The sequence below is a fragment of the Mytilus trossulus genome, chromosome 12 (assembly GCF_036588685.1).
Source record: "Mytilus trossulus isolate FHL-02 chromosome 12, PNRI_Mtr1.1.1.hap1, whole genome shotgun sequence".
Taxonomy (NCBI): domain Eukaryota; kingdom Metazoa; phylum Mollusca; class Bivalvia; order Mytilida; family Mytilidae; genus Mytilus; species Mytilus trossulus.
The window spans coordinates 53,268,145-53,412,323 of NC_086384.1; the positions used below are offsets into that span (position 1 = coordinate 53,268,145).

At 31.5% G+C, this 144,179-nt stretch overlaps 1 protein-coding gene and 2 long non-coding RNA genes across 3 annotated transcripts; 2 read left to right on the forward strand and 1 right to left on the reverse strand.

The window, feature by feature from the left end:
* Positions 1-29,690: 29,690 nt before the first annotated feature.
* LOC134693402 (uncharacterized) lies at positions 29,691-33,484 on the reverse strand. The gene is made up of 3 exons (XR_010102394.1): positions 33,378-33,484; positions 32,718-32,741; positions 29,691-29,789 (listed from the first exon to the last, which is right to left on the reverse strand). It is a non-coding gene; the product is annotated as an uncharacterized LOC134693402 (long non-coding RNA).
* Positions 33,485-65,694: 32,210 nt separating this feature from the next.
* On the forward strand, positions 65,695-98,730 carry LOC134693719 (orexin receptor type 2-like). Its single transcript, XM_063554619.1, has 2 exons — positions 65,695-65,880; positions 96,866-98,730. The coding sequence occupies exon 2, from the start codon at positions 96,958-96,960 to the stop codon at positions 98,134-98,136; it is 1,179 nt and encodes a 392-aa protein (XP_063410689.1). The 5' UTR covers positions 65,695-65,880; positions 96,866-96,957; the 3' UTR covers positions 98,137-98,730.
* Positions 87,703-89,650, forward strand: LOC134692017 (uncharacterized). Its single transcript, XR_010102206.1, has 5 exons — positions 87,703-87,750; positions 88,015-88,042; positions 88,494-88,537; positions 89,123-89,259; positions 89,374-89,650. It is a non-coding gene; the product is annotated as an uncharacterized LOC134692017 (long non-coding RNA).
* Positions 98,731-144,179: the final 45,449 nt, after the last annotated feature.

The window sequence follows — 144,179 nt, forward strand, 5'->3', positions numbered from 1 at the left end:
TCATTGACTAGTTAAAGTTCTCAAAAACTGTTAAAAAGTAATTGAAATTTTATAAGACTTTTACAAATGGCTTATCATTATACATGTAAAAGAATTTCAAAAATCAAAATGGGGGTCACTGGGCATATTTTGTTATGGCATTCAAATGGATAAAACCAGAGGATTTTGAAAATTTGACAAAAAATCCAAAACATGACAAGCCAGCTTCCTTAAAGAGTTTTCTCCCAATATTTTGTTTTGATTAAGTTCCTTAAACAAACGTTTTGTTTTAAGTGTATATTAAAAACGACATATGAAACTCGCATTGATGTTATTGTTACATTTTCAAGCTTAATAAGGATTCAATGAATAAGTGTGTATTTTTATGCAAATGATATGAAGGTTACCATTTTTAACGAGATCCATGTTTTATTTGATTAAATAGTCGTTACATTTAATGGTTACTTGGAAAAAAACTGTTTCATGTCTTTTATCCGAAGAGTGCGGTTTTGACATTTGCCAGATTACAAATCATTGCATAATTGATTATAGCGAATTAAATTTATCCTTTCAATTATTTTTTAAAATGATAATGTATTCGATTACTATGCGAAAACATTTTTAAAACTACAATTTAGATTTAATAGTTTAAGCAATTTGCATTAGAACATTAACATTAACTTTTTTTTATATTAAAGCAATTGAAAAGTAAAATAACAAAAAAAAAACGAACTAAAATGAAAGTTCAAAACGGAGAGTCCTTTACAAAACCTCAAATTCAAAAAGGAGAGTTCCTGACAAAAAGCTAGCTGAATCTCTTACTTGCATGACTGGAAAATATAGTTCCAATATACTGATATACATGAATGAGCAGAGCAAACAAACAAACTAGGTAAAATGTCAGAAGAAGGGGATTCAGCATTCAACATTGTAATTAATCTCTATCATGGAAAATTACCGAATGAGTTTGGGGATCTTTATTCCATATGCAAGTGAAATTGGAATGTTACTGCTAAAGTTAGGAGAATTTTCAATTGATTAAAATCGTATTCCTTGTCGTGGACTCTGAGGTGACTGCTTATTTGAGGTTTAAGTATAAAAATAAGGCGGAGGAAAGTTAACATTTATACAAACCTTGATCACACTTCGTTCCTTTATATCCAGTTAAACATTTACAGGTATATCCTGACAAACTGCTCACACAAGTACCACGAACACATGGCTTTGCAATGCAATCTTATATTAAAAGAAAATGTAGTGTTATGTTATCAAGATATACCTCTGCTTTAGCAAATACATTTGTTTTAGATAAGATTTCATTTTTTCATAACACTAAGCACATTCTTTTTCATGACAAAGTTTAATGGAATGAATCTGATATCAAACTACAATTGTCTATCAAGTGACTGCAAAATTTAAAGATTCAAAATAAATGAAGTCAAAACATTTAATCAGAAAAGTTTAAAGAAAAGGTCATTAATGTCATATACGAAAAAGAAATATCAAACAAACCCGTCTATACATTGTAGATATGTGTTGTTTACATCTTCTATCATATTACTCATTTGCTTTTATTGACAGGTGTGTGGTTTGTTACAGAGTGTCTAACAAATATTGGAAACAACGTCCCGCCAAAAATTTAATTTTCAACTTCAATATGTGTTAAAGATATGTTTAGGAAACTAACAAACGAAAAATCGTGTACTGGGCATGCTTTATTTCTCTTGCATTACTCAAGTAAAATAAAGATTTGTTTTTGTTTTAATAAAATAAGTCTTAACATTATAAATATTCAGTTAAATTATCGTATCAATTGAGATATATATATATATTTAGGCCGTATTCAGGTGCTGCTTGAATGTTGCTACCTAAAAATGGAAAGTGCACAATTGGAAAGTAATTTTTGTGTCGAAAAGTTCTGTTTTAAACCCTCATTGTCCATATCTAGATGTAAGTCAAGACATGACTGCATCTGTGGTATCCTTTATCTCTAGTTCGATGGGATAGATGTGATTTATACAGTCACCAAATTTTGAATAATTTAGTGAGAGAACATCATCCATATAGCGGAAAGTAGAGTTAAAGGATGTTGCTACTTCTTATCGTTCTTCCTAAGAAGTTCCTGTATGAAGTCAGCCTCATAATAATAAAGAAGAAACAAGACGACAAGAAAATGAGCACTATTGGTTCCTATTGGAATGACCACGGTCTGTTGAAAAACGCGTCCTCCGAACGTAACAAATATGTTGTCAATCAAGGAATCAAGCATCTTGATAATGTCAGAATCAGAGAATTTTTTGTTTGAATCAGAGTGACCCTTTACAGAGTATGATTTATCCCTCCCTAAGACGATATACTTGTATCTACATTGGTCATTCTTTTTTTTATGAAACACAGCAATACCAACTCTTTCAATTTGTCTTTTAGTTGGAATGTGGAATACTTGTGTAAAGTGTAGAAAAGTCAAATGTTTTGATAATATTGCAAAATGATTCAGTGTTAGATTGCATGTACTCTAAAAGATCTTTTGAATATTTTAGTATCCACATGTGATTCATGCCACTTCTAGAATAGGCAGTTTCACAATAAGATATATATACATACTTACAGTCAATAACTGAAACACAAGCAAAGTATTGAAATTAATTAATTCTTGAAAACAGAAGGTATATGATTTTTCTTCGAATGAACTAACAATAAAAGTTATAAGTTAATGAGGTAATGTTGCAATCTTTTAATTAGATGGTCTGTTTGGTTTTTTTCTTTAAGATTTGCGGAAAATAAATAAAACACATATAAGATGCAATACTACATTGTCTTTGGTAATATACAATTTTAATTATAAAATGTTAGAAATTATTATAAATTAAGGAATGGATCTCCTTCATGCAAAGCTCTAATTCCTTTCACGAATTTGGCTATACTTTTTGGACCTTTTGAATTAAAGCTCTACATCTTTTATATAAGCTCTGGTTTTCGGTCACGAGCATCTCTAAAGAGACAAGTATTGTCGAAATGCGCATCTGGTGCAGGAAATTGGTACCGTTTATATTATTACTACTATTCGTTGCCGTTTGACATTGATTGGTTAGTTCTTTATAACTACATAACAATAATTTCGTATTGAAATGAATCATGAACGCTATAACTAAAGAATAAAAAAAAACATGTTACGCTCCATACTCCATGAAACCCGTGCTTTGGAAATGATAATGTCTTCATAATAAAAAAAAATCAGTATTAGAAATTAATGACATTTATCAAAAAGATGTGGTAAGTTAGAAATTGAAGGGAACATACCATAAACCAACAGAAACCATCAGAGATTGATACATATCGTCAAGTCATTGCCATACATTATACCAAGAGAAACCTCCATAGATAGATGAATATCGTCAAGTCATTACCATACAATATACCAAGAGAAACCTCCATAGATAAATGAATATCGTCAAGTCATTACCATACAATATACCAAGAGAAACCTCCATAGATAAATGAATATCGTCAAGTCATTACCATACAATATACCAAGAGAAACCTCCATAGATAAATGAATATCGTCAAGTCATTATCATACAATATACCAAGAGAAACCTCCATAGATAAATGAATATCGTCAAGTCATTACCATACAATATACCAAGAGAAACCTCCATAGATAAATGAATATCGTCAAGTCATTACCATACAATATACCAAGAGAAACCTTCATAGATGGATGAATATCGTCAAGTCATTACCATACAATATACCAAGAGAAACCTCAATAGATAAATGAATATCGTCAAGTCATTATCATACAATATACCAAGAGAAACCTCCATAGATGAATGAATATCGTCAAGTCAACACTGTAGCATACGCTAAACCAAAAGAAACCCTCAGAGATAGATGAATATCATCAAGTCCACACTTTGGTGGCTTGAACTTTTTGTGAATCAAGTGCTGCTGATGAGTCTTTTATAGACGAAACGTTTAGTAAGCAATTTGGAAAGTGAGTGTATTTGTAGAGGGAGACAAGGGGGTCCCAATAACAGCAAAATAGCAAATTGATTTGGCGTATAACATATAACAAGGAATTAAAATGGACAAAAACAGATAACAGAAAATAAGATAAGTCGGGTCCTTGACAAATCCAGTATTTCTTATTATGGGTATAATCTTTTGTAACAATTTCCATTTTCTATGAACATGTTTTTTTAAAATTGTGTATCTAGAATTTGTGTACTACTCAATATATTTTTATACGCTCGTTTGACATGTTGGGATTGTTTTTCTTGTATTATTCTATTTTTTCTTTTCTCTGATTAAATGTGGTCAAATATTTACTAATATCATTGAAATTAGATTAAGCTGTACATATGTACAAACCCTGAGCACATCTACATACAATAATTCCCATTAATTAACTGCACATATATACAAACCCTGAGTACATGACGTCCCTGTATATCCAGTTGGACAGGTACACACAAATTTGGTTAATAAATTGTAACATTGACCACGAACACATGGATTAGGACTGCAGTCTTTATGTAGAAACACAAGCAAATGTACTGAACTGATTTTTTCAAAGCTTATAGAAAAAGCGTTGATATACATATTTAATACACAGAAATGATAAAAAAGTTGATAAGTGTATAAAGGTTATTAACATGACTGGTTATTACATATCATTAAATGTTTTGTTTTTCATACGTTGATACCTTTTTTTATTTCATACTGTGATCCAGTAAAGATATGAGAGTACTCGTAGTTACTGACAGTTAGTTCAAAGCTAATAACAAATAATACAAAACCATGTTTATAAGACAAACGTCTCGGTCAGTACACATACAACATCCAATAGATTAAGTGTCAAGACGTCATTAACATTAATTGAAAAACATAAGATATGCATTGGCAAAATACAGGTATCGACAGATTGTAGAACCATGAATGTGCACATGTTAATGAATATAAGAATAATATGAGTTTGGTATTTATTAACTAATAAAAAGATCTTTATAACTGATATATAAGTCATATTGTTCCAGAGTAATAGTTTGTTGTAGAGATATTGTAAGTAAAAATGCTGTTCAGAATTCGAACATTACATATGGTCCATCTTTCATATTCTTGTTTAAAAATCTGTTTAAGGACACTTATCATGCATATGGTGGCAGTGATATGAAAGTTTAAGACAATTTTGTTTAAAGTGATTGTTAAAAAACAAAACAAAATAATGAATAACCACTTCTTACAATGTGCATAAAAAACTCAAGGTATACTTACGATCTATAACTGAAATTATTTAAAGTTCATATTGTCAATGTTACTTTAATTTAAGGTTAAACTAGAACAAACAATTATAACAACAAATGTGTTTTAATTTGTCTTTTCTATTTCTTATCTTTCTCTTTGATCCAAATATTACAATACACGATATGGCTGGCTTATATAATAATATCGGTACATTTTTCTTATGATACTAGAGTTTGCATGAATTGTTTCTATTATACCTAGTTCAATACACATGATCTGACTTCAGTTTTAAGTTCAAATTATCAAAAGCGTTGATATTTTAAATATCGATCAATAAGATCAGCGGAACATAACTATACAACCATTGAATTTATTCAAGAGTTTTCTCCCTTTATTTTGTTTTGGTCATGATGCTTACACAATAGTTTTCTTTTTAGTGTATACTAAAAACGACAGTTGAAAAAGTGAAAACACAAAAATACTGAACTCCGAGGAAAATTCAAAAAGGAAAGTCCCAAATCAAATGGCTAAATCAATAGTTCAAACACATCAAACGAATGGATGACAACTGTCAGATTCCTGACTTGGTATAGGCATTTTCTTATGAAGAAAATGGTGGCTTGAACCTGGTTTAATAGCTAGCTAAACCTCTCACTTGTATGACAGTCGCATCAAATTCCATTACATTGTCATTCTCGCATTGATGTTATTGTTACATTTTCAAGCTTCTAAAGAAATCAATGAATAAGTGTGTATTTTTTATGCAAATGATGTACCAAATGAGGATACCATTTATAACGAGATCCATGCTATATTTGCTTAAACAATGTTAAAAAGTCGTTACATTTATTGGTTACTCTGAAATAACCGTTTCATGTATTTTCACCGAAGAGTGCGGTTTTGCATTTGCCAGATTACATATCATTGCATAACTGATAATAGCGAAATAAATTTATCCTTTCAATTTTTTTTAAAAGGATAATGTATTCGATAATTATACGAAAACATTTTTAAAGTACAATTCAGATTAAATAGTTCAAGCAATTTGCATTTGAACATAAACATTAACTTTTTTTATTTTTTTTTTTATATAAAAGCAATGGAAAAGTAAAATACAAAAACCGAACTAAAATGGAAGTTTCAAAACGGAATCTTTTACAAAATCTCAAATTCAAAACGGAGAGTTCCTATAAAATAGCTAGCTAAACCTCTTACTTGCATGACTGGAGAATATAGTTCCATTGTATTGATATACATGAATGAGCAGAGCAAACATACAAACTAGGTAAAATGTCAAAAGAAGAGGATTCAGCAGTCAACATTGTAATTTAATCTTTATCAGTGTAAAAATACCGATTAAGTTAGGAATCTATATCCATATGCAGGTGAAACTGGCATGTTGCTGCTAAAGTTGGGAGATTTTAAGTTTAGAATTGTCTTGCTTTTCCTGGACTCAGAGTTGACTGCTTATTCGAAGTTTAAGTATAAAAATGACGCGGAGGAAGGTTAACATTTATACAAACCTTGATCACACTTCGTTCCTTTATATCCAGTTAAACATTTACAGGTATATCCTGACAAACTGCTCACACAAGTACCACGAACACATGGGTTTGTAATGCAATCTTAAAATAAAATGGTGCAATGTTATCAAGGTTAGCAAATACATTTGTATTAAATAAGATTGAATTTTTTCATAACACTTAGCACATTCTTTTTCATGACATAGTTTAATGGAATAAATCTGAAATCAAACTTCAATTGTCTATCAAGTGACTGCAAAATTCAAAGGTTCAAAACAAATGAAGTCAAAATATTAATAAGAAAACTTTAAAGAAAGGCCGTTATGCCAAAAACGAAAAAGAAATACAAACACACACCAGTCATATCAAACATAGATATGAATACCTAAACGTTCACATTGGTTTCTAATAAAATAGTCAATAATCCAGTGTCACCAATCAAAGCACATAGCAGACTTTTGTGAACAAATTATTACAAAATTCAGGATAAAAGAGACAGTGTCATGACACAACAAAACGTGACGTTAAGTCGAACATCAGTATAGCAACATTAAACAGGAACAGAATAAAGTAACACCAAAGCAACATGTTTAATCCCATCACATTCTGTATGTATATGCCTGTCAGGACACTGTAATTCAGTGGATGTCGTTTGTTGAAGTGTTACATATTTGTTATTCGTTCATACATTTTTTTGAACATACATTTTGCCGTTAATTTTCTCGTTTGAATTGTTTTATATGTTCATTTCGGGGCTTTTATATACCTTACTATGCGGTTTTGGCTTTGCTTATTGTTGAAATCCATACGGTGACCTAAAGATGTTAATTTCTGTGTCATTTGGTCTTTTGTAAAGAGATTTGTCGCATAGGCAATCATTCCACATCTTTCGTTTTTATTTTCCTTCTTATATTTACGTATTTAATATGTTGTCTTACAAAGAAGGATACATAGACATACTTACAGTCAATAACTGAAACACAAGCAAAACATCGACATAAGATACTCTATCAGGAATTCTTGAGAGCAGAAGCTAAATCACTGTTCTTTGAATGAACTAACAATGAACGTTATAAGTCAATGCGTAATGTTGCATCCCTTTTATGCCCCACCTACGATAGTAAAGGAACATAATGTTTCTGGTCTGTGCGTCCGTTCGTCCGTCTGTCCGTCCGTCCGTCTGTCTGTCCGTTCGTCCGTCTGTCCCGTTTCAGGTTAAAGTTTTTGGTCAAGGTAGTTTTTGATGAAGTTATAGTCCACAAACTTGAAATTTAGTATACATGTGCCCTATGATATGATCTTTCTAATTTTAATGCCAAATTAGAGTTTTAACCCAAATTTTACGGTTCACTGAACATAGAAAATGATAGTGCAAATTTCAGGTTAAAGTTTTTGGTCAAGGTAGTTTTTGATAAAGTAGAAGTACAATCAACTTGAAACTTAGTATACATGTTCCCTTTGATAAGATCATTCTAATATTAATGCCAAATTAGAGAATTTATTCTAATTTCACGGTCCACTAAACATAGAAAATGGTAGTGCGAGTGGGGCATCCGTGCAATGTGGACACATTCTTGTTATCGAATGTTTCTATTCTGTTTTTTGAATTCTAGCTATGAGTAGAATAACAATGAAAGATCTTTATTGCATTTAATTTAGATTGAGGTCGGGTTTAAATTATTTTTTTAAACAAATCTGCCTGTGTACGTATATATAAACGTAAATAACGCAAATGCTCTGTTTATGATGAGTTTTTTTGCCTTGATTACAACGGGATCCATTGTACCCTTTTTGACATTTGCAGTAAAATCCTAGCAAGCTATTGCTACAGGTTCCATGCACACACGGTGAAAGACTACAGTCTGACGGAAATGAGATTCGTCAAAAGCTTATTAAAAGGTTTATTAAATCAAGATAAATATATACTCAAAACAATTAAATTCCATCGCGTAATCCTCGTTTTGACAATGCTGTTTAAATATGGCATGATTTTATCGTAGAACTGACACACAAAACGAACATGAATCTTGACATTTAATTCTATGACACTTTAGTGAACATCATTTCGTCTCCTAAAACAATGTGATTGATCGCCGGATATATACTTGATATGTTGAACACGATGCGGGTCATCAGTATTAGTGTTATTAGAGTGTTCATTGACTGTTTTCCTTTTTGGCAATTAGTCACGAGGCTTTTCAACCCATTAGTGGAAAAAACTTCTTTACGAAATTTATGAAATGTTGAACTTTTCGGGAGAAATTGTATTTGAGTTTAAGACTGTTTTTCAATGCAATTTGGCGTTAATTTAGAGCTGACCCACATTTGTTTTGAATTGAGCACCCCTTATGTTGATAACTTTTGACTCCGTTGTGTCAACTTTATTCTTATACGTTTTAACAATAGCACAATATTTGATACACATTAGTATGATATAGTACTTACGTTGTACTACTGCAAGGAATGATGAAAAAGACAATTTAAATTATTATTTTTTTTTTTTCAAAATCATGCAATTTGCGATCATTTTAATCAAGTTGGGATCTATTAGGTCAAATACTTGTCTGACGCTTGAACACTGTCGTCCTTTCATTTAATTTGTTAAGTAATAGCTTCTTTTCAAAATTAATATAGTCATATTGTTAGCGTCACAATAAATCGTATATGCTAAATATTGTTATTCTTCATTTTCCACTATTTATTGTCTTAAAATAAACATTTCGGAGAATTTTTCAAAGACTTGTATAAAAGTCAGAAATAGTGGCATGATTGTCGATGAGACAACTATCAACCAAAATAACATAAATTAAAGACACTATAGGTCACCGTACCACCTTAAACAAACCCATTCCAAATAAAAAGCTATGAAATTTTCGAAATAACAAAATGTAAATCAATTCGATCGAAAAAACCGGCCTAAATGTTTACAAAAACAAATACTAAAAACAAATTTAAATACAACTTTCTATAACATCCATTGAAATACATTCTCTTGAATTGGTCACATAAAGAAGTTGGGGTGGTGTTGTTTAAACATATAATAAGAAAGCCCTAACATTCTTTTAACATTGATTTGAACCACAATATATCACTAGAATAATCACTTGATAAGGCGTGTCTAATCATAACGACAGGAGAAACAAACAAATGAAAAAAACCCACAAACACAGAAAATCCATTTAAGAGAACTTGCATAAGAACACTTCAGATGAATTGAGAATAAAGACTTCCTTAATAGGTTTTGATAAAACAACATCCCGTTCAATGTCAAACTTTAAGTATAGACAAGAATTAAGGAAAGTAGGTGATCAAGGCATTTAAGGAATTACTTTTTTTGTTATGTTTTATATCATTATTTGGTATAAAAACGTGATCCCGTTCAATGTCTACACAGAGCTTTAAATGAGGTGCTTACTCCACCATTCCATCGTGTCATCCTTTTAGAGTTCACTGCCATTACCTCAGATTTTGTTTGGGTTTTTCTTTTCTCAATCGATTCACGAGATTTTACTATCGTTAAATTAATGTGGCCTTAATTTGGAGAAACCAAAGCTTTGTCGATTATTTTTACAATTTCAAAGTGAGTACACTCAAAACTTTGCATTAAAGTATTTTGTATGTATAAATATATGACCTTTATTTTTATTCTACTACAAAAGTGTTTATACGAAATACATCGGGTATAAACAACGAATTTTGAATTTGAAGCGCACTACGTAAAATTACCCGATGTCTTGTTGTGTTCATTGATGACTTATGTAAAATTCTTTATAAACATGTTATCCACGTCACAAACAATGTAAAATACTTTCTTTGACTACACATCAATTTGACTGCCTAAATAAGATACTTTTTGTTCATTTTTTTGCTGACTAAATGAAAGTGGTCGACATCTGTATGAACCGGTATACAATTTTAAATATTTATTAAAGGGTTACACTAATTAATTTGCATTTGGAAATACTTTATATCTCAATATATAGCTGTTGCCTTAACTGCTGCAATCCAAATTTTGAAATGTTTCGGGTAGAAACCATCAACTATGAATATAAAGCACACGATGTGAAATGTCCGCACTCCTATATTTTTCATTGATGTTATAGGTTAAAAACTACGGAAGCACGTTATTGACGCCACAAACAAGGCCATCAATTTTCGATATACCTTACTTTATAGCTAATTAACATACTGTCACTTTAATTTGACTTAGCTCAGTTACATTATAAAAGTCAGAAGCTAAATTGTTACTACATTTTAAATGAAGCCACGTAAAAGAAATCGATATGTAAACTTAATTTGCAACAATGTCAACGTTGTTTTAGTAAGTGTAAGATAAACGCGATAAAGGAAAAACATTCTCATTTGTGTATCTGGAATCAATGGTTGATATTTGAGTAAAATTACCATTTCAAATTGTATAAGTAAACGAGACTCAGCGACATATTAAATAAAAAAAATATATGATCTAACTTTTCATCAAATTACCTTAAAAAATGAAAATGATCTATAAATCATATAACACAAATAAACATTGAACTAGTATATATTTGTTTAGGGGCCAGCTGAAGGACGCTTCCGGGTACGGGAATTTCTCGCTACATTGAAGACCTGTTGGTGACCTTCTGCTGTTGTTTTTTTATTTGGTCGGGTTGTTGTCTCTTTGACACATTCCCCATTTCCATTCTTAATTTTATTTATGAAGATCTTTAACCGTTTTGAATTACATTTATTTTTACAGTAGATGTATAGGTACTTTTTCTTTTATATAAAAGTATATTTTCTTGTGTTGTCATTTTTTTTTATTAGACTTAATTTTCTATTTTTCGCCCGGCCGCTTTTGTGTTTTCTCTCTGCTTTCACTTGTAATTATACTGATTTTCTTCATGATCAAACCATGATAATCCTGCTTACAAATCAATGGCTATTATACTTGTACGTAACATTGCAGCAACTAAATACCAAAAAAAAAAAAAACCAAAAGACAAATAAAAAGTTGTAAGGAATAAAATCAATGAATTAGTAAATTTAATTTCTCTTTAAATAAAACCTACGGATCAATGAAATAGTAAATTTCTATTTCAATAAAACCTACGGATCATTGAATTAGTAAATTTAAGTAATTTGTGGGTAACATCGTAATTCAATTTCTATCCCATACCTTGTTCACATCTCGAGCCTGTGTATCCAGTTTGACAGGAACAACTATATCTTGAAAGCGTGTTTCTACATGAACCATGGATACATGGATTTGAAGAACAGTCTTCAAGAAAAACAGATGACAATTTATAGTCATTGCAGTTAATGTTGAAATCGGTCATCTTTTGTCTCAATATATTTATGCAAGTTAATTATATATGATTAAAAAGTAATATGTGTTCGAATAACAGAACTCAGAAAATAAAGAATAAATTATACCATTTATATGTTTTAATGAGTTTTGATGATATTAATATAATCGGTGCGAAAACTACGAAAGTTTCTAATAACATGTATAGTACAAAATAATACTTACGATCTATAACTGAAATACAAGAGATTTACTATAATATCATCATAGATTTTTTTTATATTTAGGACAGGCACATAAGATGGTGGATTAAAACATATAGTAAAGCTATAACCTTCGAAAATTTTGCGAACGCCATCTAGTTGGTTGACCGTTATGGTTTATCCGCTCCACAGATGATATCGCATATGTTCCATATGTCTTAACCACAAACCTGTTCCCTTTTCACCGATGTGACCTACCAAACTATACAATTACTGAGTATGTTATAACATGAGCTACACTATTGGTGCCACATGTGACGCAGGATCTGCTTAACTTTCCGGAACATCTGAGATCACCCAGAGTTTTTGGTGGGATTCGTGTTGCTTAATCTAGTTTTCTGCAAGTTTTCTCGCACCACTGTTCGATGCCACTAATGGTGGAATTTTTGACCCCGAGGGTATCATCAGCCCGGTAATCAGCACTTCGGTGTTGACATGAATATCAATTAAATGGTCATTTTTATAAATTTCCTGTTACAAAAAAAGGTTTTTCTTATCCCATGAAAAGATTACCTTAGCAGTATTTGGCACCACTTTTTGGAATATCTGGTCTTTAATGCTCTTTGACTTTTTTTATTTGAACGTCACTGATGAGTCTTATGTAGACGAAATGCGTGTCTTGCATATTTAATTATAATCCTTGTATCTTTGATAACTATTTCAATGTTCTATGTTCAATGGGTACCAATTGCGCTCCTCTACTTGCAGATTTGTTTTGCTTTGAAGCAAACTTTATCAAAGGCTTGTACAGAAAGGACAAAAGGAACTATCTCCGTCTTTTAATTTCATCTTTCGTTATATTGATGATGTACTGTCTCTTAATAATTATAGATTCCGTGATCACTTACATATAATATATCCAAGTGAACTTGAAATTAAAGATACTACCAATACATATAAATCTGCTTCAAATTTAGACCTTTTTCTCTAAATGACTACTGATGGTAGATAGAATACCAAAATTTATGACAAACGCGATGATTTTAATTTTCCTATACTAGTAGTCAACTTTCCATTCTGTGTAGCAACATCCCAGCGGCACCAGCATATTGAGTATATGTGTCTAAATTGAGACGTTAGTCTAGAGCTAGCTCAAAGTACGTTGATTTTGTTGAACGAGGAATACTGCTTTCTCAAAAGTTGTTTAGACAGGGCTATGTACCAATAAAATTAAGGACATCACTCAAGAAATATTACGGTTGCCATCACGAGCAGATTGGCCATTATGACAAAAGTGTGTCAGAAATCACATCTGATATTCTTCCTCAGTCATAAAAACCTTCCATCATTACCGAACTGAACAACGAAATAACACGACGGGTGCCGTATACGGTGCAGGAAATGCTTACCCTTCCGGAGCACATGATTTCACTCTCACTGTTTAGTGGAGTTCGTGTTTTTTTCTAAATTATTATCTATAACTGTTGATGTAAATGTCCTTTGGTTTTGTGATTTTTTTGTTTACTCCTTGGTTTCGATTGTTATTGTCTTGTGTCTTGTGTGCTATTTTATTGTCTGATTGTTCTTTTCTTTTTTAGCCATTTCATTGTCAGTTTATTTTCGATTTATGTGTTTGAATGTTCCTCTTATATATTTGGCCCTTCTTTTAGAGTAGGCATGTGCAATTACACAGTCCAAAAAATGCACTTTATCCTTTATTTTAGAATTACAATATAACAGATAAAACAATTCTCGAAATAGACACAGATTATTTTGCATAACTTGACAAAGCCAGAATTATGCCATTTAAATATCTTTACAGTGTTATTTTGTTTATATCTTAAACCAGTTTTTGTAGAAGATCGACTTGTTTTACAAGGACCATTTCAATGCTAACGGGCTAAATAAAAGACATCACCTGTAGAATTTGTTTTTTAATGGAAGAAGGGAAGGAATTTATTTATGTGAATCTAGAGTTTTAGTTTTAATCGATTTCCTTTGAAAAATGTTAGCGAAAATACATACCACAAGTATATCACCTTGATCATGTTGATGGTGATAGTATACATGGACGTGACGATGCATCCATGAAATACCGCAAAAACTAATCAGAAGACATAAAAAAATAGTTGTACAAATGTAATACGAAATGATGGATGTATTAGTAAATTTCATTATAGGTTATTTAGGGTAATTTTATAACTCAATTTGAATTCCATACCTTGTTCACATCTCGAGCCTGTGTATCCTGTTTGACAGGAACAACTATATCTTGAAAGCGTGTTTCTACATGAACCATGGATACATGGATTTGGAGAACAGTCTTCAAGAAAAGCAGATGACAGTTTATAGTCATTACAGTAATGAAATGAAAAATTGGTCATCTGTTCTTTCATTATATATATTATATATTTATAAACGACTAAAACAGTTAACACAACAACTCCAAATACAAAAAATGTAATTATTTATAAGTATTTCGGACAACAGATATCCTTCGTCAGTCAGATTCTGATGTTAAATGAATCATCTTTAAGTCTTCTTAGATTAAACTTTATATACGTATATTTCTGATTTAAATGGTTTTGTTTTGTATCCGTACGAATAACAAATGCAGAAAAAGACCAATTGATTATGTGGTCACTTAATTTTACTAAATTTACTATTTAGAAAAGTAAGAATTATTGTAAATACTATGGATTTACATATCCCAGGCATAGGTATCATAAGTTGTATTTGGCAGAACCTTTAAAATTTTGGATAATCAATGCTCTTCAACTTTGTACTTGTTTCACGGTGGGTATGGTTGTCCTGCGAGAGAACGTACTGTGCTGGTGATTCGGTCCTGACGGGTGCTGGTGATCAATGAAAAAATGTAAACAAAGACGAAAATGATGTTTTCACTCATAAAAAATGGAAGAAAACAGTTGAGATTTTTCAATTTCGTTTCTTATGGGTTCATATATAAACCATTGAAAAAAATGACCCTCTAAACTGTATCAGTAAGCGTAACACAAAAATGCTCATTTTCAGAAAATCTCGAACTGAAAAAATAAAACAAAAATGCTCATAGAGTCCGCCTTCTATACCGCAGTCCACACGACAAAACAATTTTGTGAAAAAAACATTGCAATTTATTAAAATTAAGCATTTTCTCAATTTATTCATGTCCTGATACTGTGCTGGTGGGTCCTGTCATTGTGCTGGTGGGTCCTGATACGGTGCTGGTGATTTTGGATAAGAAGTTGGTCATATTTGAAACAAATGTTACAAAATCAATAAAATTAGCCAGATAATTGTTGCCAACAGGATCTATGACTCCTATATTAGCTCTTGTGCATCCATTTGGCTGTTTAATATGTGTTTTCAAATGATCTGAACTTGTATTACATAATAATATAAAAGGGCAACATCTTTCGTCCAATATCAGATATCAATATATAGTATCTAAAATAAGTTAAAAATTTCACAATACTATATACATGTATTTCATTTTATGTGTCAAGTTGTTCGAAAAAAGTCGAAAAGAAGAGACTTTTTTTAATGTCATGATTATATGTCGCTTTCTAGATCTATGCTTGGCATTTATTTCAGATGACATGGACTCCTCACCCTGATGACCCTGCTGCCTTTCATAACTTTATCCGTTTACATATATTAATAGATAAACAAAAGGCGGCATGCAACACGTATTTTTGTATTTAAAATGATTCGTTGTAACGAGAATATTTTTGGTGAATGGAAACTGTGAGGGTGACAATCTTAAATTGCTTATAAATGTTGCTGGAACCAGTTTCGTTATCTGATCTGAATTTTCTGAAATGTGCAAGGTAGATAGACATTTTGATTTTTTTTACTCGGTAATGAACCACTGTGTTGATCCCATGCTAAACATAACAAAAATCTCTGTACAAAGGTCTGTGAATTTTCTACAAAAATAGTGATTTTATTTTTCACTAAATTCTCTTTTTCTTCTAAATACAATAATGAACTATAAATAATAATGCTCTGCAAGAAGTTTCCCCTTGATATATGTACAAAATTATATCTCTATTATTCATTGTCTGTGCTGTTTTGATGCTATTGCAGTTTGCACATTTCGGAATTGACAGTCCACATGAGGGGTCATAAACCGTACACGAAAAGATAAAATATTGATATAAGTACTTAATTTGCATCTTTGAAACCCCACCCCGGCTTGTTTTTTTAGGAGCCTGGGGTGTCTAAAAATGGTCGATTACAGACAGCCGAGTACGCATTTTACTTTCCAGGCGTGTTATTGTTGATTGTTAAAGTCCTGAAAACGAATAGATGGAAACAAAAATGTTTGATATATCTGGCATTAGATTGAGTTTTTTTTTTTAAATATGAATTAAGGCTACATTTTCATATAATAATTCTATGAATTCACAATATCAAAAAAAGCAGAAAAAAAATGAATGAAGTGAAATATCTTAGTAAGGAGTCATTACTACAGAGATGGTGTGTTTGACACACAAAACTTAAAAGCTTAGTGATATTACCAATATTAAAATAAAAATGTATTTTAGTTGGGTATTTTTTCCATTTACTCATTTTCAATTATAATCAAGGCACATTTTATTTCTATTCATGAAAAATATTTATATATAGAAAAGAAGGACACATTGTTCACTTCCTCCCCTGTAATTCTTTATCAAAAATATTTATTTTAAAATGAAAAAAGCTAAGAAGACTTAATTTTATTAGTGTTCTCTAGGTTATCTCGTCTTCATTCTCTGACATATTCTAGCCTGCCCCTTCATAAAATAGTGATTTTTTTTTAGTGTTCTATCGAACTTTCGAAAAAAAATATACCTGATAACCGTTTAGACAAAAAATAAATTGTTGGAAAAATCTTACAGCAAGTGATTCTTAATAGCTATAAGATACATTTTTCTTTTACAATACAACTTTTAAATCTTACGGGAAACTATTCCAAGCTGTCACTGTAACCTCGCTCTAACTTATCCCCATCCCTCCCCCCCCCCAAAAAAAACACCAAACAAACAAACCCGCAATACTATTGTCATTCTTATAGTCATTACTCAATTGTTCACAAACAAATGTGTTTTAAGCTGCTAAAGACATGATTCAAACGCCCAGAAAGTCCTTTCTTCTATATCTTTGCTCTCCATTTTTATGCAAAACCTTTTACATTTTTATTTTATGGGTTATTGTTGAAGGTCGTACGATGACGTATGGTTGTTAACACATACTTCCTTTGGTTTCTTATGGAAATTTGTCCATTGACAACAAACATACCACATCATATACTTTATACAAGTATTGTATAAATTACAACGTATTTTGGTGATCTTGCAAAATGATCGTAATCCCGAAAATCGTAAACATATTTTTTTGTCTTAAAAGGGGGCAAGAAGGGTTCCATTAACAGGCCAATAAATAAAATTACAGTTAGTTTAATTTTTTTTTTTTAAATAGGGGTATTTTTTCTTTCATAATAACAGTAAACAGATTCACAACAATGTCAATTTCGAGAAAGCAGACAACAGCTAATAAGTCAATAACAGTACAGCATCAGTGATCTTGAATATATGCCACTATTAACTAAAATATAAAAGCACAGAACCAGGACCGTTTTTCTTATCACCAGCACAGCGTCAGGACAATTCCGTTTAACGAACTTGCACGACTTTTGCAATATAATATTGTTGTAATATACTTTGCACATGTACTTATGACACATCAGAGAAAAATTAAGCAACAAAACAGTCGTTTTATTGCCGTTCTGATACAATGTAAACAAACCCACCAGCACAGAATCAGGACCCACCAGCACCCGTCAGGACCAAATCACCAGCACAGTACGTTCTCTCGCAGGACAACCATACCCACCGTGTGTTTGGCTTTCTTTACTATTTTGTTCTGAGCGTGGCTGGTGAGTCTTATGTCGATAAAACGCACGTATGGTTTGTTAAATTATAAGCCTCGTGCATTTGATATATATATATAAACATTTCGAAATGACCTATTGTAATGTTTATATATTTGTGTATTTCTATGTCCTGAATGTTCTTATATTTATTTTGTACTGTTGTCCTGTCACGTACTTTTGTCATTTTAGTATTATATTTAACATTGCCTTAAAAGCGCGAGGTTTGGCTAGCCACACAACCAGGTTCAACCCACCATTTTTTCTTAAGATATCCTGTACCAAGTCAGGAAAATGGTAGTTGTTATCGTATAGTGTTTTTCTGTGTGTGTTGCATTATCGTTTTGATGCAATTAAGTGTTTTATTGTTTCGTTGCTTTCCTCTTATAGTTGATCTGTTTACCATAGTTTTAGTTTGTAACCAGAAATAGTTTTTCTCTCAATCGATTTATGACTTTCAAACAGCGGTATACCACTGTTGCCTTTATTTGATAGCAATGCTTGTATTACTATCTATAAATATAATCCGTGAAAAAACCATAAATCATTTATGTAAATATTATATTGTATAAAAAAATAGTGCTTACGGTTTATAACTGAAATATAAGAGATTAAATAAGAATTAGCACGTTTTTGTTTTTTGTTTGAAAATATAAAAATAACCACAATGTTCAATATACCAAGTGTTCTATTGTCCAAATTATCATAAAGATAAGACAGTGTTTTATAATTCTGTCGATGACAAATAATTGTACACAAGACACAACATAGAAAACTAAAGACTAAGAAACACGAACCCAACCAACAAAATGGGCGGGATGTCAGGTGCTCCGGAAGGGTAAAGTTTTTTAATGTTTATTTTTTTAATACCAAACTTAGAATTAATTACAGGTCACTAACGTTGGTGCTAAAACTCGATAAGAAACCATCCTCTTATATCAAAGTGAACGTAACATTAATGATACACCAGAAACTAAAATAAAATTGTTTGAGATCTTGATCTGATTAACAAACCACTATTTGGAAAAATCTTTAGAAATATTTGGTTCCGTAATGCTTTTCAGCTTTGTCATTTTGTATTCCTTTTTGGATTTGAAAGTCACTGATGAGTCTTTTATAGACGAGAAGCGCGTCTGGCATACAAAATGCAACCCTGATATCTATGATTAGTTTTTTTTTAATATTGACAACATATATCACCTCCTCTATCATGTGGCGATTCTAAATCAATACATTACACGTGGTGTCACATTATGCTAACTTAATAAAAGGATTACAATAATGAAGAACGATTAAAATCATAACGAATTTGTTTATCGTCCCAACTAAACCAACGAGAGACAGTGCTTTCGAGGTTGAGGTCTTTTAATACCAGAACATTCATATATAGATTATTGATCAATTCATAGTGAGTTTGTTTTGGTTGACGGGGGATGAGATGCTTGCAATACGGGAAACGCTTACCCTATAAACAAATCCAGCGAAATCTTCAGAAGTTTATATGAATTTTTTCTTTTATATTTTGATTTGATTTTTTTTAAAGTGAATTTTGTCGGAAATAGTTATCAAAATTACCACGATTATAATTTGGTACGTCAGACGCGCGTTTCGTCTACATAAGACTCATCCGTGACGCGAAAATGTGAATTAGAGGGATAGTTGTCTCATCGGTACTCATACCACATTTTATCATATCTATTTATCAGTTTTTAACGTAGAAATACATCAAAATGTTGCTTCTGATTGAAAATACAATCGACTTCATGGGGAAAATAAACATTACACTACACAGTTTTATTTGTGAAGTAATAACATAGAATTTAACAATTGTAGATCGCCGTATCGACTTGAGGTGCACCCATACCACATAGCCAGCAATAAAGGCTCCGGATTAATAGATGACAAAAGTAAAACAATTCAAACGATAAAATTAACGGCCTGATTAATGTACAAAATAATTAACAAAAAACATATATGATTTACAGCAAGGTACGACAACAACTGAAATACCGGCGGGTTTAAAAAGTTTGAAGGCCCAACCCTTTCCTTAACTAAGACAGTGGTGTTAAAGAACAAACTATACAGTTCAGTTGAAAAGGGCTGAACCCTTCAGTTCAATACAAATCAGAAGGATATAATAAAAAAAACTCAGACTTGACGTGGCAGGGTATTCATACATCACCACAACAAAAAAACCTTAGATCTGATATTAATGGCAGTAACTGACAGCTAGTTTATAGCTTATAAAAATGAATAACAAAACATAATGCATTTAAGACTAAAATATCAATCATCAGCTAGATTGATTGTAAAGACCTCAGTAGCAATTTCAAGACACTTGTATCGACAAATTGTAGAACAATGACTATGTATACGTATGTCATGTATGTAAAAACAATATTTAGTTTGATTTTAATTTACGAAAGTATATTCAATTTGCTCCTTTGATATACATCCTAATTGACCTATGTTTTGTTCCATATGTAATCATATTCCCGTCGTCTTGACATGCCGCTCTGTTTTATTCTTTATACCATAGATATATGTTCCCTGACATGTTTAGAGCCCACCAGATACACACGTACCATTTTGACATGCAGTTCCGGTATATCCTGTATAACATCGACATATATACACTCTTAGGTTAAGATCCCTCTAGATATACACTTACCATTTCACATGCCGCTCTGGTATATCCTGTATGTCATCGACATGTATAACCAAACCTGTTTAGAACCCGCATATACCCACTTACCATTTTGACATGCTGCTCCAGTGTATCCTGTATTACATCGACAGGTATACCCTGTCAGGTTGTTGACACATGTACCATGTCTTCCACATATGTTTGATTTACAATCTAAAAATAATAATTTTATTTTAGCGCTGAAATATCTCTCATAAAAAACATAGAAACTATGTTTTTTCCATATATTTCAGGAAATGAACTTTCTTCCACTTATTTCAACGAGAAGGAAATTAGTTTTTGGGTATATCCAATATCATGTGTAAAACGGTTTCTCCGTAACGATCAATCAACTCGTAAAGGCGTCCGTAAAATTACGAAGGGATGATTTCAATTTCACCATTTGGAATTATTGGTTGTAGAGCTTCCTTGTGAGCACCAACCCTCTATCAAGAAAATCATAATAGGAAATGAAAGCACGGGAATATCTCATCAATTGGGAGACATATACCCCGTATGCAGGTGCTGCTGGAATGTTGCTACTTACAAATGGAAAGTTCACAATTGGAAAGCTGAAATTATCTCTTTTGTCGTAAAGTTTTGTTTTCAACTGACCCTCATTGTCAGTTTCTAGATGTATGTCAAGATATAAGGCCGACTTTACTTTATCTGTAGTATCCTTTATCTCTAGTTCGACGGGATATATGCGTTCCGCATAGTCACCAAATTTTGAATTATTTAGTAAAAGAACATCATCTATATAGCGTTTAGTAGAGTTGATATTGATAACTTCTTATCTTTCTTTATTAGAAGTTCCTGCATAAAGTCAGCCTCATAATAATAAAGAAACAAGTCGGCAAGGAGAGGGAGGGGCACAGTTTGTTTTCATTGGAATGCCGACAGTCTGTTGAAAAACACGTCATCTGAACGTAACAAATATGTTGTCAATCAAGATATCAAGCATCATGATAATATCAGTTTCAGAAACAGAGTGATCCTTTACAAAGTAGGATTTATATCTCCCTAAGACAGGATATTTGTATCTACGTTGCCCATTCTTTTTTAATGAAGCAAAGCAATACCAACTCTTTCTATTTGTCTTTTAGTTTGGAATGTGGGATACTTGTGTAAACAGTAGAAATGTTTTAATACTGTTGTAACACATGTAGTTCATGTATTCATATGGTCATACCTGTGACTACAAAACTTAATTTTTGCTTGAAAGATTATGAAATTTTATCACAAAAAAGGATTATTTTGCTGTTTTTGGCAACATTATCGGATCTTAAAATCCTCCTTGCCTTTTCAACTTCGAACTTTACTTTGCTCTTCTTCTTCTTCTTCTTCTTCTTCTTCTTCAAACTTTACTTTATTTTTTACTTTATCCATTTGAGCATCACTGACAAATCATTTTAAGACGAAATGTTCGTCTTTCGTAAAATGTTTATGTGTAGTATATCATGAGTTTACTTATTACCCAGTTTATGCGGGATGATAGTTGTATGTGGACAATAAGCAAGAACAGTCGTGAAATTTTTGGGTATAACATCCACGAGAAAAAAAAGCCTCTAGTACCCTCGTATGGTTGACAAAATGCCATGGGTTCAGTTAGTATAAGAAACTAATGTTTGGTTTTATCTTTGAAGATTATCAGATGTAGTTTTCAGTGCAGTACTTTTGTGAACAATATTGCCAAGATTGAGGCCATATAAGTGAATTCGATTTTAACGCATTTGAATATCTTATGGTTAGCAATGTCTGTACTTTAAAGAATTTGTGTTTTTGACGGAGGTGTTATTTACTTTTAAATAAATGATTTTAGTTTTGCTATTGGAATGAAAACACTTTTTATATAAATTTAAACCATTTGTGAGTATTCAAAATCAAGCAATTTACACAACCAATACTTGAATGCAAGTTAAGTCATGGATAAAAGTACTTACGATCCAAAACTGCAAAACAATATGAAAGCAATGAATTATTATGGAAGTTTATACCTCACATATTTTCTATCACCATCGAACAATACATTCTATGTAAGTTGTCTCATGAGTATTTTAACATAAAATACAATCGTTCTTTTGACACAACATGCACTAGTAAGGAATAAATATTTGATCATTATTTGTATAGTATTTGTATTACTTCTTATTATTTTGTCAAATTTGGAAGTAGCCGTGGGTAAACTGTTTTGACCTTTTTAGTTAAATGTAGTTATATCGAGCGACGGTTTGAAATCACACATAATGTGACACATACTTTGTTTTTGACATATTTTATTATTTATTGTTTACTGCCTAGCTTCCAAAATTAGATGTCTTGTCTTAAAAATGAGTTTATTCACATATACGATTCTACATTATTTTTTACTGTTCTATTTGAGCAGTCAAAATGCGTTGACTGTATATTTCTATGTCATATACAGTCGCTGACCATGATATCACTTTTTCTCATGAATATTTAAATAGTAATTGCTGAAATCATAATTAATTATTCATACGACCTATTCAACCTGTTCTTGCTCTCAATGTATACATCTTTTGCAATTTTTAGAAGAATTTTTTTTTCACTTGTTAATATTTTTTTGCTACATGTATATCCTTATGTTTTAGCTTATTGATTCTCTAACAAATTTGTTCACCATCGATTACTATTTCAACAGGTAATGTCCGTTTCATTGTGCTGTACATTTCCCCGCCTGTATGATATGATGCCTTTTTATAAAAGGGGAAGTTCCCAATATTTCAATCAAATAATAACATTAACACATTAAAAACAATTGAAAATATTTTTTTAGATTGCAGTATAAAGACAATAATATTGCATTGACTTGACATATCAACGATATAAGGATTCGGTCCGAAACGGTGAAAAAGCGCGACACAGCCTCGCATTCCCCGTTTCTTAGCCTCGTATATCTTTGATATGTCAAGTTAATGCACTATTATTTTCTATATATTGTATACCAAAGTCTTTTTTTAGTCATGACATTGTCAGTCTATTTTCGATCTATAAGTTTGAATGTCCCTCTGGTATCTTTCTACCCTCCTTTGTGAGATTTTGGAATGTTTATTTTGCAACAAATTACTGCGAATGTGAGATTGAACGTCATGATCAGTTCATTCTAACTTTGAGTTCATATTATTTATTGATCTTCGTTTTAGTAAGCACTATCTTGATCTTGCAATTCATCTGTCTTTTTTTTCTCAATTATCAAAATTAAGAATGGAAATGGGTAGTGTTTCAAAGAGAAAACAACCCGACCATAGAAAAAACAACAGCAGAAGGTCACCAACAGGTCTCAATGTATCGAGAATTCCCGCACCCGGAGGCATTCTTCAGCTGGCAACTCAACAAATATATACTAGTTCAGTGATAAAAAACGCCATACTAATTTCCAAATGCCAAGAAAAAGAAATGCATGCTTGCTGGCTACCTTTTTGTCTTTTTTCAAATTTTGAATTTTTTTTTATTTCATATAATATTTGATTATCACAAGCTTATATTCGTAGTAATATCACCTCATGTATTTGTCATTTAGATACTCTGTTAGTTTGAGTTACTTGTATAGTGTAAGCTACTTGTCATCTTCTTTTGACCAAAATAAACATTACAAAAAAGATATGTATATAGAAATTATGTTAAAAGTCTATATTTTACTTGAAAATGGTTTTGTATTCTATTTCGTACCTTGTTCACATTTGGTGCCTGTATATCCAGTTTGACAGACACAGTTATATCCAGTGGGATTGTATCTACACGAGCCATGGACACATGGGTTCGGAGAACAGTCTAAAAAAAATTTTAAAAGGAAAGTCCCTAATCAAAAGGAAAAACCAAAGGCTCAAACGCATCAAACGCAGTTGTCTTACATATTTTTGGGATAAATGTAATAAATAATCTGTAAAATTGTGCTTATGTAGAAGTGTATTGTAGACATTATCAATTCATACATTTTGCAGTTAGTGTAGTTAATCAACTTTCCGGTTAGCTCTATTTTCCTATTTTATAATTAGATTTTTAGTGTGAATAAAATTATATGATTGGATACATACTGCTTACAGAACCTGAATTTATAGTAAAGGACTATAGTTTGAAGAAAACTAAAGGTTGCTTCACTTGTAGGCACACGTATTATATATGTTTTGTTTCATATATTCAATAATCTATGTTCGTTAGAGCTTGGCAAATTAGAATATAAAAAGTAATATATATTTTTTTGTATATAATATACAGTTAGAAAACAGCTAAGACTTATAAATTCAGAATTTAACTAGGATAGATTAAGACTTTATTAGTACATATTCTGCTATACAAAAAAGTACTTACGATTGATAACTGAAATATAAAAGAAAAATGTACAAATTTACAACATTTAAATAAACAAAAAATCCCATAAAATCCTTTAATCTAATGACGTAAAAAGATACAGTTTTACACTGTATCATCTTTTATGATCCTCTATTAGATTATTTGATAGTGCACTATCGGAGTTTCAAAAGTGTAGCATACAAATTTAAGAAATCATTACTTTCAGGGGGAAAATACATTTTTAACAGCATAAACAAGACATATAAACAAGTTTAGAACAAATGTCCTATACCAAGTCAGGAAGATGGCCATTGTTATATTATTGTTCGTTTCTGTGTGTGTTACATTTTAACGTTGCGTCGTTTGTTTTCTCTTATTTTTGAGTGTAAATTCACATTGCGATAAGACGTGTCACGGTACTTGTCTATCCCAAATTCATGTACGTGGTTTTAATGTTATATTTGTTATTCTCATGGGATTTTGTCTGATGCTTGGTCCGTTTCTGTGTGTGTTACAGTTACGGTGTTGTGTCGTTGTTCTCCTCTTATATTTAATGCGTTTCCCACGGTTTTAGTTCGTTACCTTGATTTTGTTTGTTATCCATGGATTTATTAAGTTTGAACAGCGGTATACTACTGTTGCCTTTATTTAGAATGCTGCTTTTGGATTGATATTGATGAGATTGTAAGCGGGCTTATATTTATCACAGGTAAAATAACCAGATACAACACCTTTGTTTAAGAAAAGAACGGAAAAAAAGACAAACAGTTTTTCTTACATAAGAGATACGATTGATCCGTATCAGATGAATATTATAACAACAGATGTTTTTGTACTAATATCTAATAAAAAAAAACCTGACGAATTTATAAACTAAAAAAGACAAAAGTGACTTATCTAAAGCCGCATATGGAATAAAAGCTTTGCATAATGTGAAAATATTCTTTTAAGAAAACATTACAAAGAAAACTAACATTGTGGAACACACATCCCTTTACATATGCTTTATGATCGGTAAAATACTCAGTCTAAGATATAAATGTGGATTCTTCGAATAACTTGCAAATGTTGTTTTTACCTTTCCCTCAATAAAGAACAGAAATGTGTGCAAATGATAATTAACTGGATGCAACTATGACAGGTAGATATATAAATATTAGAATAAGAAGCAACTGACAGTTCACACATTTTTACTAAACGTGTTCATACACGATTTTGTCTATAGTTGATACTATATGTATATGTTCTTATATTTGTATACTAGGCGATTTCATATATAGATTTCACCACGAATGTGACCTACCGAATTATGCTATTTACCGGATTTGTTATAACATGAGCAACACGACGGATACCACAAGCTGAGCAGAATCTGTTTGCCCTTCTGAAGCACATGAGATCACTCCCCATGTTGGTGGGGTTCGTTTTGGTGGATTTTTAGTTCCCTGTGTTATGTCTTATGTAATATTATTTGTCTGTTTGTCTATTTTTTTTAGCTATGGCGTTGTTATTTTATTTTCGATTGATAAGATTGACTGTCTTTATAGTTTTCCCATGAGGACGCGGTGTGTTAGTGTCAGATAAAACGATGGACGGAGGTTAGATGTAGGTCTGACACTGACACACCGATCCAAATGGGATTACTGTTTTACATCCCAGCTGTTTAAGATGCGACGAAAACACATTTACAATTCATTAAATTTAGTTTAAAACGCCACACAACCATTATAATATACTTTATATATTACTATATAATAAAAACCCGTCATGACCCCCGACCACGATGTGTAAAAATTAAACCATGTCAACTCGCCCCACTGGCTAATCGGTGCACAACAAATCGCCACTGTCTACAAAATTGGCCCACTTTTGTTACCAACTCGACCCACTTATGAAAAGAATAAAATTGCATTGGACAATTAGCATGACAACTCGCCTTATTATGAAAAGGTTTAAAATCTCACTGAATAAAGATCTTAAAACTCGCCCCCACTTATGAAATAGCTTGCCTTCCTTAAATATGTTAAATTACATGCAGTCGTACTGGTGTATGGGTATGTGTCGTGGAATGATATGCAAAAGGTCTTGAGTTCAAATCCCAGCATGGACAATGGATTTTGACAACACAGATTTTGAAAGTGTGTCTTTTCTCAATTAATAATTTTAAGTTTTATTGTGGATAAACCATTCCCGCCAAAATGTTACAAAGCAAGGTAAAGCATGCAAAACAAATGAACTTAATCCGGGATGATCTGGTAGGGATGATCCGGCTCAAATCACCCGTGGTAGGTCAAAGGAGCTAGGATGTAACCTCTGGTATCGTTTGTCTCTCTTTTAAAACATTTGGTTTGAGAGATATTATATCAGCATGGACATATATATAAACTAACCTTTATCGCATCGAGTATCCGTATAACCGGCATCACATGTACATTTGAATGTATTTCCTGTATTTGTACATTTGCCATGCGCACAAGGCTTTACCAGGCAGTCTGAAACAAGGAAAAATATAAATGAAAAAATATCAATATGATAATAACAATTTATTTAATCAGTTCAAGCAGTTATGCCACCTTCTCTTTTAAAGAAAAATTAAATGCATTATAAAAACAATGATATATGGGAAGACATTCAGGAATTTTGTAATATAGCCATTTTTATAATCATCTTTCTTCAAAATCGCCTTTTTTCTGTCAAAAGAATAATAAATCAAAAATGACATTGAAACGAGAATAGATGGATAATACCTCGCTTATTTCTTTGGGTTGAATAACTATTTGTTAGTACAATAATGACCACGACAACAATCACCGATGAAAGAATAAAAAAAATAGCTATTCTTATAACTCCATAGAAAATTACAGTTAAGGGACATGCTCCTTATCAATACAATGAAAAACATTAGATCACAGTGGTTTTCGTAGAAAAAGAAAACATTTACCTTAGCTTGGCAAATTTTTAAGTAGTTTTGATCCTCAGTGCTCTTCAAGTTCGTTCGTTATTTTCACATTTTTTTTATTGAAGCGTCACTGAAGAGTCTTATGTAGTCGAAACGTGCGTCTATCGTTGATAAAAAAAAGTTGATCCTGGTACAGTCTATGACGAGTTTTTAAATTCCAAACCGTTCAAACAAATTATAAATACTCCATAAAATTTTGAAAAAACAATAATCTTTTATTAACGAGAAATCCCTATTAACACTTTGATATGATATTAGCTTGAAGGTTGTTTTCTCTTGCAAATGATTCTAATAAGCTTTTGTATATAGTAAACATTATCATCTGTTGTCGATAAGTAATCCTCAATATCTAGACGAAATTCAAGATATCAAGATTACAAGCAAACCAAATGGTGTTATGGGATCGTTAATTTCTTGTGAAATATAAAATCAATATAGCTACCACACTATGACTTGTTCATTGCGTCACTGGTGAGTCTTTGGTAGACGAAAAGCACCTCTGGCGCAAATATATAAGTCCATCCTAGTCTATGATGAGTTTATTAATATAATATTTCATAGCATTTCTAATACAGTAACTTCGATATTTTATAAAGTTCTAGAAATTCATCGTTTCATAAAAGCTACTTACAGTCTCTGTCTGAAAATTGTAATAATTTTATTGTTAATACTACTATCTTTTCAAATTCTAGTATCACACGCCCAGTAGTCAGCATTTTGGTGTTGGCATGAATATATGAATATCAATATCAGGGTATCTTTTAAAAACTTCCTGTTAACAAAACTATAAAAAAAGTAATCACAGGTACCAGGATTATAATTACGTAGCCATATTTTGTAGACCTTTTGGGAATTCTGGGCCCTCAATACTCTTCAACTTTGTACTTGCTTTGCTAAATAACTTTGTTGTTCTTTTGATATAAACATCAAGTCGTATGTAGACGAAACGCGCGTCTTGCATACGAAATTACAATCAAATAGTGAGAGTTGATATCAAGCGGTCTCGACTTATCAAGTCCATTGCTCTTAATATCAATTTTCATATTGTGGAAAATTAAACATTCCGCGTACCATTGAGCTTTTGCTTCTATCATGACTTTAAATGTCTAATTCCAGCTTCAAATTATAACAATAAACATTTTAAAACTTTTGTTTCGTATAACAATCCGTGCAGACTAATACGAGAAATGTGTCCATATGTTGTGTTTTCAATCTCAAGTTCAATGAATAGTTATGTTTTGGTGGATAAAAATCGCCTTTCTTAGCGAAACAGTCAAACATTTGGTGTATGCCAGAAAGATTTTGAAATATTCACAAATTAATATTTTTTCCCCACAGAAACAAAATCTGATTTTGATGTCGAGGTTCGTGTTTGCTGTTGTACCCCTACTAGTGCCATTTGTACTTATTGTGTCTGTTGGTGTGGCGCGTCGATGTCAGTATAATGAACTTTGATGCAACTGTCCAATAAGTGAGATGTCTTGTGCTTAAAAACAGGTTCTATCACCATGCTTTTATTAATTTGTTATGACTAGATATTTAACAAATTTACAACAGTACAATAACAAACAAAAATCTTACTTCTGCAACAGAGTCCGGTTGTCGGTGGTAGGCAACAGACAGGAACCACTTGTCTTGTAAACGGATTTAGACATACCTGTGTGTTCCCTCCTTGGCCGCCTATGACGAAATAGAAATGTTTTTAAAATATTTTAAACCATATTCTGATTAGATTTCACAAACAGGCAATATACATTTAAATATTAAAAAAAGTAATGTTTATCATCCAGTATTGAATCGAAACTTTATACCAAAGTTTCATCTCTTTATAACCCTATTCTATATTCTTAAGTTAAAGCTCGACTGAAAGAACTCGCCAACTTATGTTTCTTAAAAAAACGGGCACTAGACGGTTTAAATATCTAATGTTGGGATGGAATTCAGCTTTCTTTGTGAAACAGCATACAGAGTCAAGGACAAAATATACCGAAGAGGAAATCACTTACCAAAGTCTTTTAATTTCAGCTTTCGGTGTATTGATGATGTACTGTCTCTTAATAATAATAGATTCAGTGATCACTCACACTCAATATATCTTGAAGTTAAAGATGCTATCAACACAGATAAATCTGCTTCATATTTAGACCTTTTTCTAGAAAAGACTTCTGATGGTAGGTTGAATACCAAAATTTTTGACAAACGCGATGATTTTAATTTTCCTAAAGTCAACTTTCCATATCTGTGTAGCAACAACCCAGGGGCACCAGCATATGACGTATATGTGTCACATACGTTTCTCTAGAGCTAGCTTAACTATGTTGATTTTGTTGAACAAGGAATACCGCTTTCTCAAAAGTAGCTAAGACAAGGCTATGAATCAATCAAATTAAGGTCATTACACATCTATCATGAGCTGATTGGCAATTATGACAAAAGTCTGTCAGAAATTGTATCTGATATTCTTCCTCAGTCAAAATAACCTTCCAGCATTACCGAACTGCACAAAGAAATAACATGACAGGTGTCGTATAAATGAAACGCTTAACCTTTCGAAGCACCTGATTTCACTCCCGGCTTCTAGTGGAGTTCGTGTTGTTTCTTGATTATCATTCATAACTGTTGAGATAAATGTCCTTTGGTTTAGTGAGTCTTCGTTTACTCCTTGGTTTTGATTGTTATTGTCTTATAAAACATACTTTAAAAGCATATTAATTCAATGAAAGGAGACGGTTTGGTAAGGGCCAATTTTGACATCAAATTTCAGGTTCATCTGAAAAAATATTTGTACACTTTTTGAACACTTAAGGAGGCTCGCGGGTATAAAAAAAATTGGAAAAAATTGAACATTTGTTTTTTTTCATTACAAATTTTATTTATTACACTATTAACTATTACTGTTTAATATGGTACAAAAATCACCCAGATAAATTGATTTGGTTTGGCCACAAATGACTTTAAAAATGTTTATATCATTGAAAAAGCTTCAAATAATCTCCCTTTGGTGTAAAAAAAAGGCATTTATTGATGTTTAAATTGAAATATCTTTTTTACTCATCGGTGACCTATATCTTTTATGATTATTATTACAAACGCTCATATTCAAGCTGAAATATAAAAAAAATCTATCACTTATGCCATAAAAGGTCAATTTTTGTATTTGTCAAAAATGAAAGTGGCCTCATCCGTGTTCACCCTCAACCTTTATATATGTTATGTATAATCGTCATCTAAAATTGAACTCAAATACTAAAATTGTGAAGATTTCAGCATGTTCAGTAATTTAGCAAGAGTTAATGATGCTAATACCCGATATATGTTCATTATATTGTCAAAAAACCCATATTTATGTTGCAGAAGTATTCTTATTTCCAATAAATAGCTAAAAGTTTACATTATAGCAATTTTGTAAAACTGATATATTTTGACGTCAAAAAGGGGTCTTACTGAACCTTCTCCTTTTGGCAAAAAGTATACAGTCTATAATTTTGTACAATACATGAATTTGTTTTTAAAGGCCAAAAGCTGTCAAATTCATCCTCACCGTTTTGACTTATATTCACAGATATAATTTTTAAAAACTGAAATGTATATCCTATAACAAACCAGTCTAAAATAAACAATTTACAACACATAGAGTCGGTAATACTAACCAACATTTTGTGTGCATTTTTGTCTAAAAATTATCTAGTAAACTGCCAACGGTGTATCAAACACATATAAAAATGGATATAAACAAAAGGCGAATACATTTAATTTGTAGGTCTATTTAAAAATGCAAGAATTATTTTATGTGGTTCACATCAGGCAACCAAACTACATAATGGTTTCACTGTCAATGTTGTCATTCCTTTTGTTCTTATAGCCTTATACACTTGTAAGTGAATAATTCATCAGCGAAGTTTCTTCATGGTATGATACAATTATAAGTGCATAAACAAAAGTGGCTTCTAAATTCGAATAGTTATTTCACTTAATGACTTTCATTAATTGTAATAATGGAAAAAAACTATACTTCCTATCTTTTAATATCTCGTAACTTATTACCCTTTATGCTATCTTTGATTTTGACAGCTTTTTTACGACTGTTTTCTAGTTTTTCGTTAAACATTCAAAACGGTTGATCAAATTGAATGATTTCAGATTGTACCTCATTTTATGTTTGATGCCAATTTAATTGAACTGTCGTGTCTATATTGAGTATGTTTGTGGAATTTGTATAAAAAAATAATGTATAGTTCTTTCACTCTAGCCAAATTTAACCAATTGAATAGTTAGGTACAGATGGAAAGTCAAATTAATAAATTGTAGAAAATAAAAGAAAAAACACGTGTACAATATATACATTGCATATATTGAAGAATACCACATAAATTAGAGTTTGAACTCCATTAAGAATCACAATTAATTCTAAAAGAAAAAAAAATACTATAAATAAATGTCACTTGCTAATGTCTGTTAAAGGATTATTCCATATCTCTGATATATCAATATCATTATTTTATTAAAGCAAACCCTAATTCTGGTTTTCGGTTCTAATCTGAATATTACAGATAATTAATGGTTTGCTTGAAGAGAATGAGAGTAATATTATTTATAGATGCTACTTACAGTTGGAAGATATCAAGAATCTGGCTACAGTTGAAAATAAAAGAAGTACAGTAAACACAAACATCTTCATTACATTTTACTGTGTGGTACGTAAACAATAACGTCATGGTGTACTTTTTTTCTGTATGGGACGTTAACACTAACGTTTTTTTTATGTTTTTTTTGTGTGGTACGTGTGGTAATACCTTGTGTGCACCGTGACCACACGTTTTCCCGTTCGTCCTTTTGTATTTATTTGCAATCGTGCATGCCGAAGTACTTCAAACAAAGCAAATATATAGTTATATCATTTGAATATTTGAAACTGATAGAAAAGAATGAAAATTTACAACGCTTAATATTTGACTCAATCTTTTATATTCTTTGTTTTACTTTCTATGTAAACGTCTTATATTTATCATGTATTTTAATCGCTTTCATATTCTTATCAAAGTATAAATGAATAAGCAATGTATCATCAAGTTTCTAGACCTGATATTATTCATAACGTACTATTATGTATTGTAATGTGTCTAGTGTTTTAATCGCATTGGTTAGCTTCTCATATATTTCTACTTCTCCGACTATTTTAACATTTATTCCTTAATGTTTCTCTTTAAGCTTAACGAACAAAACAGACTTAGCGATTGAATTAATTTAATTTTTACATAAACTACTCACAGTCTCTGTAAATTTCATCACCATTTACATATGAATAAGTTATTCCTAGTAGCACATACAACAACATATTCATTAATATTGACATATCGAACTACATTCAAGTACTGACTTATGGTGTGTAAGCGGTATCAAAAGAGAGATAAGAGTGACATGTAAATATGTGGACTTATCTGATTTTAGTTTTCACCCTACTTCCGGTACACTTTATGTGTTCTTTCATACCGTCATAAAGGTATCACCGTGGAATTTAGGTTTCTCTTTTTTTAACCATACTTAAATCAATGTATTTTTATAGTGTGAATGGGAAAAAAATCAGTATTAACTGAACATACTTTCCCAAACTGAAAAAATAATCAGGTGTAGAAAAATATAAACTAATTTTACATACAGTTGATATAGAATTTGTGATTTTTTTTTAATTTTTGAATTCACTGCATGATAAAAAAGACATGAAAGCACTAGTGGCCTTATATTGTTAGAAATAGCAAAATAAGTAAACAGTCATGATACATATCAAAATTCATATCTGATTAGTACTTCAGTTAACTGTGTATGTAAAAATTTTGGCAGCCTACGAAAGTGGTGTAAATCTTCAAAATGCTATCATTATCCCTTATGGGCAAGGAAATACTACCGTTTCACCTGAAAAAGAACACCAAAAATATTATGTGGCTAATATCTTGAATCGAAAATACTAAAAATACATATCCTTTTAAAATCAAGAAACTTTGGTCAATTGTTAAAGACCGGTTTATAGCTTGATAATTAAATGGGTTTCTTGCTTAACCCCATCTGTTTTAAATGGCAAATTTTAAAAAGGGACGTCGATTTTTTCCAGTTACAATATACAACTCACTCTAGGAAGTCAAATACAAGATCCCCAATGATACATATGGCACGGTACGGGACGAAGGATTTATTACAATTTCATATAAGGGACAAATAAACAAACAGAAAATACTAGAATGATTCATATCGACAAGATATTAGCAACAACAGACGTAAAGTAGAATAACTGGAGCCAATTATAAAAATAAAAAATGACACTAATCAGTAACAGCTTTTGGTGGTTTTGGAAAAAAAAATTATTCATTATTTTACTTGCATCCCTACATATTTATTTTATTGTCTGCAATTCCTTGAAACAAAGGACGAAGTTCAATAGATTTATTTTTAGGAAGTCGTTTAACATCTATATTTACTCCAATCAAATTAATTCAACGAATAAATGCTAAAATCAGTAAAAGCGCATGTTTCATTGCAAGTTTTAGCTATTCTAGAGTTATTCCGCTTTTCGTAGAACGTTACTGTCAATTTAAGGAAAACAAAACAGTGCTTCGAACAGCGCGATACTACTTTTACCTTACCTACTTTATGCCAAAAAAGATATGTGTAAGAATTAAATTCATTTTCATTTTAACAAGACATATGTCTTTTTAACCTTTCATTTTAAAATAAAACAATTTGGCTCTTCTTTTGTTCAAATGTGTACAATGCAATACCTTATGGAATCTACGATCATAATCCTGAAACACGCCTTTCCAAAGTCAAACATTTGGAATTTTCAAAAATATATTTAAGAATATAGGGTGTGTGTAATTCTAATGAAAAAAATATTAACAACATTTTTCAAATTTTCTTAAATTTCTATCATTTACTGCATACACATTTATTGTTACATTTCCCCTTATTTTTGATAATGGTAATACATAAAAAGCGTGAATGTATCTTAACTGGGACTAAATTGTTAATAGTTGGTTTGACATTGTTACTCCCGACTATTGTAACAGAAATATCAGAATAACATGACGGGTGTCGTATACGGTACAGGAAGTGCTTATCCTTCCGGGGCACCTGATTTCATTCCCGGTTTTTAGTGGAGTTCGTGTTGTTTCTTAATTATTGTTTATAACTGTTGATGTAAATGTCCTTTGGTTTTGTGAATCTTTGTTTACTCCTTGGTTTTGATTGTTATTGTTTTGGCACAGTTTTCAATCCTAAACCCGTCATCATTCGCCATTGTCGTTATAGAAGCAATAACGTCACGTCGTTTAATCGGGGCACAAAAACCAATAATGATTTTATGGCTCGGGCAGCAATATAAGTAGGACAATTTTGCGGTTATTAAATATTTGAAATCCAACGTTTTCGCAACAAATTAATGATGAAACCATTTCGCATATCAGTCCTATCAATATGTCGAAATTTTGATTACCATCTACCGTATTGTAAGATCTAGCTGATAATATATCCATATTTTTGTTGTTAAACAGATGTTAATAAAACATTCCATATTTTATTTTTAAATCCCGGATCAGAAATCATTGCTCCGTATAAGACGTGCGTATTTGGAATGTAATTAATTGACCTTATGTTTATAGCCAGTCGCTAGCTGGACATTTGTCGTATTCTTTATAGGCAATATGTCTGGTGGTAACGTTGAAGTAACTTCTTGCCTAAACATAAATAAAAGTAATTACTTTAAGCCAATCAAGCTTATTACAAATTGTGGAAGCTAAATTACCGTCTTCCCATTTACTGTTAAGTGACAATAGCCATTTTCGGAAGGACAGTATCTTCAATTATCTTGAACTAAAAACCCTCATAAATAGTATATTTAAGGCTTGGATGATTCGATCAAAAACTAAGGAAATTGTAGTTTGGCCATTTATTGTTAAGTAACAAATAAAAGAGGGACGAAAGATACCAAAGGGACAGTCAAACTCGTAAATATAAAACAAACCGACAACGCCATGGCTAAAATGAAATAGACAAACAGAAAAACAATAGTACACATGACACAACATAGAAAACTAAAGAATAAATAACACGAACCCCACCAAAAACTAGGGGTGATCTCAGGTGCTCCGGAAGGGTAAGCAGATCCTGCTCCACATGCGGCACCCGTCGTGTTGCTTATGTGATAAATCATACCACAAATTTGATGTACTCAGAGACAGGTTTTACAGATGATACTTTTCTTTTGAAAAATCATGCGCACACCTTGCATCTTATAAAAATTAATTTAATCAATTTCTATCAATAGCATAATATAATATCATTACATAAACTTCACATGTTCTTTTTGTCTATAAAAAACCGGGAAGATCGGAAGCATATTCATTTGAACGTACTTATTTAATTTTTAATGCTAAAATTTTGCACTCACTACTAGTAATAAGTAACATACCATAAAGATGCATCGCACAGTCTCAAATCTACCACTCGTCTTATATATCTACCTGATTAAAACTAGGTATGTATGTTCTGTTATTCCGTTTATTACCTATAATATAGTTAGCCTAATTGTACTAAGCTTTCTATATTTAATTAAGGGTATATATTTGCATATTTCATACTTGTAATCGAAATTCTTAGATGATTACATTAGTTCATCAATAAATATGTCTGAAGTCCTACATATACGGTCAATATATATCATTGTAGATATCCTTTTGAGTGACAAAACGAGTCTATCTGTCTATATCTATTAGTAGGGGTCGGTAGAAAATAGACAACTATAAGTTTTATCAAGTACGTACTTATTTTGTTTTGTCATGTCTTCTTGCTGGCAAATGTATCTAAGATGTTTTTGTTTTATCTAGATACAATGTACCATATTATAAAATTAAAAAAAATAATCAAACTACAAATATCAGTAGTAATAGTAGTACATGTAGATTATGTAGTAATAGTAGTAGTAATAGTAGTAGTAGTAGTAGTAGTAGTAGTAGTAGTAGTAGTAGTAGTAGTAGTAGTAGTAGTAGAAGAAGAATTATGAGCATAGTCAGCATTAGCGTTTAAATTGCGAATACAGTCAGGTATTTCAAAATACTTTGACATCTTAAAATTTAATGCAGAATTTAATCTGAATTTACTTTTCCTTAACACATTTAGACACATGTTTTGTAGACTTGAAACAAAGTTGTATTTATTTACCCAATATGATATGTCTATAAATAATAGTACTACTTAATTGATTATTTATTGTAACTTCAACCTAGAATATGATACACAACTGGAGCAATTGTCGATAGTTTTTTACACAAATTCTTTTTTCGATTCAAACAATTATTGAGGAAAACATACACATACATAAGGTAATGGTTCCTGTGTAAGTCATGTGTACATAGAAAACTATGCCCCTATGTGCTCCTTATCATTCCTATTTAGCTTTAAAATTTATGATGAAACATTGCCAGCTTGTTTCATTTTTCTTGTCCCAATGCCTCTTTTTAACGTCTTTTCATACTTTTAAACACATTTTATTTCACTTTCTGAATTTATCGTTGTTACATATAATATAACATTATCACAATTTGCATTTGGTCTTGAGTATTTTTCTGATTGTAAATTCTTTGAACCTGTTACACGGAGAACTATAAATAACAAACAGCGTAGTTTGGAAAGAAAATCCAAGCCGAATATCACTAGCTTAGTAATCGAGATTCAAGGAACTGCAGTCTTTAAGATTGACTGTGGTATAGGAATATGGTTGACTTAAAACGTTAATGTAGTAAATCATTGTAAAGGTTGTCTGTGAGGATTGTCCACACACATCGCCATGTCCTATTGGAATGGGGACATTTTATCGATCGCCAGAGAGAGTGTCATTCCCTTTTGATTTAAAATCATATACTGTAATATGGATCGAAATACTAATGTTATTGCGAAAACTGGAACATTTGTTTATAATGGAAAAAAAACAACAACATAACGTCTAATGTGATAATTTTTCATACAAGAAATCATTGCAAAACAAGAAAAGATAAAAATTCCGCACTGCATTCTTTGTATTCATGATGAGATGTTAGTTTTTTACCATTTTTGTATGCTCCACAAAATAAAAGTTTTTACCCCAATTTCATGGTCCACTAAATAGAAAATGATAGTGCGAAGTTCAGTTAAATTTTTAATTAAAGTTTTTGGCAAGGTAGTTATTGATAAAGTTAAAGTCACATCAACTTGAAACTTAGTAAACAGGTCATTAAAGATTGCATATTTTGGCTTTAATATTGATTCACTGATAGGGTCTTTGCATCGGAACTAAACACATTTATTTCTAAAAAAACAGTTGTTGGCATGACACGGGTTATGTTCTTCTCATATATTTTATGATAGTATGATACTAAACCCCTAATGGGAGGTATTGTGCCTGATATTCATATGATGAAGACATAATCTTTCAATCAGTTTAATTGAGGTCTGGAGCTGGCATGTCAGTTAACTGCTAGTAGTCTGTTGTTATTTATGTATTTTTGTCATTTTATTTATTTTCTTTTGTTACATCTTTTGACATCGGACTCGGACTTCTCTAGAACTGAATTTTAATGTGCGTATTGTTATTCTTTTACTTGTTTACATTGGCTAGAGGTATAGGGGGAGGGTTGAGATCTCATAAACATGTTTAACCCCGCCGCAATTTTGCGCCTGTCCCAAGTCAGGAGCCTCTGGCCTTTGTTAGTCTTGTATGATTTTAAATTTTAGTTTCTTGTGTATAATTCGGAGTTTAGTATGACGTCCATTATCACTGTACTATTATGCATATTTTTAGGGGCCAGCTGAAGGACACCTACGGGTGCGGGAATTCTCGCTACATTAAAGACCCATTGGTTGCCTTCGGCTGTTATCTGCTCTATGGTCGGGTGGTTGTCGCTTTGACATATTCACCATTTCCTTTCTCAATTTTATGTTCGCTATGATATGATCTTTCTAATGTTAATTCCAAATTAAAGTTTTGGCCCCAATTTAACGGTCCACTGAACATGGACTTATAGATCGAGTGGAGCATCCGTGTACTATGGACACATTCTTGTTCTACTATAAAAAAAAAAAATATTTTTGAACATATATAAACATTAGAAAAAAACCTCGGATTTAAGGCAACGCACGTCATGAGGATAATTGATATGATATTCTAGATCTATATTGAAGTTCAAAATTGATGAAAAATAAATATCTGTAAAGATATATGTAGTGACTAATAAGAAAGTTGTAAACTTACCATAACCCCTTATTAACTACTGATAACTCAATAATTCATATAATAAAGATCAATTATATACAGCTGACTGGAAATTTAGGATAACCGTATCGTATGTTTTTAACTACATACATGTCAGTAAACTTATGTTAAAAGGGGAGCGTGCATTCTATACATTTACACACATCTATTAGTTATATTACAGTTTTGATTGAATCTTATTTTAATAAATAACGCGGCACTCATAAGATATGTTTTTGAAAAATTATTATATACAAAAAAATCCAGAATAAAAGACCTTTTGTGTCTAAAACAGACTTTAACACATGTTACAATCAAATGAGCCTTAGTGATAATCCCTTAATTATTTATTTTTATAGTAATCATTTAAAAAAGGATAATAATTTTATTTTTCTTATAGTGGACACCAAACGGACAACTAAACAGTTCGAATCCATGCGAACAAAGCCGAATGATATAAGTTATAAAAGGTAATCAAACTTATTGAATCAACAAATTTGACACATTATTGCAATCAAGACTATATAAAACTAAGACAAGACCTACTCTGAATAAGGATTCATTACTTTGCATGACTGTTTTTTATTTCTTAGATTTTCTCATTAATAGCAAAAAAAAATGTCTCCAGTAGATATACACTCGTACTCTTATTTTACTAGTTAAAACAAGAGCTATTTTCATGATTGCCTGATTATAGTTTCATATATATTAAACTTCACAATGACTGAATAGGTTGATAACAAAAGGGGCAAACGATACCAAAGGGACAGTCAAATTCATGGGTTAAACAAAAGACAAACAGCGCAACACAAATCCCACTAAAAACTGGGGGTGATCACAGGTGCTCCTGAATAGTAAGCATAATCTGCTACAAATGAGGGACCAACATACATGTACCTATGAATAAAGAAGAACCATTGAAACGGCAGTACATAGTTTGATATTTCTTTAGATAAATGACAACCAAGAGGTTTATATTTAATTTCATCCTAGGTAAAAGCAGTAATAATTGAATTTTTTCTTGCGTTTTTACAGAATAATGCTTCTGCAATTTAAAATATGTAAAGAAAAGTATATATATCATGTATATATTTGCGATAAGCACGTCCAGTTCTCTGATAATGACAATTCTAACCCGTTCTGATGAAAGGATTTTTTAATGTCAAATTCTAGATCATAATTGAATTACCTTCGATGTTCAAAAGAAATAGAAAAGAAAACGAAAGTATCATTAACAACTATTAAGAAATTCAAAATGAAAATGATCAAAATATAATTTTGAAATGACATTTTATTGACGTCCGATCACTTTATGACAATTTTGATAATTAATCTTCAGACTATTAGCTCGTTATTTACTTATGATTAATATGAGTATTCTTAAAAAAAAAATAATAATTAAAATAGAAATTTTAATTTAAAGCATATTCTAAGAACAGTAATGCATTGACAAAATATTACTTGATAAAACAAGCTATTATCAAAATGTTATAAGAAATATGAAGTGTTTGGAATTTTGATCAATATTAAAGTCTCATTTAAAATTTAGAAATTGTCGATTGTGATAATTATTATGGAGAATACGATTTATTAGTGCAAACCTACCCCTTTCTTCGCTCAATTATTATTTAATTCCAATTGAGATTAAAGCAACCAACATTTAATCAATCAATCCATTTATTTCAAAAACTTGTTTGAGTTTATAAATAAAAGTATATTAACATAAAAAGTCTATGGATAATATAACATTATTTGATACCAAAGCAAATATAAGTTGACACGTGCGCTCTGCTTTAAAAAACCAACAGGTGTTATTTATTATCATCCCATAATGCGAAGAAAAGGTAAAACCCACAAAACGCCTAAAGGAAAACTGCATTACACCCATAATGCCAGCATTGTATAATGAAACCAAGCCAACACGATCAAGACATGTACTTCACAAATGTAGCAAGCTATACACAAAGAATACTACCAAATCTAATTGATATGGTTAATACACCTGTTTCATTTGAGTATTGAATTCCAAATTTGGTTCGATGAAAATACGTAGAAAGTGTTGTTTCCAACCGTTTCGGAGTGTCAGGGATCGCTTCTGAGATTTTGTATGGTTTGTATTGATTAATTTACAGTTTGAAATGTATTCTAGTTGCTTTGAACCACATGCTTTCTTCGTCAGGGATAACCCATCTTTGAACTATATGACTTTAAAAAAAATACTGCTATGCTAAATGCAGTAAGGAAAAGAACAATTATACTGTGCAGTGAACTACAATTATAAAGCGAAAATAAACTATGAAAATGCCTTCAAATCACATAGAATAGCCTTTGCATATCTTTTTAATATTATTTTCTTATTTTCTTCTGTAGCACTTTATATAAGCGTAATTGTCTGTGTAAAAACTCAACTATTGCAACATTGTTAAGAAAGGTTTTCAAGAGTAGCATAGCTGCAATATAAGTATTATGACTATCATCTATACAAAAGGTAGAAAAAATTTAGTTTTCGAATTAAAAGAGATGTAAATCACACATCAAAGAGAAAATGACTCAAAAGAGATTTCAGTTATTCCCCCCAAAAAGTGCTTTCTGGACTTAAAATTTAACCAACACCATGCCAACTACTTAAGTATTTATTGTATATTATGGTTCGTATATCCAAATGCACAAATTTGATTCTTTTCCAGATTTATTAACTTTTTTATCCGATCTCCAACTATCGTAAAAGGTTTGGAGTTTTCATATACATACTGCATTTAATTGGTTCTGTTACAGGTCTAAACCTTATCTGGTGGACAGTAAGCCCCCGATGGTAGTACCATCCTAACATACAAATACGTCTATGATTCAAACAAAATTATGCGAGAAAATTTTAATTAAACAAAACTAAATTGGTATTATTTATGAAATGTCAACCCAGTTAATATCTATACTCAAAGCATTTTGTGTTAGTTGTTATTTAATATAAGAAGCCGTCAGTTTTCTCGTTTGAATTTTTTCACATGCTTCAGTAAACCTTTAAAAGCCGACTACATTGTGCATAACCAATTTTTTTTAACACATGTGGGTAGTTTTCTCATTAACATGCATACCACATCTACTTATTTTTGTTTTGTTATTAATATCTAATGTTTGCTTTTGAACTTTCATTAATTTCTTGATTTGGAAATCGTATGTTGATGACGACATTATAAACGTGATCTACATATCAATTTGACTATCATTAATAAACGCATTATTTCGTTACATGTTTTACAAATGAACATAATTAGAACCTGATTGGATTTTCACATAGAGGTGTTCAAATAAACATACAGAAATCTTGTTATCACGTATTTTCTAACTGGTAAATGTTATGTCATGTCATTCTTTTCATTAAAATCATATAGTTATTTTGTTCATAAACGTAATTATTGTAGCAAATTTATTTTCATCAAACTGGTTTTTTTTTGCTTTCAGACTTAATTCAGGTCTTATTTCATAAATGACAAATTTCAAATGTAAATATTTCATCAAATATCAAATAAAACGTGTGTCCTGATGAATGGAAAAAAAATATCTGCTTTGTATAACTTAATTTATATGAATCATTAAAAAAGTGTATTGAAATATCTTCTCTCATGAAATATAATAATCTTGTGTTTAAGTCGAGTCTTTAGACAATTTGTTTGTTACCAACCAAAAAGACATTTTAAATTTTAAAAATCAATCAAGAATCGATGTATAGCTTGTTTATGATCGGTAGGAAATAATCTATGTCTGTCCTTAATACCACGAAAACAGTTCGAACGAAACGAAAAACTTCAAGCATTACAAAATGTAGAAGGTTTGATAGCATTCACAATAGGCATAGTCATTTCAATCAATTGAAATTTTTTTTTATCATAAAAGGATTTCATCTAATATGGTAACAGTCCCCGTTGTATAAAGATATCCTTAATATCATTAGACTGCCTAAAAATGACGAGTTAAACAAAATATAACAATTGTTGCACATCTAGAAACTAAATAGTTTGGACTCCTTTTATTTCTATAAATTTTGGTGCTTTTGCCTAATTCGGCGATCTGTTGCTTACTTTATATAATTGTTTTGTTCTAATTCAACACACACACTCTATTGTATTGATTAAAACAACTGAATAACGGAGGATGTTGATCTGTTATTGCAGCTTTTTGCCAATTTCAAGTCTCAATTTTTTTTTGAATTTTATATTGTGGAGGGAAGTTCATTTATCTTTTAGATTAGAAATGTAGTATGTCGTTGTCTGTTTTGTTTGAACAGTTAAAACAAAGTTGTATCTGATCACACGAGATGTCCTTTTGGTTCTTATTATGTTCTTTAAAAAAATAGGAGTTGTGTAATGCGACAACTTTTGAAATGCAGTGTAGGAAAGCAATTATACGCAACATAACTGAATTTAACAAGAAAAGCCTTTAAAATGAAGTCGGCTATCAAAGTCACGATATGAAGAATATGAAACAATTGAATCGAGTAAACTAACGGCCTAACGTATAACAACACAATTTAAGAAAAACAAAAACCTAAGTGTTTCTATTTTAAGGGAGAATTTCAATTTCTTTTCATAATTGATCGTTCTTTTGTCCTTTTGATGAATAATGCTTACCAACAGAGCTTTAAAAATTAAAGTTTAGTAGTAAAAAAACGAGAGCACGCTCATACGCATGCCCCGCTAAAATATTGTCGTTTATTTGCTTACGTTACATTTTGATGCATTTGTACGCAATACATTTTGTCTTTATATTTTACCTATATTTAAATGCTATACTTAATTCCAACAATACTCAAACACCTATATATTGGTGACGACTGGGCATTTCTTCCCTTTAGTTTATATATAGACGTGTATTCACACCCAAACTATTCATATTCAATGTGAGTGTTTGTAAACGTGGATCGTGAATAGTTACTAACAAGATTTACATCAATTTAGAAAAATGTTGAATCCTGAACGAAATTTTAACTAAGCATTTCATCCTTATTTCTAAAATGCATGGTTAAAATAAACTGTGGAGGGACTGTCAAAAATCAAAAACAGCTAACATTCAGTACGGGTATATATAAAAAGAAGATTTGGTATGATTGACAATAAGACGAGTCCCCACAAGAGAAAATGAAAAATGAAATAAAATTGTTTCAAAATGAGATATAAAAGTTTCAAAATGAATTGTAACGAAAAATTACAAGAACCTACACATCATTAGGGTAAAGATGGAAATTTAGTTAGAAGCTATTTTAAAATGAGACTCATAATACATAGTAACGTCAAATTATTTTAAAAGCACCAGACTACCCTCAGAAAGTAAAACCTGTTGTTATGGGCAACAATTAGAATATTAAAATTACAAATAAGGTTACTTTACACAGTAGACATCGAAATGATTTTTTTCCGTTTTTTTAATACAGTAACCTAAATGGCTTAATGACATACCGTAAGCAAACACTGGTCATCGAACATCCCACCACGACATCGGTCATCCACGTGTTTGTCATTGATCAAACGATTGAAGGTCAAACATTTCCGCTTTGTATTTTATAATGAATGACAGACGTAGTTTACTTCCGGATATAGTCTTTAGTTACGATTGTTCCTTCTAACCAGTAATACTTCGGTACTGACATGATTTATAACAAACCTTTCTGAAATTTTATCGTATATAAATTCTTAAATTATAAAGAAACTAAGGCTTTAATTCCTCCAGGCAAAGTTGACGTTAGATGAATTTTACTATTTGTTTTAGAATTTTTTATCATATAGCGCTTCAATTGTTTCGATACTTCTCTCAAATTTCAAATAAAAAGCGCTCTGTACGCATGACATTATTAAACGTGTTATTTTCAAGTTTTGAATATATAAAATAAGGTTAACATGACGGATGCAAATGTAAGTAAAATGGAACCAAAAAAGCAACACTATAAAATGTTCAACAAAACTAGAGATGCTGCACATCAACAATGCTTCAAAATCGAAATTGACAAGACACAAGGTAACCATATTTTCATTCATAATGCACTTACTATACGTACTACATGTATGTGGTTTGATTAATTTAGAACGATGTATATCACTAGAGCGTAAAAGAAAAAATATATTCGATTTGAGGAAAAGTTTTATTGAACGTTATATAATAAGGCCATAGTTCATTCACCTTCTTCATTAATCAGTCTTCCTCAGCAAATTGATTTGACGAGGACTAATGATACAAGAGTCAATGCTAAGACTTTTATGATACAAAAGTCAATGCTAAAACGTTTCATATTTGAGCTAAATAGAAGTTATACTAACTTGTTACACTACATATAAGATATGCAGTAAAATACAAGTCATGTACGTCCAAAAGGAGATAACTAATAAGAATTAATTTGATAAAACGTCTGTAGCACAAGGCCTGGTTTGAGAAGAAGATATGGTTTGGCTGCCAAAGTGAAAAAAACTTTCAAACAGGAAAAGAAATTAGTAACAAACAGTCATTTTTTCTTTCCAGATTGGTGAACAAATGCCATATCTTTAAGAAAGCTATACTTTTCTGGATATGACATGAAAAAATTCAAATAAAAAGATAGCCTATGAACCACTTTGAACGAAGCTTTGAACAGACTCTAACATCACCATCGAACCTAAACAGAAAAAAATGGTGCATGGTCTAATATATTGTATGCAGTTCGCAAAACGTTTCGTGGTGATAGTTAAATTTGGAGTTTATTTGGTCCTCTTGTTAGCCTATTTTGAGTTATTGTGCTTTCTTGGTGTTTGCGGTAAGAACTAACAATCCAATAAAAAAAGGTTATGACAAATTCAGTATGACGAAAAGAATGTAGCATTTAAATAAATAAATTCCTTAGGAACAGAAAAATAATACATTCTAGCAAAACTATAAATTTCTTTCTCAGTAATTTATCATTTTTAATTAAATAAAAAAATCCAAATTACTTTCAATAACATGAAACAACTCATACAATACAAATATTTATTAGGCTAATGAAACGAATTTACACAACACAATAGTTCAATACTATTAAATAAACAAATTTAAGAATAACAATTATAGAAACTCAAAAATTATTAATACATAAGAATTAACCCGCCATACCGAAAGTCAGCCAAAAAACAGTAAGTGTTAAAAGAAAATTGAACCAAGAGTACACTCTTAGTTTTGATATAGACAGAATCTGCTAACAAATAAGCCTCCCTAGCGCCCAAAAAAAGAACCAAGTTAGAGATAGTCGAAAGTCAGCCTTCTGAAGAATTAAATGAGAGAAATATGCTAAAAAATACTCTCCCCTTCAAAAGGGATTAGACATAAATGAAGCCTTTCTCGTAAAGAGTGTTCCCTCAACTCAAATGAGCCAAAGTATTGGCTATGAAATGAACAAATTTTTGAATTCTAGCATGATTCAAATGCAACAGGTTAGTTTTGTGAAAAAGGGGAATATAGGTCTATGAAATCTGTCATAGAAAGACTTACAAACTGGCATATAATTAACCTTCGCACATCCTGTACTGGTCTAGGTTAAATTGAAAATAGAATAATTCTACAGGAGGCGTTTAAATTTACACACCTAATTTCCTGAATAATTAAATCAATATTAATCCTATATTGATTACTAGTTATTGCAAAAATATGATTATTGCCAACATGATTTAAAACATTACAAAATTCGTTAATATTAAAATAGCCATGTCTTATTTTCCATAGCAAACGTTCACTAGTTATATATGCCACCAAACGCTTGTATCTCTGTATTCTTTATTTCTGGAAAGTATTTCAAAAAACGAATCACCTAAAATCAAAGTGCTTCTGCACCAAGATTTGCCTACTAAAACGAGAATAAAGTATAAAAAATAATTAACAATAAGACATTATTTTATTTGCTACAATTAGGTTTTCATTCAAACCATAACGCAGATAAAGTTTATTTACAGAACTTTTCCAGTCACCTTAAAGTTGAATTTAATCAGATGGTACACCACATTTAAAAGCCCACGTGGCACCACCCCTAAAACTATGAGTTGAAAATTTACCTGCATCCAAGCCAATACTTGTAATGCATTTTTTCAAAAAGGCATTGAACATATTGTAAGTAACTGGTTTTAAAACACCATTTTGTTTAACAACAAAAGCTGAGGCTGAGTCTGGAACAATTAATTTATCGCACATGGAAACACAGGCCGTAAAAAGACAAAGAGGAGAAGAAGTATTTCTAACAAGAGGAATTTTCACACTGCTTTCACCAAATTGTATAGTTTTGGACCAATTAAAATTTACAAGCAATACATTATGTTTTACAAAAATATCCTTCCTTTTTTAGACATTTCAACGGGTAATCTGCGGTGCCTACCAAATTAGACTTTCGGCACATAAGAAAAAACGCAAACAAAAATAAACACCAAAAAGAATGATGATTACTCTCCTCAAAATTTGAATTACTTTTAAACTGCAATAAAATATTCGGAAAATTGGTAAAGGCTGATTTAACTTCATGCGGAGTTAGGAATTTTGGTCCTCAATGCTCTTCAACTTCGTACTTTTTCTTGGCCTTTTTAACTTTGTTAGATTCGAGCGTCACTGATGAGTCTTTTGTAGACGAAACGCGCGTCTGGCGTATATACTAAATGTAGTCCTGGTATCTTATGAGTTTATTTAAACCTTTAAAAAATAATTTAAAATAGAAGGAATTTAAACGCGGAAAATCGAAATCCAAATACAAATGAAGACATTTAAACCATTAACATAATTTCTATCGAGTCAGTGCTATTACATGACCGACTTAAAAACTGACAGTATAAACATATATTCTCAATTGAACAAGGTAAAGGCACTAATTCATCAAAACTACAAAACAGAAAAAAAATGTTTACCAGTGTGTTTTATATTTTTTTCTAGTACCAACTGCAAAGGCACTATTCATTGAACATCTTAATTCTAAACTTCTAAAAATCCAATAGTCTAGTAGTGGCAAAAAAAAATAATTACCAGATATATTTAATATGCTTTGAAATTTTACTTTATGACATGTTTAAGTCAAATCATAATTTCAAGAAAAGCTTTCAAAGCATTTGTTAAAGTGGCACTAGCTGTCAAATTCGTGGTCACCGATTTGACTCAATTTCTCATATTTGATTTATAATAATTTAAAACATTTTTCCGAACTACATGTACCAAAAGTCTAAAATGAACAGTGTACAGAGCATGGGGTAGATAATATGTAGGTTCGTTTCGTGAGTATTTTAGTCCAGACGCCATCTGACTATCGATTTGACCTCAGATGACCATATAAGCGATATAAACATGAATTAAAAACCAATTGTTCAGAGAACAATTGAAGGTCTTTCCATCAAAACAATGTATTTTGATATGAAAAGTTGTGAAACTAAGTTTAAAATGTCATTTCAATCGTCAAATGATAGCTCCTAGTAAGCTGATTCCAAAAATATATTGTATCCATACATTTTTTTTAAATAAGGGAGATAATTTGTTACTTCCGGTTTGAAAAATGTTATTTCCGATTATATTTGAATATTTACTTGACACTGATTCCAAAAATATCTGGTTCTATATACTTTTATATTAATAAAGTACAAAAAATAGCTACTTCCGGTTTACAAAAGGTCGCTTCCGTTTCTTTTTTTCAAGGTTAAATGGTTTGATATATTTTTCTAAAAGTTGTATATCTTTATCATGTATACATATAGAATAAAAGCAAAGGTCAAAATCTAGAACGTCAAATTAAGCTATGACCTTGAGATCAATTTCAAGGTCATAAACCAAGGACCTCAAATCAAAAGACCATAGGTCTTAATTATATTTAGTTAATGAGTTAAATCACCAAACGCGTATTTTTAAATACAAGAGGGGAGAAAACTCCCTTTTACATTCAACGTACGCTTGCAATCAAAAATATACATCTTACGACATGTCGCAACTAACAATTTAGTAAAAATAATTTGTTGATATCTTATACAGTCTTTGGATATAAGTTAAAATAAGCCAAATTAAAAAATATAAGAATATGACCTTGACCTTTGACCTTGACCTAATTTTCATTTTTTGGGACCAAGGACCTCAAATCAAAAGATCCTAGGTCTCTATCACTTATGGTTTATTAGATAGAAATTCATATCACTTATATCAGATGCATAAGGGGAAATAACTCTCATATGGAGCGGTCATAACGCTTCGGTCAAAATAGGACAAATCATGCGAAGGATATAACGAGCAATTTTGTAAAATAAATTTGTCATAATCTTTTACGGTTGCGAAGGAGATGCGCTAACAAGGAAAACAGTGTTTGGGGAGATAACTCCTACAAAGAAAAGTATTCATTTCCGCAGGGTAAATTTCAAAAGCGCATAAACTGTTCGATATCATATACAAAATATCTAAGCGACATATTGCGAAACAAATGTTTATCGCAAGAACAAAATTAGGCGGAAGAAAAAAAAAAAAAAAAAAAAAATAATCAGAAGAAAAACAATAGGTCTTTCCACAGAAAAGTGGAAAGACCTAATAAAGATACGAATAGATTAAACCAACACGTGCAATTGGATTTTTTTACGTCTGTTTGAGTTTATTTTATAGATTAAAAATATATGTTTCTCATTATTTTTAACCGTATAAGAATGATTTTATATGGATCGAATCAGTAATCAAATGATTTACCGTAGTTTCACTTTCATTGTCGACACTCTTTTCTTTAAATAACCAGTACACGTACAATAGATATAGGAAGATGTGGTGTGAGTGCCAATGAGACAACTCTCCATCCAAATAACAACTTAAAATGTAAACCATTACAGGTTAAAGTACGGCCTTCAACACGGAGCCTTGGCTCACACCGAACAACAAGCTATAAAGGGCCCCAAAATTACTAGTGTAAAACCATTCAAACGGGAAAACCAACGGTCTAATCTATATAAACAAAACGAGAAACGAGAAACACGTATATATTACATAAACAAACGGCAACTACTGTACATCAGATTCCTGACTTGTCAATCTCTAACAAGGGGCTAATTGAAGTTCACATGAATACGGATTTAATGAGGTCGACTATTTCACTTGCAAGTGAATGAGTAATTATCAAATGTTGCTTCACCATTTTGGCTGCTAAAAGCGAATTATTATTTCACTATTTCTCTTTCATTATTTATTGAACAAAACAAATTTTACTTTAGTTTTTTTATATATCTCGTAGCTAGTGTCCCTTTAACATCTTAAATCGAAGAACATTTTAAACTAAAATAAAAAGCTTTTTTCATTTCAGATAGGATTTGACACATATTTTTAGTAACTATCAATCATTCAATCATGGCTTTCGTATAACACTCGGAGGGATAACTTTTATTTCATTATTGAGATAAACTTGCTTCATAACTGTCTTCCAACAGAATTGATAAAGTAATGAATTTAGAATGATATAAAGGGTTTGTAAGGATTAACAAGCAAATTACTGCAGTCTTGAGAAGATTTATTTAAGGAATGACTGTAATATTTTTTCTGTCTATGAGGAAATAACATAAAAAATTTAGTGCACACTGAATACCGCGCGTCAATTCATGAGTTCTTATAATTATATTCTAAATTCCATTTTAAACCGAATACCATGAAAAAAACATTGATGACGTCAGGTTCACATGACTAAGTTATGTCTATGGGCTCATAACAAATGACGTCAGCCAATCAGAAGACGCGTTCCTACCAAAATTAAATTATTCAAATAATGTTCTCATTTTGTCACTTTTGTAGTGTCATACATTCAATGCGCTTCCTACATCAGGAACCCATAATCGTCAAATTTCAAGTTGTATGTTAGTCTACAAAATGATAAATACAATGAAATCGCACCAAATTTAAAAGGACGAGTTTCGATATTGTTTTATCAAATCATTATATTATTTTTAAAAAGTGTTTTAATGAATAAAACAGTTTTATCAATTTTACATTCGAGATGTCTTTGAGATTATTGTATAATTGTTGTAACATAATGAGTGTGTGAAACAGTTATGGTTAGAGCACAATTAAATTTATCATAACAATTATCCGATGGATAATAGTGAAATATCGCATTAACAGAAATAAACATTTATAAGCATGTGTATCATTCTCAACCCCTTGGAGGTAAATTGATTCTTAATTTGTTTATTCAAGATAGATTAACGATGTTTAGTAGCTCGTGAGATATTCCAATGGGGAGGATTATTCAATTAGAAGGATTTTTTTACTAAAACATTATAAATGACATGAATGAAAAAAAGCCAAACAGTATAGCTGGTGTAGTGGTTATGGGGTATGGTATTTCCCACACATATTAACAACGGAATAACCAGTTGTTCGTGCATTTAGGAATGACAGTACTATACTTGAACAGTCGCCGCCGTTAATTGAATATTTTACGTTGCATTACTGAGTCAGTAAAAATGTCTTTTTGAGATTGTTTTATCAAAATTGACAAAAATAATGTTTTTCATTCTCTATTTTGAAATGTTATACGATATACAAATAAAAACTTTCAAACAGCATGCTACGCATCATGTTACTAGTAGCATACTTCGCACGATTTACATCAGGTTATTCAGACAAAACACATTTATCTGCACGTCCTGGTTTTAATTAAAACAAACCATAATTGCAATGAGACGGCATCATATAATCTATCTTAAATCGGCGTAAAACATAACTTATACTTCTGATACGTTACATATAAGTATTTATAGATTCTGTACACTGATTTAAATAATCCCTTAAAGTTAACAAAATATAATTAATAATTCAACAGTGCGTAAAAAGATTGTTCAGATTGATCGACTACAACAGTACCTCCCGTAGTAGTTTCAAATTGACACAAGGATGCAAAGAAATTTCCAAACTAGTTTTTATGCCCCACCTACGATAGTAGAGGGGCATTACGTTTTCTGGTCTGTGCGTCCGTTCGTCCGTCTGTCTGTTCGTTCATCCGTCTGTCTGTCTGTCTGTCCGTTCGTTTGTCCGTCCGTCCGTCCGTACGTCCGTTCGTCCGTCTGTCCCGCGTCAGGTTAAAGTTTTTGGTCAAGGTAGTTTTTGATGAAGTTGAAGTCCAATCAACTTGAAACTTAGTAGACATGTTCCTTATGATATGATCTTTCTAATTTTCAAACCAAATTAAATTTTTGACCCCAATTTCACGGTCCACTGAACATAGAAAATGAAAGTGCATGTTTCAGGTTAAAGCTTTTGGTCAAGGTAGTTTTTGATGAAGTTGAAGTCCAATCAACTTGAAACTTAGTACACATGTTCCTTATGATATTATCTTTCTATTTTAATGCCTTATTATATTTTTTATCCAATTTCATGTTCCATTGAACATAGAAAATGATAGTGCGAGTGGGGCATTCGTGTACTTTGGACACATTCTTGTTATTTCTACAATAATTGTGCTTAGTCCAAGATACATGATGTTAATTTGTTTTGTTGTTGACTTTGAACTAGCTTTCAGTAACTATTGTGAGAACTGTTAGATCTGTACTTGGTGTCTTTTGTTTTTGTGCTTTTAGTTGATCTAATGAAGTGTAAACCTTTTCAATAGTTTGTTCTCATGTTTAATCCACCTCAATCTACATAATGTTTTATAATGTCTAAGGGTACATCTGTGGTATACAATGGTGAAGGCCATGTGGTGACCTGTTGATGCTTACTTCTACATCACTGATATCTAGTAAGAGTTATCACATTGCAATCAAACCATCGTCCTATTATACGAAAGATGCTCTAAAAGACTGTTAACTTTTTTTTTATTCGGTCAAACGCTAGAATACACTCTCTTTACTGTACTACAGTATTCTATTATATTGGACAACCAGATTTGTTTTTCATCTTTGAAGTATTTTTCTGAATGTCAATGCAATGGTGAAAAGAACTTCAGGAACGGTAGCCATGGTGTGTTAAACAAGAAAAAGAAAACTGAAAAATATATCAATATCATTTTTATGTTATTTCCATTTACGTTATGTAATGTATACCTCTTAGCCATCTGTATTGATAGATATACCTGTTTGGTTTTTTGTTGTGAGAGTAGAATCTTAACAAATTGATAAAGTCAAAGGTCTAGTAAGTTAACTCGTTAATACGTCTTCCTTAATACTTTTAATAAAGGTCAATTAATAACTTTACCGATAAGAAATATTGACATATGCATCAGGTGGTCATCACTCGGATTTTAATTTTAATAAAGCTTTACAAAAGACGGACACAATCAGTCATGAATAAATAGATGCCATTTTCTGATATCTGTTTGAACTCATTGTCTATAAATTGATCTGATATAAGACGATTATTAGCCAGTATGGCAATGATCTTAACTGTACTCTTATAGACAAATTATTACAATGCAAATATTATACTAGATGAAAATTCTCATTTTGATCTCTGATTAAATGGCCTTTACATAAAGGAATGAAAAGCAACAGAAATTGCATGGATAAGATTTTCCTAGGAGGATGACCCTCTTAGAAAATGTAGCTTAATACTTATAAAATGCGTGATACATGTATGTATAGGTAAAATAATTTGTAATGTATTATCAACTAAAGGAACTTTTGTTTACGTTGTCTCATTGTACTTTCCAAAATACATACGCAATAAATGTTTAAAAGGGATATATAATACATTTCAAATTGTTCTAAACTTTTTATCGGCTTCAAAACTTTACCAGGGATAGTGAAATTGAATATCATAGATAAAGGAAGGTGTGGTGTGAGTGCCAATGAGACAACTCTTTTTGACATGTTATAGAATAAACCATTATAGGTCAATGTACGGCCTTCAACACGGAGCCTTGGCTCACACCGAACACAAAAGCTATAAAGGGCCCAACAATTACCAGTGTAAAACAATTCAAACGGGAAAACAATAAGGAATTAATACCTGCCTTCAATATCTATTTTCTGAAGATCCAAAACACAGTCGAAATGACTCACTAAGATGCCAGATAAAGGCAACATTACTATACCGCTGTTCACAGTTCATAAATCGATTGAGAAAAAACAATCCGGGTTACAAGCTAAAACTGAGGGAACGCATCAAATATGAGAGGAGAACTACGACACAACAGAAACACAACATTAAAATGTAACACCCACAGAAACGAACTATAATATAACAATGGCCATTTTCCTGACTTTAAAAAATAAAAATGGTGGGTTGAACTAATCAGCCAGACAGTGTTGCTATTTTTTTTAAATAAATTTACTGTCTGCAAAAGTATGAATTATTCAAAATACTACGGATTATCTTATCCAAGTCCTTTATTACCTTAGCCGTATTTGAATAACATTTTGGAATTTTTGGTCCTCAATGCTCTTTAACTTTATACTTATTTGACTTACTAACTTTTTTTATCTGATCGACACTGGTGAGTCTTAAGTAAACGAAACTGCAAATCTGGCATTTCAAATTGTAAGCCTGATACCTTTGATATAAAATATTGACATATGTATCAGGTGGTCATCACTCGGATTTTAATTTTAATAAAGCTTTACAAAAGACGGACACAATCAGTCATGAATAAATAGATGCCATTTTCTGATATCTGTTTGAACTCTTTGTCAATAAATTGATCCGATATGAAATGATTATAAGCCAGTATGGCAACGATCTTAACTGTACTCTTAAAAACAAATTATTACAATGCAAATATTATACTAGATGAAAATAATTATTTCAATCTCTGATTAAATGGCGTTTACATGGAGGAATCAAAAGCAAAAGAAATTGCATGGCTAAGATTTCCTAGGAGAATGACACTCTCAGAATGTGTAGCAAAATACTTTTATAATGCGTGATACATGTATGGGTTTAATAATTTGTAAGGTATTATTAACGAAAAAGAACATTAGTTTAAGTTGTTCATGCTGGTAACAGTTCTCCTAAAATGATATTACAAAAAGGGTTCGAAATGAAATCACTGCACGGATTTCAAGCAGAACAAAAAACAACAACAAAGAAAACCTCGCCTCTGCATCAAAGCCACAACAATACAATTCATAACCAAGCAAATGTTCATTGCTATTGATTAAGATCAACACGTTCTATAGCACATTTTTATTGGGAGTCTTTAGTAAAACGTGTGTATGTGTGTTTTAATTGTAAACTCGTCATATATACCAGGAGTGAAATTTAAACCATACGCGCGTTTAGATGTCGCTTAAGTAAAAAAATAAAGTACGAAGTTCAAGAGCATTGAGGACCAAACAGTTCTAGAAGTTTTTGCCAAATAGAGCTAAGGTTATCTAAAACAATACATTTATTACATGATCCCATTGAGCAGGAAATAATATACGCAAATACCTTAAAAACACATAGACAAAACATAAGATAATATTAAGAAATGCACACGGAGGGGTAATTTCCAGATTACATGCGCAATAAATGTTTAAAAGGGATATAGAATACATTTAAAATTGTTTTAAACTTTTTTGCGGCTTCAAAACACCACCAGGGATAGTGAAATTTCATATCATAGATAAAAGAAGGTGTGGTGTGCGTGCAAATAGGGCAACTCTCCATCCAAAATAACATTTATAAGAATAAACCATTATAGCATGTGTATATGTTAATGTACGGCCTTCACCACGGAGGTTTGGCTCACACCGAACAAAAAAGGTATAAAGGGCCCAAAAAATACTAGTGTAAAACATTTCAAACGGAAAAACCATAGGAAATTAATACCTGCCTTCAATATCTATTTTCTGACAATCGAAATGACTCACTAAGAAGCCAGATAAAGGCAACATTAGTATACCGCTGTTCACAGTTCATAAATCGATTGAGAAAAAAACAATCCGGTTTACAAGCTAAAACTGAGGGAAACGCATCAAATATAAGAGGAGAACTACGACACAACAAAAACACAACATTAAAATGTAACACACACACAGAAACGAACTATAATATAACAATGGCCATTTTCCTGACTTAAAAAAATAAGAATGGTGGGTTGAACTAATCAGTCAGACAGTGTTGCTTATTCTTTTTGTTATAAATTTACTGCAAACGTATGAATTATTCCAAATACTACGGATTTTCGTATCCAAGTCCCATATTACCTTAGCCGTATTTGACATCACTTTTTGGAATTTTTGGTCCTGAATGCTCTTCAAATTTATACTTGTTTGACTTTTTAACTTTTTTTTATCTGATCGACACTGGTGAGTCTTGGGAAAACGAAACCCAAGTCTGGCGTATCAAATTATAAGCCTGATACCTTTGATATAAATTTGATGACTGACCAGCGGCTTCTACTATGCATGTAATTGGTATTATTGTATAGCAATATAATATTTCACACAGAAAGTAACCAAGAGTTAGCGTGGAATAAATTCCATTATTGCACTAGTGCAATAAATCTTCAAAATCCATGACGTCATCAACGACAAAACCTCATTTTAAACCTATTTTTACTTTCAAATAGTATATTGCTATACAATAAAAGGGTTATTACATAAATATTTGGGAATATTGTCCCTTGTAGAATATATATTGCACTCGCAAGCTCGTGCAATATTAAATTCTACTCGGGACAATATTCCCCAATGTTCATGCAATAACCCTTTAATACTGCATTACCCGCCATCCGAATCTAAACTTGAACCGGTTTGCACATCAGAGGCAGCAGTATGTTACATCGTAGGATACGGGTGTCACTCTTTGATATATTTGTCTGTGAACATAGTTATGTTGTTCACTATAATTCTTCTAGTGCGTCTTAGTACAAATATGACCGATTATGTAATTATTAACGTTCTTTGTTCAGGGAGGTTGGATCTGCACTTATTGTGCTGTCCAAACTGATCTTCCGATCTTTCCGACCGTGTTCTATTTCCAATCATAACAACCTTGACTGAAGATGACGCTTTTTTAATCTACATACTAATATTTGACAACGATCCGTTTTGGATACTTCGATTTAATCAGGGTTTTTTTTCTTTCGTTTTTGTATACAGAGAATAGATTCCCTGCACAACTTATAATTCAACTCTTTTGTTATTGGCACAGACTATAAGCATAAAAGAGGGACGAAAGATATTAAAGGGACAGTCAAACTCATAAATCTAGAACAAACTGACAACGCCATGGCTAAAAATGAAAAAGACAAACAGAAAAACAATAGTACACATGACACAACATAGCAAACTAAAGAATAAACAACACGAACCCCACCAAAACTAGGGGTGATCTCAGATGCTCCGGAAAGGTAAGCAGATCCTGCTCCACATGTGGCACCCGTCGTGTTGCTTATGTGATTACAAATCCGGTAAATAGTCTAATTCGGTAGGTCACATAACATTACAAACACAGGTTATCAGCCGAAAGAACATTTTTAAAGAGCAGTTATTTGTGTTTTCGTGAACTATTCTTATGTTTAAGCACGAAATAGAAAATCCATCTAAGTGTGTTGGTCTAGTATACTTATTATTGAGATTGACTCCCATCATTACAAAAAATAAATGAAAAAATTATCGAAACCCCAAGGAAAAGTCAAATTGGAACGTCCTTTATCAAATTACAAAATCAAAAGCCCAAAAACATCAAACAAAAGGAAAAAACTGTCATATTCCTAGCTTGGTAAAGCATTTCATTGTGTAGAAAATGGTGGTTCAATCTGGTTTGTAGGTAGCGACACCTCTCACTTCTATGAAAGTTGCATATATATTCCATTATTATTAAAATGTAAACCATGAGTGAAAACAAACCCAGACAAACTATGTACCAAAACAAATAGGGATGTAGCAGTCAACATTAATTTTGTGTTACAATCTTAATTACTTAATATTTACACCGCAGCTAAAATGTCATTGCGTAGCAATGAAAATAATCTCCAAAGCTGAATATACAATCTGTCATTTACAACCTAATGTAAAGAGACAATCAACCTTTATATGTATATTTTTTTATATGAGAAAAACACCCAAAATATGTATGTGCTCTAGATAACTAGTTTATGGATTGTTTGTATTTTTTGAAAACACAAATTCTCCGTATCGTATCCATTAAGATTTAATGTTACGCATATCTAATAATTAGGTCCGAGACCACCATTGTCGTCCCTTGATTTTCGTTGTTCACAAATATAGTCCCTAGTGTTGACAGTGGGTTACTTGCCATTAATTTTTATACCCCTTCCAAATTTATTTCTCCATGTTCAATGCCTCAAATTGCAAGTAGGGGGATGAAATTACACTGTAAAAAAATTTGGGTCCAGAATTTTAAAGGAAAGTAGTAATTTGGTCCAGCTGAAAAAGGTTGAAAATGAGCACTTCGGAAGCTGTCTAAAGATTTCAAGACGCCCTAAACACAAAATTGTCCATATTTTGAGTTAGAGGCGATGAAGTTTTCTATAAATTTGATATAATTTGTCCCAAAAGTAGTACAACACACTGTAAAAGTTACTTTAAGAAAGCGCAGGTGGGATTTTTTTAATTTTCATTTATGTTCTAAAAGAAATGCACTACGAATTAATTGTGTTCTCGGACCTAAGAGGTGAAATCTGTAAATATAGAATTTGTACTCTGGCAACTTCCCTAAATGATTTGATGGTGTCAACTTGTCAAATAGCATGAAACTAAAGGATTTAAACTTTTATTTTATAGAATTTCTGCAAAAATGACCAATTTTGGCATTTTATGGTCAAAATAGGCATTTTATAACTTTTTCAATATTGATGCATAAATGGCATCCTGACTTTCTATCTGACAGGTTTTCATGTATCAATATTTGTGTTTCTATGCCTTTATCTGCTTCTTTTACTTATTTATGAACTCTGAATCTACAGAAAAGAAGTTTATCTCAGACAAAATGTGCAAAATGTGTTGTATAAATGACATAAATGACCCTTGTCTAACGCCTTGTTTGGATGAAGTCAATAGTGGGGAGCTTGGTAGATAAAATTTGATGTCCATATTAGAGACCTCACTAAATTTGAATTAAATGCACTTTACAATGTCTATTGTACCTGTTCCATTTCACATAATATAATTCTTTTCTTCTGTAGGATAGCAAGTGGTTTAAATATAAGCCTGTTGAGAATAAATTACATGCAAGTTTTTCCCTAAAAAGGCAATAATCTTTGTTTCAGCCCATACTGCTTGTAAGAAAAGTTAATTGCAAGAGTCTTTTTGTGCTCAGATTTGTTGTATCATGTCACATGAGTATAGAAATGATAAAAAAGACACAAATTTTTATTTCTTATAGCCTCAATATGCATTTTTTATTGTAAATATGTGGCACGGCCTAAATTGACCCTAAATTTTTTCCAGTCTTAATTGGCCTAAGACCCTTTTAAACTAATATGATATGTTATTTGTAACTTTTCTTTCCATTTAAAGTACTTTCAATACATATGTAAGGATTATTTATAACAAAAAAGCTTCACAAATTATAAATTGCTGGAAAATATTACATCTTCAGGTAAGGCCCCCCTTCATTGAAAAACCTAAATTTTTAGGCACAGGCTCATATAAATTTGAATTTTGAATAATTATGCCAAGTCTGATAAATCAAATGAGTACTCTATTGCTTTAAGTACATGATAAGTTATATATTAAGGCATTTAAAGAGTATTTTTTTGCAATATTTTAATTTTTAATGCCCCAAATGTTGATAGTTGAAATTTTTCAATTTTAACGTCAAAACTTTACACGCAAAGATGAGTATAAATCTTAATTTAATGTGTATAATATACATCCTATTGTCATGAAACTTTGTAAGCAGTGTTATAATTCATTAAGCTTTGTTCATACCAAGTTTTTTTAAGATTTGTCAACTCTTTCTACCCTATTAGGTCCGAGACCACCATTGTCGTCCCTTGATTTTCGTTGTTCACAAATATAGTCCCTAGTGTTGACAGTGGGTTACTTGCCATTAATTTTTATACCCCTTCCAAATTTATTTCTCCATGTTCAATGCCTCAAATTGCAAGTAGGGGGATGAAATTACACTGTAAAAAAATTTGGGTCCAGAATTTTAAAGGAAAGTAGTAATTTGGTCCAGCTGAAAAAGGTTGAAAATGAGCACTTCGGAAGCTGTCTAAAGATTTCAAGACGCCCTAAACACAAAATTGTCCATATTTTGAGTTAGAGGCGATGAAGTTTTCTATAAATTTGATATAATTTGTCCCAAAAGTAGTACAACACACTGTAAAAGTTACTTTAAGAAAGCGCAGGTGGGATTTTTTTTATTTTCATTTATGTTCTAAAAGAAATGCACTACGAATTAATTGTGTTCTCGGACCTAATGGTACAGATAAATGTACATTTTTCGACTGATTTGTTTAGTGGATTCTTTTGTTGTTCTGTTACACCATTGTGCCATACTATGAGATATTCGAGCGCTAACAATTATGTTTCATCCAATCATATGTGTGGTGTACCCGTCTTTAGTCAGAGGTGTGTAGTTCGTTTGTTGTCGTTCGTTCGAGTCTGGCATATTTGTTGGTTTCTTATTTTGTTAATTGGTTTGTTATTTATTAGGCCATTCGTTTTCTCAATTCAATTGTTTCAAGTTTGTCATTTCGGATTCTTTGATATCTTATATTGTTAAATGGGTTTTTGATTATTGTTGAAGGCCGTGTAGATGCTAACAATTGATTACATCCACTTTATTTGAACTATGAAAGATAGTTGTCTTGTTGTTGATTAAACCGAATCTCCTTATTGAACTATTAAAACTACGGATTTAAATGGATTTGAAATCAAATTATAAAGGTTAAAAATACTTAAAATTGTAATTATTGAACATATCAAGGTTAGAGCAAACACTTGTTCGCAAATGACATATTTTACCTTACTTGAGTTTTTGTTTTATTGGTTTTGTGAAATTTTTTGGTATAATTTTGTGATGACATTGAGGATTCATACCCTAACAAAGATGAAGCGGAATAAGTAATACATGTCCGGTCTTAAATTACACCAATTACAATGATGAATAAGCAAAAAAGATTGGAACTCTTTCAAGGATTGTTCGCATAAACAAATAACCAGTTCCTGATCTTTCATGATTATTTTAGCAATTATTAAAAATCAATATCTGATCTTTCAGGATCAGATATATCACATTAATATTAAATGTATACTTCCCTTGAACAGTGGTGAATTCTCTTTACGTTGAGTTCTATATAACCAAATAATACGATATTATAGATTTTTAATTAGATATAAAAAGGAGTTAAGCCAATTCATATTCTTCAAACTGTCTGGGAGAAATGAAGAATGAGAAAGTAAAATAGGAACTTCCCAAACATTATAAAATTTGACAAAACTTATACATGTCATATTCATCTATTTTCAACATCCCTATGTATATACTTTGAAGTTATGTTCTAATTCCAGATGTCGTTAAATAAGTTGTAATAATTTAATTTTGGATAAAACGCGTATTCTGATTGGCTGACGTTATTTTGTTATTAGCCCATAGATAAATTTAGTCATGTGACCATGACGTCATCAACGTTTTTTCATGGTTTTCTACGGTTTAAAAAGGAATTTAGAATTGACGTAAGTAAATAGTAAATAAATAATTGAACTGCATACTTCGAAATTATCATTTGATGATACTTTCGCGGTTTATTTTAAAAGTGGCTCAGTAGGTTTTCAAAATTCTTCATTAATGTCAACATATTTGACCAATTTGCAGATATTATTTGATCCAGGCTATGAACATTTTCAAATATTTTTTTAGTAAGAACGCTTTAAATTATTAGACAACTTCATGTGAGTCAAGCACATAAATTTTTGCGTGCCCAATCAAAAGGAAAACAAAACACATACTGTCGAGTGGAATTTTTACCGATGACAAATTTCTACTTGGAATTCACAATCTGAGCATTGAAGTCTTCGTATTGTTTTATGTTGTGTATATCTTTAGTCTTTGATTTCTTGTTGAATAATTGTGTCATTTATAATAAAATCCCATATTCATTGTTTTATTGTGACCAGAGCTTTAATTCAACGTTATATCAAAAAGAATGTTCAACTTAGAAAAACCATTACGTGTCACTTTATACATTTTTCTTGAATTTGTAATTTCATAATGTATCAAAGCATTCTTGAGCTGTATGACACCACCGGACTCGGGGGTTTCTCGCTACATTGAAGACCCATCGGTGGACTTCGGCTGTTGTCTGCTCTACGGTAGGGTTGTTGTCGCTTTGACACATTCCCAATTTCGTTTCTAAATTTTATTAAAATAACTTATTGATTTCAATGTGTAACCACCTGTTTGGTGTAAATTATACAATACTTGAAACGTCATTCCTACTATAGTTCATTCGTATCATTTTGCCGAGTCCTTGTCTAAAGTCATAGAGATGTTATCTTTGGAATGATACAAAGTGGATATCGACCTGTATCTGCTAATAATAAACAGTTCGAAGTAGATAGCCTAGAATTCATGATTCTTTTTCCGAAACATAAAATCATTCTTAGAGCTTGTTATTTCAACATTAAATAAAATCATGTTTCGAAGCAAATATGAAGGGACGAAAATTTCGTAAATTTATTAAATTGTGCATCAATCGGATATTTAAGTTACTTTTTTTACAATGTTTGGCATAAATTGTTTTTCAAAAAACAAATATATGGGATGCAATGAATGAAGCATAGTACCGATCCTTAATCTAAAACAACATGTACAAGGTCTTAGTTCATCAAAAAAAAAAAGCCCGAATAATTAAAGGTTTGATTAACATAAGGTTTGATATTCTTAGTTATTTCGTTAATAGATGTAATTGTGATACTGTAGTTTGTATATCTGAATTAAACTAGACAAAACATTGAAACATTTTCTTATTCAAGCTTGAGATTTTCATATTCTGTTGATAGAATCTACCAATCTATTGATATCACTAAATTTACCTTTCCAAAACAATAAACTAAGATTAATCCTTTTCAAAATCCCGATGACCACTTTGAAAATGTAATGAACTTAATTATTACCATATATCTGGTATGGTACAAGTTTCATTTACAAAGAGGAATACCATGCAACAATGTTTTTTTTGCTGACAATGTACTCATTAAGTATTTGATAATGTATTTATTTTTGTACTTGTATGTATTCAGCATGTTTAGATAAAATAAACTAACAAATACCATTATATTTTTATATTAACAAAAGACATTATATTACACCATATAAAACACAAAAACAAATAAAATGGTAAGGTCAGTTTCCAAAAAAATGTATTATTATAATACACAGATGCAATTTTTTATCGGTATTTTAATATTTACTGAAATAAACTAATGTAATTTTTTGTATTCGTGTCTTTCATTTTTGAGTACTATGTGCTTTGTCTTTATGCATTTTTGTGCTTCTTTGTAATATATTTGTTTGTGTTTATAGTGATTAAGATTTAAACACAATGATGACAGCAATACCCCTATTTTTGACAATTTTACATATTACGTCTGTGTGTTTTCATTCACACATCGTTGTCAATATTATAGAACTTATTAATGCAACTGTCATACAAATATTTTGACATTTGATTCGAAACTTTTCGTTTTGAAGTTTCCTCGGGGTTCAGTATTTTTTGTGATTGTACTTTTCACTTTGGCATAGCTCGATACATTAAGACAAATCTATGACAAAAGGAATACCGTACGAATTCAAAAATAGTTATATAAGATAGTTTTAGGGGTTGAATAAGTATTTGGCGAAACAACTATAGGAAGGAAATTCCAACATTAAACATGTAAAATTTACAGTATTGAATTTGATTGTTTATCTTGCAACATGTAAATGCAATGATCATAGTTCTTTGTTTGGTGATATCTTTTTTATGCTTCAATAATTACCAATTGCGTCTCCCTTATTACGTAGGCTGAATTATTATCAATTCGATGTATAAATTATACGTTATAATATCTATGTGATATTAGATTGATAAAAAAAGAACATGATGATATTTTGTACATGGTCATCCCTGGTTTTTTTTTTAAATTTCAATTAAAGTGAGAAAGAAAAATGACAAAAAACACCAACAAACAAATAACTTTTTACTAGTTCTAGAAATAGAATAAGGCAAACGAGAGCGATAAATCTCACGTATACATGATGGTTATGTGTATACATGCATTAAACTTATTTGTAGCATAGACATATAACAGATGAACAACATACACATAAGCACTCTAAAATTTAAAACAACTTTACAAAAAAAGTTATATTTAAAACATATACAAGACTTGTTCTAAATGATATAGCCTGGGATATTTTGTAGTGTAAATTACATAGGATAATAACTTAAAATAAATAAAGATTTTTCAACATTATACATACATTTGTAATTAATTTCAAATATTGTTAACATGTTTTATGGGAGCGTTCATGTCCAGCATGATCATCTAAATCTGAATATATGCGACATTGCAACTATATGTTTTCCATCTTCAATTTCATTTCATTTAAAACATAATTATTCTCAAAGCATATGTTTAAATATATTCTTGTTTCTATTCGAATAGTTGAAACGCCGTGACGAAACTAAGAGATAAAATATTGACGCCGTATGTTTGTGGCATAACATCGTGGCCACAAGTTAAAAATTTGTTTCTGTTTAGTATTAAATTTATATTAAGATCCATTTTGTTACATCTTGTGATCAATTTTATTTGGCAATCGCCAATGGCAGTCAGCAGGGTTATAGAACAGCAGTTGTTCGACCTGTTAGTCAAATGCGTTTTGTTTAAATATACTTTTTCACTTTTTTGGTCTTTTGGAAAATGATGTTTGTGCTGTTTTAGACCCTTCTACAACGAAATTTGTTTTACATGCACACGTATAAAAATTGCGGTTTTTATCCAACGAAATCATAGGTTTGAACGTAGTTTTCAATTTAGACTCGTATATATATATACCTATAGTCGAGAATAACACAACATTTTTCTTTTGAATTTGGGAGAGAAAACAAGACCGAAAGGAAGAAAATGTTTTCTTTGTTAATCGATTAGAATGCTCATATTTACAAAGAAGTATTTGATTATTCTACGCAATAACATATAGTATTTACTCAAACTTTTCTTAAACGTTAGGATATTGCAGTATCAATATAGATAGAAGCGGTCTCAAAGTGAACAAATAAGGATTTTATTGGACATCGATATGTTTAATTATTGTATTGAGACAGTGTGTGCTACAACTCAACTTTGTCTCTGATAACAACCGTGCTTTATTATTCTTAAAATATCAAGAGAATGTGACCAATGCTTATTGATAAATTGATTACTACTTAATTGGGTTTGTTTCACCAGGTATCACGCCCGTAAGACAGTAGGAGAGTTTTCATTGGAGAATGAAAGTACATAGACAACTTGGTTTATGAAATTGTGAAGTGTTTATAATTGTAATGATCTTAGGCAATGGTTTATTTATGAAGTTGTTGAATGCTACTTTGACACTGATCATATTTGGTAAAATTGCATGTGGGAGCGTTTATTGGAAAAAAAGGTAAGACTATTTTAATCAAACTTTTTTTTTTTAATAAATCATAATATTCATACACAGATATTTTTTAATAGAGAAAAAACATTTTAGCAGATATTTGATTTGCATTGGTAGTTTGTTCATTTAATAACCATTATTGTTATTTATTGAAAATATAAAACAAATTGACATATTATATACAATATAAATGAGATTTCTAACTTGTATCGAAAAGATTGGGTATAGTACTTGAGGTGTTAGAATTTGGCGGCAATAATATTAGCAATTATTTTATATTGGTATTTTTTTAGTAGGTTTCTCTATATGAATTGGATTTTGAATAAAAAACCATATGCACCTGAGAAAGTGTTATTCGCCACGCTAAACGTCACGCGCGTTTACATGCAACGTTATTGTAAAAATGTTTCATGTAAAATTTGTTTTGATATAATATGTTTGACATTAAATACATTTTCTTCTCTCGGAATATGGAATAAAACAATTACTGTCTTTTTTTTCGGTAAATATGGGGTTTTATTGACTTTTGAAAAACTGATATTCACTTCGGCCGTTAGTCGTCGGCCTCAGTGAATATCAGTTTTTCAAAAGTCAATAAAACCGCATATTTACCTCATCAGAAGACAGTAATTGTATAATATATTTCTTAATTTTGTTAACATGCATGTATGGTGCATTAGTCTTGAAATCGATACATAATTGCAGATTGTGTTTAAAGGATTTTTTTTATCTATAAATTTTACCTTTACTATATAATACATATGTGAAATAGCAAACATGAAAGCCTCGACATTTTTCTATAATATAATTAAACCTTTGCCCAAAGTATCAATGAACGTGTAAATGGTGTTAAAGGCTTTGAAATGCTTTTCGAAAACAACAGTGATTGTATAGCAATAATAAGGTTTTAAAATAAATAACGTCGTAGGAAAGTTACATATTATAAAGTACAAAAATTAACTGAGGAAAAAAATACTTTAAAGTTAAAATAACCAAACAGAGTTGAAAAAAGGGAGGAAACTAGCGGCTGTGAATTCTACTATTATATGTTAAAGACAACACACCATGATAAAAACAATAAAAATCAAAAACACAAAACACAAAACACAAAACAATGAACATATGAAGAGAAAAACTAAATATCCGATGAGCACGAAACCACACAAACACCCGAAGGTGAACTCGAGTGCTCCTGTGCCAGTTTTTGTAAGAATCAGGAAATTTAGAAAAAAATTAAAACATGACTGAAGTAAAACCCCACCGTCCTAACCATCTTTTTTTTAAAGGTATTCTCAACCCGTGTTAAAAATGTAGGGATTTTCGTATCTGCGTGTTTTGTATTTCAAAAAATCTATAGATGATTGTTGGATTATATTGTTAGTAAATTATGGAGTGTTAATTCCTAGTGCATTTAATTCAAATTGTAACTTGGATTACCAGAACGGGAAAAGGAAACGAACTCTATGAGTTTGACTGTCCCTTTGGTATCTTTCGTCCCTCCTTTAATTTCACGCATATTAAATTGATTGGAACATAACGTAATGTCAACTTGGGTTGGTTTTTGTTTGTCATGTTTTCAACACTTCTTGATTCTAAGGCAGATCGATATGTAAGTTGAACACCTCTAATAAAGTTGCAATCGGATTAATCTAGAAAAATTTGAAATTGTCAACTATCAAACCGTGACGGCTTCATATTGTGATCTGTCATCGTTTCACTTGTATTTTATCAAACAATCTAGTTTGGACTTACGCATCAGTTTTACAAATGCATAACACATTTGTTGACCTTTTATCTCTTTTGAATGTTTTATTTTGATGATAGCTGTCTCTTATTTACACCACATCTCCTTTTATTCATATGCCTGTTACTGGTAAGAATGTACCTTCGTTTAAAAACAAATTAGTAAAGATATTGTTATATTGCATGAACGTCCATTTAGATAACCTAGAAATTCTATTTTCTCTTTATGGGTTGTCTTAGATTGATATAACCCTCTAACGTTTACCGAGTTTCTGTATTCAATTTTTTAACGGAAATTTTTTTTGAAAGCAAAACATAATAAAGAAAAAACAAACAGACAAGGCAAAAACAAAATCATGTTTAATAATTTCATAACCTAAAACAAAATGAATTTTTAATATAGAATAATGTGCATGGTTAAAATCTGAGGATCCAGCATGTTTTCAGACTACTTTCAAAAAGTTTCAATTAACAATGTGATATATAGAGAATAATACATGGCAAAATCCGTATCATATGTCGTATCATCCCGAAACATCAATATCAGCCCGAGGGCCTTTAGGCCCGAGGGATGATATTGGTCGAGGGTGATACGGCATGTGATACGGATTTTGCCATGTATTATACGCTTTATTATATATTTCAACAGAAGAGTATTATAGTATATGACCTGTTTTCTGATCCATAGCACTGGGTTACCTTCAGTTCTGCTTTTGTCTTGTTTCAAAGCTTTAAAATAACTGCTCAATTATTTATACGAAGCACCTAGGTTACCTTACAATCTGTTGTTTTGAAAAATATTTTGTTTATTTTTGTATATATTTAAGTGTTTTGTATTTTTTATAGTTGCATTGAGTGTGCCAAAAAATATGTTGTAAAAACTTGATGTTTGTGACGTCACATACAATATGAAAACTTGATGTACGTGACGTTACATACCAAACAATGACGTCATTCCAAAAAATTACATATTTTAACAAAAAAAATTCTTAAGCAAAAAAAACCCTAAAAAACTGACTTTAGTTAAAAAAAAAAAAAAAAAAAAAAAAAAAAAGGTATGCGATACGGGTTTTACCATGCGATACGGGGTATGCGATACGGGTTTAGCCATGCGATACGGGGTATGCGATACAGGGTAGGTGATACACACTGGAAAAAAGAACCTTTATTAGATATACAAAATAGCTGTTTTTTGTACTAAATATATGATAAAGTTATCAAATAACCAGGCTTATAATATGATACGCCAGAAGCGCGTTTTGTCTACATAAGACTCATCAGAGACGTTAAGATCAATATGATTATAAAAAATAAAGCCAAACAAGTACAAAGTGGAAGAGTTTTGAGGACCTCAAATTCCAAAAAGTTGTGCTAAATACGCCTAAGGTGATCTATGCCTGGGATAAGAAAATCCTTAATATTTAAAAAAAAAATCATTAATTTATAAGCAGGAAATTTATAAAAATGACCACCTAATCAATATTCATGTCAACACCGAAGTGCTGACTACTCATAACCCTCATATTGAATGTGGTCGGCTCATTGCTGACTACTCATAACCCTCATATTGAATGTGGTCGTCTCATTGCTGACTACTCATAACCCTCATATCGAATGTGGTCGTCTCATTGCTGACTACTCATAACCCTCATATTGAATGTGGTCGTCTCATTGCTGACTACTCATAACCCTCATATCGAATGTGGTCGTCTCATTGCTGACTAATCATAACCCTCATATCGAATGTGGTCGTCTCATTGCTGACTACTCATAACCCTCATATCGAATGTGGTCGGCTCATTGCTGACTACTCATAACCCTCATATTGAATGTGGTCGTCTCATTGCTGACTACTCATAACCCTCATATTGAATGTGGTCGTCTCATTGCTGACTACTCATAACCCTCATATCGAATGTGGTCATCTCATTGCTGACTACTCATAACCCTCATATCGAATGTGGTCGTCTCATTGCTGACAACTCATAACCCTCATATTGAATGTGGTCGTCTCATTGCTGACTACTCATAACCCTCATATCGAATGTGGTCGTCTCATTGCTGACTACTCATAACCCTCATATTGAATGTGGTCGTCTCATTGCTGACTACTCATAACCCTCATATTGAATGTGGTCGTCTCATTGCTGACTACTCATAACCCTCATATTGAATGTGGTCGTCTCATTGCTGACTAATCATAACCCTCACATTGAATGTGGTCGGTTCATTGCTGACTACTCATAACCCTCATATTGAATGTGGTCGGTTCATTGCTGACTACTCATAACCCTCATATTGAATGTGGTCGTCTCATTGCTGACTACTCATAACCCTCATATTGAATGTGGTCGTCTCATTGCTGACAACTCATAACCCTCATATTGAATGTGGTCGGTTCATTGCTGACTACTCATAACCCTCACATTGAATGTGGTCGGTTCATTGATGACTACTCATAACCCTCATATCGAATGTGGTCGGTTCATTGCTGACTACTCATAACCCTCACATTGAATGTGGTCGGTTCATTGCTGACTACTCATAACCCTCATATTGAATGTGGTCCGTTCATTGCTGACTACTCATAACCCTCACATTGAATGTGGTCGGCTCATTGCTGACTACTCATAACCCTCATATTGAATGTGGTCGTCTCATTGCTGACTACTCATAACCCTCATATTGAATGTGGTCGTCTCATTGCTGACTACTCATAACCCTCATATCGAATGTGGTCGTCTCATTGCTGACTACTCATAACCCTCATATTGAATGTGGTCGGTTCATTGCTGACTACTCATAACCCTCATATTGAATGTGGTCGTCTCATTGCTGACTACTCATAACCCTCATATTGAATGTGGTCGGTTCATTGCTGACTACTCATAACCCTCATATTGAATGTGGTCGGTTCATTGCTGACTACTCATAACCCTCATATTGAATGTGGTCGTCTCATTGCTGACTACTCATAACCCTCATATCGAATGTGGTCGTCTCATTGCTGACTACTCATAACCCTCATATTGAATGTGGTCGTCTCATTGCTGACTACTCATAACCCTCATATTGAATGTGGTCGGCTCATTGCTGACTACTCATAACCCTCATATCGAATGTGGTCGTCTCATTGCTGACTACTCATAACCCTCATATCGAATGTGGTCGTCTCATTGCTGACTACTCATAACCCTCATATCGAATGTGGTCGTCTCATTGCTGACTACTCATAACCCTCATATTGAATGTGGTCGTCTCATTGCTGACTACTCATAACCCTCATATCGAATGTGGTCGTCTCATTGCTGACTACTCATAACCCTCATATTGAATGTGGTCGTCTCATTGCTGACTACTCATAACCCTCATATTGAATGTGGTCGTCTCATTGCTGACTACTCATAACCCTCATATCGAATGTGGTCGTCTCATTGCTGACTACTCATAACCCTCATATTGAATGTGGTCGTCTCATTGCTGACTACTCATAACCTTCATATTGAATGTGGTCGGTTCATTGCTGACTACTCATAACCCTCATATTGAATGTGGTCGGTTCATTGCTGACTACTCATAACCCTCATATTGAATGTGGTCGTCTCATTGCTGACTACTCATAACCCTCATATTGAATGTGGTCGGTTCATTGCTGACTACTCATAACCTTCATATTGAATGTGGTCGGTTAATTGCTGACTACTCATAACCCTCATATTGAATGTGGTCGGTTCATTGCTGACTACTCATAACCCTCATATCGAATGTGGTCGGCTCATTGCTGACTACTCATAACCCTCATATTGAATGTGGTCGGTTCATTGCTGACTACTCATAACCCTCATATCGAATGTGGTCGGTTAATTGCTGACTACTCATAACCCTCATATTGAATGTGGTCGGTTCATTGCTGACTACTCATAACCCTCATATCGAATGTGGTCGGTTAATTGCTGACTACTCATAACCCTCATATTGAATGTGGTCGGTTCATTGCTGACTACTCATAACCTTCATATTGAATGTGGTCGGTTCATTGCTGACTACTCATAACCCTCATATCGAATGTGGTCGGCTCATTGCTGACTACTCATAACCCTCATATTTAATGTGGTTGGCTCATTGCTGACCTCCAGATACACTTGCGATTGTCAGCAATGTTTACACAGTTTAATTTCACCCAACTGTTTAATCTTCCAATAAAGTTAATAAAAATACGATACGGCCATATTATCCTAACAAAAGATTGGTAATTGGTGTTGTTATTAGGTTACTATTCAATTAGTAAACATTAATTTCAGATCGATGATTAATTTTATTGTGTTCACGTTATTAAACTAGCGAATTATGAGCACCTAATGCTCTTTAAACATTTTAAATTGAATAAAGAATGTTGAGCACAGTGTGGGTTGTCTACCTATTTCAGTGTTGTGACAACATACTGTTTTTATTTGATTCGCTGAATTTGCAAAAATAGTTCAAGAACATGCTGTAGTCAGTTTCTTTGTTAGTATACACTTTAAATGGTACATTTGGCATTCTTTTTTTTTTATCACTTACCAGTTAGTTTGTCCTAGAAAACAGTCTGCACTATTGCACATCCTTTTGACATCTTCTGAATTAACTGCTAACAAAAGTTTGATTTTTGAAATCAGAAGGCTTTCGGCTGACTCGGGAATAGATTAACTGAGCTGCATTTGAGAACACTTAATGAACCAAGTCAGGAAAATGACCATTGTTATATTATAGTTCGTTTCTGTGTGTGTTACATTTTTAAATGTTTTCTGTTAACTCGTTGTTCTCTTATGTTTAATGCGTTTCCCTAAGTTTTAGTTAGTAACCCGGATTTGTTTTGTTTTTCTCTATCGATTTATGAGTTTCGAACAGCGGTATACTACTGTTTCCTTTTTTTATAGGTATTTTTCGTTCCCAATGATCTTCAACTTCGTACTTTGGCGTTTTTAAGTTTTTTTTGCATTCGAGCGTCACTAATGAGTCCTTTGAAGACGGAATGTGCGTCTGGCGCAAATAGAAAATTCCAATCCTGTGTTCTATGATGCGTTTACTTACATGTTAGTCTTGTTCAACACAAAAATGAAAATTTGGTAAAGGGTTATACGTTAAGACTTATACGAATCTGTTTCGTCACTGTACTAATAAAAATAAACTATTGGATTATTTCCCTTCATTGGTACTTTTTTATTTTGACTTCTATCTATATCTTTTGAATACAAAACTAGGTTCAACCCACCATTTTTTCCTTTAAAAATGTCCTGTACCAAGTCAGGAATATGGCCATTGTTATATTATAGTCCGTTTCTGTGTGTGTTACATTTTTACGTTGCGTCGTTTGTTTTCTCTTATTTTTTAGTGTAAATTCACATTGCGATAAGACGTGCCACGGTACTTGTCTATTCCAAATTCATGTATTTGGTTTTAATGTTATATTTATTATTCTCGTGGGATTTTGTCTGATGCTCGGTCCGTTTCTGTGTGTGTTACATTTTAGTGTTATGTCGTTGTTCTCCTCTTATATCTAATGCGTTTCCATCGGTTTTAGTTTGTTACCCCGATTTTGTTGTTTGTCCATGGATTTATGAGTTTTGAACAGCGGTATACTACTGTTGCCTTTATTTACCTGATATATCTTTAAAAAAACAAAAAAATGTCGAGTTAATATATATCCACATACCAATAAGCGCATTGTATTGCGTCTACATTTTTATCTTGATATACATTTGATGCAACATGGTTACCTATTTTACCAAAGCCGTAGCATTCTTTTTTTTCAATTTTCCTTAAATTGCATGATATTTTTTGCATATGCATTCGGTTTAAGGGTTAGCAAACCAAATCATGTCAAATGACTGAACGAGTTACATTTTTGCTATATACCATTCGAAAAAAAAAGTACGATCATAAGAATTTAAAAGGTCAAGTTAGAATTGTCTGCTCAAGTTAAAAGAGTTGCAACCCAATATAGGGTGTAAGTCTGAATCTCAATGCATGCTACAATGATACAATTTTAAACTAGTTTAACCGCTTTCTTCTGATGTTCGGAAAAACTTTTGCAATAATTCAACATTAAAGAAAATAAAAGAATTAAAAGAACCTGGCAATTGGCAGTTTCTAAATTAAGAAGCCATAGTGCTATTTACATTGCAAAACACGTTCCATTACTCCCACGGTATTAAGCTCCTGCTCATTAAATTTTAATTGGCATTCTAAATAGAATTTACTTCACATGAATATATTGATGTTGTGCTAATTTGTTTACTTTTCACTTGAACTATTTTTGTCCAATAAAGTTAGACCTGCTATTATGTTCCATATTGAATTAAGTTATATCTAATAACGAAAGTGAGTCTCTTTAAAAACGATTTTATTGGTTTTCTTTTTATTGTAAGATAATCGAATGTAATTTAAAATAAAAGTTTACATACGTTGTTTTCAAGATAATTTGTTGATGAGTTTGAACTTTTAAGTCTCAGAACTTTTATTTTCATGCTTCGATTTTTGTCGTAAACCTTTTTATCAATATGCTCAAGTTCCTTAGTTTAAAAGTTTGGAGTTAAAAAGGTGGGATTTCTCTTAACACATGAATATTTCTATGTGCGATTATAATGCTTCTTGTATTGATATATCCGAGTTTGCATTCAAATATTATATACAATTCATTAATGAATTGTTTTTTTGGGGGGGGAGTAGAAACTACAGAATTCCAATTCAAAAATTCAAAAGTTTAGATTCATAATGTAAATCATGTCCATTTCTTTAATTTCATTATAAAATTGTTAATTATTATAAATCAATCATCTATAAATTGTTATGATAAACCTATATAATGGTTACAATTCTAATATAGATGTTGACTATACAATAGAATGTGTCATATAACTGTTACAATTCTAATATATATGTTGACTATATTATATAATATGTCAAATTACATTATCAGTTATGGCATCAGTCCATGTTCACCAATTCGCGTTGAATTTAGGCATCAAATTCATGAAAATATTTTGAGGTTGTCAAAAAATTTAAGAAGCAGGGATTCTCCGAGGAATCTTTCATAAACTGTTTTCTAGTAACAAACATATGTGGGGACAAGTAACTTTTTCACAGTTTTTCCATAATTAATCAAAATTGAGAAAGGAAATGGGGAATGTGTCAAAGCGACAACAACCCGACCATACAGCCGAAGGCCACCAATGGGTCTTCAATGTAGCGAGAATTCTCGCACCCGTAGGTGTCCTTCAGCTGGTCCCTAAAAAATATGTATACTAGTACAGTGGTAATGGACGTCATACTAAACTCTGAATTATACACAAGAAATTAAAATTTATACAAGACTAACAAATGCAACAGAGACTCCTGACTTGGGACAGGCGCAAAATTGCGGCGGGGTTAAACATGTTTATGATATCTCAACCCTTCCCCTATACCTCTAGCCAATGTAGAAAAGTAAACGCATAACAATACGCACAATAAATTCAGTTCAAAAAAGTCCGAGTCCGATGTCAAAAGATTTAACAAAATAAAATAAATAAAATAATTGAATGTTTTCTGTAGTGATTAAAAGCAATGAAGGAGGAAGATGTTCCTTATACTAATCCTGTTAAATTCAAACAGGCAGTAAATGACAGATGCGCAGTCATTATAAACTTTTTCATACATAACCTTTTTAACAGTCGACATTAGTAATAAGTCATTACACCTTAAAGAAGGTCAACCATTATAATACATTATTTCTTATCTTTGGTCTTATTTCCTTTCACTCTGGGGTAATTTAATGACAGGATGGAGGGGTTTGTCATTTTCAAATTTATTAAGACATAAAAAAAATCGGCTGTCAAGTTCATATACATAAAATATGTAATTTGATTAAATGATGGAAGGGGTTTGCAATTTACAAATGTATTAAGGAATAAAATCGTAATGTTTGTCAGAAATCATTCTTTTTTTAAAAGATTAACAATGAAATGACCTTACAGTCTATAAATCTTTGCCTTAATAATATAATAGAGATTCTAAATTGCAGAAAAATATTTACTGCAGTCCTTCTCTCTTATCTTGTATAATCTGTTCCGTTTCCTTTCCGATATGTATATCCTTTGTATGATGCTCATTTATTATTTTAATATAGTTTTTATGTAAGTGAAAGAATATGCGTTAAACCTTCAACATTTAGTTAAAAATATGTTAACATGGTAACCGTTTTCCAAATTAAACATCTTTGGTCATGATTCAAAATGATCATGTTTGATTATTAGGAGATAACTACATTTAAGCTCTGACGGCATCAAGTGGTAATTTTGTTAAAGTTTTCTGGCGACGAAATATGTCATCTTGATTCAAATAAAACTGACAGAAAACAAGGTCAAAACATACACTTTACATTATCATAAGTCATTTGCGTTTCACGAACGTTTTCAAATTTGGAGTCATAATCCAATCAAATTGTACGTAACAACCGATGTTACATTATAATTATATATCTTACCTATTTATTTTATTTAAATAGTGGAATTTCTTAGAACTTTTCGTCACTAAAGAATGTCTTCCTTTATCTTCAAAGAAAATTTGTGTATTCCTATGTTTATTTTACATAGTAGACACAATTGGCCGTTTCAGAATCTAATGCATCCTAAGTAATATTTTCAAAAGCGTATATCAAAACGCTTTGGTGAACGCATATGAAAATATAACCCAGGATGCATTAGATTCTGAAACGGCCAATTACGTTGCTAGTAATCAAATTTTAATAAATAATCGAAATTTATATTGTATTTGACGTTACACTAGTACTAGTATTGAATATCTGTCAATTAAAGAAATTGTTCAGCTTTGTATTTTGAACAAGAAATTCTACATTTGATGAATTATAAATAAAAAGACCCAGTAGTTTTAAGTCAGGTATATTCCACGACCAACACGGTTAATTCCCATGTCAAGTTTAATAGAGTGTAAAAACCTCTATCATACGCCATATTACTTCGTACAATGATCATTTGAGTACACCGTACAATTTATGTTTTTCAACATGGATTTAGACCAGAAATTACAACATTGAGGCTAACTACTTTCACATTTTTCCTGTTGGGGCTTTTATAGTACGTGTTTGTCCCATTGTTGCAGGCTGTACGGTGACTTAATCTAATGTTGATCTTCTGCCTTTGAACTTTGCTGGTTTGCTGTCTCATTGGCAATCATACCGCATCCCCTCTTTCTCTCTCTCTTATTTAGATAACATATCACTATCATGAATATTGTGATCCTAATCTAATACTTTCCATGAAGGAATATTTAGTTCTGCAACAGTTCGTTACATGCAATTTACAAATAATATGCAACGGTTTGAAGTGCAAAGTCATTCAAATCTGAAATTTTAACAAAGGAAGTGTAGGCGTCTGACGACTCAATACATGTTATCAACAATAAGGTTCATTAAGAAATATAAATTTGTTAATCAATTGAACATGTTATGGGATGAATTATAGAAAGGGTATTGTTCAATTAAAACGATGGTTAATATAGCACATCGAGAATAACTATTGCAATACATTCATAAAAATTCAATGTACTTTACACGAACTGAACGGGGACGATATCTATTGTGTCACATGTCTGATATTAAAATGTCTATAAATATAAGGAGACATGGTATGCATAGAACAGAGACAGCTATCCCCCAGAGTACAAATGACGTAAGCAACTGCTGAAGGTCACAACAAGGCATTAACCATTGTTACAGCCGAGTTCATTAAGTGTGTAGGAAATGTTAATATCTTTGGTTAGCTTGCTTGTTAACTGAATCGTGAAGTCATTAATAGGTAAGGTATACTACCCTTCTTTCGAAGTATTTTTAGTCTAGTCCTACAGACAGATAAATTGGTTATCCTTCAGACTATTCTACTCTTAAAAGAGGATAGTTTATCTAACCTAATAACGACTTCACAGTTCAGCTAGCAAGCAAGCTAACCAATGATATTACCTTTACCTACACACTCAATACAATCAGCTGTAAACAATGAGAAAAAAAGCTCATATCGTATATATGACGGCGTGCACAAAGTTGACGGCAACTGTCAAATGTGCTTTTTCAATAGCTTTAAACAAATAATATTTATATGTATTTTTAATATTTTTTTAAGAAGATTTTTTTTCATGATAAAATGATGAATGCATGCTATAAGAATCCACATTACTAGTAAGGTAAATTAATATCTAATCTATAAAGCATGAAACGGACATATGGAAAACGGCAAAAACTTATACAAATTAAATATTGTATCCCAAATTTTCGTTTAAAAGAATTGTTCAGATTCGGACTCTGACCTATTGTGAAATTTACCGCATAAAAATCAAAAACGACCATAGAAAATATGCTTGGAATGATCTTCGGTACGTGTAAGAAGTATTAATTTGAAGTTGGAAGAATCGATAAGAAAATATATGTAAATGCTATCTTTTTTATTTTCAAAACAACTTGGTATTCGAAATGTGCAAAACCAGAGGTTTAATAAAATCTGCAACACATGAATGATTCGTTAGTCCAGACTGAACACCTGATTTTTTTAAATGTCCAGCTAGTATGTTACAATCTAAAGAAAGGGCGTTTTGACGCTGTTTTCTGAAAAGGATCCACGACATCGTCGCTAATTATTTCCATTATTCTGCTCGTAGCAAATATTTATCTATATTTTAAAAATGTGCATTTGCTGCACTTTTTTGTTCGAATAAAAAAAAATATGTTGAATGTGAATATTTAGAATTATGTGGTAAACTAGATGTCCAGTGTTTTTGTTACGCTTACGTTTTCTGAGGGAAAATACCAACGTCGTAAATGGTTTTGTAATTTGAAGACGTTACATTTGTAGACTCAGCTTTGTACACGCCGTCATAAGCATTTTTAAACTGTAAAAACAGCCAGGTTTTTTTTAAAGCGTGACAAATTGTTCCAAATTCAAACAAGTAAACCAAATTCTTTATTTTTTATAATAATATAGTATAAACCAAATTATCTTTGCCACACAATCAGTATGAAATGGGTTGACTCGTCAGATTGTCACGAGGCACAAACACACTAACATAGAGCAACACAAAAAAGTGTTGATATATAGGAAAGGTCAGAAAAGGGGGGGGGGGGGTAGTTATTTAATTTGAGAATTGATAAATCAGAAATACAGTGGCTTTCCATGTGCTGTTTTTCAGAAATAAACGTGATAAATCAAATTAAACATTAACGATGACATAAATATCAAACGGAGATGGTGTTTGCCAATTATGTTTTTAATACGTCACTATACCTGTAACATTATAATATAAAATGGTATATATCTTCAACAATATTGATATTGCACGTAGAACATAACCTATAGTTTATTTTGCGGCTGCGAGTGCTGCTTTGTAGCGGCATTATCCTGCTCTTTTTATGAAGTTTTTTACCTGCAAGAGATATGGCAATTTATCGTCCCGTTCCTTTCCGACGGATTATCATCGTTTCCTCAAGACAATACTCGCAAACGGTGTCAAGAGAAAGCCGAAAATTCAGTCCCTGAAACTTTCTTCCAATAGCGGGTATCGAACCAGGAACCTTTGTGTTAGCAGTCCGATGGACTAACCACTACACCACTGCTCTCAATAATTTGTGTATGTTTGACGAACAAGTCCTGTTAAATAACATAGCAATATGTCTGTGTCATATATGAATATGATATATATCCTTAAAGTATAATCATTTGAAATTTTGCAGTACATTGCTAAGTGATTATATTTTTATATGATATCTGAATAAAATTGTTAAATTAACAGAAAATATGCTCGTTAAGAGATAGGGATATAACTCTGCAATTCATGATAATAATTTTTTGATATGTAAACTTAGTCAGCAATCTCTGAAAATTATTCTTAGCTTTTTCAGGAGCATCTTTGTGTAATGGCAATGTAATACGTGTTAAATATTCCGTATAATTGTACAAACAACAACGAGGCGACAGTGAGGTACACGAGACCGTGTTGGTATTTTTGCCATTTTGCAACTGTTGACATGCTTGACCTGCAATATTTACAGAATGGATTATTCAATGTTATAATCGATAGTATCGTAGTGATGTCCAATTTTCTAGATATTCATTTTGATCGCTATTTTGTGCATTTTTCCTTTGATCTTTTTTTTGTGATAATAGTCATATCAAGCTTCTCTCTTGAAATGGAAAACATATCGCTAGAAACTAAGGAGGCCACGTGGCGTTGCTAACGAAATTGACATGAAATTGACAACGTTGTCATACGTAAAATAGCGATAAACAGATTATCATTGGTCATCTCAACTCGATTGCTTTTCTCATTTTCGCTGTACCATCTCAAGCGAGAAAATCAATCTCGTTGAGATGATCAACGATAATCTATAAATATCACCTGACTTTACATTGTAAATGGATATTTTTATCTGCATTGAAGCACGTATTAACCTTATCTAGTGTTATGTAATTGCAACTCTGCTGTTTGAAGTATGAGTTTATATTAAGGATGTTTGCTTCTCCGTTTTAAAATAACAAGCTTTTAACAGACTGTTATAAATTGATAGTAGATAAATAAAAAAACTACAGAATTATAGAACAAAATAAGGGGTCAATGTGCTTGTTTTCAAGATACAAGCCATTGACAATTAGGGGGAAAATAATTCTCTCTAGATTTTTCATAGAGTTTACATTGGCACCTTGTTTTCTATCAAAAACAATGAAAAAATATCAGGGACTTAAAAGATTTTCAAAGATGACATTTTTAACTATATGTAATCAAATTATCGAGAAAAAAAGGAAGGATTGGTGGGCAAATATTTAAAATGGAACTTGATGGATAAAACCAGAGGATTCCAAATATTTGGTAACCCCCCCCCCCCCCCCCCCCCAAAAAAAAAAAGGCGGAATCTTCAAATATTGAGGGGATGAAAAAAAAACTGAACTTTACCATTTTGAATTATTAATTGATCAAGGAATAAAAGGTTTTCAAGGAATAAAAGGTTTTTAGGTGTAACTGTTATGATAAAAGAATTTGTATTGTTCTAGAAAAGAAAACCCATAGCATGCTACATCGTTATTGGAAATTAAAAGTCAATTCTTTATTATCGGAAATTAACATTTGTATGTCATGACTAAATTGATTGACTTCATGAACATGACATCGCTAAAAATCAAATAAGGCAGGTAAATCTGTTATGTTTCATTATAATCTCTTTTTAAGGATGTAAAATTGATACTGAAAGTCAAAAGAGCATGCATTAAGAAACAAAATAAGCTAAAAATTATTGATAGGTTATATATAATTATGGACTGACTGCTTTTCGATATTTTAGATTGTTATATTAATGGCTGGAAAAATATGACTCGGACGTTTTTTTACTAAATTTAGCATTGGTAATATTTGGATCTCAAATCGTCAGAAAGAAATCTAAAATCCCGTGTGCGGGAGGTCGTGAGTTGTAGCACCACTCGAATCAAACCAGACTTTAAAAATTGGTATTTTTTTCTGCTTCTCCCCATAGCATCGGAATTAAGGAGTATGAGCAATAGAAGTTGGCACAGACTTTTTGTGTCTGGGTAAGGTGACAAGTATTCCTTCGGACTATTACCTTGTTAACTATCACGTTGAAGATCTGGCTCAGCGTGTAAGTTTTGCACAAGGCAAAGTTATTATTCATATTATGTAAATATTTTCTTGTTCTGCATATGTATATTAATTTGTCGCTTTTTTTTGTTATATTTTGATTTTTTGTATGTTTCCAATATGATATGTCGACTTATGAGTTATTAATGTTCCGTTGGTATCTTCCGCATCTTTTGAATTATCGTCGAAGTTGTATTGCTTATTACTAATTAACAACGAGACGATACGGAGATGTTTTCATATTTGGCAAACAAAAATATGCCTCTGCGGGGTCAATAAGGCAAATAGTTAAAGAGAACAGACGCTGCAAATTAATTCTGAAGTTTACCATATCAATATATATTTATAAACTGAAGATAGAATATAAATGTCCTTTTATTCACGAAGACGACAATCTCGTGAAATCTCGTCTGTCATCGTTATCAGTATATGAACAGCTTTCAGCCATGACACTTTAATCAGAAGTCATCAAATTGATGTTCTTATCAGCATGCAATGCATTAAATATATAAACTTTAACGATTTCAGATCAACAGATTCTTGGCGTTTCCAATCTATTGATATACAATATCAAAATATGAGAATTTCTTCTCTCAGATTAGTGGTCGATTATTTTCACAGTTACTGGTAAAGGGGATCATTGGTATTTAATATTTCTCGGATACAATTTTCTTATACTGTCCACAATAGAAATTTGTTCGTAAATTCTAAAACTCCTATAATATCAATTAATTTTCTTTATTTAAATAAACAGTCTTACACATGAATTGCCAATTTGTCTTACACTTTGCAGTTTAAATAGAACTAGACCGATTGTGTACTCTTATTTTACATACCAAGATGGCGGCAGAGATAACCAAACTTAATTGATTGTAATTTAGCCATTGAATTTTATTTTACAAAGAAGTCCTTTTTGGCCCCAAAATATAGCAGTTTTACATAATTGTTAAAATGTTAATTTTAGTTATTTATTGTAAAGAAGAATGCTTCCGCTACATAAATATGGCTAGTTTTTTTACAGTACAATGCACATATATCGGGTACTCACATCATTAAGTCATGCTTAGTTACTGAAATCTTCACAATTTGCATGAGCATTTAAGTTAAATTTCAAACGGTTTCCGTCTCAAATGAAAGTGGACGCATTCGTGTTCATTCATAATATTGAAATGTAAGTTGTATTTGATGATGATACATAACATATATAAAGTTTGAAGATGAACACGGATGCGGCCACTTTCATTTTGACAAAAAAACATCTTGTGACTTTTTGGCATATTTGATAGATTTGTCATATAAAAGCTTGAATCGGAACGTTTTTAATGACTAAACCAGTTAAAATCTGTTACTTTAACTAATTGAATCAATTTAAATAGACACTTAAGCGTTTAAAAAGTGTCCAAAATCTTTCGTTCGATGAACCTGAAATTTGAGGCCAAAAGCGGCCCTTACCGGACCTACTCCTTTATTATTATTGTGATGCCTTTAATATCCAGGTTTTTGAATGCCCCATAGTTCATTTTTTTTTTAATTTAAAAAATAAATAAAATATGGTATACATGCAGTTTTGATCCGGTTATCCTGGTTAGGATTTAGATTATGGAGAGTAGCTCAAATGTGTTCAAAATGAAAATATAATATCAAAACATTGCTACCATCACAACGAATACATTTACCAAATCAGTTTAAGGTCAGACGGAATAACTAGTAAAAAGCAAAATCAGTTATAATGATGATATCATTTGATCCAAGATGCAATAAGGAACAGAGACTTTATAAAGGAATACATTAGTGTCCCTCTTTCAAAGAAAAATAACATTGGCCATGCACATACAAAAGTTACAAAGATATAAGAAGATGTGGTATGAGTACCAATGAGACATCTCTCCTGCCAAGTCACAATTTATTAAAGGTAAACCATTATAGATCAAATCATATACATATTAGTTCACACAACCTTGCATTTTTGGCGGTCTCGTTTTTTTAAAATCCTTGATCTGCATCTGACTTGGTCCCTTCCTGCTCTAACTTTTTATACATAATCAACAAAATGAAGTAATCTCAATGAAAAGACAGATACGTAGGAGGCATTTGTTCCTTAATGAAATAGAAATAGCATTTTAAATAATTTGTCCTTTTCAAATTACATTGAATTAGTCATTGTGTCTAAGCAGCGATTACCATACAACTCAAAGTTAGCAATATTAAAAGACAGAAGTGGAGGTGTTTAAATCAAGTACATTTCCGTTGTCTGCTAAGAGCACGGTTCGGGGGATTTCCGTTGTCGTCTGCTGAGAGCACCGTTAGGGGGATTAATTATTATTTCTCTTGAAGACAGAAATCAGACGTTCTCTTTTTTAATCATGATTCATAATTTGTATTGTGTGCCTTTCTTTGTAGCTCATCGGTTCTGAATATCAGGCAAATTTAAACCGAACTTAGCCAGACTTATCCTTAAGGTATAAGGGTTAAATCTGTCACTTAAAACTTAACATAGGGGTATACATAAATAGAAAATCCATTAAAAATCGTGAAATCATATCATTGAAAGATCACACAGCTGCAAAACTTTAAGGAAATGACACATTAACAATATTTTGTAAGTATTATGATTGATAACCATAAACGCATACAAACATGGTTACAACTGTTACTGGAAACGTGTTTAGTTTTTAAAGACAGAGGAAGAAAATAGAAAGAGAACAATTTGTGTTACACTTATTCTATTTTCATCGGAAATAGAGAGAAAAAAAATGAGACACTTGGATTAAATAAACTGCATTCATAACTTTGTCAGAATTTTTATATTTGCTATTAGTATAATATCTTTCTTCCTTAAAGTTTTTATTACTTTTTTTCCCCAAAATTATAACATTCAAAAAGATATGACTTGAATATGCAAAATATAATGAGCTTTATGACTGTTTTGTTTTGAATTCTAAAAATGAGGGAACTTTTAGGTATGTGTTGAATAATTGTTTGGCACCTAGCTAATGCAATAATTATTGATGAAAAACTTTGTAAAGCAAATTTGTTTCCTTCCTTCTAATTTACTCGTATATATATGTATCGTGCCTGTCCGTTCATTTTCCGTTGTTATTTTGGTTATTAGTCATTTTCATATATTTCAACGTCAAAAATAAGTAATGTTTGTCATAATTTGCTTAAACCTTTGCAAATACTTGTCATTATATGAATTTGACCCATTATGTTTACATTAAGCCCGGAACTTACACATTTATCAAATATAAAGGTCAAGCCATTACGCACAAGGATAATAGATTCGCTGAACGGTGCCCACTGGTCACCCTATAAATAGTACTCTTCTATGTAGTGATATTGTAGTTCTAAAAATAGAAAACTAAAAATAGACAATTCTTCTTTCCATTTAGCAATATACCGTAGACAGGAAAATATAGATAAGAGTGGTATGTATGCATTTAATTTATTGTATCAAACATTTAATATGATGGCAACATACACTATGTTTATATAAAGCTGCAACTATTAATCTTTTTGAACTGAAAATTTGCAATTGTTTCTGGTTAAATGGCTACTTAGGCATGATTGAACAAATCATTTTTTGTTTCGTGATTACCTTACACACACATTTAATTGTGGTAATCTTAACCAGAAATGGGATTTGATAATCTCTGTTGGCCTCAATATGCTAGAATGGGATAACTTCTGGTCACCTTATTCATATTGGATTAGGTGACCTCTGGTCACCTTATGTAAATATTGGATTTGGTGACCTCTGGTCACCATATGTTAATATTGGATTTGGTTACCTATGGTCACCTTATGCAGATTTCAGATTTGGTTATCTCTGGTAATTAACATTTACATACAACTAGTTGATGTTTTTCATCTCATTTGAAGAAAGTTTGAGACAATCAAAGAAAGAGAGAAAAGAAGAAGAACAGGTTTGATATACAGTATGGGTTCAACAAATATAGAATATTATTACATTAAGTTTGATATATCTATATCTATATATTACTATCCTCATCAGATAGAAAGTGTCGATAAGAGAGGTATGTATGCATTTACTTTATTGTATTAAACCTTTAATATGATGGAAACATACACAATGTTTATATAATGCTGCAACTATTATTCTTTTTGAACTTAATAATTGTAAATATTTCCTGTAAAATGGCCACTTAGGTTTGATTGAACAATTCATTTTTTGTTCATTGATTACCTTACACAAATATTTAATTCAATTACATGTGGTCATCTTAACCAGAAATGGGATTTGATAACCTCTAGTGGCCTTAGCATGCTAGAATGGGGTAACTTCTGGTCACCTTAAGCATATATTGGATTTGGTTACCTCTGGTCACCTTTTGATAATATTGGAATTGGTGACCTCTGGTCACCTAATGTTTTTATATAGGATTTGGTTACCTCTGGTCACCTTATTCATATATAAGATTTGGTGACCTCTGGTTTCCTTATGTTAATATTTTGATTTGGTTATCTCTGGTCACTTCATGTTTATATTGGATTTGGTTATCTCTGGTCACTTTATGTTTATATTGGATTTGGTTATCTTTTGTCACCTTAGGTTAATATTGGATTTGGTTACCTCTGGTCACCTTATGTTTATATTGGATTTGGTTACCTCTGGACACCTTATGTTCATATTAATTTTGGTTACCTCTGGTCACCTCATGTCAATATTGGATTTGTTTATCTCTAGTCACCTTATGTTACTATTAGATTAGGTGACCTCTGGTCACCTTATGTTACTATTAGATTAGGTGACCTCTGGTCACCTCATGTTAATATTGGATTTGGTTACCTCTGGTCACCTTATGTTAATATTAGATTTGGTTACTTCTGGTCACCTTATGTTAATATTAGATTAGGAGACCTCTGGTCACCTTATGTTAATATTGGATTTGGTAATCTATGATCACCTTATGCAGATTTTAGATTTGGTTATCCCTGGTAATTAACATTTACATACAACTAGTTGATGTTTTTCATCTCATTTGAAGAAAGTTTGAGACAATCAGAGAAAGAGAGAAAAGAAGAAGAACAGGTTTGATATACAGTATGGGTTCAACAAATATAGAATATTATTACATCAAGTTTGATATATCTATATTTATATATTACTATCCTCATAAGATAGAAAATGTAGATAAGAGTGGTATGTATGCATTTACTTTATTGTATTAAACCTTTAATATGATGGAAACATACACAATGTTTATATAATGCTGCATCTATTATTCTTTTTGAACTTAATAATTGTAAATTTTTCCTGTAAAATGGCCACTTAGGCTTGATTTAACAATTCATTTTTGTTTATTGATTACCTTACACAAATATTTAATTCAATTACATGTGGTCATCTTAACCAGAAATGGAAATTGATAACCTCTAGTGGCCTTAGCATGCTAGAATGGGGTAACTTCTGGTCACCCTAATCATATATTGGATTTGGTAACCTCTGGTCACCTTTTGATAATGTTGAATTTGGTGACCTCTGGTTACCTTATGTCAATATTGGATTTGGTTACCTCTGGTCACCTTATTCAAATATAAGATTTGATGACCTCTGGTCACCTTATGTTTATTTTTGATTTGGTTACCTCTGGTCACCTTATTCATATGTTAGATTTGGTTGTCTCTGGTCACCTTATGTTTATATTGGATTTGGTTATCTCTGGTCATCTTATGTTTATATTGAATTTGGTTATCTGTGGTCACCTACTTGTTTATATTGGATTTGGTTACCTCTGGTCTCCTTATGTTTACATTGGATTTGGTTATCTCTGGTCTCCTTATGTTTACATTGGATTTGGTTATCTCTGGTCACCTTATGTTTATATTGGAATTGGTTATCTCTGTTCAGCTTATGTTTATATTGAATTGGTTACCTCAGGTTACCTTATGTTTATATTAGATTTGGTTATTTCTGGTCACCTAATATTTATATTGGATTGGTTACCTCTGGTCATCTTATGTTTATATTAAATTTGGTTATTTCTGGTCACCTTATGTTTATATTGGATTTGGTTATCTCTTGTCACCTTATGTTAATATTGATTTTGGTTACCTCTGGTCACCTTATGTTTATATTGGATTTGGTTACCTCTGGTTACCTTATGCTTATATTAGATTTGTTTACCTCTGGTCACCTAATGTTATTATTGGATTTGGTTACGTCTGGTCACCTTATGTTAATGTTAGATTTGTTAACCTCTGGTCACCTTATGTTAATATTGGATTAGGTAACCTCTGGTCACCTTATGTTAATATTGGATGAAGGTTACCTCTGGTCACCTTATGTTAATATTGGATTAGGGTTACCTCTGGTCACCTTATGCAGATTTCAGAGTTGGTTATCTCTGGTAATTAACATTTACATACAACTAGTTGATGTTTTTATATCATTTGTAGAAAGTTTGAGACAATCAAAGAAAGAGAAAAAAAGAAGAAGAACAGGTTTAATATACATTTTGGGTTCAACAAGAATATATAACATTATTACATTAAGTTTGATATGCCTAAAAAACTTTACACAATGAACATTATCTTTCATGATCATCTGCAAACAAATCTTAGGAAAATCCTTGACCTTGCAAACATTGTCAAGATCATTGACAGTTGATAATTAAGTAAAATAATACTGATCCTCATAAGATACTTCCGGATAAATAAAATTGAATTTACTAATACATTTATCATATACTTATCTTCTTTTTTCAGAAGTCCTCAGAAAATGTAGATGAGAGCGGTATGCATGCATTTAATTTATGGTGACAAACCTTTAATATGATGGAAAAATGCACTATGCTTATATAATGCTGCAAATATAATTCTTTTTGAACTTAAATCTTGCAATCGTTTCTGGTAAAATGGCCACTTAGGCTTGATAAAACAAATCATTGTTTGTTTTTTTGATTACCTTACATAAATATTTAATTTGATTACATCTAAATCAGAAATGGGATTTGTTAACCTGTGGTGGCCTTAACATGCCAGAATGGGGTAACTTCTGGTCACCAAATTCATATATTGGATTTGGTGACATCTGGTTACCTTATGTTATTAGATTTGGTGAACTTTGACCACATTATGTTAATATTGGATTTGGTTACCTCTGGTCACGTTATGCTGATTTAAGATTTGGTTACCTCTGGTCATAAAAACATAAGTCAGGTAATGTTTTTTTTTATCATTTGTAGGAAATGTAAGACAATCGAAGAGCAGGAAAAAAGAACAAGAACAGGTTTGATATACATTTCTGGTTCAGCAAGACTAAACTTTATTGTATATTAGTGAATACACTTGATTCTCAAAGAAAACAGTGTAAGTTGTTTAAAATACATAAATTGGTGATATCGTGTTTTTTTTAAAATCATTTATAGAGTAGTAGGTAAGGAATGGTGAATGGGTCGAAAGGAACAATCAAACTGAAATTTGGAGAACAAACTGACAAAGCTGGGCAAAAAAAAAATAGATTGAAATTCAAATTGCAATCATTATAATTCAAAATAGAAAAATTAAACTGAGGAACATAAACCCCACCAAAAACCAGGGTGGTCTCATGTTACCTAGAATGGTTAGCAAATCCAGCTCATTATGCGGTGCCCATAATATTTTTCATGCTTGATTTTAGGATCCCTTGGTATATTACTGTATCATTAGAAATCATATGTCTACTGTGAATCATATACATGTCGCTTTGCCAATCTGTAAAACATTTTTTTAAGTTGTAAGAATATTCATAACGATGCTTAATATGTCTTATTACATGTATTGTTTTAGCTTGACTGCAAGAAAAGATCACAACTGTATTTCACTTCATTTTCAGGTGAAGTTGACTATCAAGTTAAACATGCTAAATACTTTAACCGAGACTCTTGTCGATAAAGAATCAACCAAAAAGGCTGTATGCCGAAAAATGAAAGTGATATCTGCCCCAAAAAAGGGTGACATTGAAAAAACTAAGTAAGTGTTTGAGGGGAATTCAATTGTTCAGATTTTACGAACATTGGATCTATAATGGCTACAAAGGCAATCGTCTTCTTGGCATCTTTATAACCATAAGCCAATTTATTGTAGGGTGAACAAAAGTAACCATTTTCAATATATGTGTAGGATGACCAGAGGTAACCAAAGCCAATTTCTGTGTGGGTGACCAGAGGTTACCATGTTTAAAATATATGTAGGGCGACCAGAGGTAACCATAGTCAATATCTGTTTAGGGTGACCAGAGGTAATCATATTCAATATCTTTGTAAGGTGACACGAGGTAGCCTTATTCAATATCTGTGTAAGGTGACCATAGATAACCTTATTCAATATCTGTGTAGGGTGACCAGAGGTAACCATATTCACAATTTTGGTAGGGTGGCCAGAGGACATCATAGTCAATATATGTGTAGGGTGACCAGAGGTAACAATATTCAATATCTTTGTAGGGTGACAAGAGCTAACCACATTAAACATCTTGGTAGTGGGACCAGAGATTACCAAATTAAACATCTAAGTAGGGTAAATAAAGGTACCTAAATTCAATATTTATTCATGGTGTCTAAAGCAATTATTTTTTTATCTGTGTATGGTGATCCAAGCTAACCACATTCCAAAAAAGCCAATTGCTATATATATTTGTTGACAACGGCAACATAATTAAATATATGTGTACAGCGACCAGAAGTTACTAGATAAATATATTTATTATAAAAGTAGCGCAAAAAGTGTGAATCGAGATAACCGATGCTAAACAAATTCATTTTTTGTAAATTGTAATCAAGGGTAACATAAGCCAATTTATTGAAGGTTGACCAAAGGTAACCATTTTCAATATCTTTGAAGGATGACGAGAGGTAACCATAGCCAATATATGTGTGGGTAACAAGAGGTAACCATTTTCAAAATATGTGTATGGTGACCAGCGGTAACCATTGTCAATATATGTGTAGGGTGACCAGAGGTAACCACATTCAATATCTTTTTAGGAGACCAAAGATAAACATATGCAATATCTTTGTAAGGTGACCAGAGGTAACCTCATTCAATATCTGTGTAGGGTGACCAGAGGTAACCATATTCAAAATGTTGGTTGGGTGACCAGAGGTCACCATATTCAATATCTTTGTAGGGTGACCATAGTCAATATATGTAAAGGATGACCAGAGGTAATCACATTCGATATCTGTAATGGTTTACCAGAGGTTACCGTTTCCAATGTGTGTGAAGGTTGATCAGAGGTTACAACGTTCAATATATGAGTTGGGTGACCGAAGTTTACAAAATTAAATATAAGTAGGCTAAATATACGTAACCAAATTCAATATTGATGCACGGTGACTAGAGGTAACCAAATTTTATATTTGTGTATGAAAAGAGGTTATCACTTTCAAAATATGTGAAGGGTGACCAGAGGTACTGTAACCCCATTCAATATATGTGTATGGTCACTTGAGGTATTTAAAATTCATATATGTATAAGGTGACCAAAGGTCACCAAATTTAATATTTTAGTAAAACATGTATAATTAATTATATAAAAACTCCACAGTCATCAGTACACTTTCGTTATTACGGGACTTACGAAAGAACTCACACGATGGGAGCGTTCAAGGCATCTAACATCATTCACATGATTAAGAAGATTCCTGCTGTTCCTTACTTTTTTAATGTTGTAAATGTCTTCTGGTATATCTGTTTACTCCTTGGTTTTTATTGTTTTTGTCTTAGTAGGGGGACCAGAGATTACCAAAATCAAGACCTATTTAGGGTGACACACGGTAGTAAAAGCCAGTTTATACGTTTTTTTTACCGAAAGTAACTCAATTAAAAGTACTTTAGTATGTGAAAGGTGTCTAGATATTTATAACCGTGATCATTATCTGTGAAGGATGGCAAGTTTATAACTTATTCAAAAATCTGTGTAGGGTGACCAGAGGTTTCCATATTCAATATATGTCACCAGAGTTCATTATGTAGAAATTGACAGGATGAAACAAAATTCAATATCTGTTTAGGGTGGCAAGGTTGACCAGTGGTTACCAAATTCAGTATCATACATGTTATGATGGTATGATACTAAACCCCTAACGGGAAGGATTGTGCCTGACATCATAATATTTCAGTCAGTTTAATTGAAGTCTGGAGCTGGCATGTCAGTTAACTGCTAGAAGTCTGTTGTTATTTATGTATTATTGTCATTTTGTTTATTTTCTTTGGTTACATCTTCTGACATTTGACTCGGACTTCTCTTGAACTGAATTTTAATGTGCGTATTGTTATGCGTTTACTTTTCTACATTGGTTAGAGGTATAGGGGGAGGGTTGAGATCTCACAAACATGTTTAACCCCGCCGCATTTTTGCGCCTGTCCCAAGTCAGGAGCCTCTGGCCTTTGTTAGTCTTGTATTATTTTAATTTTAGTTCCTTGTGTACAATTTGGAAATTTAGTAGGGCGTTCATTATCACTGAACTAGTATATATTTGTTTAGGGGCCAGCTGAAGGACGCCTCCGGGTGCGGGAATTTCTCGCTACATTGAAGACCTGTTGGTGACCTTCTCCTTTTGTTTTTTTTATGTGGTCGGGTTGTTGTCTCTTTGACACATTCCCCATTTCCCATCTAAATTTTATCTTATAATTTGTCGATAAATTCAATATATGTGAAGGGTGACCAGAGGTTATCAATTCAGTATCTTATTATTTGTAGGTAAATTCAATATATGTAAAGGATGATCAGAGGTTACCAAATTCAATATATGTGTGGGGTGACCAGAGGTCATCACAATTAATAATAAAAAAGGTGACAAGATGTAACGAAATTCAATATCTGTGAAAGGTTGCTGGGGTGACCAGAGGTAACCAAATTCAATATCTCATAATTTTTAAGCGAATTCAATACATGTGTTGGGTGACCACAGTTGACCAAATTCAATATATGTGTAGGGTGACCAGAAGTCACCACATATAATTATCTAAAACGTGACAGGATGTAACAAAATTCAATATATGTTTAGGGTGGCGAGGTTGACCAATAGTTACCAAATTCAGTATCTTATAATTTGTAGGTAAATTCAATATAAGTGAAGGGTGACCAGAGGTTACCAAATTCAATATATGTGTAGGGTGACCAGAGGTGGTCACCACAATTAATTATGTAAAAGGTGACAAGATGTAACGAAATTCAATATCTGTGTAGGGGGGCATTCAATATCTATATTTGTGTCAGGTAATTGGAAGAACCACTATAAATTTATCTGCAAAGGGAGTAAGGTTAATAAAGTAACTATGTATTTGTATCAAATGACCAGTGTAACTGTAAGCACAATTAGTTTCTGTGTAGGGTGACCAGAGGTAACCAATGACAGTTTAAAGTAGCCTGAGTGCGAGGCATACCATCTTTTTAGTTATATGTCATAAGAGTGCAATATAGGCCATTAGGTTATTTTTTTTTTCTAAAAAATAAGCCATGTCACTCGCTTTAAGATATTAATAGAGTAAAGGGTGACTCTTCTATTCATTTTTAATTGTTTCGTTTGAGTGAATCATTATGATAATTGATTATTTGTGTATTTTCTTTACTTTCTGTAAGTCTCTCAACAGTATCCTTTGAAATATGGTAATTCCGTAACTTTGCATTAAGCTAATATCCGTATTACATAGCAGCAATTATAAACTTTGTATCCCCTTAGTAACGTACTTTCACTTTTAACCGGAAATCATGTACTATTTTTTGTCGCGTATAGACTCAATTTTAACCGTTTCTGTTCAGGTGACCAGTGGGCACCGTTCAGCGTAACTATTATCCTTGTGCAGCCATTACCGGAAGTCATCAAATCAATGACGTAGATAAATACCATGGTTTTAATATTTTAACATTTTTATTACCGATTTACATAAGTGTAGCAGGACTGTCCATACTATATCAATATCAAAATAAATTAACCTGCTACCTTTTGAATCAATATCTATTTCAGAAATATTTCAGAATCTCCCGTGAGAGCGCCAAGTTTAAGCAAAGATAGAACCGCGAGATTAAGGATTCTTATGATGATAGTACAAATTATGCTAATGAAAATAGAAATAGTTAATCACGTAAGCAACGTACATGAAATCGGAATGTTCCATGTATTATGTACTCGATAAACTGCCTATCTGAAAATAAAAGAAAAAAGAACTATAATACAATCTCATAAAACATTTAGTTTAAAACAAAATATGCAATCAATTTTGAAAATAATGAAAAAAAATTATAAATGTAAAGAATATACATAGAAATTTTAATAAAACAAAGGTTTGTCTTTGCAAATATGCTATATTATATGGTATATGCTGTTAAATTGCCAAAGCATGATCATGCTTTTGCAATTATACAGATTTAATAATTAAACTATTTATCTTAATTTCAAGATTACTTTGCGTGCATTTAATCATTTTTAGATGTTTTGTGGTGAATTGTAAGAACTAAGATAAAAAGTGTTTTAGTGCATTCTTTTTGTCACCGTTATTCCGATACAATAATTATTGATACCATAAAACAACTCATAGTGCATTTCGGTGTACAATTTTAACAAGAGCAGCATCCCATATTGTAAACAATCCTGTATTTGTGTCCCTTCCGCAAATCAGGTTTAACATCTCTTCATTCTTCCCTTGTTATGAAAACAGGTATATTTTGACATATTTAGTTTTATAAATTGTGACTTGGATGGAGAGTTTGTCAACGTATATTTGTTCCACCTAACAGAAGTTCCAGTGGAAACTTTATTATAAACAATGTCATAATACCTGTACCTGTCGGAACAAATATTCTATACTATTTATTCCGTTAGAAACATCTACTGTAATATTTATTCCTGTGGAAATAATATTCCAGAATATTTTTCCGTTTGGAACTTATATTATGAAGGAACTTCTATTCCATGACAAGTTGTCTCATTGGCACTCATATTACATCTTCGTATATCTATATAAATGAAAAACATGTTTCGAATACTTTGGAATACCCTATAAACAATATACAGAGAAAAGAAAGACTGCATTATTTTTAAATAATTAAGGAATTATTTTAAGAATGTCTTAACGTTTTTTCTTAAATAATTAGTCTCTATACGGAGATTATTGTGGTATAATACACGAAATGCATGTACTTGTACCAAACGTAATATTATAATTAGTATTTTTTTTAAATTAATTCTTATTTCTTACATGTGTGTACCTTAATTGTATTTTCGAAACAATTTGACATGTTTGTTTTATTTGACCGTCAGTTGTCCGTGCACATGTCTATTCCTGTAATTCAATAGTTCACTCTAGAGTTTGTCCTTGTATTGTATTACATTATCACTTGAATTACATTAATTTGTTTTGTATTGAGTTTCAAAGACAAGAAACATTCTGATAATCAAGTTATCAACCCTGAAATATGATGAAGGTTTCACCTGCGTCACGGCTATAATATGGTTGGTATCAATTGTAAGAGACAGACACGGCTGGCTGACACAAAGTTGTCGAACCCCCACGTTTTACACTTGCCCATTACATGAACTTCTATCATACATTTGTTGTTTAATTTTAATCTATTGAACTTATATTATTCTGCTGATTCTAATCTAGCATTGAAATCAATATATTGTGTTCACATTTATAACATTGGCAATGCTAAAGAAAATTCACTGTTTGGAATAGCGTCAGAAGTACCAATTTAACAGCACCAGGTGTGCTCGTATTTTGACAATCAATGTCTTTTTAGTGATGTTCGAAGCCATATTAATTTAAAAGACATTATCACTGTACTATTATGCATATTTTAGGGGCCAGCTGAAGGACACCTACGGGTGCGGGAATTCTCGCTACATTGAAGACCCATTGGTTGCCTTCGGCTGTTGTTTGCTCTATGGTCGGGTGGTTGTCGCTTTGACATATTCACCATTTCCGTTCTCAATTTTATAAACCTAACAAAACGGTTAAAAAGCTGTGTAAATAAAAATAAAAAGACAAACAGTACTATATAGATATAGGAAGATGTGGTGTGAGTGCCAATGAGACAACTCTCCATCCAAATAACAATTTAAAAATTAAACCATTATAGGTTAAAGTACTACCTTCAACACGGAGCCTTGGCTCACACCGAACAACAAGCTATAAAGGGCCCCAAAATTACTAGTGTAAAACCATTCAAACGGGAAAACCAACGGTCTAATCTATATAAACAAAACGAGAAACGAGAAACACGTATATATTACATAAACAAACGACAACTACTGTACATCAGATTCCTGACTTAGGACAGGTGCAAACATTTGCAGCGGGATTAAACGTTTTAATGGGCCCAAACCTTCTCCCTTTTTCTGAAACAATAGCATAACATCACAACATATAAAAACATACGATAAAATATCAATTAGCAGACTTAACTCAATCAAAAAACGTATGATTACACAAAGAACGAATAAATTTGATCTGCGATATCTGAATACAAATGCACAGTTAATTAAATATTAGAGACAAACAGTCATGACCAAAAGGCTATCAAACAAATTCAAACACACTGAGAAATATTTAACCAATCAATGTTCACTTTAGAAAAAAACCGGTTTTTATAATCTTGAAGTTTATACAAATGTTGTAAGAATAAGTGAAAAATTGAAGATATTACAAATAATCAAAGCTGGTATACAGCCAAGATCCATATAAATAAAAAATGACAAAAAAGCATTATAAACAGTATCAACAGGTCGAATTAACAAGAAAATACGATTTGAGAGTACTCGCAGTTACTGACAGCTAGTTAAAAGCCAAAACCAATTAATAGTAAAAAATCATGCATCAGAGACCTGGTATATATACCTGGTATATAGCCAACCCAAGGATTTCGTTTAAGAATCAATCCGTTGAAAAACTAATACAAAATTTCCAAATATAACTAATTCTTCATATATTGGTCAATTGCTTTTTTTTTTAAATTTAAATAGTTAAAGCGTATCAGATTTTAATCACACAAAAACTATTGTTTTTTTTAAATTTAGACATCTGAAAACAGTGATTGCGTTTGCCCCGAATGTGGAATAATTCCCTAGGGATTATGCATCAACAGTTTCTTCAGTACTTCTAAGTAACAAGTAAAACATTCATTTATTGTGTTTGTTTATAGAGCTAATGTATCATATGCATTAAAAATAAGAAGATGTGGTATGATTTCCAATGAGACAAATATCCAACAGAGTCCAATTGACGTAGATTTTACCAATGACAGACAACAATGAGAACAAAGCAAAAAGACATATAGTATAGTCCGCTATATAAAAAAAAACCCTGCTCTTTTAAATTATGGTGTCCCTGAGCTGACCTAAACGAGACCTTATTTGTATGGTTCATGTATAGACATTATCCTCGTAGTGATGGATATGCATTAAGTAAGTTTTCCGTTACAATTTGTTTTGAAGACTTAACAATATATCCTTTTTTACAATTAAATTGTCCACTAGTGACAATACTAACTTAATTAGTAGTCAATAGAAAGCTTATTGAGAGAAACAATGGCGACTTTAACATTATAAATTTAAAATATTTGTTTATTTTGTAGGTATTAAACTTTGGGCAACAGACAATCATGTAAGGAGATAAAGTGATAAACAGCTATAAGCCAAGGAAACAGTTGTCTTTTATTCAAGAACAATGGATGATCAAACTGAAAATCTTGTTGTTTTGGTACTTCTGGGAATATTCAGTGTAACCGGAAGTATCGGGAATGCACTGGTAATATACATATATTCGAGGAAGCGGGACATAACAACGTCGTCATTGTTTATCTTAACTCTTGCTGGCACTGACTTGTTTACTTGTTTGATTATTATCCCGTACAACATTGTGGTTCTTTATCTTAACTATACACTTTACTACGAATTACCATGTAAACTATATATGTTTTTGATTACGTGTAATGTCCCGTTTTCTGCATTTGTCATGGTCGCCATCGCATTCGACCGATATTTCTGTATTTGCCATCCATTTTTACACGCAATTACAATTCCAAGGGCTAAAATAATCGTCATGATTATGGGAGTGTTTGCTTGTATATTAGGAATAATGACATCCTTAACTCATGGAATATTCTCTATCATAGATCCACCATCGTTAAATATAACTTTAAATGACGTCATTAATTCTACAATGTCGTCCTACATATCAAATAATGTAAATGACACAATATTAGGTAATAGTTCCGTTACTCCTTCATTATCAACAGTAACCACTGGTATAAACGAAACTGTCAGTCCGGAAGCGGATGTACCTGAAGGTTATGGTCCTGGGATGTGCGCGCCAAGTACCGAAATATTCAACAGCACTGTCACGTATATTTACCAAAAGATTTATGCTGGATTTTATCTGATATCTTTTCTTATTGTTCTTATTTTGTACGGATTAATATATCGATCGATTCATATTCGACGTGCATTGAAGGCAAAACGAAAACGATCAAGTTTGTTTCCCGCTTCTCCGAATGAATATTCTGCCGTTGATACACAGATGACAGTTTTAAACAATGGCCACGAGATCGATGGAAAAGATGCAGATGGTCAGAAAAAGTTTAGAAAAAAAAGTCTGGGCTTGAAAGAAAAAGTGTTTTATGCCAACATACGAACTGCCGCCATGTTGTTTATTGTAACCATAGTGTTTTTGATTGCCTTTTTGCCCTCGTGGTTGATGGCACATGACCTTGTGCCGTTTAGTAAGATCTTATTTTACATGTATTTTATTTACAATGTTGCCAATCCTATTATATACGCCTTCATGAATACTTCCTTCAGAGACGATCTACAGGCTGTCTTTAAAAGAATTTGTAACAGTAAATAGGATCAACTGTCACTGGTATAGCATGAATTATATTATATCATACGATAATTCAAGAGGCATTCCGGATCTTCTGTCACTGGCATATCATGAATAATGTTATATTATACTATCATTCCAGAGGCATTCCGGATCTACTATAACTGACATATCATGAATTATTTTATACGATCATTCCAAAGGTATTCCGGATCTACTTTGCTCAAGGTTTTATATCATCATTAAGACGATTGATTTAAAAACAATGTCTGAAAGAAAATCTACGAAATGAATTTTCACTTTGCCATGATAGATAAAGGACACAACAGATCAGCAAATTGATGTATTGTATTAGTATTTATTTGCTCTTTATACACGTGTCTTACAAACGTTATGTATGTATCCACTTTCTTTAATATTCTAGAGTGTGGTTGTAATTGTCTACAAATATATTGAAGCAATTTGATTTGCAATTTAAACATAAGCAATAAGTTAATTATGTGTGTTCAACAATCTTTTTTTTGTTTTTGTGCTATACTTCCTTACGACCCATTAAAATAAATACAATTTACGAGACAAAAAGATATCAAATTAAAGCAGGGACACTTATATTGATATACTGTTTCTTTAAAAGTTATCATCTTTAGCGGCATTTACCATAACTGGTTGTGTGGTTCCTTTATGATTTGGTCACAATTTGAATCCATGATTTGTTTTCTTTTGTTTTGTTTCGACTGTTCCTGATATTGGTAAATCTAGACGAATACTCTTCAGACACACCTTACAGATAATTTGTTTTGTTTCAGAACCTTTTGAACATATTCTTCTATTTATTTAAAAAAAACAATCATTTATTTTAAATATATAAAGGACACGGTTGCCAAATTATAGATACATTATTCAAGTTGTTGAGAAGATCCATTCTCAATCCATCATCTTTATTTCTATTTATCTGGATGCGTAGAATTCTATTTATATGAATTAAATATGAGGGAAGTTGTTTTGTTTATATATTAGTATTAAGTCTTTTTAATAAGTTAGTGTTCTTAGAAGATTTAGAGGGAAAGTTATTACAATGTATACACTTTTTATAAAATAATTCTTGTTGAAGATCGTATGAAGAAATTCATATGTTGTGTGAATTTTTGTTATTTTGTGGGTGGCCGTTTACTTGTATACTTATATGTACTTTCTGTATTTTGTCAAATATGTTATCTGGTAAAAAAAAATATTTTGAATTTGTTTATTCTTAGAAAAATCTGAGTGTTTATTCACAGCAGATACTGTGAAAACCTACAATAAAGAATATGGACTTTGAACTAAAAAGGTAGTCTTTATACGTATTTTTCATCAATTATTAATCCATAAGTAACTTTTCGATTATTGGAAAATATTGCTTTTAAAGTATCAATTTCATACAATACCATTTCTAACTTCTAAATCTTTGAAATTTCTTGTTAAAATGTCTATTCATGTGACACAAAATATATAACAAATGATGTTTGAAACTTTTGTCTATCTCTTATTTGCCATTATTTTCTACATGTTCTACAAAAAAATTCAAAAACTCCCAAAACAAAATATAGAAATTGTTTTTTTATTGACAAGAAGTAATGCTTTTTTCAAATACATTTCACCTTTCAGTTTAAAAAGATCAAGAGGAGAATATTTGAGCGCCCAAAGTACTAGTTCATCTGCATAATATAAATATGTAATCATACATATAAAAAAGAAGATGTGGTATGATTTACTCTGAAAGTAATCTTCACAAGAAACAAGTAATTAATAACTAGAGATAACCATACGACCTTCAAAAATGAGCAAAGCCCATTATGTACAGGCAGCTGTAAAAAGCCCTGAAATTACCAATGTGAAATAAATCAAACGTGAAAACTAACAAATGTTAGCAAAGTACAAAAACAAATTATAATATAGCAACAAGCGATATACACCGAATTATAGGCTCCAGACTTGGGATAGGCACAAACATACAGATATTGAAAACAACACGTTATTAATTTCTTGCGTCCGAAGCGCTTTTCTGGATTTACCTTCATCAGGAACGCTCAAAGCCAAACATTTGAAATCCAAAGATGTATAAGTACCGAAACCGAATGTGTCGATAAAAATTAGTGTAATTCTTTGCATGGTGTTAATAAGCACAAAATAAAGACATAAAACACAAAGCACTGATCCAGGAGTATCACCTTTCCATTAGTCAGACTAACGTCTGACCTCAAACAACCCTAAAATCAAGCTTCCCTTAGAACAAAACTCTAACTAGTACACATAGATGAACCTAGAGGAACGATGCAACAAACATCACGTGACAGGTATGACAATGACAAAGCACAGGTACCAGCGTGACCACACTTCGACAGCAACACATGATGATTTATGGGTTCAGGTATCAAAAACAAAACTTATGCTACAACATGAAAACCCTTGTGACAATCTTCTAAAAGAGAAAACACAAAATGAATTGAACTTCAAACACTTAACAACGGAAAAAAATAGGACAACATATTTGTAATAAGATCTTAAAAAGCACAGCAAACCATTCTATCCAGTTTTATTTTAAATCTAAAATTATTTGGCGAAGGCCTCGAGTATTTCATTGAAACACAATTCGTGACTTTACGATTTATCGAAACAAAACGTAAAATCACAAAAAAACTACACTAATCGGAACTTCTAAAATCACATGGCCATATCAAGTATCAGAACTCATTAAAGCGAATTAACAAGAACTGTAATATTCCTGACTTGGAACAGGCATTTTCGAATGTAGCAAATATCGTTACAGACTCTAGCAGAATGAGTTAGCTGTAAATATACACACTTTTACAAACATGACATAAGAATATCACCGTAAAAAGACTATAACAAGAAACAAAAAACCGTTTCATTGCCATAAACTATTTTACAAAAAAGTTTATCAAAATCTACAAAAAAATCTTGTACAAAGGCAATACTGATCAAAATAAGACGGAATAAATATTATAGAATTTCTCTTACTATTCCTACGGGATAAAGAGACTTATTACCGTTCGCTCATACATATAACTATTACCGTTGGTTGCCTACATATATATCAAAGGATGTAATCAGAGAACACAATTTAGAACAAGTATCATGCTTATAATTGTGACCAATTGAAAAGTTTTATTAGCATGGATATGCTCCTTACACAAAATCTACCCAACAAATTCATGGAAGAGTAACACTGAAATTGACACTGCAAACGTTTAACGGTAACTTTCATGAATCGGCTGCCCGATACGGTATGTCTGTATTTGAACACACTAACGATATGTATTTACAGTCTTAGATGTTTAGTAACCAGAATAGTTGTTTAATTTGTATGTTAACCAAATACCATAACATGACATTTGAACAGAATAAGATAAAGGTTGTATATACACCAGTCATGGCCTCGATCTTTTTATACATGTGATTACTTCAGTTTTAATGTGTTACATTCATTTAATAAAGTTTTATCAATTTTAAACATAGAAAAGTTACTGTTGCCTTAAAATAGTTCTATCAGAGAGTTCATACAACCTTTATGGCCTCGAATTTAATCAGTTCTATGATACGCCATAGTTGTACTTAGACATATTTTAAACGCAAGGTGTTGTGGATATTTGTTTTGTTCACATTCGTAGCCTATTTTCTTCAATCTTATATTGAAATAAGTCCATAAAACCATTGTTCGGATCAGAGTCATCAATTCTTCAATCCCGGTCAGATCACTGAGAATGACAAGAGGTCTTCATTTAAGTATGAAAAATTAAGATAAACATGTTTGACATGATGTAATGTTTGTTGGTTAGGGTCTTGAATACCAGATCCATAGGAGTACGAAAGATAAAAAGTAAAATAAGTAAAATAACATAATCTCCGATGAAAATTCAAAAAGGAAACAAGATCCTTTAAAAAGAGTTCAGAAGAAGGTAAATAAACTCAACATAAATATAAGGATTGGAATCTAATATTTGCGCCAGACGCACGTTTCATCAACAAAAACTTATCAATAATGCTCGGACGAAAAGTTCCTGCAAGTTTTACCAAACACAGCTAAGTTTATCTATTCAAAAAGCCTTAATATTATAAAAAAAAATCTAAGTTCTGTAAACAGTTGATTTATATCTGACCATATCAATGATAATTCATGTCACCACAGAGAGACATTTGAAAAAAATAGCGTGATGATCAATAGTCATAACAACCCATCCGAAAAGAATTGTTTGTTATATGGGCAAGATAAGTCCATCCAACCATAACTTTACAATTGCCGTTCTTACAACTTTTCTTAATGAAATCTGAGAGTCGAAATCATTATCCTAAAAATAGGACCATTCTAATACCACGTAAACACAAGTTCCTAGAAATGGCTACTGTTTACAGAATAATCGAACATTTGAATATACGAATATTGTTAGTAAAGTTTCGTCAGAAAAGACTTTATTTGGCCTTTTTGACTGTTTTAGATTCGAGTGTCACTGATGATTCATTTGTAGACGAAACGCGCGTCTGGCGTAAATACAAAATGTAATCCTGGTATCCACGATGAGTTTATTTATGTTTACATTGATTTACAATAATCATAATAAGTAAACCGTTGCTAAAGGGCCGTCTTCGTTCATTGCATTCAGATTTAAGTACGAGTTGTTGACCTTTACCGATTATCCGCAATTTTAATCAAGTCTTTTAAACATCTCATGATCTTCAGAAATTAACCAAAATGCCACACTTAGAGTTTACTTTAAACGATTCCCATACTTTTGAATAAGCAAAAAGTAAACTATTGAGGTCTTACAAATTGAATATTCTTGTAGTTTTCTTTGACAATACACGTCTTTAAGTTGATTCCAGACTAAAGTTTTAAAGCATTAATTGATACATGGTAATTTCCACGAGCTTGATGTATCACCATATTTCCATGTTAAAAAGTAGCAAGGCATTACAAGGAAATCTGATTTGATACTTAATTTAAAACATAGCTGTAGCTGTCGGAATCTTATGTTCCCATCCTTCATCGAATGAGTTTACACAGTACGATAATTGGTTCTTCTTGCAGTCCTCACGAATATTCTGACTACGTTTGCTAAGAACTTCGATCCATCTTCAACTGTTCATTCACATTTCCGGCAGTCTAATTGATAATGATGAACGTTGTTTGAATGTTGAGAACACTTAAACAATGATATCGTAAGGTTTCTATAACTTTATCAAAATCAAATCCTCCCTGTGCCGTTGTCATGGCGAACATCTTTTTTTTCTTGAGTTCATTAAGAAAATTGTATGATGTTTATTTGATATCGTTATGTATTTATCATCGTCCTCGAGATAATGTGACAATTTCTTTCAAATGTAAATAATGTTCGATTTAAAACAACGCGCAAACTTAATTTTACTCCTAATGTGTTATAATTTAGACTTTGTGATATATAAACTAGTAGGAACATGTTGAAAGAACTCACTTATACCAATACAATACCCAATTAAAAGTTGACAGCTTTAGTAATGCATACCACATCTGCTTATATATGATAAATTACTTTCCGTAATAAACTAAAAGTCAAATGAACATTAATACATTTCAAATACATATATATTTATCCATTAGTCATTTTAGCAGAATATTTCCTTAAAGTCAAGAATATACAAATAAATTTTAAATCTCAACATTCAAAATGTTTGCGTAAAAAATGAATGGTTTGGAAATCTTTTAACCTTATTGGTAGATCATTAACCAATGATGCGTACATCTTTGTGTAGTTCCCATGTTTGCTTTCATATACAAGAGTAAAACTTGTTAAAACAATTTGATCATGAAGTTGGAAAGAGAGGATATAGTGTCTCTCAATTCAAAATTAGTGCTCACATAAACTCCTTTACTGAAGGCGAGCCCGTTACAAGTGGTTTATTAACATATGTTTTAATGACTATATTGAAAAAGTCGATTTATATCGATTTGACAAACGTTATTGTTATTGTTTCTTTATGTTTAAGTCTATGTAAATGAAAAGTAAATAAAAAAGAGGTGCGAAAGATATCAGAGGGACAGTCATAAATCGAAATTAACTGGGGCGATGCCACCGCTGGTGGACGTTTCGTCTCCGAGGGTATCACTTCGGTGTTGACATGAATATCATAATGTGGTAATTTTTATAAGTTAAAATTTGTCGAAAAACTAAAGATTTTCTTATCCCAGGCATAGATTACCTTAGCCGTATTTGGCACATTTTTTTGGAATTTTGGTTCCTCAATGCTATTCAACTTTGTACTTGTTTGGCTTTATAAATATTTTGATATGATGTCACTGATGAGTCTTATGTAGACGAAACGCGCGTCTGGCGTACTAAATTATAATCCTGGTATTTCCTAAATCAGGAATAGATTACCTTAGATGTATTTGGCAAACATTTTAGACCCTACTCTATTTTGTAGACGAAACGCAGGACCTGTAACTCCTAAAAAGTACCTAAGAGTGTATGAACCTGTACATGAACTGTCTGCATGATGATATATGCCACCAAAAACATATGAAAAAGGTATAACGTACAATTTGATATGTTAAACAGCTATAATTAGCTGTCAGTAGTTGCAAGTACTCTCAAATAGTACTTTCAAATTTATTTGACCTATTGATACTATTTGTAAGGCTTTGTATTTGTTATTCAATGTTTACTTATTCAGGTTAATGTCTGGTCTGTATACCAGCTCTGGTATTGGTAAAACAATTCACTAGTTCGTAATATGAACATCAACATTGTTTATTTTGTAAACAATATTGCCTTTCTCCATTTGAACTTTGCGTGTATACCTAACAACACAATTACATTCATTTACCTGTGTATTATATCATTTCAAACGGCAGTTTTTTGTTCAAGATAACAACGGGTATTCTTTCAAGTTTCAAAGTGCTATAACACTGTTGCTTTAATTATTCGTCACTTATTTTTTTGATTGTGTATTTACATTGTATCGTAGATCAAATAATATGTATTTTTATTTAGTTATTGACATGTAATAGTGTGTCTATGTTGTGATGTTACACTGTTGGTACAATTAGTACGTTTCAACCCGCTGCACTTTTGCACCTGTCCTAAGTCAGAAATCGGATATTCAGTAGCTGTCGTTTGTTGATGTGGTTCATAATTGTTTTTTGTTTCATATTTTATATAGATTTAGATTTTCCTGTTTGAATGGTTTTACAGTTGTAGGTTTTTTAGGGCCCTTATAGCTTGTTGTTCGATATGAGCCACGACTCCGTGTTAAAGACCGTACTTTGACCTTGGATGGCACTCATTCCACATCTTCTTTTATCTAATTAAGACATTGAAACTAACTTAATATAGAAAAGAAGATGTGGTATGAAAGTAATTTAGACAACTCTCCACAAGAGAGCAAATGACACAGTAATTAACAAATATATGTCACTGTATGGCCTTCAACAATGAGCAAAGCCAATACCGCATTGTCGTGTCTCTGAGTAAGCCTTATGATGTTACATTAAATTTAGAATCGACTGTCAACTATCTTTGCAATGGATGGAATATATGATAGTCACATTTTGTTATACATGATATCCCGAACAAAAAACGTTTTGTTATAAGTTTTTGTTTTTGTTTGCGTTCCAAAAAATCTACTTTTGTCTGACAAAGTATGAATGATAATGTCCTAACCGACATGATATAATAGTTGTATCAATGTTTCAATTTCACGGCGGTATTAATATAATAAACCTCAATGTGTTTATGCGGTTCATCGAGAAAACAAAGAGCGTTTTTATTTGATATAAATGTTCATAAATCACAATAAACAATAATATATTGGCAGCTTTTTCTCAAAATAACAACAATTGTAAACTTCAAAGTAAATTGTCAACAACATTAGACACGTCATTATTTACAATCATTTAATGGCAATACACTCAATGGTTGTCAAATTCTTGTATAAGAAGTAAATAAGGAAGAAAAATGGCTGAAACAACATCAATAAAAAGAAATTACGTTTAGTCTGGCCTGAATGTTTTCGTAGGTACATGTAAGCTAATACACATAACATAACATATTTATAAGTAAACAGGTTAGGAAATTAGCTTAAAATACATTAAAATGGCTATATAAATGTATGGTTAGACTCAATACTTTTGTTGTTTAATTTTTTTGTTTAATCATTTTGTGTCCATTCTAAAACAAATTATAAAAATACGAAGATGTGGTATCATTGCTAATAAATATGATATCCATGTACAGCAGCAAACACCAATCACCGAGTTACAAGCTCCTGACTTAGGACAGTTATATACTTCGTCCTCGATTAATATATCTGAATCGGTACATATATAACGTATTAATCTCGTCAAAAGTCCAGATAGAGCTAAACTCCAAAACCATTTTTTGTAATTGATGGAAAATTTAATAAAGGTCTTAAGTAATTTTTAATAACTAAAACTTTGATTTAATCATTACCAGTCATCCGTAGATTACGTCCTTTAAAATACAAAACATCTCATCACACAGTGGCATTGGAAACGTGTTGTGATATCTGTATAATATGTAAACACTTTTAAGATGGTGCCAAAGGAACACCACATAAAAGAGGAAAATCGACAAAGGTTCACGAGAAATCGTCCATCTTGTCGTTAATATCTATCTGTGTAGATTTTTGCAGTGTCAAACAGAAATTTCCATTCCTAGTAAATGACAGTAGTGTTTGGGGTTTTGCTTTGATTCTATATATGTACAGATGTATTTGGAGCATTAAGGAACTTTTCATTACTGTATACAAATACTATGAGATAAGATTGTTTGTTTGGTGAATTGTTTTGGTCATGTTTCAGGTGGCAGATTTGTTAAATGTTGAATCACACATGTGTTAAAATTAATTGTCATTACACAAAACAAATAGCAGCAAATTAACTGGGGACGAAAAGCTAAAATATAACTCGAAAACCCTGAGATTTTTCTACACCAAGGCAACAATGTTCTCTTGTATCGGTCGCTGTATTCTTAACATAGTCTATCTACCTTTATTTTTTACAAACTATGTACTAATATCATGTTTTAATCGATCGATACTTATTTTGGTTTTTGTTTTTTAATCAAGGTGTCATACATTTATTAGTTTGGTATCTAAAATATTGTTTTAATGTGTTTAAGATTCAGTTGGATGTTTATCGATCTTATTACATGAATATAAATTTATGTAAATGTGTTCGTAGATAGTAGATGTGTTTTGTGCTCTGTTAGATTGTCCCTTTTAAAATTGTTATACGATGATGACTGATGTACCCATATTTTGACTGTTTTATTTATTGTGTCTGTTTATTTAACGCATCAATGTGAATATGACGGAATTTGATGAGACTGTCCTTAAAGTGAGAGGGTTAGCGCTATAAACCAAGTTTAATCCACCATTTTCTACATTTGAAAATGCCTGTACCAAGTCAGGAATATGACAGTTTTTGTCCATTCGTTTTTGATGCGTTTTGTTATTTGACTTTGCCATGTGATTATGGACTTTCGGAATTGGTTTTCCTCTAAGTTCAGTATTTTTGTGATTTTACTTTTTATAGACATATTCCAAATCAAATACTTAATGAAAAGGACAAGCAATTGGGAAATGAGAGATTTAAGATGTCTATTTTGTGTCGTCTGCTCTGTTTGTTAGTGAAACAGTAGACATACATGATGGACAGCGATGCAACTATCTTTGTTAATACAATGTTTCCTTTATAAATTGGTTTGTATCTACTAAATAAAGAAAAGTATAGTTCAGTATAGTTAGATAAAGTTAAGATAAACGCTAAGTCGTAGTCAGCTTTTTATGAAGAACTGGAGCTGTCCTCAAATATATAAATAAAGGCAACAGTAGTATACCGTTGTTCAAGAGTCAAGAGTCATAAATCGATTGAGAGAAAACAAATTCGGGTTACAAACTGAAACTAAGGTAAACACGTCACCATAGAGGAAAATATATATAAACCAGAAAATTGACATCATTCAGCATCAAGTGGTACACAGCACCACTCCAGGTTTTAAAAGGATAATGGTCTCCCCAGGTGATTATAGGAGTTACTGATATTACTCCGAGCTATGAATAGAGTAACTGATATAACTCCTTGGCTTTAGTGGCAATTATTGATCCACCGTAATGCTTTAATTAAAGTAACTGAAATATAACTCCTGGTTATCAATGGTTAAGATGATAACACTACCGACGATATCTACCCCGGCTTTGGAGTAAATGACCAATATAACTTTCAGCTTTTTTGGGGTATCATATATATTACTCCTGATTTTTTTTAGAGATAAATATAGGTTGTTGCTATCTGAGGAACAGCTGATACCACTCTCGGCTATGACGAATCTCTGTATACTAGTAACAGGCTATTCTGGAAGTGTGTGATACTCCTATAATAGGAATAATTAATGTTACCTCAGTCTATATGGAAGTTACTAATGCCACTGCCGGTTATGTCAGAGTAGCTGACATCCGACTATTATGGAAGGTACTGATATCACTCGATCGCAGTTATAATTAATTCGGGTTACGTTTATCTCTCCTGACTATTACTGGAGTAACTGATGACACAAACCGACTTTTGATGGAAACATGATCTAACATATAGCTTTTCTATTTGGACCCTTTCTGCAACATTCCTTTTGTTTAACTTTATCTCTGAGATTCATTTGGTGGCTTCAATATACTTGACTTACATGTATCATCCAAAATGTAAAAAATAAACAAAAAAAATTATAGATTATTTGGAATCTAGACAAATGTCTTAAAAGTTCCAATGATAACTCAATGTGAAAGGACTCAGTGTCACACGTACTGAGAAACCGAGACGTATGAGACATGTAAATGGGACAAATATCACACGATCTTTAACAACCAACAGCATATATATATTAACTTAAACTAAAGATAGGTGTAAAACAAATATGCATGCATTGGCTTTTCATTGAAGACTGTGTATGTCTTATATTGATATGAATTGGTCGAAAGTTGTAACATGGACATATCACTTCTGCATTGTGTCAAATGTTTTGAATGAAGTAAATATGGCTCTCAGACATTTACTGAAACTTTCAGCTCGCGTTTGGTATAACATCAAAGACAAAAGAAATGGAATGAAAGATCAAACCTTTTCATATTATTCAAAACATATTACATTTCGGATTCCTTGTATATCAATGACGTCTTATTACTATCAATCAATGCATTTTTTATTAACAAACACGCTACGTATGCATAGCTCGTATGGATACTTAGTCCTTTATAAGCAATTTAAATGTCAGATTTAATAGAATCTACGAAATTCATTAGTGTCGAAAAAATGTGTTGTTCGTTCAATCTGGTTTGTTATTCAAGTAAGCAATAATTGTAATGCAGAGCGTTCCAGAACATGATTATTTTCAAAAGAGAATCCTGTTTAATTTTCTAAAAGATAACTTTTTATTCAAATTTAAATTACTGCGGAAGAGGTTTAATTAAAAAAATAAATTAATTAAATCAGAGGTTTACAATGTGCATCATAGGGTATCGAATGATAATCCCTTGAATTTCATATAAAAACTAAATGAATGTACATGTAAGTACAATTTCTAAATATGTCATTCGTCTTATTGTAGACCGTATTTCACATACAAAAATGTACCGCATTATCTGTTCCGACTCACTGTTTCCGATTGTGTCCTATTTCTGACTCTTTATATAGTAAAACACCTGTTGTGTTATGTTGGCTAGTTTGACAACACTTGTTGTGTAATTTTGTAAAGTCTGACACAAGCTGTTTGTTATGTAGGACAGTTTGGCAATAGTTGTATAGTTATTTTAAACAGTCTAATAATACCGGTGTTGTTTTCATGTTTGACAGTCTGACAGTAGGTTTTATGTTATGTTGATAGTCTGACATTAGCATGATTTGCTATGTTTGACAGTCTGGCAACGGCTGTCTTGTTATGTTTGACAGTCTGATAATAGCTGTCTTGTTATATTGAACAGTCGGACAACGGTTGTCTTGTTATGTTTGACAGTCTGATAATAGCTGTCTTGTTATATTGAACAGTCGGACAATGGTTGTCTTGTTATGTTTGACAGTCTGATAATAGCTGTCTTGTTATATTGAACAGTCGGACAACGGTTGTCTTGTTATGTTTGACAGTCTGATAATAGCTGTCTTGTTATATTGAACAGTCGGACAACGGTTGTCTTGTTATGTTTGACAGTCTGATAATAGCTGTCTTGTTATATTGGACAGTCGGACAACGGCTGTCTTGTTTTGTTTGACAGTCTGATAATGGCTGTCTTGTTATATTGGACAGTCTGACAACGGTTGTCTTGTTATGTTTGACAGTCTGATAATAGCTGTCTTGTTATATTGAACAGTCGGACAACGGTTGTCTTGTTATGTTTGACAGTCTGATAATAGCTGTCTTGTTATATTGAACAGTCGGACAACGGTTGTCTTGTTATGTTTGACAGTCTGATAATAGCTGTCTTGTTATATTGAACAGTCGGACAACGGTTGTCTTGTTATGTTTGACAGTCTGATAATAGCTGTCTTGTTATATTGGACAGTCGGACAACGGCTGTCTTGTTTTGTTTGACAGTCTGATAATGGCTGTCTTGTTATATTGGACAGTCTGACAACGGTTGTCTTGTTATGTTTGACAGTCTGATAATAGCTGTCTTGTTATATTGGACATTGGACAGTCTGACATTGGCTATTTTGTTATGTAGGACAGTCTGATAAAGCTGTGTATTTATGTTTGACAGTCTTACAATATCTGTTTTGTTATGTAGGACAGTCTTACAATAGCTGATTTGTTATGTAGGACAGTCTTACAATAGCTGATTTGTTATGTAGGACAGTCTTACAATATCTGTTTTGTTATGTAGGACAGTCTTACAATAGCTGATTTGTTATGTAGGACAGTCTTACAAAAGCTGTTTTGTTATGTAGGACAGTCTTACAATAGCTGATTTGTTATGTAGGACAGTCTTACAAAAGCTGTTTTGTTATGTAGGACAGTCTTACAATATCCGTTTTGTTATGTAGGACAGTCTTACAATAGCTGATTTGTTATGTAGGACAGTCTTACAATATCTGATTTGTTATGTAGGACAGTCTTACAATATCTGTTTTGTTATGTAGGACAGTCTTACAATATCTGATTTGTTATGTAGGACAGTCTTACAATATCTGTTTTGTTATGTAGGACAGTCTTACAATATCTGATTTGTTATTTAGGACAGTATATCAATTGTTGTTCGTAAAAATATATTATCAGTTTGATTAAAGATAAAAAGAGCACTTCGATGTGTAAACAGTAAATATTTAGATGTATTCATTAGGTTTCCCTATAAGATGGCTTAGTCTTATAAAAAAAAATAGAATTGGTCTTATCTTTTTCTACGGTGAATAACTAGTGTCATCTTCAAGAAAACATAAATGTTAGCTTTTTTATCGGTACGAATTCCGATTACTTTGAAACAAACTCTATAACCGAAGCACATCAGATAGATTAAACGTAAGTAAATGGTCAATAAACGTCGTAAAATATCCGATCAGACAGGAATATAGTAAATCGAAATATTCAATATGGTTTCCTTGGTTGGTTCTAAATGATTTGTTCAGTCTTCTATGTAACAAAAGCTGCTATAAAATAGTCTTATGTCAAATCATGTAAAGACTATCGGATATTATCTGATATTGCGGTTACCATATTAATTTGTGTTTGTGAATTGGATTGACTTTAAAAGAACAATTCGTTTGTAGTTTTATTTTATTTTCGTAGATATAGGAAGATGTGGTGTGAGTGCCAATGCATGCTTAAATTATAAATTGCAGAAGCATATCAGTGACAAAGTTGAAAATGAAATGAAAAAATATTGAGTAAATATCACCTATTATCATAAAGGATGAGTTAAAAAGAAACTGAAGGGTGGTAGGTCAATGTTTTGCTTTCAATCGTACCCTTCCGGAGCACCTGAGATCACCCCTAGTTTTTGGTGGGGTTCGTGTTGTTTATTCTTTAGTTTTCTATGTTGTGTCATGTGTTCTATTGTTTTTCTGTTTGTCTTTTTCATTTTTAGCCATGGCGTTGTCAGTTTGTTTCAGATTTACGAGTTTGACTGTCCCTTTGGTGTCTTTCGTTCCTCTTTTACTAGAAGAATCAGGAATAACATACTAACTTTAATACCTAAATAAACCATGTACACTAGTACCACAATGAAACACCTGTGCGATTTTGACATGCTATTATCATCATAATTGCTTTTCGTCGATAGAATTCTTATTTTTATTTTAAAAGAATGATACGTATTTTTTTTAAAGCATCGTAGATTTCACAGAAAGATATATCACTAAGAATTTTATAGTTAGGGGTTGAATATTTAAATACGATTAAAAAAGGAAAACGTTTTTGTGAGAAAAACAGAAAATGATAATTACTAGTGTTTATTATTATTCTAAATTCTATAAATGAATCTAAAAAAAACACAAAACTTTGTTTAATATGTTGACTTCAAAGCGATTACTCCCCTCATTTCCGTTTCCTCTGCATATCCGTATCAACCGTCACGACTCTGGTTTTATAATTTTGATCCGGAACCCTGTCATTGCATTGCTCGTCATTAGGCTAAATTTATACATATTTTATGTTCAAACGCATAAATGGATCCTTTTTTTGGGCCCTTTATAGCTTGCTGTGTGGTGTGAGCCAATGCTTCGTTATCAAGGCCGTACTTTGTCGTTTAATAGTTTACGTTAAATGAGTTGTGACTCAGATGGGGAGTTGTCTCATTTGAACTCATACAATATTTATGTAAAGACACAAGCTTTTTCAACGTAGTTACGTCTTCATCAACATGATATTTATTTCTGTAGCCGAAATGACTCACAGATTAATACAAAAAAGAAAGAAATGCTGAGAAATGTATTTGAAATTATTCAACTTCTTAATTAGAAAAATACTTCCAATACTTAATTATAAAAAAGCTTCTTTCTCTTTACAGAAAATGACGATTAGATGTTATAATGAAGTTAAATAACGTTAATTTTCTGATAATCACCTTCAATGCGACCATTTACCTTATTACAGGCAAGAATTGTATGCGTAAAACAATTAGAAGCCAATCAGCGGATTAAAAAACGGTTAATGGGGATAAAACTATGCTATTGACCAATATAAATATAAAAAAACGAGGTTGATGTATGTCGTCTTTTGAGGAGAAATCTAAAGTTGTAATTCATGACTTTTGTCCAAAGAAATACTTTTTCTTTTAACATTAAATGCAAATAACGTAACCATATTAATTGATAAGACCCGATAATGTACGAACTGACTGTCATCACAAAAAGTCTAGTCTAAAATTAGCATATTTAGTAAGCATTCAAAATGCAAATACATATTTGAATGCAAGACTTTTGTCTTTATGCATCGCATAATTCATGTTATTCTGTAAAGTTGTAAGATTTAATAACATGACCTGTTTGTCAGCTGTCTTGAACTATGGACAATGTATTATCAACACGCAATATGACATTCGGATGTCTACTTCATTCGGTTTTTGTTGATAGAAACTTATTCATTTACAAATGTCTAGTCGCTGATGAGTGCAAATGTTTCAAGGACGTGACCTACTTAAAAATATATCTGTTTTTATTACTTTGACAGGTCTTAAATAATACTGGTATTGAAAAAATTGATGATTAACTCCTATTGAATTTTTAATTAAAAGTGCAATGCTTGATTTAACTATATTTTATTCTTCCAAAGTTTTATTTTTGTTTGTTATAGTTTTATATTTATTTATCACCATTTATTATATTGGACAAATCAATGGACTTCAATAGAAGCCTGTTAGATCTGTAAATACACAATTAATTCGATCATTGATATAGCCAATGCACTTTAAGAGATGAACATTTGAATATATTTTAAAAAAAAAATTCTACGTAGAATGTAAATAGAATAACTAATAAATATATGAACTCCTGGGAAAATATTGAAAAGAAGATGTGGAATGATTGCCAATGAAACAACGATCCACAAAAGACCAAAATGACACAAACATTAACAACTATAGGTCACCGTACGGCCTTCAACAATGAGAAAAGCCCATACCATATAGTCAGCTATAAAAGGCCCGATAAGAAAATTTAAAACAATTCAAACGAGAAAACTAACGGCCTTATTTATGTAAAAAAAAAAAAAAAAAAACAAATATGTAACACCTAAACAAACGACAACCACTGAATTACAGGCTCCTGACTTGGGACAGGCACATACATAAATAATGTGGCGGGGTTAAACATGTTAGCGGGATCACAACCTTCCCGTAACCTGGGACAGTGGTATACTAGTACAACATAAGAACGAACTATAAAAATCAGTTGAAAAAGGCTTAACTCATCAGATAGACAAGAATACAAATGGACGTGGCCGGGTACTTATACATCCCGACACAAAAAGACACAATGAACAGATCTGAGAGTACTCGTAGTTATCTGACAGCTTTTCCTGGGAAAAGTCTAGTTTTCAATGAAGCTTCACAAACCTCACAGAATGGACAAAATTCACGATCGTCAAATACAATGTTAACTCAACCAAATTGTGTCACATTAAAAAGGTGATTCGAAGAGTTTTGGTTGTAGAATCTTATAAACTAAGGATATTGTCAGCTAATCTTAGTAAATTTTGACATGAATAGCCGACTGTGATTAAAAAAAAAGAAGATAACCATGCAGTTGATATTCATTAGATGTACATTATAACAAAGAAATATACAAATCTAAGCTAGATGTGTTCGGAACACATTTTACAAGTAATAAAAGTGATTTCAAGTTATGGCAGTGACTTATCATTTGACGGTTTAACTCATTGTCGAAAAAAAACAATGGACGTAAATGTAAATGTATTTTGAATATTTGCAAAAAACCTCCTCAGCGGGCCATAATTGTATACTAATGTTAACATTGAAAAATGACTTGATTAATATTTTTTTTATCTTCTGTTCATACACTGTTTTCATTCAAAAGTAAAATAACAAAAATACCGAACTCCAAGGAAAATTTAAAACGGAAAGTCCCTAATCAAAGGACAAAAATAGAATAAGAAATAAAAGCTTTTACACATCAAACGAATAGATGTCAACTGTCTTACTCCTGACTTGGTACAGACTTTTTCTTATGTATAAAATGGTCGATTGAACCTAGTTTTATAGCTAGCTAAACCTCTCACTTGATGACAGTCGCATAAAACTATGATGAACGATAACAGAGGAACTCATAGATGGAAACAACCTGTGTCATTTTGGTCTTTTGTGGATAGTTGTCTCATTGGCAATCATACCACATCTTCTTTTTTATATTCACAACGTCATCATAGAGAACTGAAGACTAAACAACACGAACCCCACTAAAAATTAACTGGATGAGATCTCAGGTGCTTCGGAATTGTAAACAGACCCTGCTCCACATGTTGCATAACAGTCCATTATATTGACAACGATATATTAATCCACCGTTGTTTAAAAAATTAAACTAAAAAATAAGAATAGCATCACAGCAAGGGATAATTGGTTATCAAAAGTACCAGGATTATAATTTTATATGATAACATTTGAAAGAAACTATTCTACTGACTTGCAAAAAAGTAGAATATTGACTGTACAAAAAACATCCTAATCTAGATTCTTTCAAGTGGGTATGACAACATTGATTACAAAGGAACAATGTTTCAAATATCGTATCTGAGCGTTCTAGACCTTTTTCAGGATTTTTTTTATTCATTATTGTCAATGAATCGAAACCTACTCAAAGACATATATATGAAACTTTTATCATTGGCCTAAATTTGTCAATTAACGTTCTAAGAAAAACACCAGGTTTATCACTAGCATAACAAGATGATCAAAACATAGGATAAACAAATATATATGCATTGCTTTTGACAAGCCTTACCACTTGTTCCTGCAAAGCAAGAAAAAAAGTAGTAGGATAAAAAAAATACCGAACTGCAAAGAAAATTCAATCAGAAAGTCCCGTATTAAATGGCAAAATCAAAAGCACAAACGCACCAAACGAATTTAAAATATTGCATATTGTGGCCTTGGTACAGGAACATCCGTGTGTCGAAAATGTTAGAAAAACCTAGTTGTATAGCTAGCTGAACTGCGAATTCTTACTGGTATGACAGTCCCATAAACTATTTCATTTTATTGAAAACAAAATGTCGATACATTCAACGATTACACGCACTTGTAATCTCTAGGAAAAAACAATATTCGACAAGACGACTTTGATGAAGAACGCACCTTACTTGAACAAACTGTTACTAATATTCTTTACACGAAACTAGTTCGCATTTGATAATGTTACTAAATATAAAAAATGTTGCTACGTTTTCTTGGTTGAGCTTATAACTTGAACAGAGAGTGGTTATATTACAACGGGCTTACATGGAAAACTAACGTTTAAAATTTACAAAAAAGATGTAAAAAATGATATGAAAGATATCACGGGGACAGTCGAATTTCTACACGACGAGTGTCACTTGCGGAGTAGGATCTGCTTACCCTTTCGGAGTACCTAAGGTCAACCCTCATTTATGGTTGGGTTTATATTGCTCAGTCTTTATTTTTCTATGTTGTGTCTTGTGTACTTTTAATTGTCTGTTTGTCTTTTTATTTTGTAACCATGCCGTTGGACGATATTTTCAACCTATTAATCTTTCGTCCCTCTAGATCTTTCGCCCCTCTTTTATCTAATACTTACAACACCATGGCAAAGTAAAAGACATTAAAAAGACTATTTCACTCAAACAACAAATGAGACTTACGAGAGAACCAAATCAGAATATTTTTCGATATCATGTGCTGTATATCATATGCTCTTGAAATAAGGATCACATAAAACATGACAACATTTCCGAACTCCGAGGACAATTTAGAACAGAAAGTCCCTAATTAAATGTAAAAATCAATAGAGCAAACACACCAAATAAAGGATAACAAATGTCATATTTCTGACTTAAAAAGGGCATTTTCTGGTGTGGTAAACGGATAAGATCGTGCGTGTTGAAGACTAGTTGGAGGCATGGTAAGCTTTGCAGTAGAAAATATACATTATATCGTTATTCTCTTATCTCATAATGATTCACATGTAAAACGGCAAGATAAGGAATTAATGGCTCAGATTAAAAAATATTAATCCATAATTACATCAATATTCATTGGATTTCAACATTTTTTTATTTTAAACCATTGTCGATTATAATGCCATAATCGTGCATTTTAAGTCAAGCCTGTTGTCATTAAATGAATGTGCAGATTCCATATTTCAGCAAAAACTGACAACATTGGGAAACATGTACTTCATAAAGTGTAATTCAGTATTTTAAAAACCAATTATACAATCAAGACATAAAAGGAAATTAACACCGTATGCATCATTATGGCAATTTCTTTATCTCATTAGGGACTGCAGCGGTATAACAACGTAATGCACTTTATACAAACATCGATATTATTATTTATTTTATTTCATTTAAAGGGTAATTATTGATGAAATAAACTTTAATTAACAAAAAAAAAATCATCTACAATTATGAACATATAAGTGAAAAAGGTAAAACAAAATCTTTGATGTGATGCAACTTGAATTAAGGAAAACAAAGTCTTATTGTTCAATCATGCAGTCATAAATAGTCTGGGTTTTTCTTTCCGTATTTCTTTTATTTCTTTTTATTATTTTAGGGAGTTTCAAAATGATATACTTTTTAAAAGACTCGTTTATATTGATAGGGGATTAATAAAGGAATCAAAAGAGTAAAACAATATACAGGTCAATGAGCATGTTTCGAGATATTAGCCATTGAAATTTGGCGGGAAAATGTTCTCTCTTGACTTTTACTAACTTTATCATTGACAGGTTTAAGTTCTGAAAAACTATTAAAACATAATCATTTTTTTGTTTAAAAAGAATTTTACAGATGGTCTAATTATTATACATGTAAAAGATTTATCAAAGGAAAATGTGAGTCAATGGGCAATTTTTTAAAGGCATTCAAATGGATAAAACCCGAAGATTCTGAAAATCTGATAAAAGTTCAAAAACAGGGGCCAACTTCCTTAAATTCAAGTGGAGAAGAATGATTGATATTTGAAATGATGCATTTCTCTCCTGATTGATTGAAATAACAGTTTGTGAAGCTGTAAAGAAAGTCTTGTAGTAACTGTCAATATTTTTGACAACCAATTTGACTTGTTAGAATTAAATGCGAAATTTTATGTTTAACATAATGATAGCTGAAATCTGTAAATTAACAAAACCCTTGATAATGATTGAAGGGATTACAAAATTTAATACAAAATGTTCTCTAAACATTATTTGTATATACTGTTGTAATCATTAATGTATGTACTATGGTGCAGGTTAATAACATTCTGCAATGATTGTATCTATATCTACAGTAATAATAGGAGATTACGTTCATTCCCGGTTAATTTTATTCCATCTGAATTTGATAATAGTAACAATTAAACACAAGTTATAACTTTCAGACAATAGGTCTATGATAAGGCTTTAGTAGGGTTCGTGTTTCTCAGTCTTTCGTTTTTTATGTTTTTTCTTGTGTTCTATTATTTGTCTGTTTGTCTTTTTTTTATTTTTAGCCATTGCGTTGTCAGTTTATTTTCGATTTATGACTTTGAATGTCCATTTGGTATCGTTCGTCTATCTGTTAAAGAATACTGCTGAAGAGTCACAAACATTGGGTACTACCCAAAATAAAAAGGTTAACAATTACCGAATTATATTCTTTAATACATTTATTTGTTGCAGTGTTACAATTTTAATTACAATGTAGTTTAAAAACTCCACATGCCACATTTTGTATTGATTTCATATATGCATATTAAGTGTTGAAAAAACACAATCAATCGCAAAGGCAACACTCAATCGTAGCACGCATTGTTATAAATTTTCATATGAAATCTAATTTCATAAATCAACAGGCTTATGATTCCTAATTGGATATCATAGTGCAGTTGTGTAGTCATAGGAAGTATGGTCGGATAATAGAAAAAAATAAATATGTTCTTATAGTAATGAAACCGTCTTAAAAAGTTTAATTTAAGAGGAACAAGGCATCCAGCTATGTTGATTTCTTTATTTAATCATGAAACATCATAAATCTATAAATGTCAGATATAGTTAACATGATAGTTTGAAGAAAACCAAGCTCTGACTTAATTATCTTTATTTGAGTTTTTGTATCAAACCTAATTATATTTTATTGGAATTACAATATTAAATTAAATTAAATTGAATATTTACAATTTATAAAAATTCTTGAACACGCACCACTACTTACTATTTACATGACACCAATGAAACAATATCAAGTGTAACACAATAAGCTATAATTTCTTTTCATTATGTGTGGTCTTGAAAGATGTAAATTGAAACATTTCTAAATTGCAGTTTTCTAATAGTGTAGTGGATGGTTTGGAAACAACTGATGAAGACTTACTTAAGAATTGAAATGCTTTTTTTTGTAACTTCTTTGGGATGTAAAAGCGATTTTTTGACGTAAGTGGTACAAATGAGTCCATATCACTTGAGGTGTATAATGCTGTATACTATATCTGTACCTAGCAAATAGAAAAACTTGAAAATTTTGATTCAGTCACTTACTAACACTTTACTTTTTCTTTTTGTTTAAAATCGGTTTCCAGAGAAGTGTAAACTGAGAGTATAAAAACTGTCTTTTTTGTTCTGAAAAAGTAATATTTCCCGACAAGAATGATTTACCAAATATCGACAAATATCTATGAACACCTGAAAAACAGGTAAAAAAGTAGTCTATATCTCCTTCTAAATCGCCTTACGGACGACTTAATCGTCTCCTCATAAAGACATAAAAACTCTATTTGAACTTAATGTGGAATAAATGAAAGTTTATATGTCACTTGCAGCACTCCAATGAACATTGGATTCCTACTTACATATCTGTCAATGTTTTTGTTGATTGTATAAGACATTAAAACTTATTTAACCTGAGGAAGAACCGAACAATTTGTTTTAGAAAATAAGCATCTGTTGGCAGCATTAATAGTATTTACTGAGCAAATGTCTGGTTCGGTTTCGTACAGCAGTAAATTCCACTTGGCATAATAACTTCGTTACCATTACCATTGAAATAAATCGACGCTTTATGCATTCCAAGCATGTTTTCTATTACTTCAACAGCTTTATTTTGTACTATTAGCATTAACTGTTCAATCTAATTTCAATCTAATTTCACTTTAAATTAACTCGAGTATTTGTTTGTTCTTTCTTGTATTTGAAATTTGTTTACACAAATAACTCTCTAATACAATTTCATTTTATATATAAAGATTGCAAATAATTGCTATCATTGACAATTGTATAAGACAAAAATAAAATAAGTTCCATCAAGGTATCATATTTTAGAATGATCACAATGTTGAATTATCGTTATTATCGAAACATCTCTTTCATGGAAAAAATATATTGAATTTCAATCAAACACAATTACTGGCAACAATTAAGTTCCATTCGTTTGATGTGATTGAGCTTTTCATTTGCCATTTGATTAGGGACTTTTCGTTTTTTATTTTTCTCGGAGTTCAGTATTTTTGTGATTTAAATTTTTTTCTACGATTACATAACATGTCAGTTTCATTATTTTTACATTTCCAAAAGAGAACGGTGGTACATATTAGAATTTTTGAAATAATACGGAGTTAATACTTGAGGAATAAATTACATTAGCTGTATTTGGCAAAATTTTCAGGACTTAAAGGTTCTCTATGCTCTTCAACTTCGTACTTATTTGGTCTTTTCAACGTTTTTTTATTCGAACGTCACTTATGAATATTTTAAAAACAAAACGGGCATCTGGCGCAATAACCCGTTATCATCAGTTTAGAAAAGTATTATGGTACTGGCAAAGAAAGATAGCCATCATTTACTATAAATTTACTATGATAAAACATTGAAAATCAACTAAAGTATGCAAAAAGCCCTGAATGTTTGTTTGAATATGGCTTTATATATGTGCCTTTCTTTGGGTTTTATCACTCGTCATTACTCGGCTGATTCGGAGCAGCGGATTCCTCTATAAATTGCCGATTGGGAGTTTTATCAGATCCTCTTGTATTACAGTTTTGATATTCATATCTTATGCTTCTCTCCTCCTAGAAGAGACATTTAAATGTCGAAATATACATCTGATGCAGTAAAATTGGTAACGTTAGTGTTATTGTATTGATTAGAATTGGGGTTTGTAGCCGGAGCTGAACTCATGGCTCATAATACAAATTATTTGAATGGGATTCTAGGGGTAAGCTTTAGCACACCTTCAGTAAAGGGGGTTTCACACCGCAACTAAGACCCATTGGGACCTTCGACTTTTGTCTGCTCTATGGTCAGGTCGTTGTCTTTTTGACTATTCCCCATTCCCATTTTCATGTTTAAATATTTTAGCGGTATTATTTGCCATTAAGGTAACTTAACAGAAGGTTTTTTGTTTCTGATTATGACGTGTTCCTCGAAGATTAGCTGGTCAATAAACTACAACCTGGGGTTTCAAGTTAGGCAAATAGATAAGTTAATTTTGTGAAATATTCCTCTGTTGGTACGCATTCGCAATTGTAAGATTAAATTGAAATAATCAGGCTGATTTGAGTGCAAATAACAATGCAATTGGTATAATAACTGATGTATTAACTGTTACCGTCTATATGTTGATTGTTTAACTATCCTACATTTCGTTAAACCAACATGTGCTAATCCATTTAAGTGTTATGCAATATATCAGCTAATTTACATTTCAGGTCATTGCTACTCTTGGAGAAGTAATCATTTCAGATTTCTGTTATCTCGGTGAATCGAGTATTTTGAAATTTTGGCTTTGATTTATATACTAGTATAAAGTTATAAAAATCCAAAATATGTGGGTACTTTTTTTTAATTCTTATGGTTTATTAATTGATCAATGGAGTCTGTAAAATTAGAATATTTGAAATATATATATTCGAACGATTATCAGAAATCAAAACGTATCATTTAAATTTGACCCCGGTGTATCGATTATACAAGGAACTGACTGTCAACTAACATTATTTATTAAACATATTTATTTATAGGGGATTCGGAAACAAGTTTTTACAAATTATATTAATTCATCTCCACATTTAGCAAGAGTATGTTGAGTGAGTCGATATCAATAACAAAATGTCTTTCCGTTTTACTGTGTTTCTTAAAAAAAAATGTGTCAAGGTTTTCAATGGTTTTTTTGGTTTTTTTTTTCTGTGTGACAGATGATTATATTTGAAAAAAGAACATGTTAAAACGTCAAGTACCCAATTGCCCAAATAACGAAATGAACAAAGTATATTTGCAAGGGAATGTACAATATTAACAATATAATCAGCAATGTCTTAACTCTAGCGGTATCAATCTGACATTATATTATAGGATATGTGTATAGTCCTGAGACTAGCTTCTAGATATGGCCTCGATAATCAAAGTACACACCAAACTAAAGTTTTTTTCTTTGCTTTGTCATCTTTTAAGAGGCAACCTCAAAATCAAACAACATGCATATCAAATAGGAATGAACAATAAGTATAAAAATAATATAACAGTAAAATTTTTTTAAAGTAAAGTGCATTTCATAAAACTCAACGTTTGCAACCGATCTATGTCTGGGACATAAAAATCCTTAGTATTACGAATAGTTCTTACTTTTGCAAACAGTTAGTTTATAAAGAAATTACCATATAATTGATATAAGAAAATATCTGCAGACCAAAGTATGATAGTACCTTAAAATGGAAGTTAATACTTTCTCATTGTACACGAGAATTTCTTTTTTCATCTTCACATATTTTTAAACATATTACCTGCTGGTAGCATTTCTTATAGTTACAGGCAAATGTATATTTTATTTGTATCTTTCAACAAACCACGTCAACTTGTATTTCTTGTCTTTCTGATGAGATAAGCCTTTTCAACTAATTTTTATAGTTCGTTCTTATGTTGTACTGTTATACCACTGTCCCAGGTTAGGGGAGGGTTGGGATCCCTCTAACATGTTTAACCCCGCCACATTATTTATGTGTGTGCCTGTCCCAAGTCAGGAGCCTGTAATTCAGTGGTTGTCGTTTGTTTAAGTGTTACATATTTGTTTTTTGTTCATTTTTTTACATAAACAAGGCCGTTAGTTTTCTCGTTTGAATTGTTTTACATTGGTTTATCGGGGCCTTCTATAGCTGACTATGCGGTATGGGCTTTGCTCATTGTTGAAAGCCGTACGGTGACCTATAGTTGTTAATGTTTGTGTCATTTTGGTCTTTGTGGACAGTTGTCTCATTGGCAAACATACCACGTCTTCTTTTTCATACAAACTGGTATATTTTCTATGTTAAAAAGACATATGACTAGTTGAATAACCATATTTACCCTATTTTCTGCATTCACAACTTGTTGTATATCACTTTAACAGTGTTGTGTCATGTGTACTATTGCTTTTCTGTTTGTCCTTTTCATTTTAGCCATGGCGTTGTCAGTTTGTCTTAGATTTACGAGTTTGACTGTCCCTTTGGTATCTTTCGTCCCTCTTTTTTTTTAACTTTGTATAGTTTGTATCAACTGCGCGATTTATTTTCTATCAAGTATTTACTATAGATGATCCCCTAATAATCCTTTTCTAACGCACAATGTAAAACGATGCTGTGTGTTTTAAATGTAGTAAATCATGTCATTGCAATACACATTGGATTCACATGAAGTTGAGCTAGAGCTAAACAAATGCTGTCAATCAAGATGAAAGACATGTTTCGTACCTGGAGTCTTTTTTTGGATCCACGATTATTTTAAAGTATTTTGATTATCTTCTGTTTTTGACTTTATTATGACCTTGTTGCAACCGTTTTTCATAGTTGTTCTACTGTTTACATTTCTTTTTTTACTATTATAAAAAAAACACTCAACAGAATAAATCCAAAGAAAGGAGTCTTTCATTAGCATTTAGTGTTCCTTTTGAGGTATTTTGCGTATTTATGGCGAAAAAAGAGTCATTGAAAAAAATCAGAAAAGTAAATCATCGTCAAGGTCCTCTCCGTAGCCATTAAAATAGTATAAGTCACCATTGTTAGTTTGTTTGTCCTCGTCTACAGTTTTATTTATATTTAATTTTTTATGACAGGCAAACGTATTATAAGGTCCGTCAACCTATGTGTGAGTAAATAGGAATATTTGTTTTGATTAATCAAAAAAAAAAAAACGAAGATAAAATGCAAAACATCATAATATAAACTGATATTCGTTAGTTTGGTATAGTGCACACGTTTGCAAAATCGAATCGAACAAAAATGGGTAAGTTTGTCAAAGAAATTACGAACGTTTTGACAGGTTAAATGGGTTATTCTTCTTCATCATTGAATCATAACCTATATTTTTTAATCATTTTGCAACAGCTTTTGATATTTGGCATGTTAAAACATCGCCCAAATCAACGTGTAAACCATTAAGTTGTGTATCTGACTGTTGACCTGATTATTTAGTTAAACAAATTGTAGGTTATTTGTGTCTAAACCATAATTCCATGTCACATCTAGTTTTCCAGTTAATTTAATACTCGATGGAAGGCTTTATCACCTTTTGAAATAATGTATATGGCCATGTTCCTATCTGCTTCGTTATTTTGTAGTAGTCGTGTGATATTTAGTTAGTGCTGATGCAACTATTATTAAGTATTATATTTGCTTGAATCTATGGATTATATTGAATCTAATAATGTACAACGTTCAATACCAATTTTGGTTTTAGTATCGGTAACTACATTTGATATCATATATTTCCAATTCTACAGTCGAACACATCGAGGGAGAGACATGTGGTGTTAAAGTAGAACGGGGTTTGTTTACCCATCATTTTTGAGTAAAAATGAAAAGACAAACACAAAAAAATGGCACATTGACATCTGTAGTTTACAATGCGGTCCTCAAGGAAACACACAAGCCAATATTTTTGACTACCTCTACGTAATCGTATTTTACTCCTGAAACATGACTCGACCTATGATCTGATTATGCAAGATCCCGGGTTTAGAACTAGTCATACATAAGAGGAAGTGACTTTTGTTTTACCGATTTCAAATCTCATTAATCCATTTTGAATATACAAGTGAAAGATTCGCATGATCTGAACTAACACAATTGGTTGTTGTGACATTGGAGTCGGATCCTGATACGTATACATAGCATTACTAAGTAACATTTACAGACGAGTGTTCTGATGTCTTACGATTTAAGACAGCGAAAACATGTCTTTAGAAATTTATTAGAAAATACACCATATTGGTATTAATCAACAGTTGGTTATCGTATCACACAAAGAATATTACGAGTCTAATTTATTGGTATTGAACAGCGGTATACAAATGTTGCTTTTATTCATAGAATTCTTTAAATCAAATATATATACACATATTAACAAAACTGGACGATTTTGAACATAACTTTGAAATGAGTTGTAATCATAGTTTAAACTTAGATATTATTATGTTATTGCAACATTTGTCAATCATATGACTCAATTACAAAATAGTAATTACTATACCATGTCTAAAATATTGATTACACTGAGTTGCTACTTATAATTATTTTCACCGTAATTTGACCAGCTTTGTTTTGTAATTTCATGTTCACCGGAGATATTTAATATAAAAGTTACAATGCAAAAACATTACCATAATAAAGATCATGTTGCACATAACGATAGTTTTTGCATTCTAATATAATAACTTCACGTAGGAGTTTCATACGAATCAAGTTTGGTTGACATTCCGGAAGTAAAAAGTAAAATTTTGGTTCCGTAAAAATCGCAACATTTATGAATGCATGCGCTATCCATGAAAGAACTAAAACAACTCGGATAAAAAATAAAAAGTTTGATAGTAGTTTAAAAGTATTTATATGAATTGAAGGCTTTTTTTTTTTGGTAGTTTTAAGAGGATTTTAAAACAGATGAGCATGCCAACGTTTTACGTTTTATGTTGGTTCCTAAACCAAAACTGCTATCACATTGCATGAAAAGAAATAGATTTTTGGTCCCACAATTCATATGACATGTATGAAGTAAATATAACACGAATGCATCACACAATATCCAACATACAGGGGGTGACTACAATTCATTGTCCATAATAATGTTTTAAATGTTTTATCGTTTTTTTCTATCTTTCCTTGTTCTATCGTCTATGTTGAATCGTCCTGTTCTTATCTGATATTTGCCTGTTTTCTTATCTTCATTTTTTACGATTTTTCCTTTTCCCATTGTCCTATAAAAATGATGAGAGGTGGTTTAATTGCCAACGATACAATTATCTAACATAGTTCAAATTAAATGGATAACAGCAATTATGGGAAACCGTACGGTCTTCAACAATGACAAAAACCCATACCCTATAGTCGGATATAAAAAACATCAACATTAAAATATTAAACAATGCTATTTAGAAAACTAGTGGTCTAATTTATAACAAAACAAGGTATGGAAAACACATTTCACAGACATGACCCAATGACCCCAACTGACATTTATGCAAATGAAGAATGTGGCGGGTTTGAACATATATGTGAGCGCACACCCCCATTAAGGTGGACGGTGGTGTAAAGCACACCATGAAAAAAACAATACTATACTAATCTGCTGAACAAGGATGAACTCATCAGATTAATGCTAAAAGAACATCAACCTTAAACAAATACACGATGTGTTTTTGGTGCATTTCTTCCAATTTCCTGTTTGGTATCTTTTGTTTTCCCTTTTGACATTTTTTCTGCATTTCTACTTTAGTTTCTTCTTAGTACACGCCAAATTCCTTAAAAATCTATTATTGTTTTATACTCGGGCGTTCTGTTTTGTAAAATTGAGAATAGAATTGGTGAATACTGTCTAAGAACAGATAACAGCCCCACAAAAGACCAGATAACATCCGAAGGCGAGTAGTGGGTCCTAAACGCAGAGAGAAAATCCTGCACCCGGAGATAGTTGTCAGCTAGTCCCTAAATAATATTGTGTACTAGGTCAATGAAAATGGACGTCAAACTAAACTCCAAAACATATAAATGAAGTGCAATTAAAAAAAAAGACTAACAAAGGCCAGATGCTCTTGACTAGGGACAGGCGCAAAAATGCGGCGGTGTTAAACATGTTTTGTAAAATTTAAACCCTCAGCCTATATATTGTTACTCTAGCCAACAGTTGCTGTCTAATGCAATGATATAGAATTGAATATCATATGAATGTGTCTACAAACGACTCATTACAAAGGAAAAAGAGCATTACAAAAAATCTCGAAAAAACGGAGGTAAATAAAATATGTATTTTCAATCATTTCGTAACTACATGACAAGTGATATTCTACGCGAAGAAACGGTCACCAACATCCATCAAAGATACCAGGCTCGTTATGTAACGCGTGTTCCGCCTACATAAACTCGTCACTATGGTTTGCATCAAATCTATTAAAGCAATTACCAAAACATATTGCCAAATCTACTCACACCACATCTTCCTATATCTATATTTATTTAGAAAACATAGGTATTGGATAATGAAAAAAGAGTTTTGAATGATTTAAACGTAATTCATACAAACAAATACAGCAAACAATTTTTCTATAGATTAGATGGGATAATTGTTCGTACAAACGAATTTTTGTTTATAAAATTTAATAAATGATTATCAATATTCGTATTTTATGAATGAATATTTTGATATTATAAATGAATATTTGGATTTTATGGATCAATATCTTATTAAATGAATGAATATTTGGATTTTATTAATGAATATTTGGATTTTATGAACGAATATTTTTCTTGTTATTTTTTAATAAGAAGGTTCTCATGAAAAATATTTCTAAAACGTCGTTGAAACCTTTTTCTACATTCAACTTTTTCAGATAGTATCGCATAAAGTTTTATACAGCCTTGAAAAATAAATCGAGACAAATGTATATCAAATGATACGGAACAATCTTTACACATGATCCTTCCAATGTTGACGCCTGAATTAACATCTCTTGTTACTGTTACTCTTATATCAACAGTTACTGTCAAGTGCACTGACATAAAACAAATGATTTACTATCTCATTCAATTAAAAATAAGTGTTTTATTGTAATGTTATAGCGGTATTCGTTTGTTTCCAATCAAATCAGTTCCGGAAAATATCCACATTTTATCATTAATCGATACTTTTTTTATATGATTCCCTTTTCAAAGAAAAATATCGTATTTTAGTTTGAGACAAGAACATCTTCACTCAAATGGTTAAATTCAGAACCTTAAATGTAACTTAAGCTGATACATTATTTTACAACTGATATCTTATAAAACGATTCGGAAAACATTTCGAAAACGAAAAACAAAACAGATATTAAATGCAATCATGTTTACAGCACTAATAATAAGATATAGGAAAAAAAGTTTAGAATCATTAAATCAATATCAAAATCTTTGTATTGTTTTAATAAATACTTAAAGTAATACTGTTGTAACAAGCACTGTTATTGTCGTCGACTCTAAACTAGACTCTTTCTTTTTTTAAATCATTAGTTTCAAGTGAGATTTGAAGGAATTTCACAATAGCATATAATGTCTATATCAAAATATCTTTATCATTTAGATTTTAACATTTTAGTCTAATTTGCCTGAGTCTTTGAAGACCCATTAAAAATAATGATAGTCATGGGATCTGATAAAAATGCAATTTGAACTATCACCATAGCAATTTAGTGATATTACATCATAAAGCAGTGTTGTTTTAAGATTTGATTCTGGATAGTTCATTGTTAAAGACGGGAAATTTCGTAGATTATTAATTACAAAACATAAACTGTAGAAATTGAGGGGAAATATCAAATGTAATTGAATTATCACCCAATCTTCTCTCTTTGATTAAATCTTTTAAGTAGTTTTAAATGCTACAATTTGTGCTGCATGATGGGATATGTTCTTATGAATCGTATATTAAAAAAAACGATTTATTAAAAATATAACATATACTTTGTATATACAAAAGAGGGCCAGTCAAACTCGTAAATCGAAAATAAGCTGACAACGCCATGGCTTAAAATGAAAAAGACAAACAGACAAACAATAGTACACATGACACAACATAGAAAACTAAAGAAAAGCTACAGATTACAATTGTAAATAATTCAGATAAAACTCTTCGTTATTCTGTTGGTAAAACGTTTTAAATACTTACTGATCTCTTTCGTTATCGTTCTAATTTATCAATATAAAAAAGTGTACCGAGCGATATTCGTTAGTACTGTATCTTTTTCAATGGTTGGTTTTCAGTCATGAAATAGTCATGTATATGGTTTTGAACATGACTAAAGATCAAATGTGATTATTTTACAAAAAATAAACAGAAGGATTTTCAATGAAATATTGCCCAAACTTCTCCATTTGGTCTTGCCTTGATGTCAGATTTGATCAATTTAGTGGTCAAGTTTTAATTTTCTACACGATTGCATATCATTGAGACAACAGCAACTTCTCCATTTCGTCTTGCCTTGAGGCCAAATTTGATCCGTTCATTGGTCCAGTTTAATTTTCTACACGATTGCATAGCATTGAGACAACAGTATCTCTTTTATTTAGTATTTCATTACCAATTCTTCATGGTCATAAGGTTAAAAGTCATTAATGAATTGATTATTGTGCAGATATAAAATAATTAATTTCAGCTCTCTGCACCTGATCTCGATCGACACCAAGGAGATCATTGAGTTAACGTTGATTATAACATTCCATGGACATTGTTCTTTGTCAAACAGTAATTCATTTGATCATCCTGTTTTGATTCATGCGCAGCTGTCATATTAAGTATTGTAATCACGATAGATATCTCTCTCAGTGAATAAAATTAATCAAAAACTTAGGTCCGAAAGGCATACTATTAAATCTGCGTAAATATAGTTACTTTCCTCTTGAAATAGCGATAAAGACATATTTCATCTAGAGCTAAAATAGCTTTTCAGAGGTCACCAAACGGCCTTCGACGACTAACAGATGTTTATTTTAGAAAAAACTCAGCAAGATTGACAGTTATAAGAACAATGCAACAACAAACCCAATTGGTATCAAAACAAAAAGATTATCACAAACGACAGAAAACAAAATAGATGTTGACAAGGTAAACAAAATCTAGATATACATTTCTTTTCTTGTAGTAAAGGAAGCGATGTAAGACCATGAACTCCCCTTCCTTGTATTGCGGAAGAGTATGGATAATCGAAAAAGAAACAACAAACGCAAAAACAAAAGAAATAGAAAAAATATAAAAATATTAAGTAAGCTTGCATTATTGAACAAGCGGCTAAATGATTGTTAGGCATTGCGATATAATTTACACTTTTTAAACGAAAGATACCAGAAGAACAGTCAAACTCATATATCAAAAAGGAACTGACAAAGCCATGTCAAAAAAAGACAAAGACAAACAGACAAATAGTAGTACACAAGACAAAAATTTGAAAACTAAACACAAAGCCACAGAAATCCCACTAAAATTTGGGCGTCATCTCAGGTGCTGCGGAAGGGTTAGCAAATCCTGCTGCACATGTGGCACCTGTCGTGTTTTGAGATCTTAAATCAGATAACTGATGTTTTAAATACTTTTCAAAACATCATAATATTGCTCATGTAACATAAAGAGGCATGATTTGATAATGACTTCAAATCTCTATGGCGTGAGCGTCCCGTCGTTAATAATAATTTAATAAATCATTTTTTTTATACTTTATTATAATAGTATAATTAAGTATTATAGTGATGCCTAAATCTTAACTTTTGTTTTGCACGTTACAAGTGGTGTGTATTTTAGATGAAAATACTTGCATCTTCGTTTTATTCAATAATCTTTTTTTTTTCATTGATTCAATACGTTTCCAATCGTATTTCATAGCTGATGTTATCAAGTAAAATGACATCACGATATTTTCAAAGAAATATACACAAAATAGTTTCGTTATACATAAATTGGTGCAAGATATACCGGTAAGCTTGCAATTAGCAAGAATATTGACATTATATTCATTTTTTTTTCATGATCATATCTATATTATACTTTTAGTGTTCCCGTTAAATCTCTTCAACCTCTATTTCATGGTTTATTTGTTTCTGTTATGATTTATCTACTTTGTAAACTACACTACAACATTATTTTAGCAATTTTTTACAATTAAGCGTCAATTTCGTTTTGTATGTTGCATAATAATTTAAATGCTGGTTTACATTAACATACTGCATACATCTTCTACAATAGGTCCACATGAATTCCAGATTGTATCAGTGTACCCGATGCATAACACTTACACATAATTGTAGCATTATCTTAAAATCTGTCTCAATGATGTTTACTTATTTAATTACATTAACACAGTTGAAGGAGACCAAACAAATTAATATAAGACCTCATTCCAGAAAAGTGTCAAATTAATATAAGTATATATAGTATAATTGTCACGCTTTTAAAAGTTTATCTTGGTGCTATAAAAACTATGATTGGTTAATCGACTGTTATAAATTAGAGAGGGTTTGTAATTGACTTTAAGCGTCGTGGACTATGGAACACGACAAATTGGATATTTGTGGATAATTGAAATTTATATTAGTCATAATTTAGACTATACTGTAAAATTTAATGAAGTAAAAGCTTTTTTTATCTGAAATGTAATTATTTCTGCAACAGTGGAGTTTGATTTAAAGTATACAAGCACTTCAAAATGAAAAGTAAAACTTCCTTTTAACAATAAATTTCCAAACAAAATAAATTTGTAAATTTAAAAAGATTAACTTACAGCGGAATTCAATAAGTTTGCATTATCGTCGATAAAACAAATATTTTCCAATTAGTTTGCTTTGTTAAATGACAATCGCAGATATTTTATTTAAAGCTTTCACGATACCAGTTGAACGTACGGCGTAAACTTATATAAGTACAAAGCATCACTAAAATGACAAATATAAATACACAACACCATTGTTATTACACAACACCATTGTAATTACACTTTCATCATTGTAATTACACATCACCATTGTAATTACACATCAACATTGTAATTACACATCAACATTATAAGTACATATTAACAATGTAATTACACACCACTATTGTTATTACACATCACCATTGTAATTACACATCAACATTGTAATTACATGTCAACAATGTAATTACACACCATTATTGTAATTACACATCACCATTGTAATAACACATCAACATTGTAATTACATATTAACAATGTAATTACACAACACTATTATAATTACACATCACCATTGTAATTACACATCGTCATTGTAATTACATATCACCATTGTAAATACACAGCACCATTGTAATTTCACATAACCATTGTAATTACACATCACCATTGTCATTACACATCACCATTGTAATAACACATCACTATTGCCATAAAACATCACGATTATAATTACACATCAGCATTGTAATTACACATCACCATTGTAAATACACAACACCATTGTAATTACACAACACCAGTATAATAACACATCACCATTGTAATTACACATCATCATTTAAATTACACATCATCATTAAAATACACATCACCATTGCAATGCCACATCACCATTGTAATTACACATCGCTGGTATGACACGCGTACGTAAAATATCACTAACAATCTATTGTATATTCATTTCTCTCTTTATAACATAAACCAAGTAAAAAGAGAACTGAGAATTGAAATGGGGAATGTGTCAGGGGAGACAAAAACCCGATAAAAGAGCAGACAACAGCAGAAGGTCACCAGTAGGTCTTCAATGCAGCTATAAAGAAGCCAATGTGCATGTGCTCTCAGAACAAAAGGCATACTAATATATATATAATTTGCATATATGGGGACAAATTGTTGATGAGGAATTAACATATTATCACTTTTATTTTAGGGGCATGTATAATCCTATTGTAAAACCTTTCTTCATGATAATCAATATCGCCGCTATTAAAAAAATCAAAGTCAACAATTGTTTTTTCCATATGAACAGTTTTAGAATACAATATCACTGCAATGACACCCAAGTGAAAACACACTCTTGAGTCATAGCTGGCAGTTCTTTAACACTGAATGTTGTTTTTCTAAACCCTCCTTCAATACTCAAACAATGCATGCTATATACGCATTTCACAAAGACTGAAACACTAAATGTTATATAAACGAATAGTTGAAATTTAATGCTAAATAAGCCTAACGGCATTCTTAAAATTGAATGTCATATACGCCTAACGTCGATACGTGCATGTACGTTATATAAACCTATCGGCAATACTTAAACAATAAATCGTATATACACCAACCGTCAATACTGACACACTGAGAGTTATATAAACCCTCCGTCGATACTTTCGTGCACCATGTTAAAGGCCTCACTGTGACTTTGAGATAAAGAAGCTTTGATTTCAGGTCGGGTTTGTTTTTTTTTGCTGTGCATGTACTGATCGTGTGTCAAGGATGGATATACATATCGTTTGTTTTTATATTGTGTAGTTTTAGGTATAGTCTTTTTTAAAAGAAGGTTATACAATATTTGTTTATCTCACATATTTTATGCATTCTATAGACGATTAACGTTTTTCTTACATTTATAACTATAACATATGAGTGGTCGAAGTTCTCCATTCATCATCACCATCAGATGCAAAAGCTGAAGTCAAAATGTTTTGTTGTTTGTTCCTATTTCTGAAGTTTTATAAATTGGTTAGATTCGTGTAACATTTAAAGTTTTCCTCCTGGACCAAACTCATTCATCATTCACTTAAGGAATTAGTACAGCCCGCTTTAGACATAATATTACGCTTAAGAAAGAGGTAATTGATTGATCTCATAGGAATACTTTGCGATGATGCAAGAGATTTAGTAAAGAAAATAGCGTAAGATTTAAATAACGATCACTATCGACTATTAAAGAAGATAAACACTCGATACAATGTCCACACAACTAGAGTAACTAAAATCACCAATAAAGACGTACGTTCATCCGTCATGTTTTAAAACAATATCAGTAGAATTATCACTGGATTACAGTTTGAAATTATTAAATTAACTATTTTACCTACCATATTATTATGACCTTTTAAAATGTTTACATGATCTTATTAAAAAAATACGATTACATCGATTCCAATTAAATATACGAACGAAGACCATGTTAATTATTTACATTTAAGAAAAATAACAAAATTAGCAACAATATCATTATTATCACCGTCTTCTACGTCTCAAAAAGGTTTTTATGTTATTTTGTTTTCTTTTGTTTCTCAGTTTCTTCGTGTGTGTGTGTTTTTGTTTAGTATTCAATAAATCTCTAGATACTTAATTTGCCATTAGTAATACTGTATCTTTCTGGCATATTCTGTCAACATTTCAACTTAGAAAGGAAGATTAACTGATATAATATGCAAGATATAAAGTTGAGTATACAGAATAATGGCCGTCACGATATAGATTATGAAGATTATAGTTGTTTTAAACCCGACAGTAAGTTTCTATATACTTTGAAGAAATGACAATTTCTATTTAGTTACGAGTCCACATAAAATAATTAACTCTCAATACCAATCATTTTATCTAAAAAGTACAAATACAGGTCGAAGTACGGCCTTCAACACGGAGCCTTGTGTCACATCGAAAAGCTAGCTTTAAGGGTCTTCATAACACACATGTACCACGGTCAAATGACAAACGAGCAGAATGAACGCCACCAAGGGATGGGATCCGGTAACATGTTAACCCGCCATATTATGCATGTATGTGTCTGTCCCAAGTCAGGAGCCTGTAATTCAGTGGTTTGTTTATGTGTTACATATTTGTTTTTCGTTCATTTTTTCTTTATATAAAAAAAGCCGTTAGTTTTCTCGTTTGAATTGTTTTACATTGTCATTTCAATGCCTTTTATAGCTGACTATGCGGTATGGGATTTACTCATCGTTAAAAGCCGTACGGTGACATATAGTTGTAAATTTCTTTGTCATTTTTGTCTCTTGTGGACAGTTGTCTCTATGGCAATCACACCACATCTTCTATTTTTTTTTATAAAAACGAAGAGCAATACTATATATACCAGGTAATCTTAAACAAATCTTTGCCCTGATGAGGGTGCATATTGCACAATTTATGTTGTTTGTTTTTATCCAGTGTTTTCTAAATAGACGTTATAGTGATGTCATTACTTCCATGACGAATAAACGTAAGTTCTACTCTGAAGTAGTAAGTATGTAGTGAATCCAAATATCACCAAATTCATGATCGATTATCTGCTCACAATAATATGATACAAATATCGGTTGTTGATGATTAGTAATTGATAATCATTTCTATCACGAATCGTTGTCTTGTCATGTCCTTGTCACTCACATCTTGATAGTTAATAGCTTTGACTAGAAGCTTAAATATATAAGTGAACAGAAGAAACTTGTTTGGGATACTAATAACATGTGAGGGGATGTTGAGAATGTTAAACATATGTTAACACATCAATCAGTTATAAGGTGTTATGATACTTATAATCATTCAAAGAGTAATTAAATCAAATTTACATATTGAGGTAAATGTCTTCTGATCAAGGTCAGATGCATTATACCTATTTACAAAGGCACTTGTTTTTTGCCTTTTGAATAGTAAAACGAATAATAAGGAGTAGAATATCAGCTAATAAACAATACGTCAAGGAAACAGCGCTTTTATGTTCGTTATAATACATACTTGACAGTACCCGTAAACATGTTTGTTGTCAATTGCATAGCAACTTGGTTATATATTCCTACAAAACCGATCATTGACCCCTACTGCAATATATAGGATTAATAGTATGATAGCTTATGGGACAACTATCCATCAGAGTTTATATCTAAATAAAAGATAAAGCAGAAATGTATTTTAAGTATCCTATTTACGTTCAATTGGATAGATGAATATAACATAATTACCCAACTTCAGAGGATACCATCTCAAGTTGTAGCACGTACCGTAAAGTGGGTTATTTTCACGAGTGTAAAACGATGCGATTTTCCTTGAATAAGGTATACGATATATTTTGGCGGTTATTATTTTACGGATTCAAAACTTTTATCAATACCTAACATTGATCTTTAATGGTTTACTTGTATAAATTGTTATTCGAATAGAGAGATGTCTCATAGGCACTCACATCACATCTTCCTATGTCAACTACGCATATGCCGTTTTAAATTGGCGGAATTTATTTTGGTGATTTTGTTCTATCCGCGAAAATAAAACGAAAATAAGCACCCCTATAAATAACCCCGCTTTACGGTATTTCATATCACAATCATTTGTAAATAGTTATCAAAGGTACAAGGCTTATAATGTGATACGTAAGACGCCCGTTTCGTCTACATAAGTCTCATCCGTGACGCTAAGATCAAAATTATTTGAAAGCCAATACAAATAAGGATAAGGTCTAAAAGCCATTAGGAACCAAAATTCAAAACATTGTGCCAAATACGGCTTAGGTAATCTAATGCATTTCAAAAACATTTGGAGAGATTAATATAATGTATCTTTTCATATTGACCTTACACCACGCTTACAATTATTTGTTATACATGTTTCTTCCTGAATACTTAGTATGCTATGATTTGCCACTAGAAGTGAAACAGCAATTCCATTATACTGGCTATTTTCAAGAACCTGTTCAATTATCAATCAATAAAAAATAAATAATTTTAGCGTTAATGAAATGATAAGGCATTATAAAAATAAATATTTAAAACCTACGATACGCTATCAAAAAAGGCAAACGATAGTTAACAGGCTTTCAAACACCAAACTACTATGTTACTAAAAACAAGACCAACAAACAATCAACAGTTTACAAAACACAAGAGAGATATACAAAGACTCAGCAACACGAACGACAGAAAAAAACTGTAGGAATGATATCAGGTGCTCCGGAAATATGAGAAAACTGATGAACACCCATCGCGTTGCTCATTTTGTTACAAAGGTCAGAAATAAAATGTTAAAACAGGCGCTGACATAAATCAAGAATACTTTTTCGTTTATCCAAATTAACACATTTCAATGAATGTCAAAGCCATTGCTTGTAACAGAATAAAATAAAAGTATTGGAATAACAAGGAAAACACAATGAACTTTTGGACATTATATAACAAATCATTGTTGTCGTTTTTTCTAAAGAAATCGACTCTGCGTATATAATATAAGGTTTGTTGTTTACCCTTCTGGAGCACCTGAGATCAACCCTAGTTTTTGTTGGGGTTCGTGTTGTTTATTCTTTAGTTTTCTATGTTGTGTCATGTGTACTATTGTTTTTCTGTTTGTCCTTTTCATTTTTAGCCATGGCGTTGTCAGTTTGTTTTAGATTTATATGTTTGACTGTCCCTTTGGTATCTTTTGTTCCTCTTTTATGCTTTTTTATGCTACCTTTGATTTTGTCAAGTTTTTTAACGATTGTTTTTCTATTTTTTCGATAAACATTTAAAACGAATGATCAAATTGAATGATTGTAAACCATTTTATGTTTTTTGTGCCAATTCATTTGAACTATCTTATGCATATGCTGATTGTGTGATTGTTGTTATCTTAACGTTCTATGAATTGATATCATTTCGTAATGTTTTCGCTCATAAACAAACAACCTAAATCTAACGTCTGGCAGAGCCGTAAAGAAGCATTGTACATTTAGGATACCATAAAGTGGGCTTATATCGACGGTATAATTCTGTTTACGAAACGATGAGAGGTTTTATTGAGCTGAAAAATCACTTGGTCAGCTATAAGGTCATTCCGCTTAATTAGATAAAAAGGAAAAATAGCAGTCATAAGGATTAGATTAGGAGTTTTCGTAACAAAATATTACTTAGAAGTCAGTCTTTACCGCGGAATGGACAATTAACGTAATTATTTAAATTAGATTTAAGGAAGAACGGCTGTATTTACCAATGAATTAATTGCATTCTTATAGTCTGATCAGAATTGACAAAACAAAAAACAGAACAATTTTTTTTCTGGTTTTACAGAGAATCATATACTTGTAAAAGAAACTACTGAGGAATGACTTTAAAAACAGACCTATCAAATGAATATTACAGTTGTTATCAGATAGTTCGTTTCTATGTATATTTGTTTTTGTTGCACCTTAAAGTTGCTGTGTTTTCATCTTATAGTCGATGTGTATTAGTTTGTAACCCAAATTTTTTTTTCTCAATTGATTTTTGACTTTTGAACTGTAGTACATGACATTTTATGAAAAAAATCTCTTGATAATGTCATCATATACATATGAGAAAAGAAATTGAAAGATTTTTCTATCAATGAAGAATTTATTTACAATGTGGTGCAGAATGAATAACCCGCGTAGTCATGTATTTAAAGTGTGCATCACATTTTTCGAAAATACCTAGAAAAACAAGTCAGCACTTTAAATTTAATTTAAAAATCCATTTTAATGTAACTGTAGTGTTCCTACACCTTGGATTGTGAAATGACAGAGAATAATCGGTGTCAAACTTTAATGAAATATACAAATGTTAATAGTAATTCATATGTCAGCCTTTTCGCATTGTTATAGAAAATAATGTGTTTTATCATAATTTAATGCTTTTAAAAAAAAAAGAATAACGTACTTGGCTACTTTTCCTCAACTGTGCCCCATGTGTTCCTTCTCTTATATACTATAGTTAAGTCATAGTCTATCTTAAAAAATTAAACTAATGAATTCGTCAAATAAACAAAATAGTTATCAATTATGGACTTTTGATAAGGTCAATAAGTTATATATGTTCAGATCATATTGACCAGTGACGAAGTGCAAGTTTCAATATAACCTAAAAAGTCAATATCATCTTACAGGTCCATGAATAATGTATTTACTGAGTGAAAGTCCTTAATTTCTATATTACATATGAAAATAATGTATAAGGAATATGACGTGCAATGTTCATTTCTTTAAAATTAACCACTTCATAGCTTGATTCATTAGCATTCTTTTAATCCTATAATCCTGGTACCTATGATAACTAATTATATTCTTATCGTCTGCATTTATATAAAAATTCTTGAAATCTTCAGCAAAACTTGCAAATTTTGTTATGTGTGATGTCATGACGACATAAATATAAATTTAGCAAGATTTTTATTTATTATTGACCACCAATACACATTCAATAGAAACATAGTGTCAATATATTTATTGCGTCGGGTACGTAAAGTAAAAATTGAACTACGTGACCGTCATTACCAATAAATATAGTAGAATGCTACACCATATGTAATACTAATAAACCAATAATAAAATTATCATGTATTTCTTCCTCAAAAATATTGTATCTGAACTACGGATAAATACCAAGAGACCTGTTTCAGTTGTAGCTCCCTGTTCAATGAGAATTGTAGTTGGGCTCTGTATCGACCTTCGCTGTATTCACTGACCAAGCGACAACCGAATACTCAATCTGGTTAGATAATTAGGTCTTTCCAACTTTCTGGTGGAAAGACCTTTTGATTTTGTTCTGATTATTATTATTATTAGGTTTTGATTTTGGCTTATTTTTACTTATGTTCATTAACCTAATAAGATATCGACAAATTATGTTTACTAAATTGTTAGTTGTGAGATGTCGTAACTTATACATTTTGGTTGAAAGGGTGCGTAGACAATAAGTGGGAGTTTTTGCCCCTCTTAAATTAAGAATTATTTGAACAGTGATAATACTCATGAACCATATATATTAAGGATTAGTGTCTTTTGATTTGAGAAGTTTAATCTATGACCTTGAAATTGAGGTCAAGGTCATAGGATAATTGGACGTTCTGAATTTCGACCTTTGTTCTAAATTCATATTTATACATCATAAAGCCATAGGAACTGACATTTTTAAATGAAGTTTAATATTTTCATATCAAAATAGATCCTTATTGGTTGAAAGACCTTCAATTGTATTGATGTTTCAAAAATGTCGCTTAGATATATGGAATATGATATCGGATAATTTATACGCTTTACAAATTCACAAAGGCATAACAAAATACTTAACCTTGTAAGAGTTATCTCCCCAAACACTGTTTTTCTTGTGGCCACTACTCCTTCGCAACCGTAAAAGATTACGACAGATTTATTTTACCAAATTGCTCGTTACATCTTAAAGATTAAATTAATCATTTAGATCTAATCTTTACGGAGACTCCATATGAGCGTTATTCCACCTTTTTCATTTGATTCAAGTGATATGCATATCTAACTAGTAAACCATAAGTGATAGAGATGTAGGGTCTTCAGATTTGAGGTCCTTGGTCCAAAAAAAAATAACATGAGGTCAAGGTCAAAGGTCGAGGTCATATTCTAAATTTTGATTTCGGCTTATTTTTACTTATTTTCAAATACCTAATGACATTTCAACAAATAATTTTTCATAAATTGTTAGTTGCGACATGTCCTTACTTGTATATTTTGGTTGAAAGGGTGGGCAGACAATAAATGGGAGTTTTTGCCCATCTTACATTTAGAATAAAGCGTAAAGTGTTATTGTACCCATATTTTGACTATTTTATTAATTGTGACTGTTTATTTAACGCGGAATTTGATGAGACTGTTATTAAAGTGAGAGGGTTAGCGCTATAGAACCAGGTTTAATCCACCATTTTCTACATTTGAAAATGCCTGTACCAAGTCAGGAATATGACAGTTCTTGTTCATTCGTTTTCGATGCGTTTTATTTTTTGATTTTGCCATGTGATTATGGACTTTCCAAATTGATTTTCCTCTGAGTTCGGTATTTTTGTGATTTTACTTTTTACTCATAAACCAAACATATTAAAGACCTAGGGTCTTTTGATTTAAGGTCCTTGGTTTGTGACCTTGAAATTGAGGTCAATGTTATAAGTAAATAGGACGTTCTAGATTTTGACCTTTGCTTTAAATTCATATTAATATATCATAAAGCCATAGGAGTTAACATTTTAAACTGATTTTTCATATTTCAATATCAAAATAGATCTTTATTAGTGGAAAGACTTGCAATTGTTCTCTATACAATTGGTTTTTAATTATGAGTTCTTTCAACCTTTTCGGTTGAAAGACCTATAGGTTTTGTTCTGATTATTATTCTTTTTTTTTTCTTGCGCCTAACTTGTTTTCTTGCGTATTATTGATGTTTCAAAAGATGTCACTTAGATATATGGAATATGATATCGTAAAGTTTATACGCTTTAAAAATTCTCAAAGGTGTAACCAAAAATTTTACGTTGTAAAAGTTATCTCCCCAAACACTGTTTTTCTTGTGGCCACTACTCCTTCGCAACTGTAAAAGATAACGACAAATTTATTTTACAAAATTGCTCGTTACATATTTAGGATAAGGATTTTAATTTTAACCGAAGCTATCCGGAGACTCCATATGAGAGTTATCCCCCTTTTGTATATAATATAAGTGATATGCATTTCTAACTGGTAAACCATAAGTGATAGAGACATAAGGTCTTTTGATTTAAGGTCCTTGGTCCAAAAAAAATAAAAGTAGGTCAAGGTCAAAGGTCAAGGTCAACTTCTTAATTTTTTATTATGGCCTTATATTTACTTGTTTTCATTAACCTTCTAAGATATCGACAAATTATTTTAACTTAATTGTTAGTTGCGACATGTTGTAACACTTACAATTTTATTGCGAGGGAACGTTGACCGTAAATGAGAGTTTTCTCCCCTTTTATATTTAGAATAATGTGTAAAGTAATATAACTCATTATCCATACATATAACAGACCTATTGTCTTTTGATTTGAGGTCCTTGGTTTATGACCTTGAAATTAACATCAAAGTCATCAGTAAATTTGACGTTTTAGATTTTGACCTTTGCTTCAAATTCATATTTATACATCATAAAGCCATAGGAAATGACATTTTTAACTGAATTTTAATATTTTCATATCAAAATAGATCATTATTGGTTGAAAGACTTTCAATTTGTTTTCTGAACAATTTGGTTTTTTTCTGGCGTAGTATTGTTGTTTAATAAGTTGTCGCTTAGATATTTGGAATATGATATTGTATAGTTATACGCTTTAGAAATTTACAACGGCGTAACAAAATACTTCACATTGTAAGAGTTATCTCCCCAAACAATGTTTTTCTTGTGGCCACTACTCCTTTGCAACCGTACACTAAAGATAACGACAAATTTATTTTACCAAATTGCTTGTTACGTCTTTAGGATAAGAATATTCATTTAAACTGAAACTCTTTGGGACTCCACATGAGAGTTATTCCCCCTTTTTTATTTGATTCAAGTGAGATGCCTTTCCACCTGGTAAACCATAAATGAGGTCAAGGTCAAAGGTCAAGGTCATATTCTTAATTTTGATTTTGGCTTATTTTTACTAATTTTCAAACACCGTATGACATATCGCAAATAATTTTCATAAATTGTTAGTTGCGACATGTCCTTACTTGTATATTTTGGCTGAAAGGGTGCACAGACAATAAATGGGAGTTTTTGCCCATCTTACATTTAGAATTGCCCGTAATGTTATATTACTCATTAACCAAACATATTATAGACCTAGAGTCTTTTGATTTAAGGCCCTTGGTCACTGACCTTAAAATTGAGGTCAAGGTCATAGGTTTATAGGACCTTTGCTTTAAATTCATATTAAAACATCTTAAAGCCATAGGAACTGACATTTTAAACTGATTTCATATTTTAATTTCAAAATAGATCTTTACTAGTGGAAAGACCTTCAATTGGTCTCTGAACAATTGGTTTTTAATTTTAATTGTGTCCCTTTTTGACAACGTTACTTCGTGAATTACATTAACGAAATGATTTGGGTCCATAGACTCACAAACATACCATAACAAACACTAGGAAATTATGATAGTAAATACAAGACCTAGAATATCGTTTTAACTGGTAGTAAAGCCGACAGATCCTCGCGTATCCCTGTTTCTGAAGAATTAAATGAAAGTATGAATTATTTAAAACAAACTGAAGAACATTTCAATTCCAGTTACAATCAATATAAATAGTAAGACTTTCATTCATGGGAAGGCCTTTTCACTGTTTAAAATTCGTCAATGATTGAACAAGTGTAGCTAGTTCCCCTTTAACTTATTTAAATGTGGTTCTGGTAATTTCTATAAAATCACACCATTCAAATAGAACAATAAATTTTTATTTAATTATCTCAAAAATTCCAGTGCACATATTATTACGATTTACAATATTGCATGTAGTACAATTACAATACAGTATATGGAACGCCGGAACTGTCTTATAGTGTAAATATTTAATGTGTTTTGTTGCTTTGCCATTACGTCCTGTCATTTCTTCGTTATGTTATGTGCAGATGCCTTTATATCCTGACACGGCATCTCTTTGTTATGTCAAATTAGTAATTTGTTTGGTCAAACATTTGTATGATATGTCATTGCTAAACTTTGTTGTGTAAAATATGCATTACATTATGCTGAAACTACTATATATGCTGTGAATACTTCGGAACTTTATGATCAACCACCTTGACATTCTCTCATCTTTTATCTATATTGTGTCTATTCTTCTTTCACGTAAGTCAGTTAATAATTGCGTCCTGTCTCAAGTGTTATTTTTATGTCAAATGTTCTAAACGTTTTGTTTCTATGTAAATCTCATGATATTATAGTCTTTTGGCGTTATGTTGTGTTTATACATATGTATCTCCAGTGAAAAAAATATTACATCATGGTATAATTCATATGCGTTTTGCCGTACAGTTGATTCTCTCTCTGAGGATTCATTACGTCATGTGCAAATGCCTTTTACATTGTGTGCAAACAACTAATACGTTTTGTGCAAACCTCGTTTACCTGATGTGCAAACATCGTTCACCCTATGTGCAATCATCGTTTACCTTAAGTGCAAACACCTACTACGT

Coding starts and splice junctions, on each gene's coding strand:
- LOC134693719 (XM_063554619.1), top strand. CDS start 96,958: ATGGATGATCAAACTGAAAATCTTGTTGTTTTGGTACTTCTGGGAATA.